At 43.8% G+C, this 117,095-nt stretch overlaps 2 protein-coding genes across 4 annotated transcripts; one reads left to right on the forward strand and one right to left on the reverse strand.

The window, feature by feature from the left end:
• Window positions 1-57,427: 57,427 nt before the first annotated feature.
• On the reverse strand, window positions 57,428-99,780 carry LOC309378620 (1-phosphatidylinositol 4,5-bisphosphate phosphodiesterase zeta-1-like). The gene is made up of 13 exons (XM_081927035.1): window positions 99,592-99,780; window positions 97,207-97,328; window positions 95,451-95,682; window positions 82,935-83,136; window positions 81,772-81,916; window positions 79,400-79,552; window positions 76,820-77,038; window positions 76,056-76,212; window positions 69,886-70,002; window positions 66,213-66,385; window positions 60,408-60,540; window positions 60,160-60,309; window positions 57,428-57,577 (listed from the first exon to the last, which is right to left on the reverse strand). The coding sequence occupies exons 1-13, from the start codon at window positions 99,602-99,604 to the stop codon at window positions 57,480-57,482; spliced, it is 1,914 nt and encodes a 637-aa protein (XP_081783161.1). The 5' UTR covers window positions 99,605-99,780; the 3' UTR covers window positions 57,428-57,479.
• Window positions 99,781-101,680: 1,900 nt separating this feature from the next.
• Window positions 101,681-106,456, forward strand: CAPZA3 (capping actin protein of muscle Z-line subunit alpha 3). Of its 3 annotated transcripts, none has more exons than XM_081927390.1 (2): window positions 101,681-101,766; window positions 105,495-106,456. In XM_081927390.1, the coding sequence occupies exons 1-2, from the start codon at window positions 101,740-101,742 to the stop codon at window positions 106,347-106,349; spliced, it is 882 nt and encodes a 293-aa protein (XP_081783516.1). In that variant the 5' UTR covers window positions 101,681-101,739; the 3' UTR covers window positions 106,350-106,456. The 3 variants fall into 3 exon arrangements, with proteins under 3 accessions (XP_081783516.1, XP_081783515.1, XP_081783517.1); XM_081927389.1 differs by having other exon boundaries at window positions 101,725-101,832; XM_081927391.1 differs by lacking the exon at window positions 101,681-101,766 and adding an exon at window positions 101,773-101,908.
• Window positions 106,457-117,095: the final 10,639 nt, after the last annotated feature.

Consider the following 117,095-nt stretch of genomic DNA (forward strand, 5'->3'; position numbering starts at 1 on the left):
TAACACTCAGTCTCTCTCTCTCTCTCTCTTTGATCAAAACAAAATAAAAAAATTCCTTCCAGTAGCACCTTAAAGACCAACTAAGTTAGTTCTTGGTATGAGCTTTCGTGTGCATGCACACTTCTTCAGATACACTGAAGCAGAAGTCACCAGACCCTTCTATATAGTGAGAAGGTGGGGAGGGGTATTACTCAGAAGGGTGGTGGGAATGGGTGATTGGCAGATAGCTGTGATGAGCCTGTTGACGACTCTTAACGACTGCAATAGGTCTTACAGGAAAAAGCAAGGAGTGAGAAGGTGAAAAATGGCTTTGTCATGTATAATGAGATAAGAATCCAATGTCTTTGTTCAGACCAGGTCTCTCCATGGTTTTAAGTTTGGTAATAAGTTGCAATTCAGCAGCTTCTCTTTCCAGTCTATTTCTGAAATTCCTTTGTAGTAGAACAGCTACTTTGAGATCTTGTATAGAATGTCCTGGGAGATTGAAGTGTTCTCCTACTGGTTTCTCTCTTTGATGTGAGGCTGAAGCGGAATAAGTAGAGAGCAGAAACCGCCCCCTCCTCTCTGGAGAATCAGCAGAGAACATCAGCAGATTTTTGGATATGGGAGGGGTGAAATCTCCTCAGGTGTTGCCCCTTTAAAGTGCATTCCTTCTGATTGTTAGTAGGGTAGTGTCAAAGCAAGCGCTATCCCACAATTTCCAAAGCATTTGCCCATCACTTGTCAGCGAAGAAAAAGTGAGTCTTCAGGGGAAATGGGTTTGTTGCACAGGACCTCTCCATGCACAGGTGCAATGTGCCAGTTTGTGGTTGAATCTCACCCCAAAATAGTGACAGTCTAAAATCACCCTTGGGTGAATTAGCTGGAGGACATTCACAGAATGAAGGCTTTTCAATCCATCCTCTCCTCTGAAGCCATCTGTGCAACCCCCCCCCCCCAAGGATGGGGGCCTTTTGAGGGATATGAGATAAGATATCCCTCTGTTGCTGTTGTGGATGTTATGCATATGACTGTGCTTGGGGCTTGTTATAGGTTGGTTCATTAATATTGAATTTACAGATGATGTGGGCTAAGATTACAATGGAGTAGACCAGTGGCTCCCAACCTTTGTCAGGCACTTGCCCCTTGATTACCACTAAACCCATCCCCAGTGCTCCCTGCCTGACCCTTAAAAAGCATTATTTAGAATAGTGGCTTGTGCAACCCATTAAGGAAGACAATAACATAATAAAATTCAAAACACTAACAATTAATTGCACATTTAATCAAAAATCCAATTAAAACTATTTAGTTTAATTAATTCAATAAAACTAATGAACTTGATCCAGTTAATACCAACTTTTCAAAGTCATGTACACCTCCAGTGCCCCCCTGTCACCCACTTGCTTCTTAGCACCCCCTAAGTAATCCCACCCCCCACGGGGCACTACCACAAGCTTTGGGAACCACAGGGTAGACTACGAATAATGGGCTTATATTTGGTGAGGATTCAGAAGGTAAGAAGTCTGATAGTTAACTTCTGAAATAGTAAGTGATAATCCTATTTCTTTTTACTTTATACAGTGCATTAAGTGCAATCATTAAAGTGGTATGCGAGAACTGCCAGGCCATTGCAAGAGAAAAGAATAATAGGGACACTGTTACCTTCATTTGAATAATTATTGCATTCTATAAATGCACTGCCTAACCATTATTTATCAAACTAATTAATTTAGCAAATGTCCACCAAGTGCTGGAAAGCCAGAAATGCATAGCAGTGATATTTTACTGTAACAGAGCTAGAGATCACAAGATATTCTGCAGACATCCTACTGAAATACATTTTGGTGAGCCATGTTACCATTACACTAAAAGGGGGGAAAGGAGGGGGAGCTTTTTTCTGTAACATTTGCAAGAAGAACTTGGGAATAAAATTATAAGGACTATGCCCAAAATTCAGCCAAATGAAATTGGGCCAATTCGGATAGATCCAGGTTTGGCTGAATTGGCTTGAGATAGCCCTAGATCACCTGAGGTCTGGTCAGCCCACCAGAAGCTAACTGGGGCTGTCAAAAGGTGAGGTGGTTGGGCAACAGAGTGTTGAGTAGCAGGAGCTGCTGCGATGCAATCAGTAATTTCCAGCTCATGATGTCAAAACACACCTCCATCTGGCACAATTTTCTGACTGGCTTCTGCCTTGCACTGCCATTTTGTGTCTGGTGGACCTCTGGCATGTTTAGCCCTCTCAAGTGGAATTTGGGAGTAGAAAGTTTGATCTGATCTTCATCAGAACTTGTGGGGAACCTGTGGTCCTCTGAACGTTATAGCTGCTGTCATCCCTCATCATTGGCCATGTTAGCTGCGGGCTGATGGTGTTGGAATCCAACAACATCTGGAGGGCTCCAGTTTCCCCACTCCCTGTTTTATGTGAAGCTCTGAGTCCTCCATGCACCTTAAAAGTTCATTGCAAGGAGGAAGAACAAAAGCTGGAGAATTTTGTTTCTGTGAAATTGTGTTACTGTATGTGTGAGAAGGGCTGTCACTTTGTCTTGTTTACAACATGATCAAGGAAGCTGCGGTTCTGTAATGAAGTTGTTCATGTCATCCCTCAACTGGTGATAAGCCCCACTAACACATTTGGAAAGGTTTGGACTCCTGTCGCTTTGCTTCATTAAATGACAAAAGAACTGAGTGGTGTCACATCGTGGCAAAACAATCCAAAACGCAGATGGAACTCGAAGGAGCAATAAATCGAGGGGCTGAAACAGGAGACTGATAAAATTACACATTATCATAGTGTAAATCAAATCTGCAGCATTAAAAAAAAAATGTGTCTAAGACCCAGTTCTCCCCCCCCCCATGCTATTGATTCCAGCTTGATAATAGAAGAAATGCAATCTGTAAAAACACACATGGACACAGACACACTATGCTAATAAAATAAATTAGATCTGACAGTGGATTGAAATGGAGGGACGCGGGTGGTGCTGTGCTCTAAACCACTGAACCTCTTGGGCTTGCCGATCAGAAGGTTGGCAGTTCAAATCCCCATGAAGGAGTGAGCTCCCATTGCTCTGTCCCAGCTCCTGCCAACCTAGCAGTTTGAAAGCACGCCAGTGCAAGTAGATAAATAGGTACTGCTGCAGCGGGAAGGTAAACATCGTTTCCGTGCACTCCGGTTTCTGTCATGGTGTTCTGTTGTGCCAGAAGCTGTTTAGTCATGCTGCCCACATGACCGGAAAGCTGTCTCTGGACAAACACCGGCTCCCTCAGCCTGAAAGCGAGATGAGCGCCACACCCCATCGTCACCTTTGACTGGAGTTAACTGTCCAAGGGTCCTTTAACTTTTACCTTTAGCTATGAAATGGGGATTAAGAGCCCATCCTTTCCAACATGTCACATATGAAAATAGGTACATGCTTGTATCACCTTTGTTTCCATGCTGACAATCACATTGTGAGCTCCATGTTCTCCACTCTCACATCTCATCTTTCCTGCCTCTACATGATATTTTCAGGAGGATCTGATCCTGCATGGTATTGATGCACTCCATCCCTAACTTTTTAAGCCCCATTTTAACTGCATGTTTGGAAAGGGTTGAAAAACCTTTAGCCCCACCCTGTGAATTATTTCAGGGACTGATACAGGGGTGGCCCCCGGGCAACACTGGCTAAATTAACCCGATCCTGGGACCATATATCAGGGCCATAGGGGTGTCCATGCATAACCCTAATAGTTTTGACTTCACCACGTAGAACTGAACAGACCTTTCCCCCAAATACCTTGAAAATTCCCATTAAAATTAGCTTTGTAGGCTGGCTGCAAACAGACTTGCTAAAATCTGAAGTGTGTGGTGTTTTTGTTTTGCTGCCTTTTTCGTATCTCATCTAGTCACAGCACACAAGTGTCAAGCAGTGCCAAAACAGGAAGGGCTCAAAGTCTCATCATTTCCTCTGTCCTTCCCTGCAGGCAAAATAGATACAAGATGGTTGGTCTTTTCTGATAACTTCAGTGCTGTTGCTCCCCTCTCCCATCAAATCCTGTGAGCCACACCAGGTCTCCCTTCTCTGTCTCCAGACTTGCTATAATAGAGATAGCAAAGATGCCTGAGGGAGGGGACACATATATATATATATCTCCCCAACATTGACAAAGGGTCAGGCATTTTGAACATTCTGAACAAGGGGACCAGGAGAATGCCTGCAGCATCCTCACTATAGCAGGGGGAAAGACTTTATTTTTAAGGGTGCTTCTAGTCTGTCACTATTTCAAAATGAGATTGAATCACAGATGGTGAAATTCAGGTTGTGCAATTATAGCTGATTTGGGGGGGGTCTTGTGCAACAAACCCGTTTCTCTGGAAGATCAGACTTTCTCCTACAAGAAAAGTGATGGGAAAATGTACTGGGAGGTGTGGGATAACACTTGCTTTGACACAGCATCATCTAACCTCCCTGCAGAAAAATCAGAATGAATGCTTATTAAAATATCTAGAAGCTAAAAACACCTTTCTAGCATTGGGACCAACTACAGATGTTTTCCAGGACTCCTTGCCCAGAATGCCTGAGAAGACCTTGACCTTTTCTCAGAGCCCAGAGAAGGCAGCAAGAAAAGAGGTGGCAAGGTGGCCACCGCAGATGGATCACTCCCAAGCTGAGTCTGCATCCGGCCAGGCCCAACGATAAGTAAGCGGGCCAGTGAGGGGCCCTTCTCAGCCCTGGAGCCCTGGAGCCCTGGAGCAGTGCCTCACCTAGCCAACCACTGGCACCCAACCTGTTCTCCAGGATGTTACAAATGGGACGAGAGATGCACATTACTGCCCCCTACAGTTGGCAGGTACCATGAATCCTCTGCATTAGCCTGTAGTTTTGAAGATAACTGCCCAAAGCTCTTTCACATCTCTCCTCTTGAATGCTTTTTGAAATTCCCTTTCTTTCAAAAGCACACTTGCGTGTTTGGTTGTGTGTGTGCGTGTGTGTACATGCATGTGCAATCATGTGCATGCATGCCCACAAGTGCATATGCATTCATACAGATGTGCCCTTTGAACTGTTCTGAAGAACTATAACCCATTCTTAGCAGAACTGTGCATTTTCCTGCTTTCGAATTGGAAAGAGCTGGGGGGCGTGCTCATGCAATATGCTTTCAGCAGATTTTTTCCTCTCAATGCTGGAGTAGGGAAGGCCACTGTCAGGAGTTGCTGGATCTGTGCGTAGCTCCCCTGCATGGTAAGTTGCTGAACTGTGGGAGGCACCTTCACAAAACACCTTCTGAGCCAATACCGACTCCACCCACCTAGCCTGACCATTGGAGCCTTCTGGCTGAGAAAGGAGTAGAAGAAGACTTCCTGGTCTAGATGCACTTCGCTCAAGCAACAATGTCTTTCTGAGCTTTGGTGTGATTCTTGGTCTGAATTCTCTGCTCTTTGGTTCCGACTCCTGGATTTCTCCTTAAATGTGCAGCCCTTTAGTGCTGGCCTGCTATGCAGTCCTGTCTCTTAGCTTGCATCTTGGCCCTGACTCCTGGGCCTAAAGCTTATTATTGCTGGCTCACACTTCACAACTGCTTGTGGCGTAGCGTGGGGGTGCAGGGGGGCCGGCCGCACCGGGCACAACATCTGGGGGTTAGGGTTAGGGGGCGCAAATCCACGGGTTAGGGGGCACAAATTACTTGCCTTGCCCCGGGTGCTGACAACCCACGCTACGCCACTGGGTCCAACCTGGGCAATAAGTGAGCAGAAAGGGCAGCTGCAGCTCCTTTTGCTTGCTTGCTTGCTTGCTTGCTTGCTTGCTTGCTTGCTTGCTTGCTTGCTCTGGACCATATAGATTGAGTGGGTGAGCTGGTTGCAAGTGGAAGCAGAAGCAGGACTCAAGGTATCAGCAGAGGGCTTCTTGCTGAGCAACATGCATTGGCAACATGCATGATTATTGTGACCTCTTGATCCCACGCGACATAGTGACTTTGAGATACATGTTCACATTACAGCGATTCTCCAGTTCATTATCATGTGTGCAACAAGCCCTTCGATGCCTTCCCAATGGCAAACTAACTGGCATGCACAGATCAGAGTGGCTGATTTGGACCTATAAAAGCAAAGAGAGAAAATGGTTTCTGATTTTGCACTGGATGACCTCAGACTGTCTTTATCTAAGAGGATTCAAAGCAGTACAAGTTGCTGATTTTTACTTTGCTTGCTTTCCTCTCCTCTCCTCTCCTCTCCTCTCCTCTCCTCTCCTCTCCTCTCCTCTCCTCTCCTCTCCCTGCCTCATGGTCTCCATGGTTTCTGTACATGCATATTGTCATACAAATGAACAGAACTGGGTTCATGCACGTAAGCTCAACATACCCCCTGCTTCCAACGACACACAGAGAGGGGGGGAAATATTTATGCTGCAATCAACTGCAAGGTTCTGAATATAGCCAGTTCCCCACCAGCTATTCTGATCTCTAAAACCTTGCAATTAGAGATCAACAACTCCACACACACACACCCCGCCACACACATTCCCCGCCAAATGGATCGGTTGGCATTGCAGGGAGATGTTTCCCCCGAAAACAACTCGCAAGAAGTTGCAGCCATGGTAACCTGAGCTAACCTCCCATTATGTCTATCTCAACTAACCTGCCTATTACTGAGCAACTGAAAAATGGGGGAAGTGGAGGAATCAAAGTTGTTCAGCGCAAAAGACTTCTTTCCTTTTCAAGTGCAAGACTGGAAGGCAGTTTTCCTTCCTAACCTCCTCTATGTCGTCTACCCCGGGGTCTCCTTTCAAACTCTTGAAAGTGGAGTGAGGTTTTTTTAAATGATTATTTCTTTGTATGCTTTTCATGCTGTGAAATAAAATGGGAGCTTAGAGAAACACGCCTCCTCAATATATTTGGCTTTCTAGCTTCCCTCCTTCAAGGGGACTTGATCTAACAAAATAAATGAGGAGACCTCAACCTTGCTGTGCATTAAGTAGAGATTGGCCAGTCTGCCGCTTTAGGTTTCTCTCTGTTTCTTGTTTGTCTAGTCTTCCAGTTCTCCATATTTCTGCATAATTTTCCAATACTATATTATAAGTTCTCATGAAAATTCATCAGCTTCATTACTTAAAGAACACAATGCAACTTTCCCTAATGCAATGCATTTTTGTATCTTAATTTTTATGACTATATGCATTTTTCATGCACAATTTACCTAAGCATATTCATTTTTTGTGCACACGACCTGCCTGCAGAACTGCATTGCAAAACTGGGAGAAGCGTAAATTCTGAAGGAAGTCCGTAGTTCAGTTTGAATATTGTATTGGAAAGTGCCCATTCATTTCACAGAAGTCTGTCCTATGTTTTTCATAAATTTTTCCTCAAGACCTAACACCTCCCCTCTCTGCAGCTGTCAGACTCCTCTCCTGTGTTACTTCGCAGCTTGTAAGCAATATCTACAGAGCAAAGGTCTCAAACCAAAAGAAAGCCCTGACCTTAGTGAAATGGAGGGAATTTCCTCACAATATATATTTTTATTTTGATACAACTATGTCACTACTAGGAGTGGGTGGATTCGTCAGTTTTGGTTTCTCTCGGTTTTCCAATCTCCAGTTTGGATTGCCAAATTTTCACATCAGTTGCAATTTTTAATTATTATTTTTTTAAGAAGTCTTCCCTCACTGCTTTCCTCTGGAAAACCTGCTCTTTGGTGAGGAATCAGAGCAAGCGTCAATCCAGAGAAAACCCGATTGACGTTTGCTCTGATTCAGCAGTAAAGATTGGGTTTCCTCAGGGGGGAGGAGAAGCAGAACTCTGAGTGACCCCTCAGTTGCACCAATCAGCAGGGCTAATGGGAGTTGTTATCCAATGCCCTCTGCAGGCCAGCAAACAAATATTTGGGTGCCCAGTCGCAGCCCCCTCCTCCCCAGAAGTCAGGCCCAATAAATTAGACACCACACAGCATAGTTATGGGATTAAAATTAGACCACAACTTTATTAAATTTCAGATGTAGGAAAACCTTGGCTTAGGCATTGGCCGTATATCCTTCTCAACCCCCGACTGGGGACTGAGGCTGAGCAGGGACTGAGCAGGAATTATGGGGGGCAATGCAGAACATATGTTTACGCAGCTGGCCCCCCACTCCTCCAGTTCTGGGAATCTGACCATACACCAAGCACTAATGGTCGGTGACACCCAGCATAAGACCCTTCTAACGAGGTTGTGTTAACACCGTGTGAGGGGTGCGCTACCACACTACCCCTCCATTCAATTGATTGACTAAAGCAGGGCTGTCGGTCTATCGCGTGATCTCCAGAGGTCAACCAAAAGAGAAAAAAGCTCAACAACTCTGATCTCTCTCCCTAAAGAAAGCTCAACAACTCTGATCAATCCAATGGGTAGATCACTGCCAGTTTATTTATAGTGGGAGTAGATCGCAGTCTTTTGGAAGTTGGACACCACTGGACTAAAGGACTCCTCCCATGGCCTAAAACCACAAAAGTTGTGACAATTGCTACGGGGAAATCCTCTGGGAAACAGCAACCATTGTGAGACCATAGCAACGCTTGCGAACCTAAAAAGGAAAAGGTTAGCCTGTAAGCAACAATAAACAGAGGGAGGGTTGGGTGGGTGATGTTCTGAACCAAGTGGCTGACCTGCGTCATTGGGAGCCTCCTCTTTTGGCTCCTGCTTTTGCTCTGCCCGCCCCCCACCGCAGCTGATTGGCTGATGTGAACCAGGGCCAGACAGGAACACTGCAGCCTGGCAGTTGGCCGAGCAAGCCCAGGCCAGGTCTCAAATGCTGCCCATGCAAAGACTGTTGAGTGGTCAGTTTCTTCTTTGGTCTGCTGGACAAAATCGAAGTATGAGCAGTTTTACAGCTTCCTTAATGGCTACTAGCCTCAATGGCTATTTTCTACCTCCACTGTTGGAGGCAATATGGCTGAAAATCACAGGTGGGGGGAGTACTGTTGTGGTTAGGTTCTGCTTGCAGATTTCTCGTAGGCATCTGATTGGCTAATGTGAGAACAAGATTGATGGACTAGACCAGGGGTAGGCACCCTAAGGCCTGGGGGCCGGATGCGGCCCAGTCGCCTTCTCAATCCAGTCCACAGACGGTCCTGGAATCAGCGTGTTTTTACATGAGTAGATGGTGTGCTTTTATTTAAAATGCATCTCTGGGTTATTTGCCCCATATAATCTGCCCCCCCACAAGGTCTGAGGGACCGGCCCATGGCTGGAAAAGGTTGCTGACCCCTGGACTTGACTGACCTTTGGTCTGATCCAGCAGGGCTTTTCTTGCATCCTTACGTTGCTGTGCTTCTCCTCTCCCCCCCCCCAATTTTGCCTCTAATGGTTCTGCCATATTTTGTCAAGCTGAAATACAATGCACAGCAAGCCGTGTTGATAAGAGAGACATCATATTTCACGGGCTAGCAAAAACACAGCTGACATTTGAACGCTCACCAGATCCAAACAACAACAACAAAAAAGTTGTTTTGCGGCAGCCTGCGTTCTCTCATCCCCTTGTCAGTCTCAGCAAAACTGATATTAAGGAACCAGGGTTAACCACATTAGAGAACAGACATTTTGATGCAGAAAGCTTTATGAAAAAGCTAATAAAAGGCAAGTACAGCCCCGCTTTGATTTGGGACCTTTGTACGCCTTCATATATTTTTTGAAAAATTATATATATTCCTGCTATATTTTCAGAACAAAGGTTAACCAAGCAGGGTTAACCACATTAGAGAATGGATATTCTGATGCAGAAATCTTTTTGGAAAAGCTAATAAAAGGTAATTACAGTCCCAGTTTGATTCAGGACCTTTGTGAGTATTCATATATATATATTTTAAAAAATCTCTCTCTATATTTTTTTCCAGCTACAATGCTGTCTTTCCAGACCATGGGAATTTGGTTTACTGGTTTAATTCTCTAAAAGCAAATTCCACAGCCCCTTAGGTATGTTTGCCAGAACATTTCTCAGCACTTCCCATGAAAGAACCTACTATCAGTTGCTTTCTATTTTTTTCTTGATCATTTATGTTTTGGTGCAGAGCCAGTAATAAAACTCTGTACTATTATTCTGTGATGGGAGGATGACAACTCATTTGTGCATGCTAATTTGTATCTCATCCACACTTTGAAAGAAAATGGGTCATTTGTGCATGCTGTAATTTGTTCACATTTAAATTGATGTAAACAGCACATTGTCTAGAATTAGGAGGCTAGTGATACATTTCTGTTTTTCATTTACTCACTTATAGTGCAATCCTACACACACACACACACACACACACACACACACACTGAGATCAGATGTTCCCATGTAAGTGTGTATAGGATTGCAACTATAATGTCAGGGATGAGAGAACATCACTTTCATATTCACTCAGCCTTCAACACAGTCCCCCCCCCCCCAATTTCTGCATCAGTTTGCAGATTTTATATCGGAAAATGTACTGGCGAGGTTCATCTAGGGGTGGGGGAACTCAACCTGTGAGCCAAATGTGGCCCTCCAGATCACTCTGTCTGGCCCCAGACTCCACCCCTAAGTGGCTCTGCTTTGCATCCTGAATATTTTTGCCCAGCTGGAATGTTGTCCTTGAAACCTAAAAATACCTTCTGTTTGTTTGGATAGATGAGAAGAGTGTGAAGAATGTGTGCAGAGCTTGTGCAGAATCCAACCGACTATCCAGAGGTAAAGCAAACACTAATTGCTCCACTCACTTTTGTCTCTGACCCTGCCACCACTGACGAATGCCCCGAGAAGGCTACTCAGAAAGGAATTTGGCCCTCAGGCTGATGACAGTCCCATCCCTTGCTTACCTGGTACCAAATCTGGCACCGTGCAAATTTGCCCCAGCTCTCCTGCAAGTCATCTAGCTGGTGTTATTAGTTTTTATTGCATTTATGTTGTTTTTGCTTTTCCTGCGTCATCTGTTATTGCTTTATTTGTACTTGATATTGGGTGGCGTATGGGGGTTGTTTTTAAGTTTTAATCTTGGTTGCCCTGGAAGGCTTCCTAAACTGAAGAGTGACATAAATATTTGGGTTGTATCCAATACTAGTCCATCTTAGAGCAGACCCATTGAAATGAATGGACATGGCTCAGGCCTCTTTTGCAGTATACATTAAAAGACCATTATGACGCTTCAACCAGTCATGGCTTCCCCTAAAGACTCCCATAGTTTCTTAAGGGTACTGAAAATTGGATGCACCTCATGCTCAACATCAAAAAAATGAAGATCATGGCCACTGGTCCCATCACCACCTGGCAAATAGAAGGGGAAGAAATGGAGGCAGGGAGAGATTTTACTTTCTTGGGCTCCATGATCACTGCAGATGGTGACAGCAGTCATGAAATTAAAAGACGCCTGCTTCTTGGGAGAAAAGCAATGACAAACCCAGACAGCATCTTAAAAAGCAGAGATATCACCTGGCCAACAAAGGTCCATATAGTAAAAGCTAGTAGTGATGTATGGAAGTGATGTATGGAAGTGAGAGCTGGACCATAAAGAAGGCTGATCGCCGAAGAATTGATGCTTTTGAATTATGGTGCTGGAGGAGACTCTTGAGAGTCCCATGGACTGCAAGAAGATCAAGCCTATCCATTCTGAAGGAAATCAGCCCTGAGTGCTCACTGGAAGGACAGATCCTGAAGCTGAGGCTCCAATACTTTGGCCACCTCATGAGAAGAGAAGACTCCCTGGAAAAGACCCTGATGTTAGGAAACATTGGGGCACAATGAGAAGGGGACGACAGAGGATGAGATGGTTGAACAGTGTTCTCAAACTGCGGGAGGCAGTGGAAGACAGAAGTGCCTGGCGTGCTCTGGTCCATGGGGTCATGAAGTGTCAGACAGGACTAAACAACTAAACAACAACAACAACATGTCACTGGTCCCACCGCCTCTGCCACCAACCTCACCCTCCTTACCCACCTGTGCTGCTTTCCCACCCACCATGTGAAATTGGGGTGCCACAAGATGAAGGCAGAGCCCAGGGCACCTTCAAAAGAGTGGGGCTAGCCCACTTAAAATGGGGCACTTGGCAAGTATGGTGTAGTGAAATTAGAGCACTGCAGTTTCCAGAACGTTTGTCACCCTGTTCACCAGTTAAGCTTGTTGAGATGTCAAAATGAGGGCTGACTATTATTGCCTTGGACATTGTTCTGGAGATGGGAAGGGGGCAAACATTTAGCTTTGCTGCTTGCAAAGGAGGCAGACGAAATAGCACAGAGTGGCAGCAGTCAAAGGCAGAGTCTGTGACATTGCACTGTTCAGATGATTCAAGGGCTGAGATCCATGCATGTCGACACTGACAGGAATCTGCAGTGGAGCCAAATTCAGCCCAACGAAAAGTCATAGCACCGTGCTCAGTGCAACTGTTTTGGGGTGGAAAAGAAGGGAACAGACAACAACCATCTTCATTGGCTCCCAGTATGTTTCCGAGCACAATTCAAAGTGTTGGTGCTGACCTTTAAAGCCCTAAACGACCTCGGTCCTGTATACCTGAAGGAACGTCTCCACCCCCATCGTCCAGCCCGGACACTGAGGTCCAGTGCAGAGGGCTTTCTGGTGGTTCCCTCACTGTGAGAAGCCAAGTTAAAGGGAACCAGGCAGAGGTCCTTCTCGGTAGTGGCACCCACCCTGTGGAACGCCCTCCCACCAGATGTCAAAGAGAAGAACAACTACCAGACATTTAGAAGACGTCTGAAGACTGCCCTGTTTAGAGAAGCTTTTAATATTACTACTGTATTTTAATATTTTGCTGGAAGCCGCCCAGAGTGGCTGGTGGAACCCAGCCAGACGGGCGGGGTATAAATAATAAATTATTATTATTATCAGCAGCAGCAGCAGCAGCATCATACACTGAGATTAAGCTGGCACAGGGACACCATTTTCTCACCTCCAGTCTCTATCACCTCAGCCCATGTAAGTTATGCTGTGTGGGGCTGCTGGAAGTTGTAGTCCAACAACATATAGAAGGCACCACATTGGTTATCCCTTGTGATGACAATATGTTGCTGGATGGAACAGCCTGACATGGTAAAATGGAACTTTTCCCCTTCCTAAACCTTGAGATATTCAAGCCCAGCTCTGATTAGCTTTAAATAAGTTTCCCAGAGCAATAACCTGCCAGTTTCTCCTTTAGCCTTCACGCAGGGGGAGACACCTGGCTTTGAGCTAAACTGAACAGAAAACGCATTCAGACCCCCAATGGGAAGCAGCTCCTGAGTGTTGATTAAGACAGCAGCTTCTAATTAGTGTCGTTTTTAATTTTCCAACATTACAGGTAATTACACTTATTAAGCGAGTAAAATAAAAATTAAAATGCATGAATTTGTACTCTGCTCCTAGCTATGAAGGGATTAAAAAGGGAAAAGAACACCACCATCAGTGCCAAATTCACTTTGACATGAATAGCAATCCTGTATTCCCATCAGGGTGAGTCCTAAAATATGCAGAAGGTTGTCAGCATTTTGCAATATGGGTTAGGCTGTTACGAAACCAAGGCACAGCTCTCAAGAAATATCTTCTTCATATTGTTTTTCAGTGCCAAATCTTTAAACCAAACAAGGGAGGGGGACTGTGTGACCTGCTGAGATCCTATAATGAGAATTGGAAGGGGGTGGAGAGAGAAAGGTCCTTTCCTAAAAACTGAGCTATGGGTTGCAACCCAGGAATAACCATCCACTATTACATTTCTGGTAGTCACTAAATACATTGTTGGATGTAATCCATTGGAGCAGTCCTTATTTCCCTAGAGTGGGCACAGGAGGGGGACATCCAGTCAGTGTAACTTCATCTTCCACTTGTCTGGAACATCCTCCCCCTGCATGTGACCTGGGAGATGGGCGTGGCTCTGGCTGATATCATAAAAGAGCCAAATCATGCAGCCATTTTCTCAGTCTTGCTTGCTTGCTTCGTCTTGCTCTCTTGCTTGCTGTTCTTTTGCTGCCATGCTGCTCTCCTGCAGCCATTTTGTATTCTTAATGTAATTTTGCTGTCTGCTGGCTCTCAGCCAGCAGCACATGAGTTCAGTCTCCATATGAGATGAACTCACACTGTTTGTTATGTAACTACAGTGGTACCTCGGGTTAAGTACTTAATTCGTTCCGGAGATCCGTTCTTAACCTGAAACTGTTCTTAACCTGAAGCGCCACTTTAGCTAATGGGGCCTCCTGCTGCTGCTGCGCTGCCAGAGCACAATTTCTGTTCTCATCCTGAAGCAAAGTTCTTAACCCGAGGTACTATTTCTGGGTTAGCGGAGTCTGTAACCTGAAGTGTCTGTAACCCGAAGTGTATGTAACCCGAGGTACCACTGTACTAAGAAAAGCCTGCCTTTCAGGGATCAAATTGCAAACTGAAATGTGAGTAAACATTTTGTTACTTTACTCAGAAAGACTCTTGTGTCTTTCTTCTTTTAAGAGGCATTAAAAGGGATACCAGGAAATCACCTTAACTAAGAGATTCAAACGAATCTGCAAACTAGCTTCCAGCTATATTGAGGGGAATCTGCTCTGCTACATCACTTACTAGTGTAAGTGAAGGAAGGATAATATTTATCAAATATATCCTTTCCTACTATCCTTAACATTCCCACATACATTACATTCATCTGCATCCCCAAACTCAGCCCTATAGATGTTTTGGGACTACAACTCCCATCATCCCTAGCTAACAGGACCAGTGGTCAGGGATGATAGGAATTGTAGTCCCAAAACATCTGGAGGGCCAAGTTTGGGGATGCCTGAAAGAAGGCACGTTCCTCATGACTTGCCCAAGGCAGCAATGCCAAATCTCTGAACCATTACAATACAGGCTCGCTTTTAGAAATGAAAGATGAAAATCCAAGAGGGTGTGTGTAATATTCCTTGCATCTTAGGTCACAGACGGGGAACTTGCAGCCCTCTAGATATTCCTGGACTCCACCTCCCATAATCCCTGGACTTTGGTCATGCTGGCTGGGAATATCCGATGGGAGGTGGAGTCCATCTGGAGAACCACAAATTCCCCATTTCTTGCTCTTCACAGTTGCTGGTCGTTAACTCAGCCCCACACACCCGCCACACATGATTCCTTCATGAGTGCTCCAAAATTGATCCACTTTATCAGCATCTAAAGGGAGATCATTAATATATATATATATATATATATATATATATATATATATATATATATATGCAGGTTTTGGTGTCCTCGGGTGTCTTCCCGTGTAAAAGTTGGGGTGTCTAGGCGACGTTTCGACGAGGTCTCACTCGTCATCTTCGAAACGTCGCCTAGACACCCCAACTTTTACACGGGAAGACACCCGAGGACACCAAAACCTGCATTCCTGTACCCGTGAAAATCTACGAAAGCATATATATATATATATATATACACACACACACACACACACACATTTCTTGCCTGGGAGAGAGAAACATAAGCCAAAACAGCAAAAGAGAAAGGAGAAGAAAGGGCAGGATAAATATTTATCCGCCTCTAAGAAGTGCCGTGGGGTGTGTTTAATTAATATTTGCTCAGCCATTCTTTCTGTTGAACTGTGCTACATAATTTCAAACTAATGTATTAAATGTGCAGACTTTCCCCTCTAGGTTTGATCTGTCTTCAAAAGAAAATCTGCTGCATTGTTTGCCTAATTTCTTCCTGCATGCCAGATGACAGTGTGCAGTTTAACTATACTGAAAATGCTGATCCAGAAGATATAGATCACATGTGGCTTTTTTTAAAAAAAAAAAAAGGAGGGGGAAACCTGCTCAGCCGATACTGGAATGATAAAATGGCAGATGATGTGATTCCTTATAATTTAGTTGGCATCCATCTGTCTCGGAAGACAATGGAAGTGTGCGCCTTTGGGGATGATGTCAAACCATTGGAAGGTTGCAGTGCCTGTTGTGGCTGTAGAGACCGATATGGGAGAGACATGTTTTGTTGTAGCTGCGGCAGAAGAAGGCATCGGGTTGTACTGCTGCAGATGCACCACGGCGTTTCTTCTCTCCGCTCTCCTCCCAGTGGTCATTCCTCCTCTGGTCTCTGCTATGGCTGTATGACTTGACTGTCTTCAGGCACTGTGGTTGTCTGCGAGGGATTCCCATATGTTGCCAGCCTTCATGTCAGGTTTGCAGACATCTTTGTAATGTGAGTTGGTCTGCCAACAGGCCTATTATTCACTCCAATTTAACTTTCTACTGAAATGTATTTTCTATCCCCTTTCTACCTACAATTTCCTTTTGTATCCAGCAGTCACCCTGCCATCTACAGTGATACCTCAGGTTACAGACGCTTCAGGTTACAGACTCCACTAACCCAGAAATAGTACCTTGGGTTAAGAACTTTGCTTCAGGATGAGAACAGAAATCGTGCAATGGCGGCACAGTGGCAGCAGGAGGCCCCATTAGCTGAAGTGGTACCTCAAGTTAAGAACAGTTTTAGGTTAAGAACAGACCTCCAGAACGAATTAAGTTCTTAACCCCAGGTACCACTGTATTGCATAATCATATAATATTAAAAATCTATCTATCCATCTAACTACAGTGGTACCTCAGTTCTCAAACGCCTCCGTAGTCGAACGTTTCAGAAATCTAATGCCGAAAACCCGGAAGTAAATACCTCGGTTTTCAAACGTGCCTCAAAAGTCAAACGGGAAATGTGGCTTCCATTTTGAGTTTTCTGTATTGAGGCTTCCGCTTTCAGTTTTTGAATGTTTCAGAACTCGAACGGACTTCCATAACAGATTATGTTCAAGAACTGAGGTACCACTGTATACGTCTGTCTATATAATATGTGCAAAACAAATGGAACAAATCGTAGTAACACTGTTACTGTGCAAACCTAACCAATGGCTACTGAGAAATAAATTCTACTGAATTCAGGATCATAGGAGGTTGTCTTCCACCGAATCAGATGATTGGTGTATCCGGCTCAGTATCATCTACAATGAGTGTCTCTCCAGGGTTGCAGACTGGGAACATTCCCAGCCTTACTTGGAGATGCTGGGTGTCAGGTGTACACGCAGGAGCCAGGCCCTGTGACTGGTAGGGCTTCGTAGGACTGGGGCTTTCCTAAGTTTGTTCTGAAAAGGCAAGGTGCGGCAGCACAGCTGAGGCCAATTGGTAACTCACAGCACCTGGTGGCAAGAGCCGGGAAGGGCTATAAGGTCAGCATTTCCCTTTGGCTCTTTGTCACAGCAACACATTTCCTACCTTGCTGCGTTTGGCTTCTTGATTCCTTGCTTTCTGATCCTCGGACCCTTGACTCCTGGTTTCCTGACCCTCGGATCCCTGACTCCCAGCTCTCTGACCCTCAGACCCTTGGCTTCCGGACTCCTGGCTTCCAGACTCCAGTTCCTGCTCCCACCCAGCCATCTTGCCCCTGGTCCCGACGTCCTCCGCCAGGACTTTGACCGCCTGTAATCTGGACCGTGACACTGGGGATTGAACCTAGGAACCTCTGCATACAAAGCAGATGCTTTGCCACATGGCTACAGCCCTTCCCCAAATGTGCAATATAGTGTTCAATGTCCTTAATGTCAACAGGCAAAGACTTGCAAAGTGAAGGTGCTGTCACCCCAAGAACCAACTCCTTGCAAATGTGGTATGAGCATTATGTGGCACTTGTAAAAGATCTAAGAGGTCAGATCAACACATATGGGGCAAGGCTTGGGAGGAGGGAGAATTTCAGTTCAGTGTGCATTTAAAAGTGAAGCTATGCAGTGCTGGATTTACATATAAGCTAAACAAGCTATAGCTTAGGGCCCCACTCTCTTGGGGGCCTCCAAAAAAATTAAAGGGGAAAAAACTGGATGTACCGTATTTTTTGCCCTATAGGACGCACTTTTTCCCCTCCAAAAATGAAGGGGAAATGTGTGTGCGTCCTATGGGGCGAATGCAGGCTTTTGCTGAAGCCTGGAGAGCGAGGCAAGCTCGGGGGGAGAGCGAGACAAGCCCCACAAGTTCGGGGGATAGCGTGGAGGTGGAGCCCCGCCACCCCGCTATTCCCTGACCCGATCTGGAGGCTGGCGGGGGGGGGGGGAGAAGCAAGCTTGCTTCTCTCCTCCCCCCTGCCAGCCCCACAAACTCGTGGGATAGCGGGGAGGCGGAGCCCCGCCACCCCGTTATTCCCCGACCTGATCTGGAGGCTGGCGGGGGGGGAGAAGCAAGCTTGCTTCTCTCCCCCGCCAGCCCCACAAACTCAGGGGACAGCGGGGCAAGCCGCTGCCCCACGGAGGCTAGAGAGGCTGTCCCTGAAGGCAGAAGAGGGAGACGGAGCGCTCCGTCTGCCTCTTCTAGCTTGGGGATGGCTGCGCAAACCTGGGGGGGGAAATAATTTTTTCCCCCTTGATTTCCCCCCAAAAAAACTAGGTGCGTCCTATGGGCCGGTGCATCCTATAGGGCGAAAAATACGGTACATCTCCAAAATGTAAGAAAAAAACAAATAAAATAAAACCTACATACAGCAACAGTGTTTTGTGTTGTGTAGGCTCCTTGATGTAAATAATGGAACCTGCCTGCTAGCCTGCTCCCTAAAATATCACTGGTTTGCTCATTTCTATATATAGGGTGTCTACATTCAACATGTGCAAATGGCTTTGGATACCTATTAGGTCCATAAACTAACTACCATATAGCATATATTCAACACACAAAACCAATGACAATTTGTTGTTGACAAAGAACAGCTGGACATATAAAGGGCCCCATTACCTTCAGTAGCTTAGGGTCTCATCAAACCTAAATCTGGCCCTGAACCTATGTAATCTATAATCCACACTTTTCAAAACTATATGCAACCCAGAACACAGCCATTCTTTGGAATTTGCCCTGTTCTGAATTTAGCAATGCAGTTCTCAAGCCAAGTAATGTATACAAAAGATGTGTAAATAAGGGTAATGTGTGGCTATAAACGCATACATTTCTGAAGACACAAATGCATTATATTAGGGGAAATTGCTTTGTTAATACAGTGGTACTTTGGGTTACATACGCTTCCGGTTACAGACGTTTCCGGTTACAGACTCCGCTAACCCAGAAATAGTACCTCGGGTTAAGAACTTTACTTCAGGATGAGAACAGAAATTGTACTCCGGCGGCAGCGGGAGGCCCCATTAGCTAAAGTGGTGCTTCAGGTTAAGAACAGTTTCAGGTTAAGAACAGACAAATTAAGGAACAAATTAAGTTATTAACCCGAGGTACAGTGGTACCTCGCAAGATGAATGCCTCGCAAGACGAAGAAACTCGCAGAACGAATTAATTTCATCTTGCGAGGCACCACTGTATCACTGTATTGTGTATTACGAGACAGTCACACTAAAATGCTGGTGAACTTAAAACATATATAATAAACACAAAGTGATGTTGAAATGTGGAGAAATGAATTTAAATCTGGAAAAAATGCAAAACTCAGGAACCTAAACTGGTGGGTTAGCTTACCCCTAAGCAAGGTGATCCCTTAATGTGGCAAACTGAAACCTGGGGAGAAAATGGAAAACTCAGAGAAACTTGAATCCTAATAATTCAGCTTTCGCTAGCAGGAAGGCAGGTGGAGTGAAATGAAGGGCCATCCAAACCCATGAAATAGTAATGAAGTGGAACAGAGGATCTCCTCTCATCCCTAATCCTGTACCTGTCTCTGAGATTGACAGAGATTGCCTTCTTGATTATTCCACCGATAAGCCAAGCACCTATGACAGGAGCGCAGAGAAAGCTACTCACTCATAATGGCTGCTCCAGAGTTATGGAAATCTATTCCTCTGAAGGCTCTGAAGTATGAATACTGAAGTGTGTGAGAGAAGGAGGACACTTGGAGAAATTGGGAATGGCATACATCAAGACGGAAAGAGGCAGAAAATGAATGTGCAGACAACTGAGCTGCAATGGGTCTGCTCCTCACCCCACCCCCAGTCCCTGTTGAGTTGCTTTCAGAATTTTTCAGGCCTAGACTCCCTAGCAAATTCAATAAATATATATTTCCTGTGCAGGAAAAACAAAACAACACATTAAGCATGGACACTTGGAAGAATTTATACTTCCAGTCTGACACTCCCTGTATTTGGGCTCATCTCCTATTAGCTTCCAGTAACTTTTCCAAAGTAATAACTTGACATTAGCCAGTTGCAAGACAGAAATAGGCCGAGAAGAAGCTTATATAGCAGTCATTTCAGCTGCTTTGGGGGGTGGGCGGAGGGTGGAATATGCAGCCAATTTTCTATTTTTAAAGAAAGGTCTTTTGAAAAAGAGATGACTATGAACATTTTTGTAGCGGCGGACGTAGAGCTTCCTTGCTCCTTCAAGCTATTCTGGACTCGCCGGTCCTTTATCAGCGGCTTAAGCTACTTTTGTACTTAACCATTTAAATCAATAAACCTAAATATAGCCATCAATATGGGACACGGCTTCTTCCCCTAGAAGAGGGGCACCAAAGAGCCATTTTAGTAGGAGGTGATGCCTAGAGTGCCCTCATTTTCACATTTGCCTCTGTTTAGGAAACATCCACCCCAAGGACACATCATTTCCCATCATTTCTATAAGTGTTATGGACTTTGCAAATGAATGAAAAGAGAGTAGGTCTTTACTGGGTATCTACTAAAGATGATCTCGCTGATTGAGCCAGGATATAAGGTTTCAGGTGATCCTTGAGGTACCCTGGACCTAAGTTGTCCAGGGCTCTGCAAATTCGTAGTACAGTAGCTGTGTGACCCAAGGAATTATGTTGCTTCAATCGCTGGACCTGACAACCTTTCAGGAAGCACCCAGCTGTGATGCTTTGAATTCCGACACCAACATTTAATTCTTAGAAGGACGTAGGCAGCAAAATCTCTTCCATAACAGGATGCTATATTTAGGCTGCTGACATCTTAATCATAACTTTCCTGTTGACACTGAGTCTGACGAAGAGTGGAAATTTAAATCACACGCATGAGAAAAGCTTTTAATATGTGGAGAAAGAATGAACAGCAACCCTTTGATGTAAATGGCTGAACTGCTTTGCTCCTAATACGTTATAATTTGTGGTTCTGACCAAGCAGTGCCTTTTGCTCAGTAGACTGAGAATGGCTCAGTTGTATTCTGAGTCTGTGTTCATTGCTAGGCCTCATTCTTCTCACAAACAAGAAATGAGGACATGGCTGACCTTATCATTAGGCTGTAGATGCAGATGATGCAGGACTCCAGCTCCTATCAGCCCCAGCCGGAATGGCTAATGGTCAGAAATGATGGAAGTTATAGTCCAACAACATATGGAAAAAGAAGAGTTTGGATTTGATGTCCTGCTTTATCACTACCCGAAGGAGTCTCAAAGTGGCTAACATTCTCCTTTCCCTTCGTCCCCCACAACAAACATTCTGTGAGGTGAGTGAGGCTGAGAGACTTCAGAAAAGTGTGACTAGCCCAAGGTCACCCAGCAGCTGCATGTGGAGGAGCGGAGAAACAAACCCAGTTCACCAGATTACAAGTCTACTGCTCTTAACCACTACACCACACTGTGGAGGGCCACAGGTTTCCCATTCCTGCCTTGAAGAGAGTGAGGCACCCACGTCAAGATGCTGTGAGTGAGAAGCAGTGGCAAGATGCTGGCAGATGCAACCTGCCTCGTGCCATGCCCAAGCTAGCCTGAAAAACACTATTCCAGGTGTGGAGAACCTGTGGTTCTCCAAGTGTTCCTGAATTACAACTCCTATTAGCCTCAGCAAGCATAGCCAATGATCAGGGGTGATGGGAACTGTCTTTCCACAAGACCTAGAGGGCAAAAGATTCTCCACACCTGCACTACCCCATTGCCAGTGTTGAAATATTATCCCACTGCAAGTCAGGCCAGTTTCTGCACATGAAGCAGGGGGTCAGTTCACCATTTTTCCATCTCAGGCAGCAAAATCCATCGGGTTTACCCTGGATAAGGAAATTAGCATCTCTATCACCATTGTGCACTAAAGACTACAGGAAAAGGTTCATATGAGATAATTCACCAATTCACCAATTGATTTTTTTAATTAAAAAAATCAATGCACTATTTTTTAAGTTAGTGTGTCAGGGTGAAGGCTAAGCTAGGAAAGTTTCGTAACTCCATACCTTCCAACATTTCTCATTTGAAAATAGGGATGTCCTAAGGAAAAAGTAAGGGACACGGGTGGCGCTGTGGGTAAAACCTCAGCGCCTAGGACTTGCCGATCATCAGGTCAGTGGTTCGAATCCCCGCGGCGGGGTGCGCTCCCGTTGCTCGGTCCCAGCGCCTGCTAACCTAGCAGTTCGAAAGCTAGGTGCAAGTAGATAAATAGGTGCAAGTAGATAAATAGGGACCTCTTACTAGCGGGAAGGTAAACGTTTCCGTGTGCTGCGCTGGCTCGCCAGATGCAGCTTGTCACGCTGGCCACGTGACCCGGAAGTGTCTGCGGACAGCGCTGGTCCTCGGCCTCTTAAGTGAGATGGGCGCACAACCCTAGAGTTGGACACGACTGGCCCATACGGGCAGGGGTACTTTTACCTTAAGGGGAAAGTGGGGCATTCTGGGATCGAATCAGAAACCAAGATGGCTTCTGTAAATCCAGGGCTCTCCCTGGAAAATAAGGACACTTGGTATTACCTTTTCAGCTTCCGACTTCTCTTCCCAGTCTTCTCCCTTTTCTCCCTCTGAACACTCATCAGTGTCCCACCTCCACCATCATCTGGGCTCTGAGATTTCTTTCTTCCCTTGGTGTTTCCCCAGCAGGTTCCTTCCACCATTTTTCTGCATCCAACCAATAATGACATCCCCTCTTCCTGCTCTTCATCTGGGAATTATGACGCAGTGTGGAAAGGAAACTGAAGTTTTGGCTCACTATGCAAGCATGTGAGAGCCCTAGCCACAGTTTTGGAGCTTCCTAAAATGGAGGCCATTTGTTTTACAATCACTCGCATGACACATTTGGGACCCAGGCAGCGGGAATGTATGGATGGCAACTTAAGTTTTTATAAAGCAAGGGGGACTGGGGTTTGGGAATACTGCAACATGCTTTATTCATCCAACCAGACTTCCAACTGGAGTGGTTGCAAACAGGTTTGATGCTCAGCATTCCTGACACGTCCTCCCTCAGAGGACAACTTGCACATATCACAACTGCTTATTGCAATCATGAGCTATCATTGTGAACACCACACTGGGATAATATAGAAAGCAACCTTGAGAGTAGATTCTTCTCTTACATATTAATGAAAAGTATTGAGAAAAGCCCCCACCACAGTGTAGCCTGATTTGTGAGGGGTAGAGATGGAGGTATTATTGCTATGTGAGGCTTAAGGCCTTGATTTATTCTGGATTCTCACCCCCCCACCCCACACCCGTCTTAGATTAAAGCCATTTTTGGTGTTTGCAGCTTTTTAAGATTCTAACCCTGGTTTCAATCTCTTCATTTTCCTCCCTATCCACAGCTGATATTTTTTAACGTGGTCTGAAATATTTCCCCCCTCCTTTTGGCTCAGTGACTGTGTGGACGTATGAGATTTTCCTGAATATAAAAGAGATCCTCGCATGAATATATATAGGTCTTTATGCTCAGCCACCTGCATATGAAGCCTAACTCCACAAGTATGAATGATTCCAAATGAGGGGTCAGTGGACCAGCCTCCCACTGGTGTTGAGAAGCATTTGAGTACTGGAAGACCAGATATATTATTACTGCAACATCAGAGCTGGAAAAGGTTCAGGGAAAAGACAACCAAAATGATCCAGGAGCTGCAGATACTCTCCTGTTAGCAGAAGGTTGCAATGCTTTTGGGGCCTCTTAGTTTGGAACAAGGATGAGGAAGGTGGGAACATGGTAGAAATGTTTGCCCAGGCAGACACATTATGAGAGCAGCAAAATAACAAGACTGATGGGTTAAAATCAGGCCAAATCTTTATGGACATCAGCAGGCAGGGTGAGGGTTGGGTAGGCTTTGGATCCTAGGATCATTTCACCATCCCGCAAGCTACATGTTGATGGAATGGACCAGCCGGGTTTGGACCGCTCCATGGGAATCGGCCAGTGTTGAACCTTGCCATGGTAGAAGTCAAACAAGCAAGGTCTCACTGGGCAACCAGGGTGCAGATTCCTACCACACAGGTACCCCAAGCTTGGGGGTGCTGTGGTCAATCCTCTCCTCAGGCCCTTTATGACCCCCCTTATACTATGTTGATCCTGCCCAATGCCATTTTCGCCACAAGGTGTGGAGTAAGCATATCTAAAGCAGCGTTCCTCTGTCTCTCAAAGCCATCCAGTTAAAGCTGAATGTTGGGAGATTCGGAACAGAAGAAATGAAGCACTTCTTTATCCAGTACATAATTAAACTAGGAAATTTGCTCCCAAAAGAGGTAGCAAATGGCCACCAACCTGGACAGCTTTAAAAGAGGATTCACAGAGGATCAGGCTTATCAATGGCTTGCTTTCATGATGGTTAGATATACTGTCTATATCTATACCAGAGACATTATGCCTTCAGATACCAGTTGCTGGAAATTGCAAGTGGGAAAAATACAAATGCACTCAAGTCATTCTTTGGGGCATCCCATAGACATCTGGTTGGCCATTGTGAGAACAGGATGCTAGTCCACTTGGCCTGTTCTGGCAGGGTCTTTCTTATGTTCTGATGACCATTTTCTTTTTATGAGGTTTCAAAGCCTGGAATAGCATTGCTGCATTTGAAATTCCCACTGTGACGCTTGCATGATCCTGTAAGTCTACTTAAAAACAAACGAACAACTTCATCATACATGGTGTTTCTATAGCAGCTTTTAAAGAATATAAAATATATTTTGATGGTCTGTTTCTTAGACCCTCCCTTTGGGTGCTTTGTATTAGTTAATGTCCTCAATATCTATGAGTGTACCTCTGTTGAGTACAGCGGAGGTCTGGTTATATATATATTTCCCACAGGTTTGATTCTCAGCATTTCTGACATGTCCTCTCTCAGAGGACAAGTAACACAAATCGCTACAGCTTACTGCAGTCATGGGCTATCATTCTGAGCATCCAGCTGGGATGTGATCCGTACTAGACAAACCAAGCAGTAGTACGAGCTCACATAGAGAAAGGGTTGGAACAAAGCAGAGAACTGGCTTTGTCTGAGGTGCCAGCAGCTGCCATATTCCCTGTGCTCCATAGAGTCTCAAAGCGATCCCGGTTTGCAATTTAATGCATGTACTTTGATCTATGATGCTGGACAATATGATGAGACTTCCTTTCCTGATTCACCATAGTGACAGCTGAACTCATTTGCCGTGTTAAAAATGGTTTACTTCCCAAATGTGTGGTCTCTTTCTGTGCCAATGGAAGAGGGGAACTTTGGAAGCAACTTAGAAGGTGATATTTTAGAGGTCTAACAGGCTTTACATGGCTGCATATACTATATTTCCTGGGTTTATTTTGCTGCATATTTTGTGATTTTGAATCTCTGCTGGGCAGTGCTATTTTTCTAGAAAAAGAGGTACCGGAACTCACCATGAATGCCTCCCTTGTTCTCTTAAAATGGTAATGGCACCCACCTGAGAGGTGCCAGAACTGAGTTCCAGCGAGTTACTGAAGGTAATAGGGCCCTTTATATGTCCAGCTGTCCTTTGTCAACAACAAATTGTCGCTGTTTTTTGTGTTGAATATATGCTTTTTAAGATGCCGTCTAGGTTTGTCATTGCTTTTCTCCCAACCTAGACAGCATCTTAAAAAGCAGTGAACATCACCTTGCCGACAAAGGTCTGTATAGTTAAAGTTATGATTTTCCCAGTAGTAATGGAAGTGAAAGCTGGACCATAAAGAAGGCTGATCACCGAAGAATTGATGCTTTTGAATTATGGTGCTGGAGGAGACTCTTGAGAGTCCCATGGACTGCAAGAAGATCAAACCTATCCATTCTTAAGGAAATCAGCCCTGAGTGTTCACTGGAAGGACAGATCCTGAAGCTGAGGCTCCAATAATTTGGCCACCTCATGAGAAGAGAAGACTCCCTGGAAAAGACCCTGATGTTGGGAAAGATGGAGGGCACAAGGAGAAGGGGACGACAGAGGATGAGATGGTTGGACAGTGTTCTTGAAGCTCCCAGCATAAGTTTGACCAAACTGCAGGAGGCAGTGGAAGTCAGGAGTGCCTAGCATGCTCTGGTCCATGGGGTCACGAAGAGTCGGACACGACTAAATGACTAAACAACAACAACATATGCTATATGATAATTTATGGACCTAATAGGTATCTAAAGTCATTTGCAAATAACAAATAGGAGTCTACACAACACAGAACACTGTTGCTGTATGTAGGTTTTATTTGTTTTTTATCTTATATTCTTGAAATGTAAATCCAGGGGTTTTTTTCCTTTAATTTTTTTTTGGGGGGCCCCAAAGGCGTGGGGCCCTGAGCTATAGCTTGTTTAGCTTATATGTGAATCCAGCCCTGTCTGTTGCTAGGGCTCTCTCACCAAAGAGTACTTGCCCCAAACTTGGATCTAGATTTCCTGGGAATTCTAAAAGTTTTTTCTGAGCTCTATGAAGAAGTAGTTCCATTCATCCCTCTTGAATCTACAGACAACCTTTCCATTTCACACACCCCACCAAAAACCCTAGTGAAGCTTTGCTGTGCTCAGCTACAAAAACTTGGCCCCCCACCTGTGCTTTTCACTCTGTGAAAGGAAGAACAAAGAAGCTTTGTTAAGCTGCCAGTTTTCTTTGTTTGGGCAATTTTTTTGATGAGAGAGGACAGGAAATCATACCAAGGCCATATCTTATTCATGGCATATTACAGGCATTTCAGGTGTACTCAGTCACTGTCAGAGTATCCTAATTAGAATTTTCTTCTTTAGAGAGAGAGAGAGATCCATCTCAGCAGAAACCATTTCACCGTATCCTTTTTCGTAATTTATAGTAAATTAAATTTTATTTTATTTGCATCGTGGCTCCCAGTAATTCAGCCCTTGCAACAGCTTGAATATTACAGTAGAATCAGATGCAAAAATCATTGCCATGAAGGAACACACTTCACTCTCTCTGCTTGACTCCTGACATTACCAATGATCTTAAGACAATTGATGCTTTTGATAACTATGCATTTATTAATTTCCATTTATCAGGGCTGGCTCCAGAGGATGGAATGGTTGGGCATTTGCCAGGGCCCAGAAGCTGGCAGAGGGACCCACCGCCTGACAGTGCTGCCATTTCCACTTTCAACAGAACAAATGCAGTCTAAGAGAACTGTAAGGTTTGCATGCTCTGTATCTTCTGGGGACTCAGCTACACAGCTGCAAATAAAACATTTTAAGTGTGTTGCAATGTGCAATAAACAAATGTGACACTAGATGGCGAGAGTGAGCTATGGCAAATTCAATATACTTTTCAAAACTTTTTTTAAAGCATTTCTACAGCGTTTTTTATATGTGTGTAGATTCCACCTGGGACGTGGGTGGCGCTGGGGGTTAAACCACAGAGCCTAGGACTTGCTGATCAGAAGGTTGGCGGTTCGAATCCCCGTGACAGGGTGAGTGCCTGTTGCTCGGTTCCTGCTCCTGCCAACCTAGCAATTCGAAAGCACGTCAAAGTGCAAGTAGATAAATAGGTACCGCTTCGGTGGGAAGGTAAATGGCATTTCCGTGCACTGCTCTGATTCGCCAGAAGCAGCTTAGTCATGCTGGCCACATAACCCGGAAGCTGTCTGCGGACAAATGCCAGCTCCCTCGGCCAATAAAGCGAAATGAGCACGCAACCCCAGAGTTATCCATGACTGGACCTAATAGTCAGGGGTACTTTTACCTTTTTAGATTCCACCTGGGTTAAGTGGGGTGGGGGGTGAGAGTGTCAAGCCCAGGCCCCCAAAACCTTGAAAAATACCAGATTTAAAATTTATTGCCAGTTATTACTAAACTTTTCAGGCTGCGATTCTCTACCCACTTGTATCTGTGAGTAAGAGCCACTGAGCTCAGCAAGACTTGCTTTTGAGTCGACCTGTGTAGGATTGCCCTCTTGAAGTAAACAATGTGCGTTAGAGTAATAAAACATAAAATTGCATAATGGATGCATTATGAATTACTTTGGTCCCAAAATAAACCCTTCCAAGAATCTGCATCTCCTTAATAATGTATGGATCATGTTAAGGAGGTCACAAGAGGCCAATTCCTTTACACACCAACCCGGGGAGTCTAAAATGGTTCATGAACTGCAATTCCAGCCAATAATTTGACATAATAATCTATATTCTGTTTGGCATTGAACATGTTTCCAATCAAAATGCCGTCTCAGGAATGTCGCTTGGCACAAAGAAATAAGAAGAAGACTGTGGAATTTATTTTGAACTGTTTCAGTACTCAGAAAACTAGTACTGCCCCAAACTGGGTAATTCACACACTTCTTTAACAAATATAACCCCTTATTTCTAAGAGAGCAATTATCACCTGAGAGTTTGTCTTCAGCCTAATATATTTTTGCTCCAGGGTCTTTCAATTTCTGTTAGCAGAAAAAGAGATGACTATATATTTGAATGAGTCAGCCTGAACAGTTAAGTGGCATTCTAACATCAAATTAAAATGTGAAGGGTTGTGTCAAAAAACAACAACATGATCTTTATTTGGGGCATAATGAATTACGAAATAGGAACATAAGAAGAACCAATTGGATCAGGCCAATGACCCATCTAGTCCACTAGCCTGTTCTCACAGTGATCAACCAAGTGCCTATGGGAACTTAGGCATTCCCACTTGCAACTGAACTTAATTTCCTTCCCTAGTTACTGGCATATTTTCCCCCCAAAATATAACCTGAGGGATGCTCCATTATCCCTTATATTTTCTTTTTTCTTCTTTGTTGATCACTCATAGCTGAGTAAGATTGTCTTCCATGAACATGGTTTTAACAGTGAGTCCGTAAGTGACTGTGGAGGCCAATTCTGGATCCACACGTCCTTCCACAGTGGGGACATAGTTTTCTGGGCGGGAGTTGATCATGGTTAGGGTTTGCCAAGCGTGCCTTCCTCTTTGCATGTTTCTCCCTTTTGTCCTGAGTTTGAGCGTCTTCATATACCCAAAACAAAAAAAATTCCTTCCAGTAGCACCTTAAAGACCAACTAAGTTAGTTCTTGGTATGAGCTTTCGTGTGCATGCACACTGAAGAAGTATCTGAAGAAGTGTGCATGCACACGAAAGCTCATACCAAGAACTAACTTAGTTGGTCTTTAAGGTGCTACTGGAATAATTTTTTTTTGTTTTGACTATGGCAGACCAACACGGCTACCTATCTGTAACTGTTCATATACCCAGTTGGCCACTATGCTTTGAGAAAGGACTCCAGCAAGTTCAACCTCCAAAGATATCAGAAGCCCACTCCATGTTAAATCAGTGCAGGGCTTTTGAGTGTGGTTACCCCACTTCTGTAGAATGGCACGTTCTGGAAACAATGGAAGACATTTTAGTTCTGACCAGCCTTCCCAAGTGGAGGAATACGACTGTGCCTGTGAATACTTTCTTTATCCTGAGCAAACTGTTTTGTATGACTGGCTTTTTGGACTGATGAAGCGTGTAGTGAAACCGGAGAACAGGTCTCCTTTTGCCCACTTGCGTTATTCTCATCATGGTGGTGGCTTTGATTTGCCTTCCTGTGATTCCATTCATACGGCTTTGTGTTTCCAACTCAAGACCCATTGAAGAACATCTCATCCAGTCCAATCTTTGAACAACAGCTTTGAAAAACTTTTTCAGTAGGCTACGCTTGCCGTTGTGGTGGCACGGGGTTGCCATTCTGTGATTGGACTTACGCTACTTGTTGAAGGTTCATTCATCCAGCCTGTATAACGTTTCCTGCACATGTAACTTGTAAAGATACAGTTGTACATTTATCCACTCCAGGTTTACAGTATCTCCAGGCTTCGTCTTGCACATGGCACCTTAGTATGTTTGTTGTTTGAATGGTTACAAGTCTATCTCTATTCTAGCTATTATTCTAGTAAATTTGGTTTTATACTTATAAGCCAGTTTGTGGTGTTGTTGTTTTGTTGGAATATGTTTCTGCCATGGGTGTCTACTTTGTATTATTTATCTACAGTTGCTTTCTGTGTTGTTTTTAACTGTTTTTAAGTTGTAATTTACAATATTGCCTCGAGATATGTGTGGAAGGCGATGAAATACTTATTACTGCTTCTTTTTTTAGGGTCCTGATTTGCTTCCTTTGGTTTGAGGCCTCTAAAATGAAACACCATGTTTTATTTGATTTCTGCTTTTCAAGGTGATGATTGGGTGCTGTGTTGCTTTCTTTGGTTTGGGGCCTCTAAAACGAAACACCGTGTTTCATTCTGTTTGCACTTTTTAGGCTAACCCGATAGCCTCTCCCCCTAACAGCTGCCGTTACCTTTACTTGCCATCCCTCAGCCAAGCAATTCTCAAGGTTTCCAAAATTGCCGAGTTAATATTTCCCATTCTTTTCACCTCCAAAGCAGTTGCTGCTCCCCTCGCCAACTTTCTTTTTCTTGGCTCCCAGCAATAGCACAAACATTTGTTCCTTGTTGACTTGGCAGGCAGGCAAGAGGATGCCCGTCACCCTTTATTACCTCGCGTCCTGGTTTTCCCTCAGAAAAAGTGTGCCTAAAGCCCTGACTCCGCACAAGAGTGAGAAAATGTCAGGCATTTAGAAAATTGTTTATTTATTTATTTGGAGCACCTCTTCCGAGTGAGGAACCCGTCACAGCGAGTGGACAAGACCACGGCCTGTGAAGGAAAAGTGTTTGGTGTGGAAAATCCAGCCTTGCTGAGCGATCTCAGAGTCTCTTGGCGACAAATATAAAATGTGATTACAGCACACGGAGGCGTTAGGAATCAATTTGCCTGAAGCGGGGGACGGGGGGGGAACACGCGTGACTACCTCTCCTAAAAAACCTTCATTGATCCTGTTGTACCTTCCCGCTCAAGAAGCTTCTGAGCCGCAGCTTTCTATAAATGTTTTCCTTACGTTGCTTTCATATTTATTGATAGATTATCATGCCAGCTTCCATGGAGGATCCCCGGGCAATTTACAAGATCAAGAACAGGATGCAAACAAAATCCCTGCTACAATGTACAGCATCCAGAAAACATTAAGCAAAAGTGAGCAGGAAAAACCAAACTGTGACTTTTTAAAAAAGAAAAAGACTTAGAACGGCAAACAGTTCCGCCAAATGACATCAAAAGGAAGAAAGGAAGTCACCTTATACTGAGGCCCCGTCTGCACTTAACATTTAAAGCAGATTCAGGCCACTATAAACAAGTTTCCCCCAAAGAATTTTAGGAACTGTAGTTTGTTAAAGGTGCCGAGAGTTGTTAGGAAACCCCCTTATTCCCCCTCACAGAGCTATAGCCCGCAGGGTGGTTTAATAAGCAATTCCTCCTGCCTACCTAGCAATGCAAGTAGATAAATAGGTACCACTCCGGTGGGATGGTAAACGGCGTTTCCATGTGCTGCTCTGGTTTCGCCAGAAGCGGCTTAGTCATTCTGGCCACATGACCTGGAAAAACTGTCTGCGGACAAACGTTGGCTCCCTCGGTCAGTAAAGTGAGATGAGCGCCGCAAGCCCAGAGTCATTTGCGACTAGACTTAACTGTCAGGGGTCCATTACCTTTACCTTTTTTAACAACCCTGAGCACCCTTAACATTTCTCGGGATTCGGGGGGGGGGGAGAGATACAGTGGTACCTCAGGTTAAGTACTTAATTCGTTCCGGAGGTCCGTTCTTAACCTGAAACTGTTCTTAACCTGAAGCACCACTTTAGCTAATGGGGCCTCCCACTGCTGCCGTGCCACCAGAGCACAATTTCTGTTCTCATCCTGAAGCAAAATTCTGAAGTGTATGTAACCTGAAGCGTATGTAACCTGAGGTACCACTGTAATGCTTTAAATTGGTATGGCGCTGCTTTAAATGTAGTACAGGTGGAGCCTGAGCCAGGCCCCTGGGTCAATGTTGTATACACTTGACTGGCAGCTTTCACCATATGTGTGCATTATATAATTCAGGCATCCTAACCGCTCGCAAAATGAGTCAGAGTGAGAATAGCATGCTAGCCAGCCCCTATGTCACTATCCCTAGGGCTCTATACTACATTCAGCCAGTGTACAAGATTTCAGAGGGCTTTGGATGAGTCAGGTACCCAGAGACACAGATCATTGCAAGTTAGGTTGAATTGGCCCAGAGCAATCTGTGGCTATCGGGTAGGAAATCAAGTATGAGGGAGAGTCATGGCGGCTGCGCTCTTGCTGGGGGGGGGGGAGGAAAGGATGTCCCTTTTTCTGGGACACTTGTAGGGTATGAAATACAGGAAAACACTTTCCACCCCTTTTTATGAAAGATTGCTTTGTCTCCTATGCAAATGCAGGCCCATTTAATTGATTAATTAATCCATTAGTGGACTAACGTTTGTACTATTAGTCAATGAAGGTTTTTGATTGTTTGTTTGTTTTCTAACAGGGTGGCAGAATTTGTTGGATTCTGAACCCTGTGTGCTTTCCTTGGCACTGACAGCATGCAGATCTCACAAGTGACATACAGTGGTACCTCGGGTTAAGTACTTAATTCGTTCCGGAGGTCCGTTCTTAACCTGAAACTGTTCTTAACCTGAAGCACCACTTTAGCTAATGGGGCCTCCTGCTGCCACCGCCGCGCCGCCAGAACACGATTTCTGTTATCATCCTGAATCAAAGTTCTTAACCCGAGGTACTGTACTATTTCTGGGTTAGTGGAATCTGTAACCTGAAGCGCATGTGACCTGAAGCCTATGTAATCTGAGGTATCTGCACTACAAGATGCAGTCACTGTTGTCACTGTGACACAAGCATGCACCATTATAATAGCACACATATTTGCTCTATTTCAATAACAGTTGGCTAGATTTTTTTCCCCCTCTCCCTGGTGTCTTCTCATCACATTCTGGGAGCTGCCCAGGAGGATGAAACTATAGCCAGACCAGTAAACTCTAGGGTGAAAAGGTTCAACATAGGGATTTTTCATGAGGCTATACTGTATTGAAAGCAAGAAGAGCTCTCTCTAAACTGTAACTAATTAATGATTACCTGCTGATTGGTTCTCTACTCTGTGCTGAGAGTGAACCTTTGATCATGTGATGGAGGTATTGAGTTGCAAATTTGCCAACTTGAATAGTTGGTGGCTCTTAGTCTCTCTGAAACCTACAGGGAGAACTATGCCTGTAAATGTCTCTCAAAGAGCCACAGAGCCTAACGCCAGTGGAGGCTGGAATGCAGGAGAGACAGAATTTGGATATTTTGAGACTTTTATTTCTAAGAAAATGTTGAGCCTGTGCTGGACAGCATAATACATTGTATGGATATTTTGGTTGTATCTTTTATGCTTATGTTCTCTTTTTGAAGAGTTCTGCCAGTAAAACTTTCAATAATATTTTTACGGGCCTGGACACTGATTTCTTCCAAAAAGCAGTCAGTTCTTATGCTTCCAATCACTTCAAATTACACTATATTAATATCTGCAACAGAGCTCAAGAGCCAATAGGTGGACAGCAAATGGAACCCTGTGGTTTTTTTTCTCTCCCTCAAAAGTTCTAGTTAAGGTTGGGAAGTTCTTACTACATTTTTAATTTTTTTGTTTCAGTCCTCTCCTTTACTCCATTCATAATATGAAAGCTAAAGGAAATAGTGCAATTGAAAAATTGAGACATCCAAGGGTGAGATGTAAGTGGATTCGGTGTTCAATATATTCTTCTATATATTTTTCTTTCGAAAGGGAAGACAAATACGGCTTACCCACATAAATGATGTTTACAAATTAGGCCACCGAAACAAGGCTGCAATTTGCCCACAGCACAAAAGGCCCGTGCTTTATTCTTAATTCAGAAAGCATTTGGAAACCATTAATGACTCTAATCATCTTAATGAACCTCTTCAAAATGAACAAGGAAGGCAGCTTTCATTACATGAATAAATGTTTTTACAGCCAAATGGTTCTTTGCCAGGCAGAGCCCTAATTAATGCTCTGCACATTCATAGATTGCAAAGCGTCCTAGGGACAGGCCAAATATTGGATTTATCCCAAGGGTGACAGGCTGTCTTGATAGGACTGGCAGCATGGGTCAATGCCACCATTTTTCAATGCATTCAAGGTGGTCAAGGTAAGCATTTGTAAATATTGCTGGCTCTAGGTTTTGCAGGGGAAGTGAGGACTGAGCAAAATGGCCTCAGTTTGCCTCTGTCTTCCTTGCCATTTTCATGTGAGGATGGGAGAGAATTTCTCCAAATTTTGCACTGCAGTTTTCTAGCCAATGTATGCAAAAAATGCATTTTTTCCAGAACAAAATCTGCATTAAATTACATATATTTGTGACAATAATATATGAAAATCCATTCCACTAGGGGAAATGTCTTGCAAAAATGTGTATATTAGGCAAAATTGCATTAAAATTGCATTAATATGTGTATATTAGAAGGAACTCATAGTGAAATGCTGATGAATCTTCATGAAAATTAAAGAATAAAAAAGCAAAATGATGCAGAAATGTTGAGAATTGAACACATGACTGGGGGAAAGAGAAACAGAGAGAAACCAAAACTGACAGCCATCACAGTCTTCCACCATTGCTCACTTGCATACTCTGTCCTGCTGGGCCCAATCCACACAACCTACCATAGGCAAAGTGGAATTCCAAAAAAAGTAAGAGAAGCATTCAGTTTTGCTTTCTGTGTATGCGCAATATCATGGAATTCTCTTAAAAGGAAAGCTCACTTTGTAAGCAAAGGTTATGTGCCTTTGCTCTTTTGTTAGAAAAGGACACTTCTCAAAAGGTCACTCTTGGTGCTCCCACTTCTACAGTGATTTTAATTGCTAAAAAGGCTGAAATAAACATATATAAATCCAAACTAGTTACATTGGCTTCTGGTGCCAAAGATAACTGAGGATCAGCTTCGAGCTATTAAAGCTGCTGCTGTAAATAGCTTTTATTGAAGTTTGCTTTTCATTTGCCTTGGAAATCCAAAGTGTGGTTTAACACATAGATCGGCAACATGCATCTCAGAGAGGATTTAGACTTGGCATTGAGGCGCGTTCTCAAATGGAGTTTTCAGAGTGCTGGCTCTGGCTTTGCTGCTTGCAAATCACCAGAGCAGCATAACTCCCCTTCTTCCAATCTTCCAAACACTGTTGCATCTAACTCAGCTTCCTTTGAGGAGACATCCTTTTACCTTATCCACAAGAACGCATGCCTTTTCGGCAGCTTTGTGGTAGTGACACATGTGGGAGGGCAGAGCTCTTCCTTGTTAATTCTCCAAGAAAGCAAGATGGGGAAAGCAAGAGGCAGTAGCCAATTCATGACCAAGAATAGCCTTGATCAGATGGTTGATGATAACACCAAGCAACTGTTGAATGGAATGAGCCCAGCCACCCTCCAGATAAGTGACATATCAGATCACATCTGCATTCCCACAGTAGCCCATGGCCATGTAACAGGGATGGGGACCCTGTGCCCCTGCAGACACTGTTGGACTCTAACTCCCATCAGCCCCTGCCAGCCTGGTCACTGGTCAGGGATGATGGGAATTGTAGCCCAGTAATATTTGGAGGGTCACAGGCCCTGCTATATAGAGTGAAGGACCATATACACAGCTCCCATTTGTAGATGTGGTTCTTCATCCAGCTAGGCCAAGGGTGGTCAACCTGGTGAACTCAATTTGCTTGTTGTCCTATAACTCTCTGACCGTGGGCCATGCTTGTTCGGTGTCAAGGAGTTGTCAAGTGAGCCCAGGTCATCCACAGGGCCGGAAAGAATGGGAGGCACGGAATGCAGTTAGCTTTTTATTAACAGGAAAGAACAGCACAGCAGAGTCCTCTGGCACGTCTTAATCCAGCTGAAATGGAGTACCAGACCCAGTCCTTCCCCCTCTAGTCCTCCCATGCAGACAGACTGTTACTCAGCAATGTGCAGAGGACAACCTTTGACTCCTCTCTGTCTGAATCTGCACCCACACTGTGATTCTCAGCCTCTAACCCTGTCCTGGAAAGGGCCTCCTTCACCTGTCGCCGTCCCCTGATCGCTCAAACCTCCTGCTTCTAGCGCATCTCAGCTCGCCCCTTCCCCAGACTCTTCTTCTGTGTCCCACCACCACAACCCCGGATCTGAGTTGTCATCTTCTGTGTCCTCCCTGGGGGGTTCTTAGGAGGCCAGCTCCCACAAAGAGTCAGCCAGTCCCTGACATTTGAGATGGCAGGAGCTGGCAACAAAAAACATCTCAGGCTATCCCTGAGCTAGTCATAGCCTCTGAATAACAGTAACTTAGGGGAGGGGAGTCCTTTAAGTTTGTAACCAGCTTTATTTGTTATCATTGTTTCCAATGCCAAAGAGAAAAGTCAGCCGTCGGATTTCAAAACCACTTTGTCTCTCAGCAGTGCGGAACTGTACACAAAAACTGAAAAACAAAAATCCCTGTGTTTGTTCGGATTGCCGTAAACGTAATGGAGAACTGGGTCAAAACTAATTTCAACAGAGATGGGTGTAAAGTTCTGCATTCAGGCAGGCAGAGTTAGATGTGAAAATACAGGGTGGGTGGCAGCCGGCTTCCCAGCAGTACATGTGAAAAGTGTCTAGGGGGGGGGTTAGTGCACCACAAGCAAAATACTGTACAAGCCAGCAGTGTGACGAGCTGCCTAAAATGGTTAATGCAATTCTAAGCTGTACCAGCAGATGTGTAGTGTCCAGATAAAAAAAAGAAATGGTAACCACTCTATTCTGCTTTTGTTCCTGGAGTATCGTGACCCATCCCAGGCAACAAAGCTTACAAAAGATACAAAGAACTGGAATGTGTCCAGAGGAAGACATCAAAAATGGTGTGGTTCCTAGAGACCAAGCCCTACAAGGATAAGTTGAAAGAACTGGGTATGTTTAGCCCATAGCAGAGATGATCAGGAGGTGGCATGATGGTTGTCTTCAAACATTTGATGGGCTGCTACTTAGAGGATAGAGCAAACTTCTGCTGCTTCAAGAGGGTGAGACTCGAAGCAACCAATTCAAATTACAAGACAGGGGATCTCAACCAAACATGAGGACAAGACGTCTGACAGCAGAACAGCTTGACTCAGAAGACTGGTGGACTCTTCTTCATTAGAAGGTTTCAAGCTGAGGATAGAATTCCTACATCAGCGCTGAATTACACTTAATAATATTTGTGGTCCCTGCTGACTCTGCAATTCTAATGTTCACCCACCGAACTTCCACAATATCTGCACTATGGAATACATTATGTGTACTTTCCAGAAACAAATAAAGACATTTTTTGTTAAATAATGCTTTCTGGGTGGGTCAAAAGGTGTTCATTTTATGTTGCTTAGCTGTTGTTTTGTACTGTTTTAGCTGTTTTTATGTTGTGTTTGTAAATCTCCTTGAGCTGCATGCAAAAAGCAATGGAAAAATTGAATGAATGAATGGATAATACTGATGAGTCTTGAGCTTATTTGAAATGCAATAATGCAGTAAGTCTTTTCAGTATTTATGAGGTACTCAGAATGGATATAAACAGAAGTTTCACTTGCGATTAAGCCTATTACTTTTTAACAACAAGCTTCCCACCCACACACTCCATGCCTCTTATTCTATGAGCTCACACATCTTGTATTTCATTTTATTTTTATGTTGGGATACAAAGGGAAAGCTAGAGAGAAGCTATTTATTTTTTAATTTTGTCCTCAGTAGCAGAACCTGAGAAAAAACTTCAGAAATGTGCTTCTTCTGGGTATTTTTGGTTTTATTTTTATACCCTTTGCTTTCTACAACTGCCTGCAGCAAAGAAGTCTACACAAAGAGAGGGAGGGAGGGAGGGAGGGAGGGAGGGAGGGAGGGAGAGAGAGAGAGAGAGAGAGAGAGAGAGAGAGAGAGAGAGAGAGAGAGAGGAGAGAGAGAGAGAGAGAATGCAGCATTTCATTTTTTTTCCTTTGCCTTTTCTTTCACGGGTGAGATTGAAGTTGTGAGGGAGGGAAATTGCTAAGCCGGGAAAAAGTCCTAGCAGTCGTAGAGATGATTTTAGCGGAAACTTTTTGTTTGTTTCCTTGTTTATTTATCCACCCCCCTTTTCTTCCTCCTCTGATCTGAAAATGAGACAGTACAAAAGCAGCTGAAGCTCCTGCAGCCAGGAGCCTCTTATCACACAACCCAGAGCTAGGTTAGCCATCTAATACACTCAGGGCTGGCCCTACCATTAGACGCAATGGGGCAGCTGCCTGCATCTTTTCATTGTGGACCGTTATACTTCAGTGTTTTAAAGAAATGTGTTTTAATTATGGCAGGGTGGGTTTCTTTTTTAAAAAATATATATATTGTGTATTATAACAAGGTTGTGTGATTGGCTTGGGGTGTGTGTGTTATGGGTAGTACCCAGTGCACTCATTTCACCTGGCGCCTTGCATCCTCCCTAAATCTGTTCTAGAGTGTTAGAAACCCAGATGAGCAAGTTGAGCTGGGATAGCTCAGTTGGTAGAGCACAAGACTTCCAATCTCAGGGTCAAGGGTTCAAGCTCCATGTTGGGCAAAAGATTCCTGCATTACATGGAGTTAGACTAAATGACCCTTGTGATCCCTTACAGTTCTAAGATTCTAAGTTAAAGCTATGGTTTTCCCAATAGTGATGTATGGAAATGAGAGCTGGACCATAAAGAAGGCTGATCGCCGAAGAATTGATGCTTTTGAATTATGGTGCTGGAGGAGACTCTTGAGAGTCCCATGGACTGCAAGAAGATCTGAAACCACAAATAAAGTTCACATTTAAAGACAAATATCAAATCAGTTTCTGAAACTATGCAGGGGTCAGCAAACTTTTTCAGCAGGGGGCCGGTCCACTGTCCCTCAGACCTTGTGGGGGGCTGGACTATATTTTTTGGGGGAGGGATGAACGAATTCCTATGCCCCACAAATAACCCAGAGATGCATTTTAAATAAAAGGACACATTCTACTCATGTAAAAACACTCTGATTCCCGGACCGTCTGCGGGCTGGATTTAGAAGGCGATTGGGCCAGATCCGGCCCCCGGGCCTTAGGTTGCCTACCCATGCTATATGGGAACCAAAACAGCCAAACGTCAAATCTAGCAATACAGTTCTCCAACTAAGAAGCATTTACAAGAAAAAAGTGTGTATAAATATTACTACATCACTTAAAATAACATACAAAAATGCATTATGTTAGGTTAGATTGTTTGCAAGCATTGCTTGTGTTCATTATGAGAAATTAACTCTAAAATGCTGGCAAACTTTCATAGGGATTTTTTTAAAAAAATGCAAATTGTTGCAGAAATGGGGGGAAATGGGGGGAATTGAACTTAATATTAGAAAATGAGAAACGGGGAGAACCGAAATTGACAGGTCCTTCCATCCCCATGAGTAACGCATGTGCTCTGTTGCTGAGCTCTATTCTCTCCCCAAGGAATTTTCCTTCCGTTCTCCCATTTCTTGCAATAACAATCCAACTTTGGTCAAAGCCAGCTTTCTTGGAGCTGAGTGAATGTGTGCCTTCTCAAATATATGCAGATGCACTTTGTTCTACTTTTCTGCTGGCAGATTAGGTGGTTTTTTTTAATGTGGATATGTGACGTGTGTGTGTGTGTGTGCAAAATACACAACCACTCCCACAGCTAGGGGAGGGCATGCAATGCAGCATTCAGAATAATCACAGGATCTTAATGCAAAGCAAACAAGGTGTCCTTTTTAAAAGATTCATACAGAAGAACTGCTGAAGGAGCCTTTTCACAGTTTCCCCCTCATGTTTTATGCTCGCCTTAATGCATCACAGTTGTGCTCGAAAGCAATGCAAAACAACCTCACGTTGTTGTGCTGTATTTCATGCTAGCACTCCATGCAAGCTAAGGGAAAGCTCAGTGTGATATTTTCACACTTCCGATTAAATCTTGCATTGGAGAAGTTTTAATTGTTTTCCTTAACTGCTCAAAATAAAACCTTGCTGAGCAAGCACACCATCATTGTACTAGTATTTATAAGATCTCCTGGTCTTTCTCTGTATTTATATACATTGCAAAGGTACATTGGTTTTCTCCTTGTTTAAGTAGCATGGCTTCCCACAAGGAATCCTGGGAGCTGTGGCTTGTTGAGAGTGCCAAGAATTCTTGTTAAGAGAATGTGAAATTAGCGGCGTAGTGGGGACCGTGGCCCTGGGTGCAAATTTCTGAGGGGGCACAACCAGACACCCCACAAAGGCTCTCTCATCAAGGCCAGAGCCATGGAGAGGTAAGCCGCACCCAGGCCAGGACTTTATGATGCGATACGATAATCTTTATTGTCATTTCCCCTACAGAACAACAAAATTGAAAAAAAAAATCTACATAAGACATTCAAAACCAACAAGCCTGCTATCCCATCTATCCCAACCTGGTTAGCCCCTAAAAACTCTGATACCCCATTTTTAAAATACAATATACTCCCACAGAGACTCTTTACACTGTATTTAAAACCAATATCGCATTTGGATAGAAACTGTTTCTCAGGTGGCTAGTCCTAGTCTTTATAACCCTGTACCTTCTTCCAGAAGGCAGAAGCTGAAAGAGATCATTTCCGGGGTGTGCACTATCCTGCGCTATCTCTGCAGCTTTCTTATGGCACCTGGAAGCATAGATTTGAGGTGGGAAGAGTGCACCCAATTATTCTCTCCACAGTCTTTACAACCCTGGACAGCATTGTTTTTTCCCTGACCGTGCAGCTCCCAAACCACACACAGAGACCATAAGTTAATACACTCTCAACAGTACAATGATAAAGTGCCATCAACAGGTCATTTGAGAGATTGTTTTTCCAGAGGAGTCTCAGAAAAATTGGGGCTGGGGTGGCAGTGGTTCCTCCTCCTCGTGGCTGGCAAAGGGATGCCCACGGGTGCCCCACCCTTGGGCTGGCCGAGAGGGAGGGAAGGAGGGGGAGGGCACTGCCAGTGCCCACCAAGAAGGGAGGGAGGAAGAAAAGCCACGTGTTTCCCAGAGCGCCTCACTGCAAAGACAGGAGGGTGTGGCGACACAGCAGTGCTCCTAGAAGGATTTGCTTTAATTCATACTTTTGAAGCTGACTTGTTGTTGTTTAGTCATTTAGTCGTGTCCGACTCTTCGTGACCCCATGGATCAGAGCACGCCAGGCACTCCTGTCTTCCCCTGCCTCCCGCAGTTTGGTCAAACTCATGCTGGTAGCTTCAAGAACACTGTCCAACCATCTTGTCCTCTGTCGTCCCCTTCTCCTTGTGCCCTCAATCTTTCCCGGCATCAGGGTCTTTTCCAGGGAGTCTTCTCTTCTCATGAGGTGACCAAAGTATTGGAGCCTCAGCTTCAGGATCTGTCCTTCCAGTGAGCACTCAGGGCTGATTTCCTTCAGAATGGATAGGTTTGATCTTCTTGCAGTCCATGGGACTCTCAGGAGTCTCCTCCAGCACCATAATTCAAAAGCATCAATTGTTTGCCAATCAGCCTTCTTTATGGTCCAGCTCTCGCTTCCATACATCACTGCTGGGAAAACCATAGCTTTAACTATACGGACCTTTGTTTGCAAGGTGAAGTCTCTACTATTTAAGATGCTGTAAAGCTGACTTACACCGAGTCAAATCATTTGTCTGTTTAGCTCGGTGTTATCTACTAGGGGCATGTGCCACTCAGAGGATTCAACTTGCATCTGTATCTGCAGCTTCAGGAAGCGGTCCAGCCTGTTTCAGTGCCACGCTGCATCTTCCCAATTCAACCTCCATCCAGGCAAGCAAGAATCACTCTTGAACAGGTAAGAAGTTTCCTTACAATCAAGAAGTCCATCAGTTTTGTTAAACCAGTAAATACCAGCATTCACAGAGGCATTCTAGGTGAGCAGAAGCATTCAAGAAGGGAGCAAATCAGAGCTGGCGAGGGGTGTGTCCCAGATAGGGCTCCAAGGGTCAGGTAGAGAGGCTGGAAGAACAGCTGTTACCACAGGCTCAGAAAGCAGCACGACAGGGCCTTCCAGAAGCAGTGCTTAGAGGAACAGACTTGCACCGTAACATACCTTTGAAGCGCCATGATGCTACTTTGAACATTTCTGGCTTTCCCTGAAGAATTCTGGCAACTGCTTGTTGTTAGACAGCCCCTATTCACCTCACAGAGCTGCCTTAAGAAAAAGAGATTGGTAAACCACTCTGGGAATTGCAATTAGCCAGGGCAGCTATGCTCTCTACGTTCACAGCTGAAGGCAGCAGCGCTTTTGAATGCCAGTCGCTTGAAGCCACAGAAAGGAGAGTGCTCTTGTGTTTGGATCCTGCTTACAGGTTTCCCATTAAGGGCATCTGGTCAGCCACTCTGAGAACAGGATACTGGGCTAGATGGACCTAGCAGGCTCTTACATTCAAATGAACCACGCTGAGCCTTTTACCTATAAATTAGTGCATACAATTTATATACATATCTGTATCTTACTTTTCCCTTTTGGCAATGTGCAACTGGCTGCCCTGGCAATACAGTATATTTGGGGGGTGGGGGTGGTACAGAATAGGCACTGGAAGAGTCGTTCTGAGGAAAGGAGAGGGTGGTGTTAAGCCAGGCCTAGCTTTCAAAAGTGTGTGTGGTTCGGATGCATCTACTTCTGGCGGTTCCCTCCCTGTGGGAAGTGAGGTTACAGGGAACCAGGCAAAGGTCCTTCTTGGTAGTGGCGCCCGTCCTGTGGAACGCCCTCCCACCAGATGTCAAGGAAATAAACAATTATCTGACTTTTAGAAGACATATGAAGGGAGCCCTGTATAGGGAAGCTTGTTAATGTTTGAGATCTTACTATGTTTTAATTTGTTGGAAACCACCCAAAGTGTCTGGAGTAACTCAGTCGGATGGGTAGCATACAAATAATGATTTATTATTATTATTATTATTATTATTATTATTATTATTATTATTACTACTACTACTACTACTACTACAGTGGTACCTCGGGTTAAGAACTTAATTCATTCCAGAGGTCCGTTCTTAACCTGAAACTGTTCCTATGCTGAAGCACCACTTTAGCTAATGGGGCCTCCCACTGCTGCTGCGCCGCCGCTGTACAATTTGTCTTCTCATCCTGAAGCAAAGTTCTTAAACCTGAGTTACTATTTCTGGGTTAACAGAGTCTGTAACCTGAAGCATCTGTAACCTGAAGCGTCTGTAACCCGAGGTACCACTGTACTTGCAACTGTCCCTATAGACCACCATCTTTGGGGAGCAGGAGAGCGGTGTGGACAGTCAGCACTGCTGACAAACCCAATCCTGGGGCCCGTTAAAGACATTTGGGCACCTGAGGCCGACTCCAAAATGGCTCCTCCTTCCAGGAAGAAGGGGAGATGGAAGGTCAACATCGGGAACAAGGAGAGAAGAAAGATTGACCTAAGGATTGACTGTCCTGAAGATTGGACCCCATGTAAGAGGCTATGAGAAGAGAGGGATGAGCTCAGGTGAGAGCTGGGGGTGCGCACACCTTCCTCTGCCAGGGATGAAAGTTAAGATACAGTGATGAAGAAGGAACTTGTAGTTCCTGTTTCATCTTTCGTTAGTTTCTTTCTTTTCTTTATTTCCTGTAGGTTGGTTCGTTTCTTTTGTATTGTGAAAACTTCAGAAGCATTGTATATCCTGGTGGACCCTGCCACCTGAGGTGGTCGCCTCACCTGGCCTCATGTGTGGGTCGGCCCTGAATAAAGCTCTACAGCATCTGCTGTCCCTGGGGATCCTGTTGCCTGGCCTCAGGGTGAATGGGGCTGACCCTGCCTGATCCTATTGCCCCTTTTAAGAAACCAAGGCTGAAACTGAGTGGGAAAATGCTAGGCCGAGAGAGAGAGAGAGAGAGAGAGAGAGAGAGAGAGAGAGAGAGAGAGAGAGAGAGAGAGAGAAATCGCACAGTCCTCAATTTTACACATATTAGTTAGATTTAGGTTGCTGAAACAAGGAGTGTGCGCGCCTTTGTGTACTGAATTCTCTCAGTGGGTCTGCTTTCTCGGTAACCCAATTCAGTGCAGTTTCTTTGCTTTCTCCTTGAAATAACTTCTGATGCTTGGAGAACATAGCTAGGGTTAATTACGAAATGTTAGCTCTGTATTCCCAACTTTAAAAATCTGTGGAGAGCTAACAAGACTGCGACAGCTTGGGCAGGAATGCCTTGAATTCATAATTGGCCTTCCTCTCCTTCCCGCTTTTCGACAAGAAAGGAAAAGCACAAGAAGAACCAAGAGCATCAATGTTTCACGTCACGTTGGCCGCCGAGTTTTAGATCCAGAATTCAGGATTCATTTCAGTGCGCTGCCAAAAATGTATTTATTTATTTCTATAGTTCCGTTTATCAATCACTTCCCCATTGAAATATATTGAAGCGATTTCACAGTAAATACAGCAACGTTTTTTAAAAAACAAAAAAACACAATTACACACCAAAGTTAACAAAAAGAAAGAAAACAACAGGTCTTCCAGATTCTCGCTATATTTGGATATGAAATTGTGAATTGATTATGATGTTATGCTGTATACAATATTTCAGTTAAACAGAGTTTATACCACATTATGCCTTAGAGATGCCTTATATTTAGATTATGCCTTATATTTATTTATCAGTGTGTTGTCCACCTCCCTTTACCGTCCTGGGATCTTTAACTGTAGTTCTTCATATCAATTACCATTCTCTGCATACCAGCATTTTAAAGTACCAGAATGATTTTCTTCCTATGTGAGCTTTTGTAGATATCTGTTCTGCTTTTCTGCTGTGAATTTTGGAACCTTTGTTGGAGTTTCTCCTAGTTTTTATTTGGGGGAGGGTTTCTTTCCCTTCCTCACTGTTTATTTGTTTCTTGTAATTAAAAAACAAACAAACCATTATTTTGAGAGCAAAAAACAATTACACAATATCACATATGAAAGCAAGCGTAACAATGACAAAAGAACAACTGAGAATGCTTTTATATGTAAAAACAATTTCAAATCCATTGCAGATGCAGACTGGGAATTTTAAAAAATCTGTTTGAAAAGGCCTTTCTCACATACTCAGCCCAACAAGACAACAACAAGAACCCGCCAATAGTATTCAAATCAATCTGGCTAACCTAATCCAAACACACACACACACACACACACACACACACAGCACTCACACACGAAAACAAAGTTCACCACAGCCAATCACAACCAACCAACCACACCCTAGGCCAACCCCAACCTCTCTCATCACCAAAAAAATTCAAGCAAATAGTAAAGAGAACCCACACAAGTGACCCTGACACAAAACCCCACACATACATTAAGTAAAACAGAAGCATTGCCACCTGACCCCGACCCCACTCCCCATGCCCCCCTTCACCTCTTTCCCCCTTTTCTTCCTAATGTAACACTAATGTCTCAACAAATGAAACTTGAAAATGTAACTTGAAAAAAGACACATTGCACATACTTTTGTAAACCAAGAAATCTTTAATTAAAATATATTTTTTAATAATAATAATAATAATAATAATAATAATAATAATAATAATAATAGAAAACGCTGACGCGGGAGCCGGTTCCCACACACAACTCCTCCACTCTGGGAGGAGGAGAGGTCTTATCATACCCAGTGCAGTGATCAGTTCGGTATATGAGGGGTAAAACAATTGGTATCCACATTTTGTAGGATTTTTATAGACTCTCAAGCATGGAAGGATAGGAAATGGCACCAATGATGAGGGAACAATGAACTAATGAGAGAAGCTGGGCTGAGAGTGTCAAGAATGACTAAGATCTGTGGACAGCTGCCTTGGGTGGTGATACACTGAACTGCAGAAGAAAAGTTTGAGTAGGCCCTGGATTAACTCTACCCAACCAGGTGGGCTGCTGGATCTTCTTGGATGGAAAGGAGTATGAACAGGCTTCCTGCCCCAGTTGAACCTGGTCCAAACATAAAGGTCTTCCTGAGATCTGCCATATTCCTGTGTCCTTTGGTTGACCTCCAGTCTTCACTTCTGACATCCTTCTCAAGCCAGCTTCCTTGTTTCTCCTTCAGTCTTGACTTGTTCTTCAGTCCTAACTACTGGCTTTGCCCCTCGGCTCCTGATTTCTCACTCCCAGTAGCAGCCAGCAGGGCAGCATGGGCAGAGCTGTGCTACTTACTTGGCTTCCAAAACCTTGGATACCAAGAGGGGTTGGGGTCAAGCAGCTGGGAGCCCAGCCCTGGATTGGCACAATGGCTGAGCCAATCTGTCTCAGTAACTGGAAGTGATCTGCAGTGTTGGTAAGCCATATAAGCAACCCCACCCTGCTTATGCCACTCCCGCCAGCCCTTACTGCTGCTCCTCACAGCATAGCCCTGATGGCAATAAATGAAAAACACTGGCTAGAGGGGGCTCAGTTTCCTGCAGTGTTTCTCTGTCCAGAGGTTGTTGCAAGACCCAGATTAATGGTCTACGGGGCCCATGTTGGTCCTGTATTCTGAACCCCATAAGACCACAGGCCCAATCAGACTCTCTAGGACTCCCCATTTGGGTTGTACTGACCAAGCCCCATCCACCTGTGCTACAATATCATCATATATGATGCCAGGTGTGGAGCAGGTAAAATCAGGGCTCAGTCAAAAATGGGGTTTGCAGACACTGGTGATCAGCTGATGGCCAGCACTTACAAAGTGCTGTGCTTCTGCCTGCACAGTTTGATTTCTCCATGAAGTCAGGTGACTGGCAGGTAGACATCTCTGCCCACCTATCAAACCTGGCCCGCAGAATATAGAAAAGGTAACAATCCAGAGGGTGGCAACAAGAGAACAGGCCTTTTCTGTGGTGGCTCCCCAATTATGGAATGCTTTCCTCAGAGACACTCGCCTGGAACCATCATTACATGTCTTTAGGCACCAGGCAAAACATTCCTCTTTACCCAGGCCTATCGCTATTAAATGAGGGACGCGGGTGGCGCTGTGGGTTAAACCACAGAGCCTAGGACTTCAGAAGGTTGGCGTTTCGAATCCCCGCAACGGGGTGAGCTCCCGTTGCTCGGTCCCTGCTCTTGCCAACCTAGCAGTTCGAAAGCACATCAAAGTGCAAGTAGATAAATAGGTACCACTCCAGTGGGAAGGTAAACGGCATTTCTGTGCGCTGCTCTGCTTCGCCAGAAGCAGCTTAGTCATGCTGGCCTCATGACCCGGATGCTGTACGCTGGCTCCCTCGGCCAATAAAGCGAGATGAGCGCCACAACCGCAGAGTCGGCCACGACTGGACCTAATGGTCAGGGGTCCCCTTTACCTTTACCTTTTATGGCTATTAAATAATCTAGGGCCTGTGAAATGACTTTTATTATTAGGCTGTCTGCCTGTATGCTTTTATTATGTTTTTTATCATTGATGTTCTGTAATGTGTTTTTACTGTTGTACACCAACCTGTGATCTTTTGATATAGGTGGAACATAAATTGAACAAATAATAATAATAATAATCTAGGTTGCCACCAAGATCTGTTTCCCCACTCCTTTGACAAAGCGTATTTTATTTTCCTTGTCTGTCAGTAATTGCAAGAAATGCTAGCCACCGAAAAATGCACCAACTTCCACAGAGTCTCCTGCATTCCCTTCTTCTTCACCCTGTGTTGACCTTCTGAGATAGAGAGAGTGCTGCGCTCCTTTTCCTGGACCGGAATGTCAGTATTTGAGATGCACAGCAGCAGGCCTCCCGTTTTCCTTCTGAGCCACAGAGCTGACCTACAAGAAGCAGGAGATGCAATCGGTAAGTGTGGCTGACCTGGCCTTGAGGCTGGGTCAGGCGGGCTTGACCCAGAAGTGTGACTGGATCAAACAGATATGCCGATCCCATCTTAACCTCCTCACAGCTTAATGGGAAAGTGGTAGAGCTGAAAGTGTGTGCTAAAAATGTCCTACATTGGAATGGGGGGGGGCAGATTACCACAGCAGCCTTGTTGTTTGTGAGGTCAATAGCTACAATGTTATCCGAAGCAATACATAAATATATATTTAAGAAAGTCCTTGGTACAGGCAGGTCATGCACCTTTATTTTTGCATTCATAAACTCCCAGATTATTCAGTTTTGGTCAGACCACACCTGGAAGACTGCATCCAATTCTATGCACCAGGAAGGATGTTGACAAGCTGGAACATGTGCAGAGGAGGGCGACCAAGATGGCCAAGGGTCTAGAAGCCAAACCTTATGAGGAACAGTTGAAGGGGCTGTTTATGTTTAGCCTGGAAAAGAGAAGATAGAAATGGGGAATGATAGAAATCTTCAACTATCTCAAGGGCTGTCAAATTGGAAGATGGAGCAAGGTTGTTTTCTCCTGCTCTGGAGGATAGGACCCAAACCAATGGCTTCAAGTTACAAGAAAGGAGATTCCAACTAAACATCAGAAAGAACTTTCTGACAGTAAGAGCTGTTCGACAGCAGAACAGGCTTCCTCAGAAGGCTGTGGACTCTCCTTCACTGGAGGTTTTTAAGCTGGGGTTGGATGGCCATCTGCCATGGATGCTTTAACTGAGATTCCTGCATTGCAGGGGGTTGGGCAAGACGGACCTCAGGGTCTCTTCCAACTCTTCAATTCTATTATTCCTCCACAGATATGACTTGTCTCCTTTTAAAGCCATCCAAGCTGGTGGCCCTCACTACGTATGTAGCTACGTATGTGCTGTGTGAAGGAATCGGGTGCCTTCTGTCATGGATGGTTTAGTTGAGATTCCTGCATTGCAGGGGGTTGGACAAGACGGACTTCGAGGTCTCTTCCAACTCTACAATTTGATGATTCTATTATTCCAGTTTGGCTGGAGCAACGCTGAAGCCAGGGCCAGCTCATGCATCAGCCTTCAACATAGCCAGGGCAGCTTCACCCCACAAGCTGCAAGGATCTGCTCTGCCTTCGATTGCACAGGGTGATGGTGCTAGTGATGCTGTTATCATTCCATTAACAACTTTCAGTTAACTACAGGAAAACACTGTGCACTGGAAGATACTACAGTTTGAACAGTGATAGGCCTGCCTTCTCCAACATGATAGCTGGACTACATATCCCATGAGCAGTGGTTACATTATTACATGAGCACTGTTCCACAGCATTTGGTATTTTCATTTATATACATTCATTTGAAATAAGATGGGTTTATGAAGCAATTCTATATCCTCCCACCACGCTTATGGAGAATTCTATGAAACAGTAGTCAATATCCGGAATCACTGTCCAGTGTTGGACATCATATTTGCTGAATACACAAAGCTTCACAGCTTGTCTTTCATCGTACAAAATCTGGTACCTGGCTTCATTTAAAGATTTTCAGAGACTTTTAGACTAAAGATTTTATTTCGTACTTATTATGGTTTGGAGGAATTCTATGAAGATTGTCTATTGCGTATGTACATGGCCATCGTGTTGCCTAGATATTTCTGATGTTCTCCAACATGATAGCTGGACTATATCTCCCATCAGACCCAGCCAGGATGCACCAACATAGATATTTTGGACCACAACTCCCATCAACCCCAGTCAGCCTTAGCTAAGTTTCCAGATTTTGGGGGAGACTAGAGCTCCCATCAGCCCCAGCCAGCACAGTACAGAGGGCACCAGGCTGCCAAAGACTGTTGCAGGCAATTGAGTTACTCATTCCTGTGGACGTCTCTCCCTCTTTTCCTCGTGAACTGTTTTGCCACATTAACTGAAGTGTTTGCCTTGGAGAACATGAGCACAGAGGAGGTTGCTAAGTGCACATAGCAAGCTGCTAATCACGAGGAAATTATAATGGCTTTTTCATGGTCCATTGTCATTTCGTTATCTTCATGGAATTACTGCCCTCCATTTGCAAAACAAAAACCTCCCCATTAGCACAGGTGCATAAAAGGCCTGTGTGAATATTTTCCAGCATGCAATCGCAGGGAAGGCTTACCTACTACACGCTAATGCGGTTCATCGTGTTCCTCCAGTGCTGTTTTGTAAACATCAAAGCATCTTCAAGAGCAGGTTATTTAGAACTGAGATGCAGCATGGGTGTTTAACCCATTCCTGACCATTTTGCATCTGCTCCAAATCATTACACTAGCAGCTTTTCTCTCTGCAGGGCTCAAAACGTGTTTCCCTTTACAAACCAGAATTTTGAACCCATTGGGGTAAGTGGCTTGGGGGAGGAGAGGTTTGGAGTGATAAGGCAATGAGTGGAGATGGATCTGAACACCTCCAGATGCTGCTTTTTTGCTCTAAATTCCTTCTCTGCTTTGAAAAAGAACAGAGCACTATAGTAAACCATAAGCCGTTACACAATCATTTTGGTTTCTTACCTGCGTTTCACCATAAAGTCCCAGGGAGCATTGCATCAGTTAAGAACACAATGTTAAAAACAAATTACAGTCACAAGAAGAGGGTGGGTCCTAATATCTGTCAGTCTCCCTATCTATCTCTCTATCTTGGGTCATGACCCTCAGATTTCTGCTCCTGAGACATTTACTCCATTTACTTGGGAAGTAAGAGCAGCTTTATTAAATATGAACCACCAAATCTGGGATCCCCTCTGAACCGATGCCAACATTTTGTACTTCTTTGTGGGGGGGGGGGGTAAAAATGTGGTACAAAGTGGCAGAAAACAATTACAAATCGTTGGCTTCAGTTCGGAGAGGGAATCCCAAATTTCAGGGCTCTTCTCCATGCTGGTAGGGTGGGCAAAGTTTGATTCAGTTTGCACTTAGCGGCAGACCTATCTGTTTCCAAAGCACAAATTGAAATAAAAGCCCATCTTTCGAAATTGGCACTTCTCTAATTTATGCAATACATTTTCCAACCAAGTGATGTGTACAAAAATGCAGAGGCTGCATCCAGTAAAGTGTGCGTAAAAATGCATATAACAGTGAAAATACTAAACAAAATATGTTTCATATTAGGAAAGAATTGTTTGCAAAGTGGTACATTTTAGGCAAGACTGCATACCAAGCGGTGCATAACTGGAGAAAAATACACTGAAATGCAGGTGAGGTTTCATGAGGACTTCTTTTAAAAGGATTTGCAAAGTCCTGTGGAAATGTGGAAAGCTGAACTTCAGAGAAATAGAGAGAAACCAAAAGTGACTGACTCATCCCTCCCTGCTCTGAAAACAACTATGTGCAGTTCTGCTCAGCCCAATTAAGTAAGGATGTTAAATTGGAAGTAACTGAAGAAAGATCAATATTTCCCCTCCCCGCTCTCCTAATACTATATCTCGGAGGTCACTCAGCGAAGTTAATTGGCAGCAGGGTCAAAAGGACAGGCAAAAGAAAGAACTTTAGCCACCTGATACGGAATAAAACTATGGCATGAGGTGAGTATTGTTGCAAATCATCAAGGGTGGTGATGCATAAGAATGTCTTCTCTGTGTGCTCCACCCCCACCCCAGTTATGGAGTGACCCCACTCTGAGATGCGCAGGCTTTATGATGACTGATCAAAGCATGCACCTCTTGACCCAGGCGTCGGTCTGAGTGGGTGCCTTCCCTCCGCCTGCACTGCTCTTTGTTTATTTTATGGTTTTGCTTTATGGTTTCCACGTTCATCCGCATCTCTTTTTTATTGCGATATTTTTGTAACCCATCCTAGGGCCATGCACTGAAGGGCAGGCTGTAACTACAAATCATAAATGAATTGAGAGGACTTGGTGGGCTAGCCATGTAGGAAGCTACTCATCTAGACCCGGAGTGGATTATCTCAAGGAGGAGGAGGAGGAGGAGGAGGCGACGAGGAGGGTTAATGTGCTTCCCACACAATGCCTGGCAGAATTTTTGAAGGCTGGGGATGGAATTGCCTGCGTGTTGCTTTGGCAACTCTCAGAACCCAAGAACCACACTGGATTAGACCAATATCTGACTGGTAGGTATCTATCTGGTGGGGCGGAGCTATTCTTCAGACACTGGTGTCACTGCAGCTTTTTTAGGTGGGGGGAAGGAGATGGAACAGGTTTGCTCAAACCAGTGCGCTCATACAACCCTGACCTTACTGCTCCCTCCCCACAGTTCATCTGGGTAACTTGCAGCGATGTCAATGTCAGGAGAGTGGCTCCACCACACCATACACGTTGCTACTGGTAATGGTTTATCTAGCCCAGCATCTTCTCCCAGAAGACCAGAAGTAGGAGGTGGTGGCCATAGCCCTACTACTGCAGCCCAGCAGATGATACTCAGTGTTCTACAGCCTCTAAACCCAAAGATGCCACAATGATCGTGATTTGTAGCCACTTGTAGACCTCTATCTTCCTTGAATTCATCGGATGCCCTTCTGAAGCCATCTAAGCTTGTGACCAGCACTGCATCTTGTACAGCAGCAAGGTTCATCAATGCATCATGCGCTACATGAAGCACATCAGCTGGTTACTTATAGGCAAATTGTTGGATCCATCCAACAACCTCTGATGGGTTATTTAGGAGGGTTGGGTCCGGCATCACTTTCACTGTTCATGTGTGCCAGTATCCATACTCAGCAGTTACATCTAAACACAGCTCCTTCCTTGGAAGTGTCTTTGGGGTTAAAGGTACACGCAGTAGGCAATAATCACTCATGGACGCCATAAAGATTCAGTCAAGTGTAGAAGTTTTACTTGACAGGCATAAAAGCATATTGGTAGCGAATATATACAGACATTCACCACTGCAGTGATCAAGGCATGCTTAGTCCAACGAGAGACGACAACTCTCTCTCTGCTTCTCTCACCACAAGGCGCAAGCAAGAGAGAGAGAGTCTCCTACTCTTGTCGGACTCTAAGCATGCCTTGATCCCAGCAGTGGTGAATGTCTGTATATATTTGCTACTACAACACCAAGGAAACACCATACTAGACACTGACTCCCAGTCAGGCAAGTTGGACCAGTCACTATATACAAGCAGTGCTTGCAAAAAAGGTTGTGTGTGTTCACCTCTACATTTATCTGCATATGTAAGTAAAAAAGTAAATGACCCCTGGACGGTTACGTCCAGTCAAAGGTGACTATGGGGTTGCTCATCTCGCTTCCAGGCCAAGAGAGCCGGAGTTGGTCCAGAGACAGCTTTCCAGGTCATGTGGCCAGCATGACTAAACCGCTTCTGGTGCAACAGAACACCGTGATGGAAACCAGAGTGCATGGAAATGGCGTTTACCTTCCTGCCACAGTGGTACCTATTTATCTACTTGCACTGGCGTGCTTTCCAACTACTAGGTTGGCAGAAGCTGGGACAGAGTAATGGGAGCTCACCCCATCATGGGGATTCGAACCACCAACTTTCTGATCGGCAAGTCCAAGAGGCTCAGTGGTTTAGACCACAGCGCCACCTGCATATGTAGAGGATTTTTTTCAGTATGCTGAATTCCTGCCTTGTCTCTTGGTGGCCCCCTAACATTAGCCCGGGCTGCCACAGTGGAAACTGCAAGAAGCGAGAATGCTGTTGGGCTCAAGTCCTGTTTGGGGGTTTCCCAGAGACATCTGGTTGGGCACCGTTGTAGCAAGATGTTGGACTAGATGGGCCATTGGCCTGATCCAACAGGTTCTCATGTTCTTATGCCCATTTGCTGTTAGAGCAGGGAACTAGACATCTCCTTGGGGGCTGATGTGGTCCTCCAAGGAAATTTTTCTGGGTCCCAGTGAATTTGCTTGCGGGAGCAAAAAAAAGACAGCACCCCTTCTTAGCGGGCCTGCATGAGTTGTGGGTGGGTGCATGTGAGAGGGTGGTGTGGCAATAGACACAACTGATATGTGGCCCCTGGATGATTGGCAAAGGCTGAATGTGGCTCCTGGGCCAAAATAGTTTAGCCAGCCCTGGCCTCAAAGGAAGGGTAGTGGTTGCCAGTTAGGGATTGCAGAGGGGTTGCCAATCATCCATGTCTTAAGACCCACCAACAAACTCAGCCAGGTTGACCAGTAGAAAACAGGACACATTGCGAAAGAAACAGAGTTCAGGACAAGAAACAGAGTTAATTCAGAGCCCTTTGCACTAACAAAGCAACCGGCATTATCCTCCCTTTTGGACAACTCTTGGAGAGAGATGCCATAAAGGATGGAGATATTAGCCTCCCACTCCACTGAGTGCAATATATGAAAGGCGTAATACGAATCTATTCAAGCAAAGACCTTCATATGCTTCACAGTTCTGAAAATTTGTGATTTTAATGCTTTTTTCAAAAAAAAAAAAAAAAGGCTATAAAACACACCCACACAAGCAATATAAGATTATCAGGGCCAAAATTCTGATTACAGCTTTGGGAGGCTGAAAAGGCAAATTACTTTCCCCTCTAAAAATAAAGTGCATTTGGCAGCTCACTCTGGCTGTTTTTCAAACTTCCTGTCCTTAAAGCTCAATAAATATTGATTTCAGAGGCTTCTCAGTAGACTGGGTTTTTAATTTGTTCCCTTAAGGTTTACTGTAGATAAATGTAGACATTTGCTTTCCAGCAGTTCTGTAGTCTTGACTCTGCTTTTGTCTTGTTATTGCTCTATTGAGGCTGGTCATTTCAACACATGCATTCCACACAAACACAAATGCAGTAATATTTATACAAGGCTTGTGGTAAATGGATCAGATACATCACACCTGTAAATGTGATGCTACGCTAATGGTAACTCACTCATGCTACCACCCAGGCGATTAATACCTTGAAAGCTAACTGAAATTTCATTTCTACCTACCTAATGCTTTTGCCATCGATTTTGTTTTATTAAACAAACTATATAAAATTACTGTTTAGAAACCGAATAACAACACATATCCATCATAATGAATAGATAGGTACACCCACCCCAATTAAATTAACTTGTCTATTATTGTGTGCTGAGGAAAACCTGCCATAGCTTGGAAACTTGAAAGAATAAAAATCCCTGACCTGATACGCTGAGGTGTCAGTCATCTTGGTAAGCTAACCAATTATCTTCCAGCAAAGGCACCACACACTCCAGTAACTAACCAGTAAATATTTAAGAACTTAAGAAGCTCTTTCAAGCTGACTGCTCAGTTATAGTCCAACTCCTGTTCCCACAGTCGCCAACCAAGATGCCCATGGGAAGCTAATAAGAACGACCTGGGCTCAACAGCTCTCTCATGGTTTGTGATAGCCAGCAACTGGCATTCAGAAGCAAAATGCCTCCAACACTGGAGTTCATGCAAATCATAATGAGTAGCCACTGGTAGCCTGGTCCTCTTTCAATTTCTCTGATCCTCTTTCAAGCCATCCAAGTTGGCAGCTTTCACTACATCTTCTGGGAGCTAATTCCTTAGTTTAACTCTGTTCTGGAGGTAGATCATAGCTAGTGTGGCTCGTAGCTAGCAGTGGCGTGTGGTGAGTGGACTAGCGGGACTAGGCTAGTCCCCTAAATGTTCCATTGGCTCCTCCTAGGAAGCTTCTGCCCAAGTTAGGGAAGGAGGCACAATGTGCATTTGTGAGATATCAGGACCTTGTGATGTCACATGAGCAACATCCCCCCCCCCGCCGCCGTCCATCACCCTCGCCTTTGGCCCTATCTGTTCCCCTATGAACAATTTCATTACACAATACTGGGTATTAATACCAATAATTTACAAAGCTTGTGTTGATATTTTTCAGCGGCTACGTTGCAGCTCATTCTTAAGCTTTAGTTATCTCCCGCTTGGATTACTGCCATGTGCTCTACGTGGGGCTACCTTTGAAGATGACCCGGAAACTACAACTAATCCAGAATGCGACAGCTAGACTGGTGACTGGGAGTGGCCACCAATACCATATAACACTGGTCTTGAAAGACCTACATTGACTCTCAGTACATTTCTGGGCACAATTCAAAGTGTTGGTACTGACCTTTAGAGCCCTAAACGACCTCAGTCCAGTATACCTGAAGGAGTGTCTCCACCCCCATTGTTCTGCCCAGACACTGAGGTCCAGCGCCAAGGGCCTTCTGGTGGTTCCCTCACTGCAAGAAGCAAAGTTACAGGGAACCAGGCAGAGGGCCTTCTCGGTGGTGGCACCCGCCCTGTGGAACACCCTCCCACCAGATGTCAAAGGAAAAAACAACCACCAGTCTTTTAGAAGACATCTGAAGGCAGTTCTGTTTAGGGAAGCATTTAATATCTGAAGGATTATTGTATTTTAATATTTTGTTGGAAGCCACCCAGAATGGCTGGGGAAACCCAGCTAAATGGGTGGGGTATAAATTATCATCACCATCACCATCACCATCATCATCATCATCACTTAGGTGCGCCAATTGCTGCAAAACTCTTCTAGTCAACTACTAAGGCATGAGGTGAAGGAAGCTTGGCTAAAACTCTGAATTCCTGTTTGCAGCTGAGGACATGTGGCAATGTTCTGTTGCAGGCACTGTGTATTAAGAAGCTAACATTCTTTACCATACCTCTGCCACAGCACCATTCTGAAAAGCGGTGTTGGTATTTTCCTTGAAGGCCAGAGGAAATGAGCTCCAAATGCAATAGCAGCTAGAGGGAGACACAAAGCACTGCAAAGAATTTGCTTCTTGCACAAAAGTTTTTTAAAAAAATAAATAGATAAGTGCAAATATTTGCTATCATGCAAATCCAGTCCATTACGTCACAGAAGTCATCTCATTAACTTCTGTGTGCTAGTGCAAGCCTCTACCTAGCACCTTTAAGAAGATCCCTCCTGGATCAAACCAATGGCCCATCTAGTCCAGCTTCCTGTTCTCACAGTGGCCATCAAGATGCCTGTGGGAAGCCTGCAAGCAGGACCTGGGTACAACTCTGCACTTGTGATCCCCAGCAACTGACATTCAGAAGAATACTGCCTCCAACAGAGGAGGCAGAACTTAGCCATCATAGCGAAGAGCCATTGGTAGCCATATCCTCACTGGCAATTTCATTTCCCAGAAGGTGGAAGAAGCAACAAGGGGATCATCTGCCTTGGACCTAGTCCTCACCAACAGGGAAAAGCTGGTCAATGAAGCAAAAGTACTGGGAACCTTAGGAGGAAGTGACCATGTCCTCTTGGGTTTCATGATCCAGAGGCAAGGGAAAGCTTACATGCACTCTGGACTTTAAGAAGGCTGGTTTCAAAAAGCTTGAGGAACTATTGGGTGAGATCCCATACTCAATGAGAAGGAAGCTCAAGATGGATGGGAGTTTCTTAATGGTGAAGCACTGAAGACACCAATTCCAACAAGAAATAAAAGAAGGAGGCATAAGGAGCTTCAAATATCTCAAGGGCTGCCACATGAGAAGATGGAGCAACCTTGTTTTCTCCTGCTCTGGAGGGTAGGGGTCAAACCAATGGCTTCATGTTACAAGAAAGGAGATTCCAACTAACCATCAGAAAGAACTTTCTGGCAGTAAGAGCTGTTCAACAGCAAAACAGACTTCCTCAGAAGGCTGTGGACTCTCCTTCATTGGAGGTTTTTAAGCTGAGGTTGGATGGCCATCTGTCATGGATGCTTTAGTTGAGATTCCTGCATTGCAGGAGGTTGGACAAGACGGACCTCGGGGTCTCTTCCAACTCTTCAGTTATATTATTCCTCCGCAGATATGACCTATCTCCTTTTAAAGCCCTCCAAGCTGGTGGCCATCACTTCATTTTGTGGGAGCAAATTTCATAGTTTAGCTACGTGCGTGCTGTGTGAAGGAATCGGGTGCCTTCTGCTTTGATTATGGTTGCTTTATTAAACACGCAGCTGGGAGGAGTAGTGATGACATTAACTCAGGACATGAAAGCAGTACCAGATATATACGAAGAGCGAGGCGGGCTTGAGGGTCACTCCGAGCTTGGAGACCAATGGAACATGGCGGTATCCTAGAAACAAACCAAGAAGGAAGAAGATTTTTTCCCCAAACAATGTCCTAAATCTAAAATGCACATCCAATAATATATGATGAAGGAAGGAGCTTAAAAAAAAAATACCATGCCAATTTTTTAAAAAGTAAATCCACACATGTGATGCGTACAGACCATGCTTTTAAAGCACATTGCTTCCTTTGCCCCCAAATCCCCAGTTCTGTAGTTTGTTAAGGATGGAAGGAATCACAATCCTGGGAGGGGTAAACTACAGTTCCCAGGATTCTTGGGGAAGGGGCAGTTATGCACTTTCAATGTGTTTCAAATGCATGTTGTGTGTGCAGCCATGTTCATACAATCCTTGGGGAACTACCTATGTGGAAAAGCAAGAGACCAGGTTCTTCCAGAGAGTTAATGCAGCCTGGTCAAAGAAATTGGGTATGCCCAGTGGAGAATTTGCTTTTTCTTTCTGCCACCCCATGGCACACCCCATTTTCTGGCCCTGTGGATCACTGCTAGATGAGAAATGTCAGTGGAGAGCTCTGAGAGGCCTCCATGTACGGGCTTCCTACTCTGCCACACTAGAGAGGCCTCCACCCATGGACTTCCTGCTCTGCCTATGGCAGGGGTGTGGACCCTCAGCATCCTACAGCCCCTTGGCCTATGCTCTACGTGGGGCTACCTTTGAAGGTGACTCGGAAACTGCAATTAATCCAGAATGCGGCAGCTAGACTGGTGGCTGGGAGTGGCCACCGAGACCATATAACACCGGTCCTGAAAGATCTTCATTGGCTCCCAGTACGTTTCCGAGCACAATTCAAAGTGTTGGCACTGACCTTTAAGGCCCTAAATGGCCTCGGTCCTGTATAGCTGAAGGAGCGTCTCCACCGCCATCATTCTGCCCGGACACTGAGGTCCAGCACCAAGGGCCTTCTGGCAGTTCCCTCACTGCAAGAAGTGAGGTTACAGGGAACCAGGCAGAGGGCCTTCTTGGTAGTGGTGCCCGCCCTGTGGAACGCCCTTCCAGCAGATGTCAAGGCAATAAACAACTATTTTACTTTTAAAAGACACCTGAAGGCGGCCCTGTGTAGGAAAGTTTATAATGTCTGACGCCATATTGTTTTTGATATATGGTTGGAAGCCACCTAGAGTGGCTGGAGAGACCCAGTCAGATGGGAGGGGTATAAATAATAAATTATTCTTATTCTTATTGGCCACACTCCCAGCAACTATGATTGCTTCTTAAGAGACCTATGTGTCCCCTGCAGAACACACAGAGTATTGGATAATATGGAGATCTGGCCCTCCAATTCTCCCCAGGCCACACACGCTCTGCAGACACAGCTCCCAGTGGCCCTGTTTTGTAACCCCATTGAATGCTTGAAACGTATCTTCTGAAGGTGCCTTCTGCTTGCCTGAAGGAGAGAGAGAGAGGTGAGTGTATGGTTCTGGGGTGGGGGTCATCACAAGGGCCAAAGCTGACCCTCCAGGTCTCTCTGTCTGGTCCTTGGAACTCTCCTCAATCCATACTCCTCACTGGCCCTGTTCGCCTCCCAGGTGCTTTTGCCTGGCTGCAATGTGTTCTTAAACACTCACAATGCCTCTTGCTTGTCTGAATGGACAAGGTCCATTGTAGAAACTAGCTGACCACATAAGGTCAAATTTGCATCCATGTGGCCCCTGGAAGGTTGCCCAGGAGGGAATATGGCCCTCAAGCTGAAAAATGTTCACTGCTTCTGTCATAGAAGGAAAAGTTCTTTTGATCTTGCAAAATAAAAAAGAAAGTTGTCTAACTATTTTGCTTCTTCGTTTCTTTTGGCACTCTTGACAGTAGAGATTTACTTTAGCTTTCCCAGAAAATCATCCTTGTATGCCATTTAAAGTAATAATCTCTCTTTATTTTGTACTGCTAACTTCATACGGGTAGGTTTGAATGCATTTTTATTTGTGGTTTTCCTGTGCCTTGATATTGATAAATAGACATCTTCCTCTTCCATAATAGCATTGCTAGATTTAGTCTGACAGCACATAGACTTTGTTGTCTTGTTAGAGACTAAATATTTCAAGACGATTCATGTAGCCTGAAATACAGCTTAATAATTCTATGGATATTTCATTGGGTTGTGGATATAATATTAAACTCAAAGAAATATTTTATAAACTGATTTTATGTGGGAGTTTTTTTAAATAAATAAATAAATAAATATTGTAGCTACAAAACAAGTATGAACCCGTTTGATGGTTTTCTATCGCACAAACTTTTAAATTCTCCTAAAATGACTATATTGATTTAAAGGCTGCCTTTGTCTATGGCTGATTTGGCTAATTTAATTCCTCTGTACAAAACTGTAAGTTATTTCACCCCAATCTAGAGCTCTGTAGCCACTCCAGCAACAGGGCAGCTGTATCAGCGCAGTGCAAAATTGTCTCAAACTCCACCATGAACGGGGAGACCCATTCATTGGGACAAATATTCGTTGTCCCCGAGAGGGGGCAATGACAATAAAGATAATATTATTATTATTATTATTATTATTATTATTATTATTATTATTTTGTGTGTGTGCATGCTGACTCCTCCCATCCCTGCTTAATCTTACCTTTATTCAGGCTCATAACTGGCAAAGTAAATTGACCGAGGAAGTCATTTGCAGTTAGTGCCATCTGATCTTCTAAAACAAAGCGTATTAAGGCAAGATCGGGAACATTGATGTTAAACGTGAATGTTTCATTCCATCTAGGATTCAAAGCTGCAAGAAACAGGAGGGGAAATCTAGTTGTTGGACATGCGTTTTTGAACAGAGCTCCGCTGAACATCTCACCCAAGTTCATGGTGTGTTAGACTTACCATTGTTCTTTATGACAGAAGTCTGCTGTTTATTCATATCTCCAGGAACTCCATGAATCTCTATCTTGACTACAGGATCAGCCTTGTTACTCTTGGATAGGTTGCTTGGTGGCAGCTGGCAACCACTGATAATCTGCATAAAGGAAATCAACCACCAGCATGAATGAATTGCTCAAATTACAGAGATACGTTCCCACAAGAATCCACTTTGAGACTGCTCCTTTCACTGTTGGAAGATCTGAAGTGGCGCTGGTGCCTCTGGAGATGCTGAACTCAAGGTGTCTTCTTGTCTGCCCACTCCCCTTTTTTTGTCTACACATGTTCACTCCACACACTTAAAGAGAACTAGTGTGGAATGGCAGCACGCTCCGTGTCGTCTGAATAAAAGATGACACGGTCCAGGCTGCTAGGGCTTTGGGGGTGAGCACCAGGGCTAGGCATCCCCACCCCACCCCACCCCCCAAAAAAACCCACGGGCAAGTGGGGACTCCAGGGATTGCCAATCAGAAGGTCAGCAGTTCAAATCCCCGTGACGGGGTGAGCTCCCGTTGATGGGTCCCAGCTCCTGCCCACCTAGCAGTTCGAAAGCACATCAAAGGGCAAGTAGATAAATAGTTACTGCTCCGGCGGGAAGGTAAAAAGCATTTCCGTGCACTGCTCTGGTTCTCCAGAAGTGGCTTAGTCATGCTGGCCAGATAACCCAGAAGCTGTCTGCGGACAAACGCCGGCTCCCTCGGCCTATAGATGAGCGTGCAACCTCAGAGTCATCTGCGACTGGACCTAACAGTCAGTGGTACCTTTATCTTTACCTTTTACTGCACTGAAATTGATTCACTCTACCTTTTTCTGTTTTTGCTCTTGTTGCAACAACAACATGGAATTGTATCCAGGTAAGAATTACTCAGAATAACTCTAAGTAGGTCTACTCTAAGTAGGACAAGCATGGGAGACAACCCATCATCATTATTTTATAACAACAATATTGCTAGTGTGGTTATAGTATGAGGGTAGACAGCCCCAGCATCAAATGATGGAGGGCACTCTGAATTTCTGAATTTACAAATTTCACATGATACAACCCTAGCCAACATGGCCAATGGTCAGAAGTGATGGGAGTTGTAGTCCAGCAACCTCTGGACTACAAACGGTGAAATTTCACAGTCCAATTCAACCCTGGGATGAGAGCTTTGAAAATGCCACATAAATAAATACTACAGCACTCCACGGTGTCATCCTCTTTAAGTCTCTTGAGATTTTCAGAATTACAACCATTAGCCCTACTAAGAAGATTGCTATAGCATGGATCCCTATATAGTGTTCAATCTTTCTCCCACTGTCAACAACAGGAGTCATCCATTATCTGCTGCGGAAGGAGGAAAAACATCCATAAGTATATATGATTTAAATGCTTTAGAAAAGATTCACTTTACCATAAATATAAAAATAAGATGTTATAAAATCAGCAGAACACAGAGTCGTCCAGGACCAGTATTGTATAACACAAAATGTATAGGCATAGACCCCCCCAGAGTGCTTGGGTGATACCTATATCTCAAACACTTTCTTGTTTCATATGATTCACTAACTTTCAAATTATACTTTGGAGAACTTCGGGAGTTTCTCAGAAGCTTGTCAGGGGTTTCTTAATCAGATGAATCATTATGACAGATAAGCTTTCATTACCAAAACCTCAAAGTTTTTTTTGGTTTTTTTTTTAAAAAAACTATGATGCAATAATTCATTAATCCAATGAAGCTGAATGTTGGAAAATTCAGAATAGATAAAAGGAAGTGCTTTTTCACACAGTATATAGTTAAACTGTGAAACTCAATCACACAGGAGGCACTGTAGGACACCAAATTGGCTGGCTTTAAAAGAGGCTTAGACAAATTCATGGAGGGCAAGGCTATTGATGTCTATCTTGTACTTCTACTTGTCAGGTGTATTATGCCTCTTAATGCATTAGGGTTGTCCTGCCTTTGAATAGGGAGGTTCTTTTTCACCAATACTCTTTGATAGACCAATTCTCCACAAATTAGTCCAACCTATTCTTACAAATCTCCAAGGAAGGAAAGTCCACCGCCTCTCGTGGAAGACTGTTCCACTGCTGAATCCTTCTTACTGTCAGAAAGGTCTTCCTGCTATTTAGTCAGAATCTCCTTTCTTGTAACTTGAATTCATTGGTTGGGGCCCTAGCCTCTGGAGCAGGAGAAAACAAGCTTGCTTCATCCTCCATGTGACAGCCCTTGAGATGTTTGAAGATGGCTATCACATCTTCTCTTTACCCAGGCTAAACATACCAATTCCCTCAACCATTCCTTATGAAGGAGGGAGAAAAATATCTGGCCTTGTTTAACATGCATTTTTTTAAAAAATAACGGTGAACAAAATCTTTGTTAAAGGTTGGCAAGATGGGAAGAGAATGCTTATTCTGTAGCCAGACCACACCTCCCCCCCCCCAAAAAAAACCCCACACTGTACACCGCTGGTATTTAATAACCTGTCAAATGTCTTTGATAACTATTTGCAGCTTGCTGGCCACAGAATTTATAGTATTTGAGGTATTTTCAACAACAAGCATAGGAGAGTACCAGGAAATATTACAGATAATAAATCAAACCTGTTTGATTTATTTTTGTTCAAACAGGCAATTTTCCAGAACCATCTCTGTACATGAATATCACAGCTTGCCCTGAAAGGTTTAATTCAATTTGCCTCTCTCTATTTTCAACATGCTACGGTAATGTTCTAAATTGCAGCTGAAGAATGACCTAGGTGTACTGAGAACGAGATCCTTGTAAATAACAGTATTTAATGAGGCTGCCTTGTAAGCAAAATGCCAGAATTTTTGGAAAGTTCAGTTTCGTTCTTGGATGCTGCAAATTAGATTTAATCCCATTCCGGGGATATATTGTAGCTGGGGGGCTAGAGAGGGTAAACTGTAACTATACCCCTGCATTCCTATCCTAGCCCTATTGAATTCTGTGGGACTTACTTCAGAGTTGGGATCTAATAAGGCATCATTTTCCATGCTGCTCTGCGTTCTTTGCATGCAGAATTGTTTCTGTTCTGCTGCAGTCGGTTTTCTGCCAAAAACTACATTATTTATCTCGCTATCCATGGTGGCAAAATTTACATAAGTTACGTAATTAATTAGATAAATCGCATCAGTTATGTTGATGTTATTCCGCCCCCTTCATTTCCGTGCAAAGGAAATACAAAACCGATGGGGGGAACATAAGCAATTGTGTATCATTTACAGGCTGGCAGCAAAAACAGCAGCTAATGCCAATTGTACTTGCTGAATTGATTTCTCTTCCAGACATGGAATAAGTAAGTGAACAATGGTCATTTCTGCTCCTGTTTCTGAATTCTCTGACATCCCTCATTTTGAGTAGGCATGATTAGGGTTGCCCACAGAAAACTCTGCCTCCAGGAAGGGTTTCCCAGTTCAGAGCTACCCTGCTGGATCAGACCAAAGATCCATCTAGCATTCTGCTTCCAAACATGGCCAACTGCATGTTTCTGTGAAGATCACAAGTTGGTCGTGAAGCGAGTGCTGGGTCATGGGCAACAGCCTGGAGAAATTCAGGAGCTGGGAAATGAGAGGCTGGAGTAAAAATTAAGAAAGATGCAGCAGCAACAGAGCAGAGGGCCAAAGAACAAGCTAGGGGACCAAAGAATTATCAGGATGCAAGAGAAAGAATTCTGAAGGCAGGGATCCAGATGAAGAGGGAAAATACAAGATACAGGTGGTGCTCAGGCAGATCTTGTTGCTCAAGCAAGATTTAGCTTGAGAAAAGAGGCTCTCTAAACTCTCTTCTGTTCAGAAAGATCTAGCGATCAGCCTGGGTGGGCAGAGTCAACCCAGAAGGTCAATCTGAGATGGTTGCCAACTGCAGTTCAACAGTTCACCACATGGGGCAGCCACATGGATTCCAGCAGTTCCTGGCATTGTACCGCCATCACCTTTTTTTGGTTTCAGTCTCTGGTATGAAAATGTACATACCCTGAACATAAAGTCTGTACTTCTGAATATGGAGCCCCCATTTAGCTCTCATGATTAAGGCTGCTCCTAGCATTTACTGCATTCTTCTTAGTTCAAAGTCTGCTGTTTAAATCCATGGGTTGTATTACTCCTATTAGTATTACTCCTACTCATGAGTATACCCATTGAAATTAATGGATACAAGTAACTTAAGGTATATTAATTTCAGTGTGTCTGTTCTGAGCATGGATGGAAGGATTTGTCAATTCTGGTTTTCCCCATTTGTCACTGTACCAGTCTTACATTCAGTGCTCCACATTTCTACAGCAATCTGGGAAAATTCATCTGCTTTTTTCTCCCCGTAAACACAGTTTTGCAAGCAATTTCCCCTAATATGGTGTGTTTTGTATGTTATTCTCCCTAATGTGTTTATTTTCATGCACATTCTCCCCAAATATATGAATTCTGTACACATTGTCTGATTGCACAACTACACTGCAAATTGAGATAAGTGAAAATTTTGAGGAATAGGTTTGCATCTTTAGGTAGGGCTGGAAAAGTCTCCTGTCTGAAACACTGGATGCTATCAGTGCAGACCTTGCATGGGGCCTTCCAAATGTTGCTGGCCTACAACTGCCATCAACCTTGATGAACTGGGGCCATAGGCACCAACTTCAGGGGGTCCTGGGGGCCAGGGCACCCTCAAAAAAACCCCTATGGGTGCAGGGCCCTGTCCTTGCCACCACTGAACCGCCCACTGCCTGCCACTGAACAGGACTGAGCCAATGGGGAAGTCTACTGTGTGCTGTCCAGGGTGCTGATCACTCCTTAGAAAGAGATGCATTGCACTGTCCTAGCTGGTTGGATTTGAAAGGACTTAACCATGCTTGACTAGACTTACGCAGATTCCCTCAGCAGGACAGGGTAGGGATTTTACCTGTGGGCACATGGGCCAAGAGTCACCAGTGATGTACAACTGAAATGTTCAACCAGTAATGAATTTGGGATATTTTCTTTTTTTAAAAAAAAAAATAGAGCTTAGGAGAAGTAAGGTAAAGATAAAAGGTAAAGGACTCCTGTATGGTTAAGTCCAGTCAAAGGCGACTATGAGGCTGCGGTGCTCATCTCGCTTTTAGGCCAAGGGAGCCGGCGTTTGTCCACAGACAGCTTTCTGGGTCATGTGGCCAGCATGACTAAACCGCTTCTGGCACAACAGGACACTGTGATGGAAACCAGAGTGCACGGAAACACCATTTACCTTCCCGCTGCAGCGGTACCCATTTATCTGCTTGCTCTGGTATGCTTTCTTTTATTATTATTTTTTATTATTAATAATATTTTTATTAAAGTTTTATAATTACAAATATCATGTACCATAATCCAATCCTACCTTTACAATCCCCACCCTCCCACTGGCATCCCTCATTTTCCCCTTCTGGTTTGTTACATTGTTTGTTGTATGCTACATGTATATATATATATACTATTAAATGTTCTTACATTGTCATCCTCCATTTTGAAATTCAATAAAGTTGTGAAAGATTATTCAAATCTTGACAATGAGTCCATTTCTTTTTGTTGTTTCTGCAAGTATCTTGTAAAAAATTCCTTTTTAAAGTCACTGTTGTCATTTTCGCTCTGGTATGCTTTCGAACTGCCAGGTTGGCAGGAGCTGGGACAGAGCAATGGGAGCTCACCCCATCGCACAGATTGGAACTGCTGACCTTCCAATCAGCAAGCCCAAGAGGCTCAGTGGTTTATAATACATAAGTATCATATATGAATGATAAGTGAAAGGTTGAATGAAACCTTCTTACCCTTACTGTAAGTGTAAGTGCTCTGAATTTCATGTTTACGTCATGTGGGTTGAAGTCTGTGTCTCTCTTTCTCAGGAATTCTGGTTTTAAGATATAACCAGAGCCACCGTTGTCCAAATACTTTCCATTCAGTAGATCCATCTGTACTCCTGGTGTCTGGAAGTTTAAGGCCACTGCAAGCAGGGGAAGAGATATTTTCAGTTGCATACAAGGTATTGTGTGAGCAGTTGTTGTTGTTTTTAATGCAACTGAAGTAATGACTAATTTTCAGAAATATGTCCCCCCTACACACACACACACACACACACACCAGGATCTGATGAAACACACACATACAGAGACATTGAAAAAACAAATGGGAGTGATGAAACTGCAAGGGCTGGGCCTCTGAATTTCTGGTGCATGCAGTGATCACATATCACAACACTTGCACATTTTGCTCTATGCACCTTATCAGCACGTGCTTGTAACCTCTTCTCCTGCCAGCTGAGGTGTGGGGCTCTGGCTCCTGTGCACATCTCATGGGGATCGTGGGATAACATACCTCCCCACTCTTTAAAATGCAGTTCAGAAAAACTCTTGGTGGTTTCATCATCTATCCTATGCAACTGTTCCGTGGGGCACAGAGCTAGGGACAGCTTCCTAGAGGCTAGAAGGGTGTTTGCATGTGTATCCAGAGCACTTTTGGAGTTGCTGTAAGTGCATGTTTTTGTCAATAAAGAATTAACTATCAGATGTGTACCTTCCTTGGCTGGGGGTGTCTAGGGCAGAACGGGGTGGAGCAACAATTCTAAATTTCATCTTTGTACAGCAGCCTAGTTTCTACACATGTGGATGGCTCAGTTGGATAGAGCGTGATGCTGATAATGCCAAAGTTGCAGGTTTGATCCCTGTCTGGGACAGCTGCATATTCCTGCATTGCAGGGTGTTGGACTAGATTAGCCTCAGATGAACACTACAATTCTATGAGCCTATGATTCCTCTCTAGCCTCCATCCAGAGAACCAAGAGTCATTATCAGTGTTCAAGGGCCTGTTCCTGCAAAGCACTTGGAGTGTGAAGCAGGGCTGGGGTGGGGTGGGGTCTGGGGAGGGTTTTGAGGACCAGATAATGGAGAACCATATTTGGTCCCTGGGCATGAGGTTACCCATCCCTCTCCATTAGTTTGGCAGCCACTGCAGAAAGAGCATTCCTAGTAGTGCCACCTGGACTAGGTAACACCTTAAGTCGGAAGATTGACCCTTTCAAATGGGATTTAAAGACCTGTTGTGCTCAAAAGGTGCACAGAAGCAGCCTTGTGCCAAGTTAAACCATTTGTCCATCTAGCCTAGTACTGTCCATTTTTTCTGCCCTCGGCAGTCCAATAACTTAGGCAGAGAAAGCTATTTTCCATTGCCTGCTATAAGAACCTTTTAGCTGGAGATGCCAAAGTTGGAACCTAAAGATTTTCTGTCTATTTAGACAATCTTCTGATCTTTAATTTGCCTAATTGATTTCATCTAGATTTACTGACTGCTGTTTAGCTTCTCTCTGCTTGGCATTCTTTTTGGTAGTTTTATTGTTCTGTTTAGGTTGTGTTTCGTTTCATTGGGTGTTCTGTTGCTGGAGAATACTTCAAAGCGAGGTCGTGAATTAAATAAAACTAGATAGGTAAGGTAGATATTTCCACCACAACCTACTCATCTATCCTGTAAATCAGCCTGGCACTCTCCAGCTGTTTTGGATTGCAACTCATTTCAACCTCAGCCAGCATGACCATGCAGGCTGAAGCTGATGGGAGTTCAAGTTGAAAACATCTGGTGGGCACCAAGTGGGTAAAACTTTCATCTCTTAGGCATTTAAATGGAACAGGGATTATAATAAATATAGGTGACAGTTTGATAAGGAAGCCTGTAGACCTTAAGACTGCAGTCTTGTTGCAGTTTTGCTTGGGAGGAAGATCACATCTTTGCTATGCATTTAAAGATCACTTAACACACACATGGCTTCCTCCAGTAATCCCAGGAACAGTTGTTTATCCCCTCACAGAGATACTATTGCCAAACATCTTACAAACCTACAGTTTCCATGGGGTTGTTTTTTCAGCCATGTGCTTCAATTGTGTTTTAGACAGCAGGTATAGATGCGGCCAAAGTCTCACTGAGCTTGATGGAACATATTTCCAACTCAACATACACGCATAGCTTCAACATTCACAAGGGACTGACCCTCTCTCTCTCTCTCTCTGAGACTGTATTGCTACTCCCATTATACAAGTCTGATGATTGGCAGCATGTGGACAAGCTCAAAATAGTTATATCTCAAAGGGCAAAACTCTTTGGTTCAGAACCTTTTTAATTTCATAGAAATAAAGTCACTCCTTCCACATGTCACCCATTCAGTTCTGGGTGCTGCAGTGACATTTACAAATCATCCAATTTCCTGCAATGCAGGCTGCCTGAGTCCTGAGTGGCACTCAATAAATGATCCTTTCACGCCAGGAAACTGTCCACTGCCAACAATGCACCCAGTCAAAGCTTTTAGAGGCAAGGAGTTAATTTCACCAAACAGATCACTTTATCTTTTGTTATGCATTACACACATGCCATTAAAGAGGAGCGAAAAATGAAAGCAACGAGCAGGAAGAGATGTAATTAGTATTTTTGTTCTTCCCCCCAACTGCCGCAGGATGAAACAAAGTACATGGCTTCCTATAATGTATTTGTTGTTACATTTCCCATTGCAATGACAAACAAGTTAAGACATAAACATTAGGCAGTGTGCTACAGGAAGAAGACTTAGACATCTGTTTGGGAGGCCAGCACAGTATATTTTTGAGCATGAGGGATTGCAATTTTGACTCAGCCATATGTCCGCTATCATTAAGGCTGCATTCAGGTCAGGGCTGGGGAACCTTCCACTCTCCATAAATTATTGGACTACAACTCCCATCAGGCCCAGCCAGCATGATGATGGCAGTTGCAGTCCACCACATCTCCGCCTCTTTCCAGCCTCCTCTTTCAAGCAGATTGGATGCTTTCATTTCTGGTTTTAAACCGTGTACAGCCTTCCATGACATCCAAATTGAGGCAACTGCCCTTTGTTTATGAGTAATGCTCCTATCATGGCTTCAGAACCTGGCTTGTGCTGGAACCATAGTTTGCACAAACCATGGTTTCCTGAGTTCAAATGTCACAGGGAACTGTGGTTAGTCTGTTACAAAAAGATACTTTGCACATCCCCCGGTGCACAAAGAGAGGAGGAGGACCACATGATCCACCCTGCCCCGACTCTCCACTATGGTTCTCCATTACATCTCAGACTGGCCAATGTGTTTGATGCTTCTTTGCTTTACTGTCTCCAGGTGTGTAGAATCTTTGGCTCTCCCATTGCTGCTGAAATATCACTCCCATCAACTCTGGCCATTGGCTACACTTTCTGGAGCTGATCAGAGTTCTAGTTTAGCAATATCTGAAGGGACAGAAGTTCCACACACCTACCTTAACCTCATTGCCCTCCTCAGCCTCCTCTGGCCTGTGACTGCAACCCAAAAGCACTCTAGAGTCCAATATATGTCAGCCCCCAACCCTCTTTCATCCATGTGAGACAATATCAAATCTAAGCCATATATCTAAACCTATTTTGGTGTTTCATGCATGCAAACACATCACATAAAACCAGGTGGAAAAGCCTACCCATTTGGCACCCAACGTTCCAGAATTCTTGTGGATCATAATTTGAAGAGTCTGTCCTGGTTCCTTTGGGGTAGATTCTTGTAATGAAGTTTGTAGTGTGCGCAATGAAGTCGGGAGCTGCAAAGAGGGATGGTGCACATATTTTATTAAAAAGTACAAAATTTTAATATTTCAAAGGTAAGATAATTTGATGTGTGTTTGTGGCAAAGTCACCATGCAATATTCCTGCCCACAATGCTACGCAATATTTCCTTTCATCTCATCTATGAACTCATATTCAAAAGTAACACTTCTTTAAAAAATAAAAAATAAACATAAACCTAGCCATGGACCCTGGAAATCAACATAACCATGAACCAGTTATAGATGGGATATCAAGGATAGAGTCCACTGGAAGAAATCTCAACTCTGGTTTAAAAAAAAGGCTGTAGTCCATATGGTCACAGGGAGAACATGTAAAAATGTGCTTGTTGTTCAAAACAAACAAAGAGAAAGCATAGGTTCAAGCGAAAGCATATGTTCAGTTCTTTTGATTTCAAAAGGGAGGGTAAATATGCACTAAACTTTCTCCCACTGGAAATGATGTGATTTATAATTGTTTATATTATTCATTTATCACTGCATTTATACCCCACTTTTCCTCCAAGCAGCTCAGGGTTATCCCCCTCACCACTTTATCCTCAAAACAATACTGTGAGAGGATGGTGAGGCATTCCTGCTCCTTCCAGCTCTCATCTCCTGCAGCCCGACTTATGATGTAACTTCCTGGCCCTCCAGCTGCTGCCATGATGGCAACCAAGCTACCCAGCAGGCTGCTCCCTTGTGCAGAAGTGGGCACTTCTACATTCTGGTCCCCAGCATAGCTCTATTCTGGAAGAAGTCTCGAGAGCCATAGAAATGGACTAGAATGTGAACAGAGTTTCTGTACCCCATAAATGGACATAAATCTGATATCAGGAAGCACAAGACAGAGAAACCAGTAGGAGAACACTTCAATCTCCCAGGACATTCTATACAAGATCTCAAAGTAGCTGTCTTATTACAAAAGAATTTCAGAAATAGACTGGAAAGAGAAGTTGCTGAATTGCAACTTATTACGAAACTTAAAACCATCTAGAGACCTGGTCTGAACAGAGACATTGGATTCTTATCTCATTATACATGATATAGCTATTTTTAGTCATCTCACCCCTTGCTTTTTCTTGTAAGACCAATTGCAGTCGTTAACAGTTGTCAACAGGTTTACCACACCTATCAGCCAATCACCCATTCCCACCACCCTTCTGAGTAATACCCCTCCCCACCCTCTCACTATATATAAGGGTCTGGTGACTTCTGTTTCAGTGTATTTGAAGAAGTGTGCATGCACACGAAAGCTCATACCAATAACAAACTTAGTTGGTCTCTAAGGTGCTTGGGACGCGGGTGGCGCTGTGGGTTAAACCACAGAGCCTAGGACTTGCTGATCAGAAGGTTGGCGGTTCGAATCCCCGTGACGTGGTGAGCTCCCGTCGCTCAGTCCCTGCTCCTGCCAACCTAGCAGTTTGAAAGCACGTCAAAGTGCAAGTAGATAAATAGGTACCGCTCTGGCGGGAAGGTAAACGGCATTTCCGTGCGCTGTTCTGGTTTGCCAGAAGCGGTTTAGTCATGCTGGCCACATAACCCGGAAGCTGTACACCGGCTCCCTCGGCCAATAAAGCAAGATGAGCGCCGCAACCCCAGAGTCGGTCACGACTGGACCTAATGGTCATGGATCCCTTTACCTTTACCTTAAGGTGCTACTGGAAGGATTTTTTAAATTTTGTTTCAACTACGGAAGACCAACACAGCTACCTACCTGTAACTGTATCCCACAGAGAGCTCTCTCACTACAGCCATACCTATAGGAAAGTGAGGCCTACAATTGGCCAGAAATACATTCCTTACGGAAGAAGGCTCTTGCCTTTCTCCTGCTTCTTTGCACTTTGCGGGCACGCATGGAAGTGGATACAGCGAGTATCTCATCAGATCAATGTGTGCAAGAGCCCGGACACCCCTGTAAGTGCCCTTTCCATTTGGTCAACCTTAGCTGGAATCCAACATGGCGGCAACAGCTTGGCCGCGAACCACCTGGGATGGCCTCGCAACCCACCTGTGGGTCCCACCCCACTGGCTGAAGATCTATAATGTAAACCTTTCAACCACCAGACTATTAGAGAAATGAACTAAGGATAAATTCTGAATTCCATTATAGCTCCCACTCCACAAAACAAATGTTGTGATTATGCAAACTGCAGGAGGCCCAATTTGCATCATTTATTCCAGTTCGGGGGGAGGGGTTGTTTAAGTGGGTGATTTGAGAAGCCCCGAGAATCGTAATTTTTGCTACAATTTCTAGGCAATCCATCTCTCTCTGCTTCCAGTGCTGTGCTATGTCTCAGCCAGGAACTCTTGATATGAAATGGGAATCCCTATGCGATGTAGCAGCAACCAACATATGAGCCTGTGCTATATTTTGTACTCATTTGAAATATTTATACGCTGTGCTTCTGATTAAAAGCTTCCAAGGTGGCTTGAAACAACCACTAAATAAATCCTGCACAATATTAAAATGAAAAGGATACAATTATGTCAAATGGCAACAGCAGAAGTTATGAGAATAAATGAAGCAGGAAACAGGGGTGGGCAGATGAGTCCATTTCACATATATTCCTTATTTGCAAGTCTTTTCCATCCAGTTTCGGCCTCAGTCAAAGAGTGCTTAGAAATGTGTGTTTTGTTAGGAAAGGCATTCCAGAATATATATGTTGTTGTTGTTGTTGTTGTTTAGTCATGTCCGACTCTTCATGACCCCGTGGACCAGAGCACGCCAGGCACTCCTGTCTTCCACTGCCTCCCGCAGTTTGGTCAAACTCATGCTGGTAGCTTCGAGAACACTGTCCAACCATCTCGTCCTCTGTCATCCCCTTCTCCTTGTACCCTCAATCTTTCCCAACATCAGGATCTTCTCTTCGCATGAGGTGGCCAAAGTCTTGGAGCCTCAGCTTCAGGATCTGTCCTTCCAGTGAGCACTCAGGGCTGATTTCCTTCAGAATGGATAGGTTTGATCTTCTTGCAGTCCATGGGACTCTCAAGAGTCTCCTCCAGCACCATAATTCAAAAGCATCAATTCTTCAGCAATGAGCTTTCTTTATGGTCCAGCTTTCACTTCCATACTACTTTTCACTTTCCACTACTGGGAAAACCATAGCTTTATATACATTCCAGAATATATATATTAAAACCATTCTTTTTTTCTTTAAAAAATGTTTAGGGGTACTCTCATTTTCTTACTCATATTGAAATACTGCCCCTCAATGAGGCCAAACTTAGATTCACAAAATGTTTAGGGGTATGCGTACCCCTGTGTCCTACCAGAAAAAAGCACTCTCTCTCTCTGTGTGTGTGTGTGTGTGTAGTGAGAGAGATAGAGATAGAGATAGAGATAGAGATAGAGATAGAGATAGAGATAGAGATAGAGATAGAGATAGAGATAGATAGAGATGGAGAGAGATAGAGATAGAGATAGAGATAGAGATAGAGATAGAGATAGAGATAGAGATAGAGATGGAGAGAGATAGAGATAGAGATAGAGATAGAGATAGAGATAGAGATAGAGATAGAGATGGAGAGAGATAGAGATAGAGATAGAGATAGAGATAGAGATAGAGATAGAGATGGAGAGAGATAGAGATAGAGATAGAGATAGAGATAGAGATAGAGATAGAGATAGAGATAGAGATAGAGATAGATTTTCTTGCCCACACCCCTTACCATAAATGTCCCAGGGCAGGTTATAACAAAGTAGGGTGTGGGGACATTCTAAATGTAAAAGAACAGTATACATTAAAAAAAGGGGGTTGACCGTAAAACAAAAATGCTTCGATTGCCAGACGCCAAGGTAAAAAGGTGCATCTTAACTCAAAAGCTGTATAATGGAGACAGAAACTCAACACACTTCGGCAGAGGGGAAGTTCCACAATTCAGGTGGAAATTTAGGTGCAAACCTTCATGCAGATTATTTAAAATCCCTACTTGAACATTTGCACTTAAAGGCATATACCCAAAAACTATCTCTCGCAAAAATAAGCATTTCTAAACAGGTTTTTATACTTTTTTTGAGCTGACAAGTTCACCCCAAGCTTCAGAGAAGTGTAAAATCAAGAGGGTGAACTGCAAGGTTCTTATCTGCATTTTAGTTCAGGAAGTGCAGAACAAGTCAGGTCATATCAGAATGCGCAAAGATCAAAATCCTCAAGCGCCGTCCCTGGCGGTGAAACAGATCGTCCTCCAAGTACATGAGCAAACAACATCAACCCAATGTCTGAACGACAGCAAGGTTAGCAGCCTCTGAGGATGTTCCAGGATGTTCGCACCAAGGGGAATGAATGACCTGTCGCCTCCTGCCTAATCTCAGAAGGTGGGAAGAGGCATTCTTAGAATGATCTCTGAAGCAGATCTTATAATATGGCCGAGCTTCTGTGGGAGAAGGCAAATCCTCCGATAGCTCCTGGCCCTAAGTTTCTGGAGACGGTAGTACCCAGATAATGGTTCACATTATTTTGCTCTTTTTAGAGAGATCCACACAAAGAGTTAATCACTCCATTATTTCTGTCTCAGCTGGGGTACCCAGCTAATTATTACAATGACTTTTCTCCTTGCAGATCAATATAAGCTGCTGACAGCAGGAAGGGGGGGAAAAACCTGCAAAATTCATAGCAACCTCCATTAAAATAAGGGCTGCCAAAGTGCCCAGAGTTTTAAATTGTATCATTTTAAAATTCTAATTCATTTTAGTAATTTTACCCACTCAGTAGTGTTTATTCTTGTATATATTTCTATTATGCTTAGATCTGGAAGCAAATGACTGGTGTCTCAGTTGAGTTTGGTAATTTTCCCTCCTTAGTTGTTCACATATGTGTGTGCATTTTATGTTTTGTGCAGATTGCAAAGGCCAGTGGCTGAAACAAATAAATATCTCTTTATTTAGAGTTGTATTCCATAGACAGCACTTTGACTTCTTCACAGAAGCAAACAGTAAAGCAGTAAAGACCTCTTGACTGGATTTGGCTCTCGATGCAGTAGAGTACGGCAAAGATCAGTAATACCACAAAGATGCAATCTTATGCTCACCTATCTGGAGGTGAATCCCACTGAATGATGTTCAAATGACATCTACAAGAGGGTCCTTAGGACTGATTCTCTTGCATGTTGCAAGTTTAAGTCTACTTACTTGGAAATAAGTTCCAGTAAAATCAGTATGACTTATTCCCAAGCACAGAGGCTTACAATCTGGTTGCAAAAGGTATTCTGGAAGCTGCACTGACTATAAAACACATTGGGGTATTATTATTATTATTATTATTATTGCTTTTCCCCCACTGGGACTCAATGGGCATCCATCTAGATTCCCATTGAAGTTAATGGACATGACTAACTCAAGAGTCATTACTTTCTTTCTTTTTTAAAAAATAATATTTATTAAAGTTTTAAGGGGTACGAAAAGGAAAAGTGAAAAACATCATTTTAAACAAAAAAAACAATACAACACATCCCAATAGGTAAAGAAAAAAGGATAAGATACAAAAGAAAGAAAAAATAAAAAAACAGAGAAATAAAATCCATTAAACAAGAAAGAAAAAACAAAAAAATACAGCAAATCTTCCCATTACTTATCTTTCATTAGCTTATTTCCTTGACCTCCTCACACCTCCCTTTTTTTGTATTCTAGATCGATTATCCATTTCAGCAAATCCTTTCCCTCTTTTCAAATTTTAGTCCTGTAATTTATCTTAGTATAATGTAGCTTTACTTTCCCTCCTTTCACCAATTAAGTCAGTTATTCCCAAATCCTTTATATCATTCCTGCTAAAATCACATAACATCATTCCAACATCCTTCTAACAGTCATTAATTTTACAATGTTTCTGTAAATAGTCTTTAAATTTCTTCCAATCTTCCTCCACCGACTCTTCTCCCTGGTCTCGGATTCTGCCATGAGCCATTAATTTCAGTAAGTCTACTCTAAGTAGGATTTAGTTAAATACCATTCTGTGTAACAGCAGAAATGTGCCATGCATAAAGTTTAGTTCTTCCAATAGTTTAAAGAAGCAAATAGCAGCAAGTGTCGATTTTAGAATCTTGTAAATTACCTCTCTTGCTTATAAGTTTTTGTCCTTTCACCTCCCCGATGGAATTATTTTGATAAAACTTCTGCTTCTCCTTTGAATCTTCAAAGCTGACAAAAGACCGGGAAGCTGTGTATATCACAAGTTCTGACAGCAACATGGCGACTTTAACCTTATGAGTCTGTGAATAAAAAGTTAAAAAGCATTACAGCCTTGCAAAGTGAGAAACATGAGGTGATTCTCTCCTGGGGCTTTTGTATAACTGAATAGCTAAGATGCCCTGTTCATTGAACACCAACCATCAGTTAATAGTCACTGAGACAGGCAACATGGCTGCTGCTTTTGCAAAAATCTGGTGTGCTGGAGGTTAAGGATAGAGGAATCTATCAATTTCAGTTCTCTTCCTTTCTCATTTTCCCAGTCTTAAATTTTGTTCTCTGCATTTTTACAAGCAATTTGTGATTAAAAAACCACCTCTGATTAATTAGTGCTGATGAACACATTTTGTGTATATCTTTGACTAGTATACACATTTTTACAAGCAATTTGCACTAATGCAGTGCATTTTTATGTTGTTTTCACTGCTGCACACATCTTTAATGCACATTACCCTCAATATATGCATTTTAGTGCACAATGTTTGATTATAAATCAGAGAAGTGTGCATTTCAAAGGATAGCTGGGTTTCTGTTCATGTTTTGGTTCAAGGAGTGTGAATTAGCTACTTTCTCACTGAAATGCAAACAAAATCTAATTCCTTCCCCACCTCTAACTGAAGGTATATTTACCTTCTTGTCCTTCTTATCCTTTTTGGGTGCTGATGCCAATCGAGCAAGAGGCTTCTTGATCAACTGTGCTTTAGGGTCTTCATCAATATGGTCATCCTCTGACTCCATGACCTCCTCGAGCTCTGCTATTTGGCCCATGCATCTCTGGCCCTTGCGTTGCAGGGTTTCTTCCAGAGTTCCGACTTTCTTATTTTTTATCAAGATTTTGAATTTCAATTGCTGCGGGAAGAAATTTGAGGGCATTCAGCACAGTAAACCACACAACCATACAGGAACAAAAACCATTTTTGTTCAGATGTCCACTCTGGGGAAACATTATGCAAACCAGACTAGCAGACGCCATGAAAAAGAAACCATGGCTATCCACTCCACCCCTGTCAAACCCCTGTCATTTGTTCACATCTAAGTCATCGACCAACATTATGTCATGGAGATTTGACTTGCATGTAGGGATTAGCTTTTGGGCTAATGAAAAGGAAACCATGGTTATCCATTCTACCCCTTCCTGAAAATTAAAGAAACAAGCTGTGCTATGACCACTGCTTGTGGTGAGCCCGACCCTTGAGACTTGTTGGATAAATTCTCCTTCACCTAGAGAAGCTTGGTGGCATTTCTCCACCCACAATCTGAGTGCAATTTTGAGAAGCATATAGCTCTAGGAACAATTCAACAAGCAAGGGAGCCATAGTTGTGAGTCAGTTTACACAAGTGTGGCCCTTTCTTCAGGACTGCAACACAATTCAAGTGTTGCACACCAACACTGCATGTAGCCTCATGTTGTCATCTCAAGGACAATGTGTTTTTCCTGAGATATCAGCATGGCTTGTCTATAGCTTGGAATGTCTCACATCTGACTATTTGTTTTCCTGGAAAACAATTATATTTCAATTTGTTTGAAGAAGGGGGTGGGCAATGTGTCGCCTATACAGGAAGCAGTCTATCAATCCATGCAACACAGGCTCCTCTGCCCTCTCATGCTTGCAATATTTATATCCTTCCAAGAAACTAAAGATGGCATAAGTGGTTCTTCCCCTTCCCCATTTTTATCCTCACAACTAGCCTGTGAAATAGGCTAGGCTGGGAAATTGTGACCATCACAACACCATCCCTCATCTTCATGGCCAGGTGAGGATCTGATCCAGGGTCTCCTCAGTCTAATCCATGGTGGCTAACCTGCAGCACCCCAGATGTTGATAAACCCCAACCACTAGACATGCTGGCTGGAACTGATGGGAGCTGCAGTCTTCCAACATCTGGAGGGCCATAGCTTCCCAATCCCTTGTCTAACCACTGTACCATACTACTTCATTTCACTCACAGTTTCAAAGGCTCCGGAATGAGCTATGGTGAGAGGAGGGGCGGAAGTGGAAGAATGGGCTGGAACAAGAGTGATATTGATCACAAGCCCTATGAGTCATAGAATCATAGAGTTGGAATAGACCACAAGGGCCATCGAGTCCAACCCCCTGCCAAGCAGGAAACACCATCAGAGCACTCCTGACATATGGTTGTCAAGCCTCTGCTTAAAGACCTCCAAAGAAGGAGACTCCACCACACTCCTTGGCAGCAAATTCCACTGTCAAACAGCTCTTACTGTCAGGAAGTTCTTCCTAATGTTTAGGTGGAATCTTCTTTCTTGTAGTTTGGATCCATTGCTCCGTGTCCGCTTCTCTGGAGCAGCAGAAAACAACCTTTCTCCCTCCTCTATATGACATCCTTTTATATATTTGAACATGGCTATCATATCACCCCTTAACCTCCTCTTCTCCAGGCTAAACATGCCCAGCTCCCTTAGCCGTTCCTCATAAGGCATCGTTTCCAGGCCTTTGACCATTTTGGTTGCCCTCCTTTGGACACGTTCCAGTTTGTCAGTATCCTTCTTGAACTGTGGTGCCCAGAACTGGACACAGTACTCCAGGTGAGGTCTGACCAGACCAGATCTAGATGCTATGCTCCTATTGATGCAGCCCAGAATTGCATTGGCTTTTTTAGCTGCCGCGTCACACTGTTGGCTCATGTCAAGTTTGTGGTCAACCAAGACTCCTAGATCCTTTTCACATGTACTGCTCTCAAGCCAGGTGTCACCCATCTTGTATTTGTGCCTCTCATTTTTTTTGCCCAAGTGCAATACTTTACATTTCTCCCTGTTAAAGTTCATCTTGATTGTTTTGCCCCAGTTCTCTAATCTGTCAAGGTCATTTTGAAGTGTGATCCTGTCCTCTGGGGTGTTAGTCACCCCTCCCAGTTTGGTGTCATCTGCAAATTTGATCAGGATGCCCTTGAGTCCATCATCCAAGTCGTTGATAAAGATGTTGAATAAGACCGGGCCCAAGACAGAACCCTGTGGCACCCCACTAGTCACTCTTCTCCAGGATGAAGAGGACCATCTCATTTCCCCCTGACCAATCTCATTTTTTATGATGAAGATAATCCAAACTCCAAATAATCATTATCCTGCAAATGTGCACAACAGTTGCAGAGCTTGCACACAAACACACACAAACTGACACGCACCAAAACACCCCAACACACCATCTTTTACAATAATAATAATAATGTTGGGTTTGGGGGAGATGTTACCTCTGGAGAGGGTAGTTCAGATGGCATGCTATCATCCAGTGTTGAAGTACAGAGGGTATCCCTGAGAATGTCTAGCAAGTGGCCAGCCATCTTCTCCTGTTGCGGAGCGCTGCAGTGATTCTCCAAAGATAGTGTAAGGGGATAATCTGATGCCTGAAAATTTAACATAAAGACTGTTAGTATTTTGAAACTGAGGAAGTCCATTAACAGAAGTATCCAAACCTCAACCCACATAAGCTCGAAGATAGTTGAATGTGTCATGGGCATCCCACCACCCAGAACTGCCTGGCTGTTTTGGCCTTTACCAGTGGGGAGAATCCACAACTGTCATAGGAAAAGTGTGGGTGGAAGGAAGCTACTGCAGGCAATGGTCAGTGTAAACCCCAAACGAGGTGTTTCAGGGGTAATTTAGGAGCAGATTTGAGCTAGCCAAGGATCCTCTAGATCAGTCTTTCTCAACCTGTGGGTCCCCAGATGCTGTTGAATTCCCATCACCCCTAGCTAGCAAGGCCAGAGCTCAGGGATGATGGGAGTTGTAGTCTAACAACATCTGGTGACCCACAGGTTGAGAATCGCTGCTCTAGATACTAAGCCATCGCCAACTTGTTGCTACTTCAGCCTTTCTTCAACACTGCCGTTGCCACTGGTTGTGCAAGCAGCAGGAATACAGCTGTACTGTCCCACCGCTGCTCACTAGGGGTAAGGATTGCCTCCTGAATCACTTTTTGTAGGGAAAAATACATGCTTAGTTAATGACCAGAAGCAAAGTTGAACTATAGAATTTGCTCCCACAGGAGGAAGTGATGGCCACCAACCTAGAAGGCTTCAGAAGAAGGTTAGACCAATTCATGGAGGAGAGGTCTATCAATGGCTAGTAGTCATGATAGCAATGCTTCTGGAAACCAGTTACTGGAAACCACTGGAAGGGAGAGCGCTTATGTGCTTGAATCCTGCTTGTGAGTTTTCCCACAGGCATCTGGTTGGCCACTGTGAGAACAAGATGCTGGACTTGATGGTTCAGCAGGTTCTTCTTATCTTCTTATGTTCTTAGGAGGATTCCAAGGGCCACGTTAGGCATGACCAAGAGCTCGTCCATGCCCATCTGGGATTTGTGACTCTGTTTTCTTTTTAAATGCCTGCAGCTGCCACATACCAAAGGTAAAGGGACCCCAGACCATTAGGTCCAGTCGTGGCTGACTCTGGGGTTGCGGCGCTCATCTCGCTTTATTGGCCAAGGGAGTCAGTGTACAGCTTCTGGGTCATGTGGCCAGCATGACTAAGCCGCTTCTGGTGAACCAGAGCAGCGCACAGAAACACTGTTTACCTTCCCACTGGAGTGGTACCTATTTATCTACTTGCACTTTGAGGTGCTTTCGAACTGCTAGGTTGGCAGGAGCAGGAACCGAGCAATGGGAGCTCACCCCGTCATGGGGATTTGAACCACCAACCTTCTGATCGGCAAGTCCTAGGCTCTGTGGTTTAACCCACAGTGCCACCCACATATTAGGAAGTGGCTTTTACAAAGAATGGGGATTGCTGATAGCGGACAGAACATAACAGTGGAATGCTGGGCTGCTTTGCCCCTGAATTTCAAGGATGGTTTCTTGGAGAGACGCTCCCCAGTTTTGGAATGTGAATTTGATCTCTGGTGACTTTGACACTATGAAAGTGGGAATTGGCTGTGTTTGAACTGGGTGCTTGATGTAATATTGCTTTAATAAATGTTGGTGAACAACTTAGTTCTCTTTCACAACTGAGAAATCTTCAGATAAGCAAATAAATAAACAGCAGTCACACAAATGCGGCCCAAATTGTTACGAGGAGCAGCCGTTCTCGAAACGTATCAAGGTTTTCCTCACTGCACAGCAACTGTGCTGTTCTGCCCACAGTAATTTTCACAAAGGAATTACAGTGGAACCTTGGTTTAAGAACAGCTTAGTTTATGTACAATTTGGATTAAGAACGCTGCAAACCCAGAAGTAGGTGTTTTGGTTTGTGAACTTTGCCTTGGAAGCAAAACATGTTCCGCTTCCTGTTGAGTGTGTTCTATTTGCAAACTGAGTCCCCCACTACTATGGGAAAGCACGCCTTGGTTTAAGAATGCTTTGGTTTAAGAACGGACCTCCGGATGGATTAAGTTCGTAAACCAAGGTACCACTGTATTTTTGTTTCTGTTATCCAGCCCTGCTATGTGTCACATCTAAAATCTGTTTTATGCTTTCTGTAGATCAGCTGACAACATCGTATAAGGCTCTCATAGGTCGGCAGACCACCCACCCTCAGAGTCATTTGATACTGCTGTGAGACAAGTAGGTACCCTACGGTGCCCTGTGGACATTTTTCAGAGCTTTTGACCAACTACATGCACCTACCTCAAAAGCATGCTTGTGGACCACATCGATGACATTCTTGAAGGTAATTTTGCTCGTCAAGGTATGTCCATGATAAACCACAGGCTCATTATTTGGACCATCCCAACAATCAATTTCAACACAGCGGCATCCCTTCTTCAGAGAACTTTGAATTGAAGAAGGAGGAGGAGGAGGAGGAGAAGGAGAAGGAGAAGGAGAAGGAGAAGGAGAAGGAGAAGGAGAAGAAGAAGAAGAAGAAGAAGAAGAAGAAGAAGAAGAAGAAGAAGAAGAAGAAGAAGACAATAAAAAGATCTGTGTCCCATTCATCAGCACTCATATTGCTTTCTGCTTTCCAAATAATGCTTGTTTAGCTATGGAGTTGCACTCTGCTAGAAGCTCAGATAGGGTAGCACACATTTTGATGATCCGCAGTTTTTAAGAAAACAGATCTTCTCCGAAGCAGTTTGCACTCCCATAGAGATATGAAAATATTAGAGAGCCACAGTCTTATTTACAGTTCTAAATTGGACCCATAGGGCACACTGTAAGCACTGGGTGGGACGCCAAAAGAGGTTCAGAAGAGTCCCAAAGTTCAGAAAGCACTAAATCAGAACAAAAGAATAATTCTGCCATTGTCCTATACAGCTGCAAATAAAACTTAAGTGTGTTTTAAAAGCAACATACAGTGTGACATTAGATGGCAATGGCCAGCCTTATGGAAAATGCAGTGTATTTTTAAATTCCTTTTTTTATTTTAAAAAAAAGCATTTTCGAAGCAGTTGCTATATGCATCTATATTCCACCCCTATTTCAGTTCTAGCTCAGCCACAGGCTTGCTTCCAATGAAGTCATTATTGCACCAGCAGGATGATGTCCATACATGCAATGGAACTTTCCTCCTTTGTAACCCCTCAATCCCACCAACTCTCCAGGGCAGATTTGTTGGGGGAAGTAACAGACGTTCCATTGTCTGAGCAGAAATAATTCAATGAGCACAATAATACAACCCATAGGTATTTTTCCAAGTTATTTTTTCTTCAACGGCTGCAAACATTTTGTGTTTATTTTAAATATGGAGAAAGAACACCATTAGGAAACACAACACACTTCCGCACAGTTTTGCTACTCCACACCCTACTGGCCTCACCTCTCCCCTGCCCTACCCCACAAATAAATGTACATACTTGGCGTAGCCCCACAGGTGACTTGGGCCTACAAGCTGGTCTTGTATCAGGTAGGTATTGTGTGACGATGATATAAAGTAGTCACACAATGGGAAGTTCATATCTTGGTAAACCGTCCGGTGCTTTTGTTTAAAGATGCTGCACTCTTCCGAAAGCATGTACCGTATAAAGCCTTCGAAGGTCATCTCCCTTTGGCTTCTTGCTAAAGTGGGAACATTAAGGGGGGGCGGGTTAAAATTAAAATTGCTCAGATACCTCCGCCGTGTTGTTGTTTTTTAATGCTGGAATTAAACAGAGGTTGGAAATACTCACACTATGAATGTGTGCCCCTGAATTTCACCTGGTGCTTGGCTATGATCTGAAGCTGAACATGCATAATAATAAGCTGAATGCTTATTTGTGCCTTTATTTAATGACACAACAATCACCAGAAGCAAGTGTAATGTGCACAAGCCAGGAACTAGACCTTAGCCATGTTAGTTCTTGTGCTTAGTCATAATACGCTCTGCTATTGTAGCGTTCATTCTGGGGGAACCTGGTGGTTCGTCCAGAAGCACATCAGAAGATGAGGAAATCAGTCATGGCAGATCAGCGGCTCTGCCCCACTTGAAAAATGTTTTGATCACCTTGACTAATCTTGCACTGCTAAGCCAGAGGGAAGCACTTGGTACATTTGAGTGTAGTGGTTCCCAGTTGCTTATGATTACCAGCAGCAAAAAGAATCCTCGATTTGACTCAGGTTTAAGATTTGTATCAGTACATGCAGGTCAACGGAGAGCCTAATTTCAACACGCTGCATTTAGATGTGCAGCAGAGAGTTTTTCCTATATTAAATCCCCGCGGCAGGGTGAGCTCCCATCGTTCGGTCCCAGCTCCTGCCCACCTAGCAGTTCGAAAGCACTCTTAAGTGCAAGTAAATAAATAAGTACCGCTTTATAACGGGAAGGTAAATAGCGTTTCCGTGTGCTGCGCTGGTGCAGGCTCACCAGAGCAGCTTCGTCACACTGGCCACGTGACCCGGAAGTGTCTCCGGACAGCGCTGGCCCCCGGCCTCTTAAGCGAGATGGGCGCACAACCCCAGAGTCAGACACGACTGGCCCATATGGGCAGGGGTACCTTTACCTTTTAATACTAAGCATGGGGAGGTCTCTGATCAGGAACACAGAATTCAGGAAAGAGAAGTTTAGCCCTTCCCACCCGATGAAAATCTTTGGCCTGCCGATTAGTCCAGTTGTCCCAATGGGAGCTTTTTCTAACCTCTGGGGCAAGATTAGGGTCCATTTCTGAGAGGATCGCAGCTGGGAAGGCAAGGGTTAAGCCTACCCTCTCTCTCTCCACTCTGCAGTCTTAATTAAAATCTCTCCCTCCCCTCCTAGCACAGAGTGTTAAAATAATACTAAATGCAGATGAATTTACACCCTGTGCACTTAACATTATGGGAAGTTAAGCCCCACGCACCCACTCAGTGTAATGGCACATGGGATTCAGTAAGCAGTTAGCTCCACCCCTTGAGCTGCCATTTTGCATGTGGCTCAGGTAGGTTCAAGTCAAAACCAGAGCAGATTCCCCAACCAAAGTCTGTTCATTCCTGTTCCAGGGTGCTTCCACACAGATTGACCGTGTGCTTAGAGAGAGACCCATATGTCAAGTTCAGTTTCTTTCACTTTCTCATTGTATCAGTCTTAAGCTCAATTCTCCACATTTCCACATCAGTTTGCAATTTTATCTTAGTTTTCAAAAAAAAGAGGAAAATTCACCAGCCTTTTAATGCATATTTTTCCTAACATACACATTTGCAATTTTGCCTAACGCACGCATTTTTGCAAAGCCATTTCCCCGAACGTAACACATATTTGTATGTTATATTTTGCTAATACGTGCATTTTCATGCACGTGTTATCCAAGTGTATGTATTATTATTATTTTTTACACATTACATGGCTGGAGAAGTGCATTGCAAAAATCAGAAAGTGTGAATTTTGAAGGATGTTCTGGTTTGTGTGTTGTTTTGGAAAGTTTGTTATTAGGTATATTTAAATGTAAACTGAAGCAAATTTATCCCACATCTCTAGATGTGACTCTACTGGTCTGACCTTAGCACCAAGAATGAACTGATAAACATGCTGCAATATGCCCCAGAATCCTCCACAAACAAGGATTAGCCAATTCTGTTTCTAATACATGAGGAGGTTTCTTGGCAAACCACTGAACATATAAAGGATTGTTGTAAAAAAGAACATATGAAAGTCACTGCTGTATTAATGCAATCCTTGAAGTCTACACCAGGTTAATACTGCTACCATGTACTTGTCATATCGCTGCTTAGAAACCGATGACACAATTTTTGTCCTATTTCCATTACAAAAATAAAAGCCTTTTCAATTGGATTTCTTATAACTAAATTGTATTAATGCTATGTTTTCTGGTCTTTCCCCTCATCTTAAAACTTTCGCAGAAACCCAACTTCTTTGCTAATGCGCAAAAGCAATATTATTTATTCATTTGTTATGCATACACTCTTAATAAGCTATTATTATCTATCCACTCTTAATAAACTATTATTTTCTATCTATCCATTACAAATCTTCAGAATACTCACAGCTGAAACTTCTCCTCCCCGTGACTCTTTTCCTAAACTTCCATTTCAGCTCAGTTTCTTTATATACGCTACCAGTTTTCATACTTACCATTAAGTCTCTCAATACGTTTGGATCTTACCTTTTCTTGGTGATTTCTTGTCTCATTCCAGTCTGGGCATTTTATTTATCTTCCTCTCTTCTCTTTGTATGCATAAGAACTCTTCTTTTGTCAAATATCTCCAGCTTTTTACTCTATACTTCAGGGATGGGGAACCTGTGGCCTTCCAGATGTAGCTAGACTACACCTCCCATCATCCCTGATCATTGACCATCCTGGCAGGGGCTGATGGGAGTTGGCATCCAACAGGTCCCCCACCCCCGCTTTACTCCCCTGAGCCGATTTGGCACCTCCATCACTTTCTTTTATAAAGAAACTAGCAGTCTTGTGCCCGGCGTTGCTCAGGAATTCTAAGAAACCAGAAAAATCATTGCAGCTTTGAAATCAGTGGTTAAAATCTGTGCAGTTTTGAAAGGTTCAGGGCACAATCTTGATTCAAAATTGTGTCCAGCTGTAGTCAAAACCCTGCAGCTTTATCTCAAGAACCACCATGCAAATTTTGGTCAAAATCAGTGCAGTTTTGAAAGGTTCAGTCTGCCTTCAGGATCCAAAATGGCACCCAACTGTATCCAGGAACAGATGAAAACCTCCTCCTTGACCTCGGGAACAATAATTTGATACTGATATCTTAAGAGGTGTACAAATGCCTAGCAAACATACAAACAACTTTTTGAAATATATCGTAGATGCTTCAACTTGTATCCTTTTGCCGCATAACTCACATGTGAAGGTGGTTATGACAGTGTTGCATCACACTCTACTAAAAATCAGGAATACAGTGGTACCTCGGGTTACATACGCTTCAGGTTACAGACTCCGCTAACCCAGAAATAGTACCTCAGGTTAAGAACTTTGCTTCAGGATGAGAACAGAAATCGTTATCCGGCGGTGCGGCGGCAGCAGGAGGCTCCATTAGCTAAAGTGGTGCTTCAGGTTAAGAACAGTTTCAGGTTAAGAACAGACCTCCAGAACGAATTAAGTTCTTAACCCAAGGTACCTAAGACATCAATATTAAACATACTTGCTTGGAAAGAAACCCCATTGAAATCAGTGGGCCATTCTTCCATGTAACTATGATTAGGATCAGGCAGTTCACTGATGTGTGTGTCCTTTCCTCTTTGTTGACTCCCTATATTGCAAAGCTTAATGATAAAACTACTTTTTTGTAACCCAAACTGTGCTTTTCACTGTATTAAATGTGCTATTATTTTTATGATTCCCGCTCCCTCCTTTCCACCCCTGTGCCCCACACAAATTCTTTTATGATTCATGTCTATTGAAGCTGCTTTAGGCAGGGACCTGTTTATCCGACCCTTTTGTAAAGAGCTTAGTATATTTTTGGTGCTATAAAAGTAAGCAATAATAATAGCACATGTCATATGGAGCTATGAGTGTTCAAGGCTATTATCCAGGGTTCCGCCCACTACACCAATTGCAATGATTTATTTAAACGATAAATATCACTCAAACACAGAGGAAAGGGAATTGCTTCTAACACTATTAGACAAATAGAAAGCAGTTAACTAGAGTCTGGGAGTCACAATAAGCTCAGGATCCAAACAGTTAGTATACAGGTATACTAGAATTTGGGGAGCATTCTGTGGGATTTTTTTTCTTTGAAGGACAAACCTACTTACTCTTACTATATATCAAGCAACAAAGAGACATGAGGGGGATGTTCTATTCAAGAAGCCTGTTTTCTTTGTCCATGGATGCCGAAGAATTGATGCTTTTGAATTCTGGTGCTGGAGGAGACTCTTGAGAGTCCCATGGACTGCAAGAAGATCAAACCTCTCCATTCTGAAGGAAATCACCCCTGAGTGCTTACTGGAAGGACGGATCCTGAAGCTGAGGCTCCAATACTTTGGCCACCTCATGAGAAGAGAAGACTCCCTGGAAAAGACCCTGATGTTGGGAAAGATGGAGGGCACAAGGAGAAGGGGACAACAGAGGACGAGATGGTTGGACAGTGTTCTCGAAGCTACCAGCATGAGTTTGACCAAACTGCGGGAGGCAGTGGAAGAGAGGAGTGCCTGGAGTGCTCTGGTCCATTGGGTCACGAAGAGTCGGACACGACTAAACAACTAAACAACAACATCATTCAGGAAACAGCCATTGTGATCATATAAAGGTGTTTCTGAGGGGGCACTGGGTTGTAGACCTCCTCAGAATCACTGTTCACCGAAGCACAGGAGAAAACCCAATGCTCAAATAATTATATGTAACAAACACAATGTCCGTACAAATCCAATAATGGGAGAGGGGGGAGCAGACACATATCAATGCTGGATACACTCTAGAAACTTAGGTGTCTGGTTATTGCATATATGTCAGTCAGTAGTGGGGGACCTTGGTGTGGTCGAAGTGTTCCCTCAGAAACTGCCGTGGGCTGGCCAAATCAGGCCAATGGAGGACCCACGGGAGGGCTCCCATGGGATGTAGGAGTCTCTCCCAGGTGTGGGGCAGCCTGATAGTGAGGATCTGGTGTGGGGTTCCATCAACCTATGATCTCATCTCATCCATCTCTGCAACAAGAGCTTCAAGCCCCATCTCCCTCTGTGTCCCCCCACCTGCCTCTCCACAGCTGTTGGAGCCTCTGACTGACACTTTCATAGTGCTGGGCGCACCACCCACCCCAGCACCACCAGACACTGGGAGCAGCTCTGCCTTTCCAGGTGGGAATGTTTTGCCGGTCTCTGCCACCTTTCAGGCAGCATAGACACCTCCCCTGTCACCCAGATCTAGGAGGTGCCAAATAAGAAGGGAACAGAGAGTTCCACCAACTAGGACTAGTGAGAGACTGCGGGAACACTTACTGAACTAAGTTGTGCCCCATTCCTACATATAGGATAACAAGGATCAGTGTCGGGTCAACATTTATAGCTTTGGGAGTTAGAGCACTTGCCTTTTTGTAGCTCTGTTTTGGATTGACTTTGTGTATTTCCTGAGGTGCCTTAAACTAGCAATGCGCACATGTCCCGCAGTAATCTAAACATCAAAGCCTTTAGAAACATAGCTGTCAACTTACAGATTTGAAAATAGGGGACTAGCAGCCTCGAAAATAAGGGATCAGCAGCCAACATAAGGGATTTTCCGGGCACAGGTATGTTCAACTTCTGAGCCCCTCCAAGCCAAAGGTAGAAAGCCCAGCCAGCAGCCAAATGAAGCCTCATCAATAAGGGACAGCAGCGGGACATGGCGCTGGGATAAGGGACTGTCCCGCCAAATAAGGGATGCTTGACAGCTATGTTTAGAAAGAATCCTCCTTCAAATCTTTGTTCTTCAGCAACTAGGGGCTGGGACAGAAACACCTTTCAGCTGAGGACAATGGTCCTTTCTTCGACAGCACTCCAAGGTGGAGTCAGAGATTCAATGGAGTGGTGTTTTCCGTCCTTCAAGCAACAGAAGGACTACGGCCTACTTGATGTTGTTCTAGTGCCTGCTCAAGAAACTTCTCTTCTGTATCAGGAGATGGGGAATCTTTTTTCAGCCTGAATGCCATGTTACTTCATTTGCAACCTTTGGGGGGGGGCACATGCCATTGTCGGGTGTGACCAGTCGGCAGAGCAAATAGATGTGACTCTTACCTTGTACAGTAGGCTATACTCATGCAAATACTAGAGGTTACTATGCATACACACACAAACATACACTTAATCCAAGCAAGCAAGAGGCATTATCACAGCTTGTAGAAACAGTCAACTAGGTAAAAATACTTGAGGAAGGTGGAGAGCAGGACCAGTCAGAGGTGTGGCCTGGGGTGGAGACAGAGTCTGAAGAGAGTCCCAAGGGCCAGAGAGCACTGTGAGGGGGCCACATGATCATTGGGCTTGAATGATTATTTCCTGGGGGGTGATAATAGATTTCAATTGTATCTAGCAACTACACTGGCTCCCAGTACATTTCCGAGTGCAATTCAAAGTGTTGGTGCTGACCTTTAAAACCCTAAACGGCCTCAGGCCAGTATACCTGAAGGAGCATCTCCACCTCCATCGTTCTGCGCGGACACTAAGGTCCAGCACCAAGGGCCTTCTGGTGGTTCCCTCGCTACAAGAAGCAAAGTTACAGGGAACCAGACAGAGGGCCTTCTCGGTAGTGGTACCCACCCTGTGGGACGCCCTCCCACCAGATGTCAAATAGAAAAATAACTACCAAACTTTTAGAAGACATCTGAAGGCAGCCCTGTTTAGGGACGCTTTTAACGTGTAATAGGTTATCGTATTTTAGTGTTTTGTTGGAAGCCACCCAGTGTGGCTGGGGAAACCCAGCCAGATGGGTGGGGTATAAATAAATTATTATTATTATTATTATTATTATTATTATTATTATTATTATTATTATTATTACTAAGCCTATAACCAAGGCTGAGCACATGCAATTGAAACAATTGCATTTTTTTCCCCTTCTGCATCCTTGCCTCTTCCTCCTTTCTTCCTCTTTGCTGAATTTTAGACTGGAAGCTCATCAGGATGAGGACCCATCCTCTTAGAGCAGTGTGCCACCCAGATATTTTGAACTGGGATGCCTACCAGTTGCAGCCGGAATGGGGCCTGAAGCTGATGGGATCTGAAATCCAAAGCACCTAGAGAGCACCAGCCAGGTTAGGTAAGGCTGTCTCATTGTCAGCACACTGATCAAACTAGATGGGGGGGGGGGGAATGAATAAAAATACATTTTTGAGCACTTTGATATTTTATCACCTTTCGCACTGACAAAGCTTGAAAGCACAACTGCAGTGTACCAAAGGGTACCGAACAATAACAATTTAGATCCCTCAAGTCATCCTGTTAAAGGGTGGGGAAAAGACAGTTCAAGTTAAACTCATTAGAGTTTTTGAACATCGGAGGTCAGCAACCTATGTATTCCACAGGGCTCTTTCTCACGGTAGAGACCGTTCTAGCCTTTGGTGTGCTGCTGTTATCAAAACTGCTTTTGAGACAGAAGGAAAAATATGTGTCTTCTCAGCACAAGGCGGAAAGTAGCTACTTCCTAATCCCCAAGGTAATCATGATTCTAATCTCTGAACCTGGATTAGCATTCACGCAAAAAAACAAAACAAAACAAAAACTGCCCCAGAAAACCAAAAAAGATGATTTTCAAGTTCTGCGCAGTGTAATAATATCACATGAATAGGGAATTTTGCACCTGGGATACTATGCAGTTCTGAAATGATCTTTTCTACTTAAAATGTTTCAAGCAAACATCAAAACAAGGTTTTAAGGCCTGAGGCTTCAATCCCATGCAAATCAGCTGCCCTACAATTCAATCCTAGGTATGTGTGGTCTGAATTAAGTCACAGTGTGTTCAGTGGGTCTTCCTCCTAAGTCAATGTGCGTAGGAATGCTGCAAGCCAATTAGATATTATTATAGAGTAGGGGAAAGAAACCTCTGGCCCTTCAGATGTTGTTGGAATTCAGCTTCCATCAACCCCCCAACCAGCACAGCCAAGAATGATAGGAGCTACAACAGCCCAGCAAGATTTGGAGGGACACAAGTTCCCCACGCCTGCTACAGAGAACGAATCTCTTAGGCAGCAAAGCCATTTCTGACTTGGGAGGAGAGGGGGTTGCGGGCTAATGCCTCCCTCCCATGCTCGCGGGGGCTGGCCCTTTGCCCCCGCGAGAAGGGTGGCGAGCTTTGCTCGAGTGGCGGTTAGGCATTGGCAGGGGTTAATTGTTATGCAAATGAATGGGGGGAAGGAAGCGCCATCACCTTCCCCCAATGGAAAGGGTAGTCCGGTAGAGGACTCCGGGGGGCGTTGCCTTGTCTGAAACCTAGGGAGGTAAGGGCCGCCGGCACACCCCAGAGCGGTGACACCCGTGGGATCCTAGTTGGCGTACTCCAACAGGACTCCCACGGCTTGTGGATAACCCTTCCCGGTCTCCGTACCGGGTAGTCGATAGGAGCCAATGCCTAAGGCCAATACCTTTCAATTTTGTAATCAATAAGGTTGTGGCCTTTTTATGCCCATTAACCTTAAATAATGTGTCCAGTGTCTTCATTTCACATGGGGGAGGGTACTTGCCACGCAAACCTATGTACACTCATCCAGGAGAAAGTTCCATTAAATAAGACCTACACTAATGCGTCCAGTTCTGGGTACCACAGTTTAAGAAGGATATTGACTAGTTGGAACATGTGCAGAGACTTCAAATATCCCTCCATGATCATGTTGCTAGTAGTACTGAATAGTTTCAAGTGGGGACATTACTGGATGACTGTGGAGTTGTGCGTATGTTACACCACAAAGGATTTATAGAATGTTACCGGTGTTGATATAAAAAAGAGAAACCTAGAAAAATGCATTTCCTGTCTTTAAAATGAGTTGAAGAACAGAAGAAATCTCCTCTAATATAACTGTTACCAGTTTAGCAACTCAGGTAAGCAATATTCAGTGCAATATCTGTTTGTGCTGTTTTGCAAAAACAAACTCGCCCACTATTCCTCAAAGTGCTGTAAATGCACAAATGCCATCCCAATTAATGAGGTCTTCAACAATGAAGAGGTAAGAAATTCAGAGCGTTAAAAATGTGTTTATTTGTGGGCAGTGTTGCTTTTTGAAAATCACATGATAAAGTTATGCTGTAACTAGAACACTATAAACTAATATTTTAAAAGCTGAGAATTGTAACAGAGAAATTGTTTAATGCACTCATTATACAAGGCAAGACATCAAATGTATTTCATACAAGATTAGTAGACTATTTAGCTAAATCCCATCAACCAACATTTAGCTGTTTTGTGCTTTTGTTTCCAGTGTTTTATCAAGTTGCATTTGTTACAATCTAAACAGATTCTAAAAGGTAAAATTATCAGTCAGCAGGCTAATGTAGGAAGAACAGTCCAAATAAGGTTATCTTCATCATTTATCATTAACTGAAACAACACATGCATGATCTCACTTAGTATCTGAACGGAACATTTACTCACATGATGCATACAAATTAGTCCTGGTTTATTCAAATTATAAACAACTTATCTATTTTAAGACTATCCAAAGAATATAAGAATAATGCAAAAAGAACTACAGACAATAATAAAGCAGAAGCAATACAAACAATTATTCACATAGTCTAAGAAAATAGGAGAATGCTTAGACTGTTGTACAAACTGATCTCATGTTATACAAACAGCAATAATCTTTTGCTTATGTATAAAGAAATATAAATGTACATTTTTTCCTTCTTCTTTTTTTAGGTTGCGCTTTTCTTTCTTCCAGAAAGCAACAATGAAGAATGTGATAAATTGCCACCATAATCTGATGAATTAACACCATCCGCGTTCATACAAACATGAATAAGAAAATACAGTAGGTGCAGTTTTGAAGGCTTTACACTTAATTGCCACTCTCAGAAAAACAACACCACAGCAGAAGACTCCATGCCTGTTAGCCAGGTGGGGGGCGGGGAGCTGGATTTCCCTAAAATTCCTCAGCCCTCCCTATCTATCTATCTATCTATCTATCTATACATACAGGAACATTTCTGCTTTTTTTCTTACAGGTACAGGTGCTATTATTTCGGGGGTGCTGCTGCAGTGAAATCCGCTTACCACAAAAAATCATGTTACAAGATCCAGGAGGGAGACTTTTTTAAAGGAGGAAAAGAGGCTTGACAGGTCAATTTGTTCTGAGGTATCTAAATTCACCAACCGCAAACTCAGAAGGTAGGCGGAATTTTCTAATCTGACAAATGAGGTTAAAGGTGCCACCACATTGCCTCTAAATAGGAGTTGCTGTTCTCTCCCCGCTCTCTGGCTAAATATATCCAATCAAGAGCAAAGGCTAAAGCAGGGAGGTGGGATTCAGGTGTCTCTGCTTGCTAGGCCAAAAAGGAGTCAATTAATGGAAGCGGCAGGATTAAAGGCGTTGCATGCTAAGCAAATGGTCTCTTGGTTGGTTGGTTGGTTGGTTGGTTGGTTTACGTGCTCTGCTGAGAGGTGTGGTGAAATTAAGTTATGCTTTCCCTTGATTGAGGAAAATACCATACAAATCCCCTGGTCTAAACCACTGAGCCTTTTGGGCTTGCCAATCAGAAGGTCGGCAGTTTGAATCCCTGCGACAGGGTGAGCTCCTGTTGCTCTGTCCCAGCTTCTGCTAACCTAGCAGTTTGAAAGGACACCAGTGCAAGTAGATAAATAGGTACCACTGCGGCAGGAAGGTAAACAGTGTTTCTGTACTCTCTGGTTTCTGTCATGGTGTTCCATTGCGCCAGAAGCATGCTGGCCACATGACCTGGAAAACTGTCTGTGGACAAATGTTGGCTCCCTTGGCCTGAAAGCGAGATGAACGCTGCAACCCCATAGTCAACTTTTACTGGACTTAATCGTCCAGGGGTCCTTTACCTAGTCTCATTGTGACCTCAAAGCAAGCATTTGTAAGCTGCTTTGCTGGAAATAAATCTGAAACAGCAACTCCTGTTACAGGTAACATGGTGGCACCTTTGCCATAGCACTCGTGAATTAGAAAGTATATTCAAGGAGAGAGGCTAGTTAGCTATTACATTTATATCCCAGATTTTCTCCAAGGAGCTCAAGGTGGTAAGCATAGTTTTCACCTGCCTCATTTCATCGCACAACAACCCTGTGAGGTAGGTTATGCTGAGAAGCAAGAACTGGCTGAAGGCTACACACAGTGAGCTTCATGCCCACGTAAGGATTTGAACCATGGTCTCTTGGGTCTTAGCTCAACACTCTAACAGCTACAGTACACTGGTTAATTATAGCTATAGCTTACAAGAGTTTGTCCCAGCCTGGAAATGAGGACAATTTGAATCCACTATGTAAAATATTAAAACATCACTTGGACAACTGTAAAAAGCTAGAAAACTTAAAATTGGAACCTGAGTCGGCAAAATTCCTTATTAAAGAACGACCATCATTAGCACAGTTTGCAGATGGGCTCAAAAATTATGGGCCTGCATTTCCCAGAGCTGGCCTTTTGGACCAATAATTTCAAGCAGAACTGCAGTGCATCTCATTAACATCAGTTTTTAGGTCGGCAGCAATTGTTAATGTTACAGTGAACATAAAGCCGATCTTGTTCTTTAGGGTTATAACATGGACATTACCTTTGCAGCTTCGAAGACAAGAAAACTTTTGTTATATACTATAAGAACACTCCTATTGTAGCTTATTCCTAATAGTAATGGGTTGTTGTTCTTGAATTATTATTATTATTTACCTTTTTTTTGCAAAGTGGTGGCAAGAAAAGCAACAATTGTTGTTTGCTTAGGAATTTGTTTTAATGTAAGTAAGTTGCAATGGAAGTAATGTAAGTAAGCTGCAAAAATCAGGGTTAAATAAAAATAGTTTTTAGTTTGATTGTGAAAAGGCCTGCAGACCAGATAAACTGCCCAACCTCTACTTTTCTGATGTCCTCACCAAAACATTTAGGCTGGCTAAGGGTCTGGGAAACTCCGTTCTCGTGGAATCCTGAATGATGCAATAAGCATGGGTAGCACTTATGATTGGATGTGGAGGGCAAGCCTCACCCACCACTGCTCCCCCTTTCTCCACCAAAAGATAGTGGCTGCAGAAATAGAGGTCAGCCCTGGTCTTCATTAGATGTGCTCATAACAGTGCATGACTCACAATCTCAGGTCAGCTATCATTGGAGCTGGCTGAATGTCCAAGGCAGACAATAAATTTAGAAAACTGACGAGCTTTCTGCATAAAAACAACATTTTCTCTTGGGAAAATAAAGGCTACATTGCGACTGTCTACATACTCATTATTACTCATATGTTCAATATCATTATCAACACACTAAAAGCTATGATTCCAAACTAATTAAACTGTAACATTAAAACTTTAGTGTACCTTCGTCAATGGGTTCAAACTTATTAATGAGTGACACAGCTCTTGCTTCATTAACATCAAGTTCAAACTGTTCCTTTCTAAGAAAGTCACACAGATTTGATACTGTTAGAATTTTTTTGTTTGGCGAGTAGCTGCTGAAGAGTTCGTGAAGTTCCGGTCGGTGAAGAAGCGTTCGATAAATTGCCCTAAAATCTTCCATGGTAATAAGTCCAGACTTCTGTTTGTCATTTTTCTATGTTAAAAAAAGAAGAGTTGGCAATAAATATAAATAAAGCACTATGTAGCAGTATTCACACCAAAACGATGAGCACTATGACATAGTTCGAAGCTTTTCTAAGAAACACTGACTAATAATAAAAATAAAAAAAATTATTTATATCCCGCCCTCCCCAGCCGAAGCCGGACTCAGGGCGGCTAACAACAATAAAATAGTACAACATTCTAAAATCATTTCATTATAAAATTAATTCACTAGAGTCAGTCTGTGAGTCTTCATGATTGTGAGGGCAAGCCAGTAGGGGAGTGAAGTGAAAAGGGAATGGGCATTGTTAGGTAATAATAATAATAATAATAATAATAATAATAATAATTTATTTATACCCTGCCCTCCCTGGCCAGAGCCGGGCTCAGGGCAGCTAACACCAGTAAAATTACAATAAAAACATAATGGGGGGGGGGGGGAGAAAGGAAAAAACCCAATTTAAATTATGGGTTAAAATACAATTTAAAATGCATCCCATAGTAGCCCATAGATCAAAACCATAAGGGGAGGGAAACATAAGGGTCAGACTGAGTCCAAACCAAAGGCCAGGTGGAACAGTTCTGTCTTGCAGCTCTGTCCTGCGGAAAAATGTCAAGTCCCGCAGGGCCCTAGTCTCTTGTGACAGAGCATTCCACCAAGTTGGGGCCAGTGCTGAAAAGGCCCTGGGCCCTAGTTGAGACCAATCTAACCACCTTGCGACTTGGGACCTCTAAAGTGTTGTCATTTGTGGACCTTAAGGTCCCTTGCGGGGCATACCAGGAGAGGCGGTCCCGTAGGTACCCGTAGGTTACATGCTGCACCTTAAATTAAAATCTGGGACCTAATTTAGTTACGTTCACATAGCTGAAAAGCAGATCTAGAAGCATAAGTCTTCAGTTTGACCTCTTCATCTCCCATCCTATATGCCAATTACTGGCTTAATCAGAATAATTAAAGGAGAGAGAGAGAGGAGCCCAGCCAATTCATCCACTTCAAACTCATGTTATAGTGCTCATCCGATCAAGCCTCTCTCCTCTCAGCTCTCCACCCTCCTGTCACAGCCATTGGAATATAAGACTCCACTGGAATATAAGAACAGCCATAATCAAAAGGGAGGCAGTATTGAGTTTTTTAAGCTTCCAAACATCTCTGTTTCTAAGACCATTAAGGGCACTAGAAGGCAAGTGTACAGAAGAATCAAACCTCTCATGTAACTATACGAGGTTCAACAGGTTCAACAGGTGAGACAGATGTTACCAACCCATCCCAAATGATCAATAATTGGTTTCTGAAAAGGAAACACTACCCAAGAAAGAAAGAAAAACTAAGGGTGCTTGCTCATGGGTGAAAAGATAGGTCCTTAATTACACAGTAATAACGCATCTTGCCTAGAAGCAATACAATACAACTTTAGTCTGGAAGTCCTGTTGGCATGTAGTAAGTTTACTTAGACAGCTATGGTCCGCTGACCACCAATACTACTATATATTCTTAATACAAATATGATTTTCTCACCTTAAACACCTTTTTCACATGAACGTAGTCGTAACTGACGTCAAACTTATTTAGCAGTTTCAAGGTCTTATCTAGATTGATCTTGCCATCTCTAAATTCATCAAAGATGAGGTCCATGAACCATGTAGAGAAAAGCAAATTAAGGAATTTTCCAGCTAATTTTGGCACTCTCTTTTTTTTCCAGTTTAAAAAAGCGACTGATGTTGGCAAGGAGCCACTATACACTATACATTTTTTTTCTCACTTGTGAAGCAGGAGCTGGGGGTATAACTAATTAGATCCAAGTATTTTATTTAAACATTGTTGTGGATCAGGTTCTAAAGATGTCTCTGGAATAGCAGCATTCCAGGCAAAGGATCCCTGCAAGAGGAAATTGTTCCTTTCATGGGAGAGGTGACAAATTCTCCCCTTCTATAAACATAGTGTGGCCTGTGCGTTGAAACAGGGAACCTTTCCGTAGACTGGAAACAACACATTTCTGTACAAGTAGATGAGACTTCAGTGTATGAAAGAAGAGAACTCTACAACAGAAAGGTGGTAATAAGGGAAAGCTGGCGAAGGAGGGGAGGTCATTTTGGAGAGTCACTTTGCTTTGTGGCTGGCATTGTCCCCCGAAAGGGAACTGGGCTCAAGTGCTTGCTGTGTACTTGCATCTTAGTAATGTAACTGTGGATAAGGAACCCTCAGCTTTGGTTCTCCCTTTGTTTAAAGAAAACGTGGGAGGAAGATGTTTGTGAGTCACTTACCTGCATGTGATTGGAAATTTATAAAGAGATTGGGTTATTTACCTAGCCTTCACCCTAAAGTCGTAGGTGGCTTCTTCTTCTTCTTCTTCTTCTTCTTCTTCTTCTTCTTCTTCTTCTTCTTCTTCTTCTTCTTCTTCTTCTTGTTATTACTCCACCTTATTCCCATTCTAGGACTCAAGGTGGCTTAATTCAAATGCCAAGTTAAAAAATGGTATAAAACAATTTACCATATTTTTCGCTCTATAAGATGCACCAGACCACAAGACGCACCTAGTTTTTGGAGGAGGGAAACAAGAAAAAAAATATATTCTGAATCTCAGAAGCCAGAACAGCAAGAGGGATCGCTGCGCAGTGAAGAGGGATCGCTGTGCAGTGAAAGCAGCAATCCCTCTTGCTGTTCTGGCTTCTGGGATAGCTGCCCAGCCTGCATTCGCTCCATAAGACGCACACACATTTCCCCTTACTTTTTAGGAGGGAAAAAGTGAGTCTTATAGAGCAAAAAATACGGTACATTTTACAATCACAGAAAAAACGTGGGTCCTAAAAATTTACCAGGTTAAAGGGAACTGCTACTAGGATTCCACTGCATCTTGTGGAATCTCTCCCACTGGAAACACCCTCCTTTGGGTACCCGTCATAGTCTTCAACATTAATATACTATGTTATCATTCTGCTGACCAGGCAACTTATTAAATGCCCTGTGTGGGAGGAGGTAGCTTGTGACAGGTTAAGTTCTGGGGAAGGGGCACATTATCTGTTTGAAGGAAGCAGGGAGTGGGCTTTACTGAGGAAGCAGGGAGCAGCATACCTCAGGCAGGCACCCCCAAACTTGGCCCTCCTGATGTTTTGGGACTACAATTCCCATCCTCCCTGACCACTGGTCCTGTTAGCTAGGGATGATGGGAGTTGTAGTCCCAAAACATCTGTAGTCCCAAAACATTTGGGGGTGCTTGCCTCAAGGTCTCATGGCAGGGGTGCATGGACAGCTAATCCTACTTGTGTTCTCCCATAAATTGTTCATTTATGCTTGTTCTTTTTTAAAGGGGGAAAAAATGCACAGAGTGATTGACATGTTTCCCAGGTGCTCCAAGAGAGGTTAGCTGGGAAGCAGGGTGCAAAGCTCATGATGATCTACAGTAAGCCTGCAACTTACCCCCAGGGATCGCGCCAAAAGCCAAAATCGTGTCTCGTCAAAGACATGCTGGGTGCAATGGCGGGTGGCATCACCAAAGTCTTAAAAAATTTTTTAAAAAATTCTACTCAGTGCCTAAAGCTGAACGCACCCAAGTTGAATGTGCATAAAGTTGGGGACTTACTGAATTTATTCTCTGTTTATATCTGGGGAGCAGGGTGCCATCTTGAGTAAAATATTGGGGGGGGAGGTAACCCCTAGCCTGCATAATTGACCACATGAAGCAGCAGAAGCACACTATTTGAATAATGCTCCGTCAAAGATTTTTTTGGGGGGGGGGTGTCAAAGGAACCTCAGACCCTAGGAGTTGGTTCCTATGCTGGGGGGCGTCTGCTGAGGACCCCAAGGAGAACCTCTTCCCTCATCTCTCCATGGGGGCTTCTCGCCCCCTGATTCCACGACGGAGTGGGCGAAGTGGCTCCCTTCCCGCGCCCCTGAAGGAAGGATATTTATTCTCCATGGTGCTGCTGGTGGTGGTCCTGCCTCCTCCGCCTACTCTTCGCGCCTGTTCCTTACTGCGATGGTCTCAGCAGCTCCCAGCGCGGCATAGCCCGCCTACCCGCCCGCCCGAAGGTCTTCCAGGCTCCTGCCCGGAGGCGCGACCGCCCTCGCCGGTGTCCGCGAGGCGATGGAGGCGCGGGGGCCGGCGCGGTGCCTCCCCACGGGCGCGCAGCTGGGGAGCTCCCTGACGTCACACAATGGGCCGCGTCACACTCGGCTCTCGACGTCACCGACGTCATAACAGCGCAGGCCGTTGCCAACGAAACGCCGCGGCTTGCGTTTTCTTTCTCTCCCACGTTTGGCCCTTTCCGGACACACACACACACACCCCTGTAGCGCACATACAAACAAAAGTGTCAGTCTCCTCCTCAGGGAGCAGCTGAAAAGCAAGCCAGAAAACAGACAGACACGTTGTACAGTTTTCTCGTATACCATTCGCGCTTTGCCAACCTGGAGCTTACAATGCATTGCATGGAGGGGGGTGTCTGAGCACATGCAGAGTGCCTTTCCTTCAGATGCTTTGATTTTTGCATCTTTGTTGCATTTTGATATTTTGTCTCCAGTACCCGTTTCCCTTCTCTCTCCTTTCAGTAGCCCTTTATTGACATATCTTTTGTGTGTGTGTGTGTGTGTGTGTGTGTGTGTGTGTGTTTTGTTGTTGCTTTTTTGAGGGGGCAGGCAGCAAAAAAGGTATGGAAATAAATATCAACCATAACCAATTCCTGCATACAACCTGGTGATGCCCACAGGCTTGGGCACAGGAGACCAGCTTCCAGTCCCAAAGCACAGGATGTGATGTGTGCTAACCTAGATATGATCTCATATTTTTAGCACGTTTTGAAAAGATTCCACTTCTCTTCTTCCCTTCACCCCATTTTATCATCACAAGAAACCTTCAATGCATGTTAGGCTGAGAAGTGGCCTCTTGTGCAGGGTCACCTAGCGAGCGTTGCAGCTGAGTGGAGGATTTGAAACCAGGTTTCCCTCCAACAAGTGCTAACATAGACCACTTGCATAAACCATACTGGCTCTCAAATATTTATGCCTACAAGTCAGTCTTCTCTCAGTCCCTTCTCCAAGTAGGGCATAATTTCATAAATCTGTACTATGTCTCACCACAAGTCTTTTTTTCTTCTTCAAGCTGAAAAGTTCCATGTTTGTTAGATTTTCCTCTATGAAAAATTCTATGACAATATCTTTTTTTTGGTACGCTGTCTGCTGACAATGTTTTTCTGGCGTTCTTTTCTTTAAAATACAGCTATTTATTTGCCTTGTTTAATTTGTTGTGACATTTATAAACTAGTATGATTATGATTTACCATGGAAATACAGAGTATTCATTTTGAAAGAGAGATGCCCCGATTCCTTTACAATTTTGGCCACCCTTCTAACGTAGTTTGCAAAAGCAGGATTTTCGTAAGCACTTTGATACCTGTGAAATAGGCAGCAAGTCACATGAAGTGCTAATCCTGCCAGATAAACTGTAAGAACACTGTATTCACCAGACGCAAATTAAATGGTTTTAGCCAGGATTAAAAGCTCTTGATAATAATCATCATCATTATTATTCAAATACACCAATTGCTTTGCTACCTTTATTGCATTTGTCCTCACAACAGCCCAAGCATTTTACAGATCAGACTATAACGAAGTTTGCTCAAGACACTAAGTTGTCCATGGAGGAACAGGATTTAAACTCGGCGCTAAGAAAAATACTCCATCTACTTTTCTGTGCAAACTTTGTTGCCCTCCTGCCTCAGAGACACAGAATTCCAGGGACCCTTAACAAACTACAGTTCCCAAGGATTCTCCATGGCTGTTAAAGTCAGGCATAGGCAAACTTGGCCCTCCATATGTTTTGGGACTACAACTCCCATCATCCCTAGCTAACAGGACCAGTGGTCAGGTATGATGGGAGTTGTAGTCCCAAAACATCTGGAGGGCCAAGTTTGCCTATGCCTGGTTAAAGTGATATAAAACACAGTGCTGTAGACTATGTAAACTAGCTGCTTCCCCCTGTGACCTCTGTGTTGCTGACATCACAATAGAGGTGGCCAAATTTTGACTTTCGGGGCAGGATCAGGTGATAGTTGCATGGAAGACCCAGACCAGGACAAAAACGTAATACTTGTGAACTCCACCTTCTCCCAGAATTTAGTCTGTTACCTGAGCACAATTGCCAGTATGGTACTAATATTACTCCCAATTTTTGGATACAGGGGGCAGGTGGAAAATAAGACTATGGTCCAAAAGTCAACCACTGGTCAGTTTCCAGGGCTGGTTTTTCCATTTGCTGAACTGCTTGGATTCTTTGGAGAAATGTTGGGTTAAGCAGAATCAAGTGAGACATGCAATGTAAAGTTGCGAAGTGCAGTGCTCCTGTTCAGTCTTCCAGCCAGCCATGACTTCTTTTGGGGTATTCCATTTCCTTCCCTCCCTGCTGCAGTTTCCATTTCTCTTTTTCAACCAAGAGTCAGCCTTCTGTGGCAACTAAATATAGTTGATCCTTTTTGTTTGTTTTGCTGTTGAAGTTTTAGGGAGTTGCCTCCTTAGGATATTTCCCCCTAAATATATATTTTCCCCACATCTGAAAAAACTTGGGATTCCCCTAAAGATGCTGATACCTCCCTGTTGTTTTTCAGTAACCTCTTTTTAGTTACATACCTGTCATAAGTTAGCACCCAAGTTTGCTGTTCATTATTTATTATTATTATTTATTACATTTATACAGTGGTACCTCGGGTTAAGTACTTAATTCATTCCGGAGGTCCGTTCTTAACCTGAAACTGTTCTTAACCTGAAGCACCACTTTAGCTAATGGGGCCTTTGCTGCTGCTGTGCCGCCGGAGCACAATTTCTGTTCTCATCCTGAAGCAAAGTTCTTAACCCGAGTTACTATTTCTGGGTTAGCGAAGTCTGTAACCTGAAGCGTATGTAACCTGAAGTGTGTGTAACCCGAGGTACCACTGTATACCACCTTTTCCTCCAAGGGGCTCAGGGTGGTGTACATGGTTTAGATGTACTTCACAACAAAAGTTAACAATTAAGGTATAATCTCTGTTAAATGATCCTGAGCATGTAGGTAAATTTAAAACACATCAGGGAACACTTGTTTAATAGTTGTTCGCTGAGCAAAGTTCTTTTGAACTTGAGGGCTGCAGAGCACCAATATAGGAACAGCCTGGGGCAGATGCCTCTGAACGGTTTGTTAATCCAATTTCTATATAAATTTGAGTACTTTTGTAAGAGGTAACAAACTTTGACCAGTTTCCGGCCCAATCCTATGCTCCAGGAGTGTGAAACCTGTGGCCCTTCAGGTGCTACTGGACTGCAACTCCCATCATCCCTGACAAATGTCTATGTTGGCTTGGACTGATGGAGTTGGAATCCAAAAACATTTGAAGGCCACAGGTTCCACCTATACATGTTTATGCAGGAAAAGAAGTTCCACTGAGTTCAATGTTAAGTGGACATAGCATTGTGATCTATAGCGTCCACTCTGAATTCAGATGGTCAGAAGATCTGGATAACCTACATTCAGCCATTGTAGTTACAATTTCACTGTCAGGTTGAATGATCTGTCAAATTATGCTTCACGGCACTGTACAACAGTGAAAACCGCATAAGCAATATGTTACAGTAGAACAGCCTAAAACGTTTTAAGGATCTAGCACAATAGACGATAATAGCAATGGCGTAGCAGCAACACTACTGCTATCAAATAGGATGGCGTCACTACACTGTGGTTGCATGCATCTCTTTCCTGAACCCTAACACAACCCAGAACTGGGAAAATCCAGGGCTTCTCCACAGGAGAGCTTTATTTAGCGGTTGATCCACTTCCCTTCCATTTGAATTAGACAGGAGTAGTCCAAAATCACATGCATTTGAATTTGCATATGAGGAGCAACCAGTGCCGGATTTACGTATAAGCTAAACAAGCGATAGCTTAGGGCCCCACTCTCTTGGGGGTCCCCCCAAAAATGAAAAAAAAATGGATATACATTTCCAAAATATAAGATAAAGCCTACATACAGCAACAGTTTTTTGTGTTGTGTAGGCTCCTATGATGTAAAAAATGGGCCCCGCCTGCTACCCGGCTCCCTAAAATATCACTGGTTTGCTTTGTGACAATTTGTTGTTCACAAAGGACAGCTGGACCTATAAAGAGCCCCATTACCTTCAGTAGCTTAGGGCCTCATCAAACCTAAATCCAGTCCTGGGAGCAACTTTGGTCTTTCCTGTTCATACCAATAGGCGTTTCCTTTTGTGTTGGTCCCTGATGGGGCAATCACACAAATAACTGCACACACACCTTGGGAGAGGGAACAACCCTCTCAGGAAGTGTACAAAAGCACACAGTCATACAATTGTAAATTTCCACCACTCACTTTTGCAGTTTTCTGGTTTTGTGCAAATATGAGATAATTTTAAAAATCTATTCAAGCTTTACAAGGGAGTGCACTGAGCCCAACTGTATAAGAATTGTAAGCCACTGTCAATTCTCAGCATGCACTTTTCAGATAGCTGTGCAATATCTAGTGCAGAAATTTGTTAATTTGTTATGTGGTTTGCTTGTGTAGTTTTCTAGTTTTGTGCAAATGTGAGGGATCAAAACAAATATATTCAGGAGCACACTGGAAACTGTTATGAGCACAGGCTGAAAAGAGAGCACTAAGGAAGTAGCAGACATGGAAAAGGGATTAGCAGAAAGTGATCATTGATCCAAGCACCCCAAAACACCTAAAACAAATAATCTGCAGCCATGAGTGGAGCATCTTGGAACCTAATTCCTTCCAAATTATTGGATTATACCCGTATGCAGTAAACCCAGTTTTACAAAGGGAAAGCATAAAATCTCTGGTGTGGGCAAGTCCCCAGAGTGTAATTGCTGATAAGCCCATATATATATATATATGACAGGCCAAAGATGAGATGGAGTAGAATGAAATGGCTCACTTAAGACAGAACATTAATGCCACTGAAGCACCAAAGAGACAGCAGCATTGGTCCCAGTAACTTGTAGTTAGTAGACTGTTGGGATGTGATTGCAATTGGCATCAGACATAGTAGACTGGAACTGCCTCACCTTGCTTGAGTAAGATATCCTTAGGAACAGGGTGGGAAGTTCAAAAATCCTATTCAGTCTTGTAGCCAAATATTCTCCAATGTGAGTAGAAAGCAATGACTGTTTAATATATTTCATGGTTTGTATGTTCTATTAATAGTATATGTATGTATGTATGTATGTATGTATGTATATATTAGTTATTTCATTACTTTTTAATACTTTAGCAGTAGATTCCAGTCTTCTAGAACAGGCAAAGGCAAACTCGGCCCTCCAGATGTTTTGGGACTACAACTCCCATCATCCCTAGCTAACAGGACCAGGGATGAAGGGAATTGTAGTCCCAAAACATCTGGATGTTTTGGGACTACAACTCCCATCATCCCTAGCTAACAGGACCAGGGATGAAGGGAATTGTAGTCCCAAAACATCTGGAGGGCTGACTTTGCCTATGCCTGTTCTAGATCTTTTCATTATCATAGTTGTTGTGTTCAGAACAAATTGCTCTGATTTTCACAGCGACTATTTTAGGCTGAAAATTCTGTATTAAACCAAAGCCCTCAGCTGGTTCTAGTTTATGTTTCGATAAAGCTTTGAAGATGAAGATTAGAAAAAGCTCAGGAGCACAAACGTTTGGTACTATTTTGCCAATGATATTAAGCCAACATTTTAGTGCTGATTTCTTTTTTTCTCCCGAAGAGCAAACAATATTTTTCTTTAGACATTTAAAAAGAGCTGGTGTTTATTCTCCCCTCCCTCTCCTCTCATTTTGATTCCATAGGTAGCTTTATCACTCCAAAGACAAACCGTGATGTCTAATGAATGTGAATTATCTGAGGAGGAGAAAACAAATGTCATCTGCAGCTTGCTTCAACAGGCTCCCCCGGGCGAATACAGGAATGTTTTTGAAGACCTCCGCATTCTGGCTCATGACGATCATCTCATGAGGTACGAGGCCGCTCAGGTGTGTGCCAATCACACCAGGAAAAACTTCACAGCTGTGCGTGTAAAGGGGGAGAATGCTCTCGTGACTCGCTACAACGATCTTGGAGGAAACCGCTTCTTTGATCCACAGATCAAACTTTCCTTCAGGTTTGATCACCTGACCAAAAGAGTTGATAAAGTTTTGCTTTATCACAGCGTCAGGAAAGATCGTGCAGAGTTATGGAGGGAAACACTCAACATCATTTTGGAGTCCTACATGAGGAGACACTTCCTCTCAGGAGACTGCCGTGTCTACAAAAAAATGATCGGGAGCAACCCCTTCTTCGTGGTCTGCCTTGAAGGCCATCGGCACGACGATATCTGTAATGCCGTTTGGAAATCTGAGTGGACTATCGCTTTTGCACCGCCAACAGCACAGGTCGCAGGGAAAATTGATCTGCAGGCACACTATTTCAAAAAAGCTAACCTCCACTGGACAGCAAGCCAAGATGTTAGAGAGTCCATATACATAACTGGCCGTGTCCAGTTTGCTATAGAGTTTGTGAAATTAGTTGCAGCCGAAGAGAGCAAATTCCAGACTGATTTGGTGGAAAGGCTCCAGAAGTTGTCGGATAAAATATGGAGAGCACTGCGCAGACCGCTCCCAGTCACTCGTACTGTCATCAGCTGGGATAAACTGCTGACTAGTTAGAGGAGAGAGGTGAAGGCATCCTGAAGTGATGTCCCATTATGCTTGCCGAAGTGTCTTGTGTGAATGAAATATTGGCCAAATAAAACAACAATCGCTGAGTACATTCACATTGATTCCCTTGATTTATTGCCTGATAGTTCATGGGAATGCAGAGTCCTTTGGCAGAATGAATAGTACGCAGGTCAGTAGTGTCTCGCCAGGAGTTATTTCATTTCATTCCTCATGTGCTGGGCAAAATACCAGCATCTGTTGCAAAATAAGGTTTTGTCCTTTAATATGAAAAAGAAGATGAAGAGTGGAACGACGAAACAGAGGGAAGCCCTATACTGCATATGTATGTCACAAAATATTATTTCTCTTTAAACAACCAACCGTTTAAGAGCCTCGGCAGGTTCTTTGGAGAAAACTAGGGAGCTAGATCCGTTTCTTGCTCCCATATTTCTGAATACACTTAGATGGTTGGTCATCCTAAGAGCTCCCCCCTTTCTCCTTTTCCATATGATGCAGAGTGGCTTGCTTGAGCTGACTGGGTTTTGCATTATTTCCGCTCTATGTACCAAATAATTTACATTTATTGAATGGATTAAGAAATAAGGACAGCTCTGGAGAGGACTTTGACCCAGTCCAGGGGTGCTAGAGATAAATCTGAAGGAGCATCTCCACCCCAGCGTTCTGCCCGGACACTGAACTCCAGCTCTGGGGGCCTTCTGGTGGTTCTCTCCCTGCGAGAAGCGAAATTACAGGGAAACAGGCAGAGGGCCTTCTCAGTAGTGGTGCCTGCCTTGTGGAACGCCCTCCCATCAGATGTCAAGGAAATAAACAACTGACTTTTAGAAGACATCTGAAGGCAGCCCTGTTTAGGGAAGCTTTTAATGTTTGACGTTTTATCGTGTTTTTAATTTCTGATGAGGGACGCTGGTGGCGCTGTGGGTTAAACCACAGAGCCTAGGACTTGCCGATCAGAAGGTCGGCGGTTCGAATCCCCGCGATGGAGTGAGCTTCCGTTGCTCTGTCCCTGCTCCTGCCAACCTAGCAGTTCAAAAGCACATCAAAGTGCAAGTAGATAAATAGGTACCGCTCCGGCGGGAAGGTAAACGGTGTTTCCGTGCACTGCTCTGGTTCACCAGAAGTGGCTTAGTCATGCTGGCCACATGACCCGGAATCTGTACACCGGCTCCCTCGCCCAATAAAGCGAGATGAGCCCCGCAACCCCAGAGTTGGTCATGACTGGACCTAATGGTCAGGGGTACCTTTACCTTTAATTTCTGTTGAGAGCAACCCAGAGTAGCTGGGGAAACCCAGTTAGATGTGCGGGGTCTAAATAAATGGTGGTGGTGGTGGTGGTGGTGGTGATGGTGATGCAATCATAAAAACCTGCTGGATCAGGCCATTGGGCCATCTGGTCCAGGATCCTGACCACTCAGTGGCCAATTAGATGCCTGTGGGAAACCCACAAGCAGCATTTGAGAACAAGACCACTCTCCCCTCCTGTGGTTTTCAGCAGCTGGTATTCAGAATCATTACTGCCTCCAAGTGTGTTCATGGGATCTAGTGTTCTGAGAGAAAGAAATACCTTTCTCTGTGTCATGCATAATTTTATAAACTTCTATCATAACAAAAATACTGATATCCCTGATATGCTAGCCTTCTAAGCACAGGGACTGATTGATTGATTGACTGAAATATTCACAGTTCCACTTTCAGTCTTCTATGGTGTAATTCAGGCACCACAGTGAGAACTAGGGTGTTATCAAGTTGCTTTAAGGACATGCTTTGCAGCCCATCATGGAAAGCTCAGGAACATTTCTGAGAGCCATTAGCATTCAGCTGAACGCTGCCCAGTTAGACAAAGAAAAGTGATACCTAAAGGGGGAACAGTGTAATATGAACATTGTCTTAGACAATTGAATTATTTATTCATTAAGATTTCTTTCCCCCCTTTCCCCACTGGCACTTCTGCTACATTTGCTGAAGTGTTTGCCTTGGAGAATATGTGCATAAGGGAAGTCACTAAGTGCACAGAGTAGGGCACTAATCACGAGGATATTATAATGAGTTTTTCATGGTCCATTGTCATTTAGTTATCTTCATGGAATTACTACCCTCTCTTTGCAAACGGTTCCCATTAGCACAAACATTTAAGAGACATACATATTTATTTCCTGGCATGCAATTTCAAAGGTGGCAATCCTTTCTGGTGCAATGGGCAATCTTCTGGACAGGATTATTATGCATCTAGGCAGATTTAGACACGGGTCAAATTCCATTCCCAGGTATTTGGCAGCGGATCAGGCTAAAGTAGAAAGCGTTGCATCCATGCTGCACCAGCAGAATTCTGCTCACACAATTCTCCTCCTTCCCTGCACATCCTCAACATTTGCTTTGAAAGGTCTCACAAGCCTCCAAACCCTATAAAGAGATACAACATACATATGAGGTCCCCAGTACCCCCACCCACCCAGTATAGAGCCTTTGTGTTCCATAGCCAAATCCTAGATGAATGAAAATATTAGTTTCGCAATCGGTGACAGACAGTAATTCTGAGTAGCCAAAACTGTGGACCAGCATCATTATGATTATCCCCCGCCTCTCACCCTGAGGTGATCCAAGGGCAGATTACAACACAAGCAATACAAATAAATAACCACACATGTGCAACAAAAGTCAAACATTAACAATTATACGGTACGAGGTCTCAGAAATACCGTATTTTTCACCCTATAGGACGCACTTTTTCCCCTCCAAAAATGAAGGGGAAATCTGTGTGCGTCCTATGGGGCGAATGCAGGCTTTTGCTGAAGCGTGGAGAGCGAAAGGGGTCGGTGCACACTGACCCCTCTCGCTCTCCAGGCTTCAGGAAGCTATCACCAAGCCTGGGGAGCCCGCAGGAGTTCCCGCAGGGCACCCTAGGCTGCGGATAGCAGCCTGCTTGCCCGGAGCGCGGGGCGTGCCGAAGCAGAGCGCCCGCGCTTCGGGCAGATATCCGCAGCCTAGGGAGCCCTGCAGGAGTTCCCACAAGGCTCCCTAGGCTGCAGATAGCAGCCTGCTGCACGGAGCGCGAGGCACGCTGAAGCAGAGCGCCCCACGCTTCGGGCAGATATCCGCAGCTGTGGGGTGAATAAATTCTTTTCCCTTTATTTCCCCCCCCCAAAAAAAAACCTAGGTGCGTCCTATGGGCCGGTGCGTCCTATAGGGCAAAAAATACGGTACTTTTCAACAGTTGAAAGCTGAGTACAGATGGATCTAGAGTAGTGGTGGTGGAGAAATCCTATTCCGTTCCCATTAAAGGCAGACATATCAAATTTGCACTTTCTGAAATTTGTGAACCAAACAAAACACAGCCATCTGTCGGAATGTGCACTTCTCCATATTTTGCAGTGCAGTTCTCCAGCCGAAGGAGGTGTAAAAAGATGCATATACTGAGGTAATATGTGCATTAAAAAGTGCATGTACAGGCAACTCCCCATTTGTGCGCATTTGGCACACGCACAACTGCTGATGCCAGTGTGTTTTCGGCACCAGAATGGGCTGAGGTGACCTTATGTGCAGCCCGATGATGCGCACCGTGCCTCAGAATACAACCCCCGCATAAATGGTGTCTTGCCTGTATTTTTGAAAACCCCATGAAAAAATGCATCAGAGGAAATTGCTTTGTGAGAATTTGTATATTAAGGGGAAAATGCACTCATATGCTGGTGACTGTTCACGAAGTTCTTTTTTGTAATTGCAGATTGATATGAAAATGTGCAGTCAAGATTGGAAAAATGAGAAACTGAGAAGAAGAAGAGTTTGGATTTGATACCCCGCCTTTCACTCCCTTTAAGGAGTCTCAGAGCGGCTAACATTCTCCTTTCCCTTCCTCCCCCACAACAAACACTCTGTGAGGTGAGTGGGGCTGAGAGACTTCAGAGAAGGGTGACAAGCCCAAGGTCACCCAGCAGCTGCATGTGGAGGAGCGGAGACGCGAACCTGGTTCCCCAGATTTCAAATCTACCACTCTTAACTACTACACCTCACTGGCTCTCAGAGAAAAACTGAAGTTGACAGATTCTCCTTTTCCTAACAAGACACACCTCTTTAGGAAAGGATTTCACAGCTTGAGGTCTGCCACAGAGAAAGTCTTCTTCTGGGCGTCACCACTCTGACGTATCAGTGTGGCCGAGTGGCCAACAGGGCCTCCTCTTAACACCTGCAAAATTTTGTAGGGAAGCTGGGGGAGTTTCAGATACTTCAGGTGTAAGTCATGTAAGGCTTTAATCACCAAATAAAGCACCCAAAGTCCTCCTTTAAGCACACCCAGTACATTCCTAATGGGATTTTAATTTATTTATTCTTCCTCAGTGCCAGAAGTGATTTGCCATGGGGACACAGGAGTGGCTGTTGAGAAACAGAACTCCAAATCCCCTCAAGCACAAGGAATAAGCCAGGTGCCTCTTTGGATTCTGGCTGTGGCACAATATTCTTACAATGGATTTTGACTAGCAGATGACATTTTGGTCCTCAGATGAATGAACCTGGGTGGACACATCACACACAAACACTCCCCACCACACGCACCAAAATACAATAGTTTTAAGGCACGCAAATCAGACTTAAGGAGCTTATAGCTTAGAAAGCTGTTGGAGCCGAAGGATAATTGCAATGTAGGAAAAGAAACAGAATTTGGATAAAGAAGAATATACTTCGCAGTGCCAAAAGTGACTGGTGGTTTCTGCCATTCTTGGAACAGAGCCACCATATTGCCTGGGGAAATCAAACTCTTCCAACTCCACAATTCTATGATTCTATGATCCCCTGATGAAGAAAGAAAAGCTACACAAGCAAATGCATTAAGATGCCTCCGCAGTGCTGAAAAAGCTGTGAACTGTTTTCTGTACAGAATGGAAACTCGCTGCAAGCAAATGTGAAGTATAAATTGGATGCTGGAGCCACAGTTTTGGTTGTAGGCTGCCAGAGCTGAAGAATAACCCTTGTCTCTCCAAATGCAGGGGGATCTCATTGTGCCTTGATGCACTAGACCCTTCAAAAGTAACAGACATCCAGATCTGAAGCTTTAAACACACCAGATAGGTGGATTGGATCCATGTGTTTATATGCTGCTTCCTCTTCCCAGATGGCCCTCTAGCTTGCTAAGGTGGTAGTCCTAGCCCAGGCAAAGTCGGCCCTCCAGATGTTTTGGGACTACAACTCTCATCATCCCTAGCTAACAGGACCAGTGGTCAGGGATGATGGGAATTGTAGTCCCAAAACATCTGGAGGGCCAACTTTGCCTGTGCCTGTCCTAGACCCACTTGCCTGAGAGTGCCAGTGGTCCATTGGTGCAAATGGCACTTCTCCCACCAACCTTCTTCACACAATGCATAACCTGTGTAATGGCTTCAATAGATCAGGGTATGGCTGTCAATGGCAGGGCCAGCCCAAGACCTTTTGGCGCCCGAGGCAAGATGTGGCACTGACGTCCCGCTCCAGATCCAGGCCTGCACCCCAGTGGCGTGGGAGGAGACCAGCAGCAATGCAGCTCCTTAGCTATGGCTTTCAGATGCAATTTTGGCTTACCTGAAGCTGAGTTGGAAGCTGCTGCTGAGTATGGATTGGGATCTCCTGCCCCCTTTGGAACATGCGACCCTGAGGCAAATCACCTCACATGCACCGGCCATGCTATAACAGCAAGCTAGCTTAGCAGCTGTGGGGCAGGCCACATGGCACAACTTTCCAACTACTTTCCACCCCCCAAAATTTGCCATCTGAGGCAGCTGCTTCACTCTGCCTCATGGTAGGGCCGGCTACAAGTCATTATGTATTGGAGTATTGGAGGCAGTATGTGTAAGAATTCCAGTTGTTTCACAAGATGGGGAAATGCTGTTGCACTTGTGTTCCTGAATGTTAGCCTCTCTACCAGTCCCATCGGGCACCAGCCACCTGTGGCAATACCCAATGAAATCATTAAGATTTCATTTTAAGTAGACATGGTCAGGATCACAATGTAATCCAGTAGAAGGCCTGAATAAAGTATCCTGCAATCTATGATCAAAGAATGGATCCAGATGCATATATGCATTAGGCCCCTGGCACCCATCTTTTCATTGTTAACCAATTTCCTAACCCTGAAATTCAATCAATATTTATTTCAGACAGCTGTTTATTGTCTTTGGGGGTTTCTTTTTAGCTTCTTCTGCTGCAAATAAATGGAGACATTTCCCCCACCCAGGGTTGCTGTGTTTTTGTGAAAACTCCCAAGGCACCATGTCTACAATGACTTTCAAACCACATAGACACATGGCTTTATTCGTGAGAATGGCATTAAATAAAAAGATTAAAAAGACAACATAGCAATTGCAAATAATAATCAATCATACTAGATGTACTATCCCATTTTTTAAAAGTGCCCAAAATGTCATTGCGATCTAATTCTTCCTCTGTTCTCATCTGTGCCTAAAGCACTTACTTGTCCCCTCATTGCTCTTTATTTTATCTAACATCTGTAAAGTTAGCAAATTAAGTAGTCACAGCTGCACAAGTATGTTAATTCATGCACTAAAGTTTTGAAGAATGTTTGGCTTTTTAGATATAAATAATAAATATTATCTAAAATAATCGTGGGGTGTTTTTTTTTACTCATCAATGAATTCTTTTCTTTGCTGTACATTTCAGGTTACAGAATGGCATTAGCCTACCATTCAACACAGTGTTAGGTGTGCATAAGCCCACCCATTTTGCCTAACTATGGTGGATAGTAGCCCTGGTTTGTAAGACTCAGCAAATATCATGGGCACGTTGATGCGCCTGGATAGAGATATCAAAATCATAGTGGTACAGAGTTGCTGAAACTTTGAACTTCGCAAAATATACAGTTCAGCCATCCATTTCATCAAAGTGGAAAAACTTTATCCATAAGCTTTCTGAAAAGTATGACTATAGACCATCCTGAAATATGAACCATCCACAAAACTCAGGAACACAACTCAGAGTTCATGGAGAGAACTTATGTTTCAAGGCAGCAGTAAAACACTTCATGAACAGCACTTCTTTCTCTAGTTGCACATAGTTTTGCAAATTTGTCAAGTCTGGTGTGAATGCCAAAATATTGACATAGAAGATAAAGCAGCAACTGAGTAGATAGATAGATAGATAGATAGATAGATAGATAGATAGATAGATAGATAGAACAAATGACAACTTCACCCATTTATTAATGAAATATGCAAGCTGAGCTTGTCTTTGTTAAGAATCCCAAAGGTTAAAGAAAGAAGATATTTACATATCGGTATTTGTTTCTATTTTCCTGGTTCTCAAGAATGACTGTGTGCCAAAGGACTTACATACCTACATGCATACATAACCATAAACCCAAAATGGGTTCATGGTGATTTACAATCAGAAATACAAAACATGCAAAATACAAAAACAATTGTGGCTATATCACAATAAACAAAACCCACACAGCTTGCAATAAAAATCCTTCCTAACCTCGCAGCAACAAAATCAACATAAAAACCAAGCCAACACATTAACAGTCAAATTCTATGAATGTTGCTGAGGAGATAATGTCTGTGCCAGGCAGACATTTCTGGGGAGAGCGTTCCATATAACTGGGGCCTCTAATGACAAGGTCCTCTCTTACAGCCACCCTCCGCACTTGTGCTCATTTACTACACAGTTGCACCTGTGTGTATTTCAGTGGGGAATGATTTGCATGTGTTAACCTAGAAGCCAAGAAAACCTACAGCTGGCTAAGTTACAAGTGACAAAGAAAAAAAACACCACTTTGTTATTTAATATATGGTCACAATTAGAGTTCTGGACAGGGTTTGGGGCTGAAGAATCTGGATTTGCACATTTGTGTGTGTAATGTCTCTGATTCCAGTTCCAATTTTTGTTCCAGTTCTTGCATGTTGTGGTACCGTGTTGTTGCTACACTGTGCAACTTCCTGTTGTGCTCTTAGACCCAACGATATTGCCACTACCACCTTCCCTGTCCAGTGCATATTGTCACATGTAATTTGCATCTGACATTCGTTGCATTTGACCAAACACAGCTATGGGATCTGTAAACTAAAGCAGAAAACTGGCAGAAAGCTCGGTGGTGGATGACTGTCTTTTCCTCACCTGCCATTCTTCTAAAAATCCCTCCCAAGCTGTTTTTTGCCTTGCATGGCATACGGAGGCATGTCATACGGCTTGCCCCCTGTGCTGTTTTCCCAGTTTATTGTAGTCTCGGCATTTTCCTGCTAAATGGGAACAAGCTACATGTGACCGAGCATCACATACATTTTAGTTCTCAGAGGTTTCAAAACCTTAAATCAAGCCATGTTGGACCTTAGTCACTAGTGAGCTGCAAACTGTTTCCTTAAGGAATTATTTTACTGGATTCAAAAAGTATAGCACAAGGGCTTCCTACAGACAGCTGCTCATAAAACAGAAAATCGGGCCATTGTTTTTCTTAGATGGCATTAATGATACTCAACATGCCAGATAAATAAGGAATGCAAAGAACAAAAAATATCCACGTCGCAAACTTCCCAAACTACATTCATCTCATTCCAATGGGAAATACACCAATCGCTCTCATGTTAAACCTGTTGCGTATCTCCATGGTTGGCATGCCCTGCACCTCTAATCAGTGTGGGATATCTTAGAAAATGGGAAGGATCTGAGGTGTTTGGGCGATTGCATGCTTTAACTTGCATGCATCGTAACAGTGTACACTTAACAAATGGAATTCACAGCCCCAGTACATAATGGCCATCACTAGCTTGAGCAGCTTGAAATGTAAATTACAGCAGGGGTTCACAAACTTTCTATCACCATTTGAGACAGCTGAGAATTATTAAGGCCCACCAGTCACAAAATGGCTGTGAAGTCAGTCACAAAATGATGGTAGGTGGATCAGAGTTGGGCATAATCAGCTGGCAATTACTAGCATCATTTTCTACTGGTATCTAATCAGTCTTCAGAAATTCCTAAATTCTTTCCTGCAGCATTTATCTTGTGGGAAGGAGTTCCATAGGCCAGCGTTCCTCAAGCTCAGTAGACACATTTGCTCTGGTGGTATTGTGACAACCTTCCTATTTTACCCAGAATTTGTTGCTGCAAAGGCTGTAGGTGAAGATGGCATTTTCCAGGGGTTCCAGGCACTTACCCAAAGTTTGTGTTTCCTTTTGAAAATAAGGCACAGCGGAGACTGTAGTGTCTTTACGATATATAATTTATAGTATATACAACCTAAGCCTATGTTGGTGGCGTTCACAGCATTAACACCCCCAAAGGGTCTTGTTTCTCCCATATCCACAGCCTTGGATTCAAACAGACATCAAACATTGCTCTCAAACTTTGCTCTGACTCTCTTTCCAGTTCACTGCTTTATCCTCAAAGAAGGGGGCCCCACCCATTTGCCACCTTGAACCATCACCCAGGTTGTCACTTCACCAGGAGACTATCTTAGCTATTCCAATAATTAGAAGCCTTGATTAAATTCTAACACTTGCTGGATCCAGGAATTAGAGGGTTCTGGCACCTAGTTTAAACACTGTTTTCTCTTCTCACCCCCACATGAGTCTCAAAAACATTTTAACCCACCACTTGCAATTTCTTTTCCCTTTGTGTTTTCATACTCAACTTGGACCTTGTTTGTTCCCCTGACAATTTCTTTCATCCCCCTTTCCTTGTCTCTGTATATTCATGTCTCCCTGCTGTAACAGCTTTCCTCTCTTACCCTTTCTGTACCTATTATAATATTATAATCATTAATGCATATTAACCTTTTATTTCTAATTTTCTTCCAATGCCTCCTCTAACCTTTACTGTCAGAGGGAGACCATCCTTCCCTCTTCCTCCTCTGATATTCTCTGTCTAAGCAAACAAGGAGTTTCTGGTGCTGGCACTGGTTTGGTCAAATTGCTCTGGCATGACTAGGGTGTGCAGCAGCCAAGTGAGGAATTACTGAACAGGTCATGGCACTGAGGCCCACCTGAAAGTGGCCCAAGTCCCACTGGTGGAGAAACGCTGTCCTAGTGGATCACGTTCTATTGATAGGTAGTGATCACGGGAGCTAAATGGGACCTCCATGTACAGAAGTAACATGCTGCAGAGTACCAGATTGCTGGGTATAAACAATGGAAAATATTGCCACCTGCATTCCCTGCTTGTGAGCTCTCAGAAGCATCTGACTCATAGCTGTCAACTTACAGATTTGAAAATAAGGGACCAGCAGCCTTGAAAATAAGGGATCAGCAGCCAAAATAAGGGACCTGAAGCCTCACCTGTTCCAGGCACTCCAGTCTTCCTGTCCTCCTGCAGTCTGGCCAAACTCATGCTGGTAGCTTCGAGAACACAGTCCAACCAACTTTGTAACCAGAGGTTCAACTGAATAGAATCTGAATCACATGCACCACAAGGCCTACGCAGCCTCAACTTAAGATGGCTCCCTGGCCTGGCTTTGCACTGCAAAGTTTGCAGCAGCATGTGCAACAAAATGGCGTCCAGCATTCAAAAAAACCCTCAGCTTGCATTAACTAGCCACACACGCACAGCCTCCCCCCCTCGCCACGAGATTGCCAGTCACTCACCATTTTAGTCAACCAGCTCCTTTCTTTTCCCCCATAAGTCAATCGAAGGAGCCTCCAAAACAAATTCAAAAGCCCCCCTCCCACGAGATCTCCTTTCCTTTTCCCCCACCATGTGCCCCCACTCCAGACAGACCTTTTCGCTGGCAAGGGTGAGTGGGCCATCGATGACGTATCCATCTGA

This window comes from Podarcis melisellensis (assembly GCF_964234715.1).
Source record: "Podarcis melisellensis genome assembly, chromosome: 10".
Classification (NCBI taxonomy): domain Eukaryota; kingdom Metazoa; phylum Chordata; class Lepidosauria; order Squamata; family Lacertidae; genus Podarcis; species Podarcis melisellensis.

Bases quoted from the DNA above. Each gene is read 5' to 3' on its own strand.
- LOC309378620 (XM_081927035.1), bottom strand. The intron at 83,137-95,450 runs GTACACTAAAGT...TTCCCACTTTAG, and splicing joins GTTTGAACCCATTGACGAAG to CAAGAAGCCAAAGGGAGATG. The intron at 57,578-60,159 runs GTAAGATTAAGC...GTTTGTTTCTAG, and splicing joins AGTTATGAGCCTGAATAAAG to GATACCGCCATGTTCCATTG.
- CAPZA3 (XM_081927389.1), top strand. From the start codon at position 101,740: ATGGAAGACCCAGACCAGGACAAAAACGTAATACTTGTGAACTCCACC. The intron at 101,833-105,494 runs GTACTAATATTA...TTGATTCCATAG, and splicing joins TGAGCACAATTGCCAGTATG to GTAGCTTTATCACTCCAAAG.